This window comes from Ciconia boyciana, chromosome 1 (assembly GCF_034638445.1).
Source record: "Ciconia boyciana chromosome 1, ASM3463844v1, whole genome shotgun sequence".
NCBI lineage: Eukaryota > Metazoa > Chordata > Aves > Ciconiiformes > Ciconiidae > Ciconia > Ciconia boyciana.
The window spans coordinates 103,467,319-103,611,497 of NC_132934.1; the positions used below are offsets into that span (position 1 = coordinate 103,467,319).

General features: G+C 41.5%; 2 protein-coding genes across 2 annotated transcripts in view; one reads left to right on the forward strand and one right to left on the reverse strand.

Moving 5' to 3' along the window:
• LOC140647676 (cell surface glycoprotein CD200 receptor 1-B-like) overlaps positions 1-3,909 on the forward strand; it is an 8,143-nt gene extending 4,234 nt beyond the window's left edge. Inside the window, 3 exon segments of the mRNA XM_072852586.1 lie at positions 949-1,063; positions 2,493-2,539; positions 3,793-3,909. Coding sequence (XP_072708687.1) covers positions 949-1,063; positions 2,493-2,539; positions 3,793-3,909 — 279 coding nt within the window.
• Positions 3,910-33,341: 29,432 nt separating this feature from the next.
• Positions 33,342-97,282, reverse strand: HTR1F (5-hydroxytryptamine receptor 1F). Its single transcript, XM_072851711.1, has 3 exons — positions 97,228-97,282; positions 43,568-43,662; positions 33,342-34,592 (listed from the first exon to the last, which is right to left on the reverse strand). Exon 3 carries the CDS (start codon positions 34,552-34,554, stop codon positions 33,454-33,456), a length of 1,101 nt encoding a protein of 366 aa, XP_072707812.1. The 5' UTR covers positions 34,555-34,592; positions 43,568-43,662; positions 97,228-97,282; the 3' UTR covers positions 33,342-33,453.
• Positions 97,283-144,179: the final 46,897 nt, after the last annotated feature.

A 144,179-nucleotide genomic window follows, 5' to 3' on the forward strand; every position in this document is an offset into this window, starting at 1 on the left:
TGGAGCACCTCCTCCCCTCCTTCTTCACTGACCTTGGTGTCGTTCCTCTCGCATATTCTCACTCCTCTCTCTTCGGCTGCAGTTGCTGTTGTGCAGCAACTTTTTCCCCCTTCTTAAATACGTTATCCCAGAGGTGCTACCACTGTCACTGATGGGCTTGGCCTTGGCCAGCGGCAGGTCCGTCTTGGAGCCAGCTGGCATTGGCTCTGTCGGACATGGGGGAAGCTTGTGGCAGCTTCTCACGGAAGCCACATCTGCAGTTCCCCCGCTACCAAAACCTTGCCATGCAAACCCAATACACTGCTTCAGTGACCTTTTTAATCACTGATGACAGAAAAGTTGCTTTCAACAGCCACCGTGATACAGCTCACAATTTTTTTTATGTGAAGCTTTGAACCCCCGGAGTTGAATTTGTCCAGATTCCCACAGTGGTGATGGCCTGGAGAACATTTCCTTGGACAATATCTGCCTGTGACTTTCAAGTGATCTTTCCCAGGGCCAAATGTTGCAAAGGGTAAAATTCAGCTTCTCAGCTGGCTGTGCTGGACCTGTTAGAAGTCTATGACAGTAGGATTTGTAAGAACAGCTAAATAAGTGCTCATATCACCAAAATATCTCAGTAGAGGCATGAAGGACAGAATTCAGCATAGACCAGTCATTAATAACAGCATTTTGCAGGGATGGTTGGTCAGTTCTGTTGTTGCAGTGCTAACAACATTTGAAGAAAGGGAGATGGTGCAGGCAGATGAGTTGAAAATGAAAGTGTGTTTGTACACACAAATGACTGGGTGTGTGAGGCAGCTTCCTATTGCTGCTGGCATCCAGACATCTCATCTGTGTCTCTCAGCTCATTTGAGCTGTGGGGGTAGAGATTATCTTTCTCCTCTGGTTAAGGTAGGTAGTAACACCACGTAGTCAGTGGACACTGATGTCTAGCTCTGTAACTAGCTTTCTTTTCTTATCTCAGACACTTTCCCCAGGCTTCCCTATCTCCTGATAGGAGGATCTGCAAGTGTTGCTGCTGTCAGTGGTGTGACTTTATGCTTGATTTTCAGGTGCAGAGGTAAGTCATTTGATGAGCCTGAAATGTATTACAATTCCATTACTGACTACGTGCAGGTACAAGGACATGTACTGTTGCTGAGGGTGGGGTGGGAGGCAAGGATTGAGGAAAACGTCCATATATGATGCATTGTCCTTTTGGAAAAGTCCTAATAAAATAATGGGTGGAACTTTAAAACAAGTCCGAAGTTTTATAAGAACCATAGTTATTGTCATATTAATACATTATATATATGGCAGAGAGTCATCTAGGATGAAAAGGATTCTTTCCGAGAGTAGGGTAGGTTCTGAGTTTTTAGAATTATTTTGATCGTTCTGCATTTAACGACATAAAATTCTGTACACAAGAATGACAGTTCACAAACTAGTCTAATGACTAGACACAAACAACTCCCCTGTTTCCATCCGCAATCATAATTTTTTCCTTGAGCAAGTGTAAGAATAGGCCAAATGTACATACGTCCCTCTGGTACACCTGCAGTTTCTCAGGCTGTGTAGATTTCATTGGCACTGGGTCAGGCTCATACTGAATAATTTGATACTGAGAACTCAGACAATGGTTTGCTACTCTTGGAGTCGCGTAAGATGGCTGTGATGGGGTATGAATGGAGAAGAAGCCCAAGCAGAGGCTTAAAATGGGAGGAAGAAAGAATAGCAGGCTGAAGGCAAGACTGTTTTCAGGAGAGCAGGTGATGAAGCACTGGGAGAAGGCAATGTAGAGGTGGGAGAACTGTAAATGGAGGGAACTTGCAGAGAGTCAAGAGTGCCTGATTTACTGCCCTCCATTGCCTTAGCTCTGCTCTAGCTTTACTGCTTGTCTGGGTTTCTTCTTTGTGCTCAGTGTCTTTCAGATTATTCCCCTGCTTTGGGCATATTACATTGCAGATATATTTCATGAACCAGGTCTGAATGAATGGGGTGACAAAGGGTTGGCAAGAGGGGACAATGAGGGGAGGTGTGCACTAGAAGAGCAGAGAAGGCAGGGTGAGGAAAACAGAAAGACAGGAGAAGAAAACAGAAGGGCAGTTGTCATCGGTGGTGGCAGCACTGACCAGTGCTTGCTGCACCTTGAAGGGAGCCTGTCCCTGTCACAGAGTGAGATGCTGCTTTGGGGCAGGTGAGGAGAGGAGAAAACGTGCTCAGATGGGTTCCCTGGCCCAGCATGTCCCTGCAGAACTGAGGAAAATTGCACCTAACCAAGTCAATTCAGTCCTGTCTCCCAGGGTGACCAAAAGTTTCAATGAAGGGAAAATAAAACAACAGTGCGTTCAAGAGCAGGACATAAAAAATAAGAACTTCACCTATGCACGTAACTATATTTTGAAGAAAGTCTTTCAACAGCTGAGGGCAGCTAGAGGAGAACTCTAGATATAACAACTGTGCGCCATGCCCCATCAAACCATTTTAATTTCCTGACATCCTACTTTCAGCATTCCAGTTACATAAATTGGCACATGGGTCGGCAGTACCATTTGCAGTAAGTGGGCTTTTTTTGTGTGCGCTTTGCATTTTTTTGTGTATTCTTCACTAAAACATGTAATTTCATTGCAACGTGTCTGCTCTGACACATTTATCTCTGTGTGTGCTTGGAGAGGGGAATGAGGAGCAGTGTATCTGGGAGGGCGTCTGTTGTTTGGATGGCCCTATGTTCATGTATCTTCAGAGTATCTGAGTAATTGTTTACGCACTAGATCGAGAGTGGAGTAGTGCATTTCCTGCCTAAGAATACTATAAATTACATTTACAATGCCAGTGGTTAGGCGGAATTTTGAATCTCCCAAAAGTTACTCTGTGAAGCAGAAATGTGAAAACATTAATCTTAACTCTGATCTTTTGCTTAAGAACGTGTATTGCCCTTGATGGTAGAAACCTGCCTGATTAAAGATCGGATGAAACCAGACAGGCACTTTACAATGAAGGAACAGTGTGCACTTCCTTATGCTGTATTAGAGACAAACACAGCTATGAAACTTTTATTTTTTAAGTTGCAGTTCAAACACTCAGAAGCTAGGAAACAGCAGTGATAAATTTGCCACCACAACTTTAACTTCCTCTCTAATTCCAGTGTGTCGTGATACATATTTAGCAGCATGATAATATGCTGCTCTTTCCTCAGGGCTTCTGCCTCATTTAATGCACATTGAAAGAACAATTATTTCATACCTTGTTTTCTGCTCACGGTTAAATTAATGGCCGTGTGCCTTGTTTGTTGCAAGCTAGTCAAACAGTGCTCTGAAGTTAGAATGATTAATTTCCTGATATGCTCTTCTATGGCATTCAGGACAATTTGACTGATGGGAGTGGGAGTTGCAGAGATCAAAGTCAAAAGCTTCCAGTAATTTTAGGTGCCTAAATTGGATTGCCTGTGGCCTGCCTGTTTGTTTTTTTTTTTTTTTAAGAGAAGTTAGCATTGTTCATTATCGTCTATTTTGCTGAAAATACTGGCATTTCAAAATTTGTTTTCAGTCACATTAAGAAAAAAAGAATTCAAAAGGCTGTCCTGTTTAGGCTTTGTGAAGCGGTTGTTGCATCTGTCAGTTCAGGTTTCACCCTCTGTGCCCTACCCCTTTGCTCACAGAGCTTAGAGAAATAACTTCACAGTTTCTTTGCAAAAGTAATGTTGCCTGCCAGGTTTCTTCTGGTCTTGTTTTTTGTCTGGACTCTAGGTATGATGGTTCCACAAAATCCTACCATGTAATATAATGGTACATGTTTTTCTTTATATTGCAGACTAAGAACTTCAGGTCTACACCATCACGTGAGAAAACAGCTGCGGTCAAGCCTCCTGTCTTGTCGGAGATTATCTATCAGAATTACAATACAAGAATGATGTATATGAGCTATTAACAGTGTGGGCACAAGCAGCCTAATACCAGCTCAGCTACTAATGATACTCAGTTACTTGAACTTGTACTTCGACTAACAAATCGCAGACCTTGCCGCATAGCAGGCCAGCTGAACACTCAAAACTGGCCCACAAAAGCCTTTGCTTTCCTGACCTGAAGACAGTGGGGAAGAGCAACCTGTTTTAGTAAATTATTTCTCTCTTTCTCTAAATATCAGTACAGCTCCTGAAACATTAGAAACTTTTAAAGAGCGAGCTGGGGAAATACCTATCTGAATTTTGTTTGAAAGTGGACTCTGAGGTATGTGCTGTCTTTCCTCAAATCAATAATTGACATATTTCTGTGCCAGAGTAACAGACTGCTGGTGAAAATGTAGCACTTTTTTCCATTTTAGCAACTGGATTCTCTTTGCAATTTTGTGTTGGAAACCAGGAAGTGACACAGGGGACCCCAAAACATAGAAGGTCAAAGAAATGCATCCAGCAGAAATGCAGAAATAAGAGAGTTTTGGGTTTTGGGTTGGTTGTTTTTTTTTTTTTCTGGGTAGATAGTTGCATGTGGCAGATGGCAATCTGGTATTTCTCATCTTTGTTTATTTTTTATTTTTGTAATGTATTTCTTTTTCAATTAAACTTTCTGTTTGCATTGATAATGGAAGAAAAAAGCCATTTTGAAATTGTACTTGATACGGAAATGAGAAATAGCAATGGGCAATTTTCTAAGATTAATTTTAAAGTAAATGTGCAAATATGCAAATATTTACCTAAATGATTTGTGGGGCTATTTGGGTAAATGTTTATTGACCAGTTTCTTAGAAGCTGAGATCACAGCATGCTTTTACTGAGAACAGAAGTGTTAAGCTGTGAAAAATGCAGGTGGTGTGCTTGTTTAAAAAAGCCAACCAAACAAAATACCCTACCCAAATCATTTATTTCTTCTCATCCTCATGCTCCCAAGCTGAGAACCCCTCCCACAGATTGGTTGTTAATTTCAGTTTTCATTCATCACATTTGTCAAACCTTCCAAACACTAATGCAGCAGTAAGTATACTCAAATGTGTGGTTTGAACGGCCTTCACCTGCTCGTCGCTGGAGGAAGTCATCTCTGCTCCTCAGTGTTCTTAGGCTTGAGGGTCTCCCAGTGCCTTTTAATTGCACTTCACTTTATCACTTCTAAACAGACATGGGTGGGCACCTACTGACATTGCTCCAGCCTTTCATTTTAGTCAGAAAGGCATGAAGAGCGACTCTCTGCCTTAATGAAAAGTGCCTACAGAAGGTAGTCCATTCATGCCTGGCAGCCAAGCGAAGCCTTTCTTGTGGTGTTAAATGTCAATGATGGGTCACTATCTGAGAGCTGTGTACAGCTTCTTCATGTTATCTGTGGGGAAGGAGCGCACCTTTTCATGTATACAGCCTCTGGGAGAAATAAGTGACAGATAGCTCAGAATTAGAGAAAACAGGTTTTCAGTGATGCTAGCTAGGAAAAGCGTTCTGTAGCTCTAGTGAAATCCACAGCAGTGCCTTAGTCTAAGGAAGTGGTTTCCCAGTTGTGCTGGCCCATGGCTGGCAGTGCATCATGGCGTGATCCAGCACCCTTTTTTGTTCTCCCTGTCAGCCTGGACCTTTCACAGTCACGGTGTTGTCAAGGAGTTGGTTGTGATGGGAAGCCTCTGAAATAGGGGAAAGATCTCTTGTTGCTTAGCCCAATTGGGTCTAAACCTGGCATTCTATGCTGGTGTTGCTCAGTGTGACAAGTGAGCATGGATCGTTCCTGTGGACAACTACAGCAATTTGGGTCTCTCGTCTTATTCAGAAGCTGGACCATTGCAGCCAGAGCTAAGGATGATATGGCTGTCAAAATGAAGAGAGCTAGGCTGTGGAGCAGTCTGCTTTTGGCAATCATGGTGCACGTGTGTTGTGATTTTTAGGGTGCAAAGCAAGAACTTGTCATGATTCCTTTGCACTAAGTGAAATGTTGAAGAGTAAGATCTAATGCAGACAGACAGGGAGATGATAGTGATAAAACCCTCTGGAGAAACATCACTGTGATAATTAGCCCTGGCCAAAAAGCAAGGTTTCTGTGTGCATGATTTTATTTTCCCCTTTAATTTTTATTTGATGGAACTGGTCCAGTCGCCTGCAATGTGTCAGCATTTCCTAGAAATTCTGAGCAGACTTTGTTTGATGTGCTGAAGCAAGGCGCTCTGGCAATGAGACAGGTCCCTTTGTGCTGCAGGTATTCAGTGAAATGGGCTCTCCTGGAGGTTCCACAGCTCTTAACAGCCACATGGAGTATGGTTTGCCTGATTTCTTATTTCTGGGATGGCCCAAGAGCCAGTCCTGCTGCAACCTCTCAGAAAATTATCTTACAGCATCGTAGTCTAGTCAGGCTTTGATCATCACCTGTTTACTGCCAACAAAAAGCTTGAGTTATCAACCCACAGCTCAGGCAAACCCACATGTTGCAGGCAGTAAAAGGCCTCAGCTGCCTAATTGTTGTATCCTCCTTCTGCAATAAAATTGGCCCTCATGCTTTTCAAGCTTGTTGTGTATGATTAATGAAACTTATTAGGCCAAAGAGAATAATGTGGCTAGTGGGAGTGATTGTAAGAAAGGCCGGGACATGAATAATGCTTCTAGGCAGAGCATAATAATTGAACAATCTCACTTAATTTTCTGCTCATCTTTCCTATGTGTTATAATACTGGCACAAGTTGTAGGTAGTTTCAGATACAGAGTTTGCTTCTTTTTTAGCTGTCTGCAATTCACTGGAGCTTTTGACCACAGGAGTATGTATTACATCCAAGCTGCCAACAGGTGGTAACTATTCTAGTGGGCCTGTCAGCTCTGCTAATAGCATTGTCTTTGAAAGGAGGAAGATGGGCTCAGCCATGCAACGGGCCCATGTGTATGCTCAGAAAGGAAGCCCTTGGTGCTTGGGATAAGACATAGAGATCTGCGAGCTGAATGATTTTGTATGGAAGCAGAGAGAGGAAAATGGGAGAGACTGGAGAAGGGGGTTGACAGAGAAGAACGGTAAGACTAAGAGAGAGAGCATGATGTTGGGTCGTTGCAGCTTAATACTTAATAGTGTGATTAATTGCTTTTTCCATTCATGCTGCCTGTCACTGGATACCTTAACTGCTGATCGTGACCGGTGAAGGACAGGCTTTTGTCATACGGGAAGCTCTACACTCTTCTCTCAGGGTGGAAAATTAGGCATGGGCTTTGATGGTTTCCTCTATGCCTGCCATCACCAAAGAGGGGTGTGTGTCACGCTTCCTGGTCTTACGCGCTGCACGCCAAAGGGCTAAAAGCCATGAGACACGCAGCTCAGGGGGGCGAGGGGAAGGAGGGAAAGGCCTGGCACTGCTTCAGTGGCTCACCAAGGGTTTAACTCCTCCTGCATCAGAGAGGCTTGAGCTGGGCTTGCAGCCGGGTCCGTCTCTGCCAGCACCCTCCCTCCCAGAAGCAGGGACCAGCGCGCAGCAGTGCCCGGCTGCTGGGCCAGTGCAGCGGGGTGGGCGCAGGAGCCCTCCCTGCGCTGCCCCAGAGCTGCCCGCAGGGGCTGGTAGCTGCTGGCTCCTGCCCGAGCTGTGTTCTCCTGGGCCGACTGCTGACAAAGTGCCTGTTTCCCGCCTGGATTTAATTTTGCAGTTGATCTGTTGAGTGTTTTGAGAATGAGAAGAAAATCACTTAAATATTTTCTATCATGCTGATTTTGTAACGGGATACTCATCTTGGTGTAATCCAAAGAATAACCCAAATTGTGTATTTTGTCTCTTGTAAGAATTTGGTCTGGAAAATGATCAACTTGAGAATGTTTTTATGAGTGTATTTACCATGCTTTTTTCCTGAATTGCAAGAACACTTTTGGTGATCTTATACTGATTTTATTTGCACTGAAAGCAAACTTAAGCAAGGCAAATATTTTAGACTGCAAACTTCCACATATTCTTCTGTGGTCTTGTCAAAATGGCTATGAAAATGCTGACTATTAAATAATCATTATGAGAGAACTACTAAAAGGCGATGGGTATTGGACCGAGCTATTTGTACATTCTGACAAAAAAATAAATAAATGAAAAAAAAAACCCCGGGAGTGTGAGAGCCCCTGCTCCAGGGCTGTTGCAACAGCTCTGCCTTGCCACTGTCTATTTTGACTCCTGATTCCTGGTCTTTTATTCTTCTGTGAAGGCTTGTGTTGTTTTCTAGCACTGAGACAGGCTCCCATGCCTTCACAATATTTAATCTGATGTCTGGTGTACGAACGCTGGAACAGCCAGAGATAAGGAATAATCTCTTGCTGCATGAGAAGGAATGCCATAGATTATTCCTTTTATCGGGATCTCTTTGGGATATCTGACCTGAGTCTCACTGGCTGCAGTCAGTATCCTTGGTGCCAAAGGTCTTGAAAAGCCTGAGCAGCTTTCATGGGAGCCTGACTGGTAATTTGCCTCACAGTCGGCAGAGGTTGTACCCAAACCTCTGCTCTTGCTCCTCCCCAGGAAGCTTCTGCAAGAACTTTTCAAGTCTGTTAACTGCTGTATTCCTCCAGGCAAAACTTCCCATCCCTCTATCTTCCTTTTGAACAAGAAATGGTACACAGGCCCTCTCTCAAAGCAAAAGCATCTTGCTTGCAGATAAACCTAAGAATTTAGGAACTCCCTAGACGGGGTGTATAGTGCTATAGAGCAGTCCCAGGACTAGCTCAACTTGGAGTGTATCTCCATGGCTCTTCAAAAGTGGGCTGATCGTTCTCCTCCTGAGTTAGCTAGAATTACCAGCCTATATTGAATTTGAGGATTTGCACTGAATCCTAGGCTGGGAGAGTCATGCTAGCATAGTATCTGTCTTATCTGAATTGAAGCCAGATATGTCCGTATGAATGCTGTGCTCCAATACAAATTTGCACTTATTTGTTCTCAGAGGGATTTTGGCTTAGCTTCATGGAGGATTTTGAGTTTCTCCTCTTGTTCCTTGTTTGCATAAGTTTACATTAATGTTATATCAGGAGCTGATATTTTGTAGATTCTTTCTTACATTTAAATGCTACAAAACCTTCTGCCAAGTAGATCCTACTATCTGCATCTCAGCACAAGGAAAACACAAATGTAGAATCGTAAGCAATCACTCTGCTTTTCCAGATGATAATTCTGTCAATTACCAAATGATGCTTCAAGAAACACCCAATACTGGAGCAATTCTGGGAACTCAGTTACTATTAGAAGTCCAGCAACATGCTGTGCAGAAATAGGTTTATTGTGCAAGACAGGGAGGGACAGCTGATTGCCTATGACAGAGGACACCAGTGTATGTTTGGGATGGGCAGGGGAAGGTGGTTTTGTTCTGCAATGTTTTGTGTCAACTGATGAGACAGACAGTAGATTTTTATTGCTGTTGGACCACCTGTAGCATCCTACAGGACGTTGTGGAGTCTCTCTCCATGGAGATATTCAAAACCAGACTGGACACAACCCTCAGCAACCTGCTCTAGCTGACCCTGCCTGAGCAGGGGGTTGGACTAGATGATCTCAAGAGGTACCTTCCAGCCTCAGCTGTTCTGGGACTCTGTGACTAGTGCCAGTGTTTCTAGATCCCAAACTAACTAAGGGTTCATTCCAGCACAGGGTTGCCCGGTCTTAGTGTTGGTGCTTCGGATATGGGAGAAGAATATTGTAAAAGACTGTTATGCCTTGCAAGCAAGGTTCAGCAACTCAGGAGACATCGCCTGAAGGAACAACTCTTCTGGGAAGTCAGTGGCCCTTTGCTTGAACACTGACTTCTGAAGTAAGGACTTTGCTGTTTGCGAAGTGCTTTGTCTTTGCCCGGTCAGTGTTGCACACAGGTGCGTGCTCCTCTGGTGCGTTCCTGGGTGGGATGGGATGCGCTGCAGGATAGGATTAGCAATCAGTGTCTGCAGGTTTAGGGTTGTGCAGTACCCTCCCAGTCAATCAGGTTTTTCTTCTTTTCTTCAGAGCATTTTTTCCAAGTGTCTTAAGTTGCCACACAGATGCTCCCTGCTTTAGCTGAGTGTGTCTCAGTAACACCTCAGCTGAGCAGGACTTCCACATTGTTTTTGAGGTCACAATAGCAGGATACTTGGACTTCAAAAAAATTTACAACTTTTACTTATTACTGAAACTTTTAAAAATAAACAAAGCTGAAAAGAATGACAAGGTGTATTTGGTTTATGTGGCAAGGTTTTGGTAGCAGGGGGGCTGCAGGGGTGGTTTCTGAGAGAAGAAACCAGGGGCTGCCCCATGTTGGACAGAGCCAGTTCCGGCCAGCTCCAAGACGGACCCACCGCTGGCCAAAGCTGAGCCCCTCAGTGAAGCTGGTGGAGCCTCTGTGATAAACATATTTAAGAAAGGGTAAAAACCGCTGCACAGCAGCAGTGAGGAAGAGGAGTGAGAAAAATGTGAGATGAACAACCCTGTAAGCACCAAGGTCAGTGGAGAAGGAGGGGGAGGAGGTGCTCCAGGTGCTGGAGCAGAGATTCCCCTGCAGCCTGTGGGGAAGACCATGATGAAGCAGGTTGTCCCCCTGCAGCCCACGGAGGACCATGCCAGAGTACTTATCCACACTGCAGCCTGTGGAGGACCCCACGCTGGAGCAGGCTCCTGGCAGGAGCTATGGCTGTGGAGAGGAGCCCATGCAGGAGCAGGTTTTCTGGCAGGACCTGTGGCCTGTAGGGGACCCAGGCTGGAGCAGTCTGTTCCTGATGGACTGTACCCTGTGGAAAGGACCCATGCTGGAGCAGTTCTTGAAGAATGGCAGCCTGTAGGAAGGACCCATGTTGGAGCAGTTCGTGAGGGACTGTATCCTACGGGAAGGACCTGCACTGGAGCAGGGGAACAGTGTGAGGAAGGAGTGGCAGAGACGAAGTATTGTTATGAACTGACCCCAAACCCCATTCCCCATCTCCCTGCACTACTGGGGTGTGGGGAGGAGGACATAAATCTGGGAAGAAGACGGGGTGGAGGAAGGTGTTTTAAATTCCATTTTTATTTCTCACTATCCTACTCTGTTATTAATTGGCAAGAAATTAAATTAATGTCCTCAAGTCAAGTCTGTTTTGCCCATGTGTCGTGGCTTAGCCCCAGATGGTTAACTGGTGAGTGATGTCCCTGTCCTTATCTCAAGGACAATGACAAGCTTTTTCGTCATATTTTCTCCCCTTGTCCTGCTGAGGAGGGGCAGTGAGAGAGCGCCTGGGTGGGCAGCTGATGGCCAGCCAAGGTCAACCCACCACGCAAGTCTTGCTCACAGAGCTATAATAGGAAATAGGAGGCTGTAAACATAGACTCTACACTATTAAGGCATTTTATGCTGATGATACATCTGTAGATCTTCTGACTTTCATCTTATCACTCTGTACTGAGCTCTGAAAATTTCATTTCCACTCATTCTATTCTCTCAGCTGACAATAAGTACTGCTGAGCAAACAAAGGTAAGTGCTTTTTGGATTGATTTTTGTCTGATTGCTGCCACAGTCCAACAGAGTTTATCTGCCAGTGTAGTGTTTGTCTCTAGCTGTGCTTGTATTTTTGATTTCCATTCATGCATATGAAAGAGAAACCATGGACAAAACCTCTGAAATCCTTTCTATGTTATATTTATCATCTCTGAAGTGTACAACCCCCTCTTCTGTGCAAAACAAGTGGCCACATGCAGAACAATGTGCTTGGTACATAAATGTCTTGCTTGTACTCACTTCATCTCGTGTGAGAGAGGAGTTTTGTGTGGCAAAGAAGATGAGTGAGCCAACTACTGCAAAGCTCTGGCCTGGCTGCTTGCCTTTATCTTCAACTTGCCTGAAATATTCAAATCAGGAAGATTAGAATTGAACAACAGCAGTTAGTGTATTGTTAGGGTTGCCTCCTTAATCAGGCAAGTTAGTGCCTGCAGTGCTATGATACCTTTGTGAGCACTGCCTGCCTCCAGGCCTGAATCTCTACCAGCTGCACTTACCTTCACATTTTTTATCATTGTCATTCTTGTGTAATCAACAGTGGTTGCCTATTTCATGGTGCTATATATAGCAAAAATAAACATGTACATGTATATGCAAACATCTTTATGCATATGTACATTTCTGTGAAGCTGTGAATATATACAGAAAAAGTTATTTTTTTCTTAAGAAATTAATTTCTTAATAATTTAACATCAACAGAACATCTCATTATATATAAATGTTGTGAAAGACCTTATTAGACAGATAGACACATGAGGGATAAAATTAAAAGTTGCTGTGGAAACCATAACCTGAAATAAGTCTTTTTTTGTGCACTCAAAATCCCCGTCTTTGTCTTCTATTAAAATACTGTTTGCATATCATTTCTTTCTTTAGGAAAAAGAATCTGAATTGCTGATATACAAATGGAAATCCCATCTGACTGTGACTGTAAAGTGCATCTCAGACTAATGGAATTTTTATTTTTCCTTTCTTGTGAGTATTTTAAGCCCGTCTCTTGTCCTGGTATCAGTCTGGAGTAAGACAGAACAAAATGTAATCCCTGGTGGTCATTACTGCCCATCTGTGTCCAGCTGCAGCAGTTTGTTGGGACTGTTGATATTATTGCCTTCACTGCAGTTAACTTTGATGTAGAAAACAGCTTGGGCTAGGGTAAAGAGGAGGGAAGAAGAAAGACTAAAGAAGATGCTAAGGCACGGAGGAAATGTTTTGCTAAATACAAAACATTTGTTAGGTCTCAGATGCAGCTGTCATCATCCTGCTATAGCACATTCTTAGAAAATTACATTTCAAATATGGCTTGTCAAATAAGCCAAAAGCGACTTGAGCTCTGTATGTACCAACCGCTTTGGTACCGAGAGGCTTGATCACACTAAAGCTGGTGTCCATGTTCTATCCTTGAGATTCTTCTGTAGCTGTTATTTTCTGTAGTCATCTGTTGGCAGATGCATTCACATAGTGTTAGCCTGGGTCAGGAATGTGCTTTTGAAAATAAACTCCCCGTGGTCCGTGCTTACTGTGCTGGGTTCTTATCGTCAAGCAGCCTTGGAGCACACAGCAAACACTGCATCTTTTCTGATGGAGCTAAAGCAGAATATGCACCCCGGGGGTACACCTAATGCTCTCCAGCTGCTAACGGGCGTTCAGTTCACAGGATCAGACTGTGATTAGCCCAAAATAAAATCCCCCCAACCCATGCTGTGCTCTGTCAAACCACTCCTGCTGAGCTACACAGCTGATGAGATAAACATAGCTTTTGTTAAACGAGCTCTTCCTGCAGTGTGATTTTTTTTTTTTAAATCTGTTTTATATGCAAGAAATAACTTGAGCATCAGCTCCAAGAAGGCACTGAAAAATGCCGATTTGCATTGCTTGTGTATTGAAGATCTCTCTTAATGATTACACAAAGTATGTGCATGGAAAAGATGGGGCCAAATATCGAGTATGCTCCTGTTATGTGCCTTTCTGTCTAGGAAAAAAGCATTACCCCCTGATTGTTCTGGTGACCTGCTAACACTGGATTGCTCGGCAAGAAAACATAGGAGCCATGGCTGCATGCAGGCTTTGCCAGCTAAGTCTCATATTTTCTTCACAAACACTGAAATACCACAGAGAATGATGTAATGTCAATCTGTACAATTATTTGCAAGTGCATAAGTCCCATTTGACATATTCAGTAGTTACATATAAAAAAATAAACTGGCACAGAATTTCTACTGTTATCTCACAACAGCTTGCATTTAAAAAGCCATTGTGCTTAAGTGCACATTGAGAATTAGCATATCGGGGGGGGGGAGCAAAAAGCCAAATGCTTAGAATATATCTACTAGATACAATACAAGATACAAGCTTGAGTTCACACTCAGCAAACATTTTATATACAGACACTATCTGATAAGCAGGCAATTTTTTTGCCCTTCCAGTACTAGTGCCATTGATGTAGAGCTCAGCCATGGCGGAATTTGATTGAATTTGCTCTTCTATTGAATCTGATCATTCAATACTTTAATGCCTCTACACTGCCTTGTAATTTGAATAAGGAGTCGGCTGTGAAACAAGGTAGCCCAGACATTGTGAAATCCATCTCTCTTTTAGGAATACAGGAGAAGTGACATCCTGGAGATGGCTCTGGACTGTTCTAACTTTGTCTGCTATTTTACAGGGTGATTCAGAATTGCAATACTAGACAAGGACACTTTTATTTCAAAGATAAATACTAGGTGATTCTTTACAAGTTTCACCTCAATTTGTTTAGAAGGATTATGGACTGTTACTCTCTGCCAGCATGGTTGGCCTGTGTTAAATGAGCTGTACATTCCTAGTGGATTGGTGTCCATGCCATAGAAAACGGCTTCTACGCTGGCATCTTTGTGATGGGTCTTTGCAGAGGCAGATAGTGAATGGGTATGGAGGAATCTACTGCATTTCCCTGCCATGTAGCTAGTGCTAGACTGAGGAAACTCGCCTGTCCTTGTGATCTCGGCAATACATAGGACGGTTTCTGTCCACAGGGCTCTTGATCAAGCCCCTTTTCATAAGCCTCGCATTTTTGTTTTGATAAAAAATGTTATTCTTTGTTGCAGTATAACAGCCATAAATGGAGAGGCAGAAAGTGTTCTGCTTTAGTTTAATTTTTGTATAGGTATGCTATCTGCCATCTGAAACATGAGCAAACAACCCCTGTCCCAGTGTCTTGGTAAGAGTGGCAGAAAGTTACCATCCTGGGGTACTATTTCAGATTTGCTTGCTTTGCTTTCATCTCTTACAGGAGTAATCTATCTGTAGCTTAGTGGGTTTTGTTGGCTGCATTTCATACCGTCTGCTTGAGTGGCAGTTTGTGGTTTACAGAGGGTGCTTGGGATTGTGTGTACTAAGTAGGCTAGATCCTCATAGCTGAACATTCACAAGTAGCTACTTGCCTTTGATCACAAACAATTTATTGCTGAGTTACTTGGGAGGCTATTGCTACATGGTAAGAAAAAAACCCAACATCCACATTGGGTTAGAGAAAATATAAATAAGGTCTAGGAATAATTTAGGTTGGAAAGGACTTCTGGAAGTCATCCAGAAGCAATGGAGGAAGAAATTCCTCCAGAGCAATGGAGGAAATGAAGAGGCTTCCAGACATATGAAAGACTGGAGGCAGAAGGTGTAGGATACATATACTGGAAGGTTTTTATGTATGAAGTGTCTCCACTATGAGTAGTGGGACAGAAACCCTGTAGGCCAGGCGTGCGGGTAAGGACAGTATGGTAAAATGCCAATGGAGAAGTGATGATATGGTGGAAAAGAGGCTACATGGACCTTCATCACAGCACCTGAAAGTTAGGTGCTGGGAGGAGGAGGAGGAAGGATTACTGTGGTGGAGCTGAAGGCTTGTTCCCTTGCAAGAAGAAAACAATCAAGTAGCAAGACAAGCAGAAGTAAGTGGCAAAGATAAGCAAAGCAGCTCGCTCCTCAAAAAGAGGCAAAAGTCAGAGGACTGTTAGTAGCTCAAGGCCTCAAGAGGGAAAACAAGAAGTATTAAATCCTGAAGAAAAAAAATAAAACAAAACAAAAGAGCAGGCTGGTCAGGCTAGTTGGACAGCCAGGAAACACTGGGCCATTTGGTGAGGTTGTCGATGCCATCAGTGTCAAGAGAGCTGGTGGCAGAGGGCACCCCAGCAGCACTGTGGATCTGTCCCAGGGAGGTGTGGGGGATGCTGCTGCCCCTTCTGCCTGCCTCTCCTTGGCCAGCAAAGGCCCTCAGATGCCTTATCAGGGTCATGAGCGCAGTAGTGCTTAGCCTAACAGTTCAAAAACATCCTAGCTGTCCTTTATGTGTGTTAGCTGATAAATAATTGCTTTACACTTCACAGTTATGTATATGTTACTCTTTTTGCCTGGCTAAAGGTGCCCAAAACAAACTGACCCAAAGGAGAGGCTGTAACAACACGTGCCCAGGATGAAGGACAGTAGGGAGAAGACCCCAGAGATTCCAACCTGCCCCCAAAAGGCCACATCTAGGAGCGTGAACAACCCTGGTTGAGGAAAAACTGGTTAGGTTGTCACTAGTGAGTGGCAGGATCACGGGCTGCAGCCCTGAGGAAGGACCTGGGACAGGGTGCTGATGTTGAAAAAGATTCTGAAGGTCATAGGAAAGATTCTGAAGGTCATCAGGAAAAATCAGTGGATTTTTCCCTGTTAAGACAAGCATCAGTGCCTGGAATGACTCAAAAATAACTGTGCCAGGATGATACTGAAAGAAGAGTATGTTCAGGTGAGCTTTGGTTAAATACTTTCAGTCCTTGGAAGGAAGTGTGAAAGCCAGAAAAATTACTGCAGATTAGTACAGTCAGTACAAGGATTGCGGTCAGGAGGAGAAGCCATACAAAGGGGACTCGTGTGAGGATGGATAATGCTGAAGACGTAGCTTCCCAAGATCCCACTTAATAAGACTTATTGAGAAGAACTTTAAACTAAGAAATGAGGAAAATGGTTTGGGAAAGTAGTGAATCCTTACAGCTGCTTTTGTAATAAAAGGAGAAGGGGAAAAAAGGAGTAATACCGCTGCCAACTGTAGTCAAGTTGGCAATATCAATAGTCAAATGATTTACTTTGATATGGCTAGAAAGTATGTGGTCAATAGGAGACAACAGACATGCTTGTGTATTCACAACAGGGAAGCGTATTGCAGGTGATGTGCAGAGCATGAAACTGAATATGACGTTGACTGCATTGAGGTGGAATAGCAGCAATGATTATTATATGACAAGGAGCAATCATGTTGGAAATGCACTGTACAGAAATGATAGAAATAACAGTTTAAAGGCAGTGGGGGAGTAGAATAATAGTTTAAAGATGTTAAATTATAAAAAAAGAGTGATAATCTAGTTTATGATTAGTTATGATCAAAATCATTCTAGGACAGGATGTCAAAGAAGGCCCTTCTGGGATAGATTGGGGAGTTGAATTTGGATATGAACAAAGAATTATTTAATGCTATTAGAGAGAGAAATACTCCTGAGATTTGTATTGCAGGAAATTTTGATTTCTCAGTCATTGAGACCGAAAACCATTAGCAATCATAGGCCATGGGTGTGACAATCAAAAGATCTGTTTAACTGAGCAGTCAGTGAACCAACAGAGGGTGATACTACTTAAAATTTTGTTTCTGTGCCTAATATTAACAACTTAGAGGAGATGGCTGTAGGAAAAAACCTTGAGTGAGCAAGTGAGGTTGATTTAGTTGATGTGACCTGGAATGTGGGTCTGTAACTCTTAGTTTAAAAAGGGAAAACCGTGCACAAATGGAGGGAACTAAATGGTGAAGAATGGACTAAGCAGCTCAAGATTTCATTTTAAATGAAGCCTGGAATTTCTTTCTGTTAAAGATGTAAAGATGTTGGTGACTTCTCTTCTAAAGCAAAGGAAACAATAGCCCCAGCCAGCTCTGGAAATAAGGGCAAATTCTCTTGAAATGGACATTAGGAATACACAGAGACGCTCCAAAGATGAGGCAAAATGGTTACCTGGCAAAGAGACCTGTCTTAAAGATCAAGGAGCTCAGGGACAAAATGGGAATTGCCAGCAGCTGTGCTAAGGCTGGTCTTGCAAAATACCTTCAAATGCTAAGCAGTGGGATCTCTCGGGGTGTGCGCAAGAAGAGCTGTGGTGGGAACAGCCCTCAGCTCCAAAGCCCTCATCACGTCCCCATAGTTTGGGAGAGCCAGGGGGCCCTGCGGGGCTTGTGTTTGGAGTCACACACAGTCAGTGGTCTGTAAGTAGAAAAAGTGTGTGTGTGTGGCTAAGAACCACCACAGAGAAACATTTGGATTTTTTTCTGTAACAAGGGGAACATTTTGGTCCAAGTTTGCTTTCAGCACATAGAGAAGTGGGCCAGGCCAGACACCTCTTTGGCCTGAGACAGCTGTTCAGGGCAGAAGGGGTCAGTGCAAGCAGTGAAAAGGTTAGAGAAGTAATACCAACAATGTCTTTCAGTGCAAAGTGTTAGGAAATTTTAATTATCAGCCTCATCACTAGCTTGATGTGTAATGAATTCCCATCAGAGGATTCAGCAGGTGCTTGGGCAGAGACAAAAATGAACAAATCTGCCTTGACACAAGGCGAACATTCGAGATGACTCCCATTAATTTTTTGTGTCTGTTCCTTAGGAACGGGGATAAATACACACATCAAAGAACTCCACCCACCTAAGGAAGATGTACCCCTCCTCAAATCCTGCGTCAACTGTACCTGGATCGGAAGACAGCTGGCTGTGATGACGTAATAACAGTCGGCTGGCATGCAGGTGGCCGTGCTTAACTATGGCTGGAAGATCACACCCCTTCATCGGGATACCAAGTGGTAGTCTGGGGACTAACATCGAACAGACAGAGTGGAAGTCTGATTCTGGACTTCCACAGAAACATGCACAATATTTTTCCTCCTGGCTTCATACAAAATTCCCTCCTTGTGAGTAATTTTTCACTTTCCAATATCTCTGACAACGCAAGCTGACTATAGCATTGCTCGTTCTCACTGATTACTCATAAAGCCTCTGATTTTTTTGTGTTTTGTTTTACCTTAAAATCCCACCTGTTTGAGTCACAGTTTTTGTGCTTGGTTTACTCTGTGACTATAGAAAAAATCTGATGTTCCTGGGTCTTAAAATGACTGAAAACTCAGTGGACCTGGACACCACAGCTGCCAATAGCAAATTAAAAGGATCCCGACTGTACTATTTTCTGAAGCCTTAGCCATGATTTTGAACAGTAGGGGTTAAAAATAATGATACTAGCTAAAAATAATAAATACCTATCTATTCTTTCAGAAGATCTCTACTCTAGACCCTGCACTTTTATATCAAAGGAGCTTCCTTGCTTGTTTTCTGACTTTAACATTTTACAGACTTTTAAAAATGCTATAATGAAGCCTAAGAAGAGAATAAGATAATGTCATAGTAAGCGAGGAGAGCTGGGTTTAATTCTTTGCTGCTGTTTTCATTTGTGATCTCAGGCAAGTAGTTTCTCTTTCTCTCTCTCTCTCTGCTTTGATTCTTCATCTCTAGCTGAGGACAATAGCACTTTCTTGTTTCTCCTGGAGATGTGTTATTTTAATCACTATAAAATACAATGAAGAGCTCAGACACTACAGCAAGGGGGATTGTGTTAAATACAACAACTCAACAGAAGTAGAAAAAAACCTCCAAGGCTCCTGACATTTAAGGCTGGATTGTTTAAATATTTCTATCAGTTTGTTGTGCCCTCTGTGAACATGGGAGGTGAGGATATTGGTAACATCTGCATCTCCATGGGTTAAAGATCTGAACCCTGCTGCTGACTCAAACCTTGGTCTTACTAATACAAATATCTTTTCAGATGCTAATCTCTGATGTCGAAAAAGGCTGTGGAAAACCTACACATCTGCGAAATGGAAGAGTGGGACAAACTTGGTTTGTTTGTTAAAATAGGAAATAATGTACTTAATGAATTGCTCTTGTGCTGCTTGAGTTTTGTGTCTAGATTGTTACAGCTTGGGACTAGCACTATATTTAACCAACTTAGTAAAAGAGATCAGTAGATCAGCAAGGAGATTGTACAGCGCATTGATCCCCCATAGCTATAAAGGCTGTCCAAAAAAGACACTGGCTAATACCTTTGGATTTGATGAACTTCAGGCAGACGCAGCCAGGAAGGAAGAAATTCCCTAGCTACCTCTGGACAAAACAGCCACCTGACAGAGAAAACTGCTGACTGGTAGCGCTGTCGTTCAGATAAATGTCTGGTTTATCCCCTGTTTCTTTTTCTCTAATCCCTGTTTTCTTGGGGAGCACTCTTTAGTCTTTTGGAGACAGGGTAATATCTTTATTTCTGTACTTCACTGGTTTATGCTTGAAAAAACTCTAGGTTCTCAACTTTGCTCTCTTGGCACACTTGCAAAACTGCAGATGGAAAAACATGAATTTGTGGGCAGTGACTCTGCAAATAGGAGCTATGTATCGGACTCTGGCTGTCTTGTGGTCTGTGAAGCCTCTCTGGGCAAAGCGATGGGCCACCTGCGAAGAAGTGGGTGTCAATGTGAGGGGAGAGAAGATCATGACGATGGCGTTGGAGCAAGGAAACAACCACAAGGTGTGGAACATAGTATGAAAGGAGGAAATAGAAATACACCTCTAAAACAGCAGGGGAGAAATGGTAGCAGAAATTACAATCTTTTGCTGGATTAGTAAAGGATTTTTTTGTATGTATATTTCAGGTAACTTAGCAATGCTTTAAACGTATATACAGCTAGAGCAGAAAATGCATTGCTGAGGGAAGTGATACTCGTCATGCCTCTTCCTGGCAACAAAGACCAGAGTCATCTGGAGCATATTCATGCTGGCCTGCTCTGCACTCTTCCCGCAGCATAATGCTAAGCAAAGGGCAAGCTGTACTAATTGGTCAGCAGGGGATTTCCTTGCATAAAAAAGGCCCTTGAAAGGCTCAGAAGTGCCCATACCTTAACACAGCTTAATGACAGCAGCCTATATAGGAGGTAGTGCTTGTATTTAAGTGGAGGTACTATAGGGATAGAGGCCTGGCAGCTTCCCTGGCTGCGTGTGTGGGCTGGCCTTGCCCTGCCTGCAGTGACCTCAGCCCTGCGGACCTGAGAGCCAGCGTGTTCCTGTGAGCCAGCATGTTCCTGCATTGTCCTTCTGCAGTTGTAGGCAGAGGGGACGCCAGCTCAGTTGAAGAGAGAGAGCAAGTTGGCAAGGTGCTCTCCCTAGGTGCTGGATTGTGGACTTCACTCCTTTTGGTTGTGCTTCAAGCCATGTTCAGCGGTCTGGCTCACCATCAGTCTTAATTTCCTTTTCCAGGGCCTGGGGAAGCTGCTGTCCTTACTGTTTTAGATCATTAACTTGCTTCTTTTTACCTTAGGGCCTTTGACAGGTATCTTCTGTAATGTAGAGAAGACAGCTAATTTTATATCTCTGATCTCCTGCAATGCTGATGATATCATTTGAACTTCTTGCCTGTTTCAGCAATGAAACTCCAGGAGATAACATCTGAGCAAGGAGACCTCCTGTGCTAGAACATTTGGGTATGTCATGTAGTAACAGAAGGAAATATGTTGGGATAGGGGAACAAGGGAAGGAGCTTACTTTGTATTTGCTGATTATATGGTGAAATGTTGCAGGTAGAAAGAGTCCCTGTGGTATTTCTGCATCAGATGAATGTTAAATATTGTGAAGAGTACTATTTGGCAAAAAATCCTACCCACGCTTTCCTGGGCTATTGAATAGGAGGATGTGGTTTGCACAACTTTATGACCATGCTGAATGTAAAGTTATTGTTTGTACAGCTCCCTAAACAACCTGAAAATGTGAGTTCTCCACTATTTAAAACTAGCTTGTCTTTAGGGTGTCTCAATATTTGTAATTACCCCAGTCTGACTTCCTTTACAGCAATATATCCCGCAGCAGAAGTGCATGAGATGGGATCATACTGCCACTGTGTATTTCCTTGGAAATGCAGCATAGATAGATAACTCTAACTGGCCTCGCACTTCTTATGAAAGATTTGGAGTAATCTTTGGTTTGATTTTTTTCTCCCCCTTAGAATTCAGAAAACTTGGAAAAGGAAAGAAATTTCCAGGTCTGGTGACTTTTTGTCTGTGTGACAGTGAAAGAGAGCATATGGGACAGAAAAAAAAAGGAGAAGAGATGTTGACAGAAGCACAGGAGTCAGAAAATCTGTCATAATTTTCCTTTCCACTTTGCAAAGCAGCTCAAGTGGCTCCTGCGCAGCCTATATTTAAAAAAAAAAAAAAAAAATTCAAGCTGCAAGTGAATTGCATAAACTGTTCTAGATTCACTTTCCCAGTAACAGGAAGGGAATTGGACAGCTGACAGGGACCAACTGAAGCACTTGGGTATAAATCAACGATTAGGCAATGCAAGAGAGAAAATTCCTTAGCATGAAAAATGCCAGGGGAATTAGAAAGAGTCTTTTCAGCTCTTGAGTTCTCCTCTTGCTCAGAAAAGATCTGCGATCACGTATCCCTTTTATTTGGTAATTTCTAACTCTGGAAAGGATAGTTTGTGACATTTCCGCTCTATGTTTGTGTACACATATTTGTGTGGCCTATATGTGTTTCTTTTTCTACTTTTTCCAGGCTCAGTTGAGACTTCAAAGCTTCACTGCTCAGTACCTGCAGTTTGCATTGACATTACGTCCAAATCACACCTCAGATGCTCCCAAAGATTTTTCTTTTCATTGTTATAATCCTTTTTTTTCAAAGCTGGCTAGGGGACCCTCAGCCAGGACTTCCTGCAAATACTTGGCTTTGTCACATGGGAAACTCTTCAGTCCATTTTTCTCTCCCCTTCCCTAGTGTGATCTTGTGACAGGAACATAGCAAAGACAGCTATTAATTTTGACAATTCCTCCTTCCCACCTCTGTGTTGTTACTGTATTTTAATGCATTTCTTCTCTTTATTTCCATTCTTCTTCTCCATCTGCCTCCCTCTCTGTTCAGACCAGTCATAAAAAGCCAAAAATTATGTCATGAGTGTGTTGCTGTCCGAGTTTCAGGCAGTTAGACAATATTTATTGATGGAGTACACCTCCTGGGCTGTAATTGTACATCCGCTCATTCTGCAGTCAGCTCAGAACGGGGTACTCCAGATGCAGCCCTGCAAAGAGGGAAGATGAGCGTTCAAACTCGTCTTCTGCTGCTCTGGCAAATGTGCTCACTGTGTCTCACGTGCTCACTGCCCTACGAACCTGCACGATTTGTAACCTGCTGCCCAGTATGCCACCAAATCCAGGGGCCCTGTCGGTAGAATTTAACAGAAAATACATGAAGACAGTGAGACTTAAATGATGTTGAAGTGGGAATATTTTTTTGTTCCTAGAATGAGATTCCAGTCATTTTCCAGTCTGTAGTTTCAGAGTGTAATTCTCCACTGCTCTGTGCCCTGCTTTGTCCTTTACACCAGTGCAGTATGAGAGGGGTTACAGCTTTTGGAAATGAGGACGTTTTGGCCACTTCATGCAGCACTGTGCAATGGCAAAAGGTGGTGAAGAGCAACAGTGAACGAAACCTCTAGTCTGGTAATCACATAAAAGTCCAAATAAAAAAGAGTTGTTATAATTAACGTCATTACTTTAAATGGAGAGGTGAGTTGCTATTTCCTACATGCTTGGTATTGCTCATGACTCCTTAGAATTTAATCCCGAAATAAAACCAGTAACATATCACGAAAGAAACAGCTTCTTTAGAAACCATCCTAGGAACTTTTAACCTGCCGCTGAGGCCTGTACTATTAGATGTTATCAGGGGAGCTGATCTCTGGTGATTTGTAATGTTTTTTCCCTATGTACGTTTTCAAGCTGCGTAGATGTCTCTGCACACCATTTCAAACGACAGTCCTTCCTGACCTTTGCTTGGGAGGTCTCACAAACATTGCTGAATTCTCTAGACTTGTCAACTTTAATTGAAATGCCCTAGAGTCTCATTCGGCTAACAAAATGTTACAGAGACATAAACTACCTCAATTTTGAAGCAGCAATGAGAGGGAGCAAATGTCATGTCTCCTTCTGCCTCCTAGGAAACCTTCATTGCCGCTGGCGTCTGGTTGTCCCAGGAGCCTCATGCTGCAGAAGTGAGTATTAACCTAGAGGAAAGCTGCATGGCGACTCTGTTCCCTTCTCCCACCCACCCAGTCTTCAACCTGCTGCGTGTTCGGTGGCTCCTCTTGGGTTCTCGTCCTAGTAACGATGCCTTTTGCTGCTGCGCGTGTTAATCAGCCTTCGACAGAACCTCTTCGTGTGCGTGTGTACCTAGTTGCAGTAAGTCTCTAAATCACTAGACGTTGGTCATTAATGATCAAGCCCTAACGAAGGGGAGTGCAGGTAGACAGATGGGGTCCGAGTACCTTGCTGGGAAGGGGAGGGATCCCACGCGGATGGTTTCCCAAGTTGTCGGGCCCTTTGTGCTGCTGGACGCTAACCCCCACCCAAGGGTGCACGCACGCAGCCGTGGCCACGGGGGATGCCTGCAGAACTGTGCTAGGTGACGGCCTGGGGATGCTGGGGACACCAGGGAGTGGGGTTTTTCAGCCAACCGGGCCCACGCAGCAGGAGGAGCTGACCCTGCGGGCAGGCCGGCGGGGTGTGGGAGGAAGGCTGCTCAAGAGAGGCCGGGCAGGCAGCCAGGCTTGCGAGGGGGGGCCCCCGGTGGCCTTCCCCTGGCTGCCCGTGGGGAAGGGCGGCGGCAGGGGAGCGCTCGGACCCTCCGGGGCACGGCGGGGCCGCTGCCCAGAGGGATCGGCCGCAGGCCCGGCGGAGGCGGCCGGGCGGGCAGGCCGCGCTGCCGGGGCCGCTAGGGGGAACCGCCCGCCCGGGAAACGGGCGCTCGTCAGCCGGCGGGGCCCTCCGGCTGTGGGCTTCCCCCGGCTGTGGGCTTCCCCCAGCCCCGGCTCCGGCTCCTGGCGAGCGGCTGTGACCCAAATCCTGGCGCTGCAGCAGCGTCTCCTTCGCGACGAACGGCCCGGGTCGGCTGGAACAATTTAAAAATTGCCGCTTGTTTCTCCTGTGCATTTCCAGAATCCCCTGTTTGTACACTACGTGATTTCGTGCCTTCAGATACACTGGCTTTTATTTTCAAAGCCCGCTTAATGAATGCAACCGAGCCTGAACTTCGCAGGGGCTCAGACCTGCCTGAGCCAAGGCACCTCTGGAGCAGAGGGGTGAGCTGCCACCCTGCTCCTCTCTTTTTGGCTCTGGTTTCCCCCGAGGGCAGGGGCTGGCTGCACCGAGGGCACGGCCTGGCGCTTGCTGCTGCGTGGCCGCTGCAGCTGCCCACAGCCGGTGGAGCGGGGCCTGGGGCCGCCGCCTGCGCCTGGGCCGCCTGCGCCCTTCACGAAGCGTCCGGTGGCTGAGGCAAAGCTGCTCTGCCCCTTGAGAGCCACTCGCCGAACAGAGGCCGACGCCAGCCCTCGGTGGAAGCCTGTCCCGCTGCTCTAGCTTTTCTCCTTCTCCCTGACACTTGTTTCGACTGTGCCGTGTTTCCTTGTCTGCACGTTAACCTGTAACGCGTCTCCTCCTTCGGTTTTCCTTGTACAGCAAAGGGTGAGGGAAGGCAGAACAGGTTGTCATTTCATAGCCTTCCTCATTCCCCTGAAGGATCTTTAAATGAGCTCTTTTGGCCAGTAACACAAAATAAGTTAAACCTTCTACTGAAATAACTCTTACCCTTCATTCACGGTGTGCGTCGTGTTGTGGGTAAGAACGGTCAGAGCGTGGAGCGGGGTGAGTAGAAGGGATGCCTCAGAGAAGTGTTATTTGATTTATTTTCCGCTGAATCTAGACCGCTTCATTTTATTTCATTTTTTTCCTGTCTTGTTTGCGGGTTTAGAGCTTGAGGAGTGTTTCGGTTGCTTTTTGTTATTCTTCTCCAGGCAAAGAAAAAAGAGAAGCAGTGGAGTAAATTGGTTATGAAGTGCTTTAACGCCATTCAGTGAGCTGGAGACACAGGCGAAGGCCAGGCTGCCAGGGGCTGGGGAGGGGGGGATTGGCATACACCAAGGTATTTAACAGGGAGAGGCAGGAAATGTGGTAGTGGTTTGACTTTGTCTAACCTGTATTTGTGGAACATAAAGCAAGCTGAGCATATATCCCTGGTCATGTCTAAAGCAAGGGACAAGTCTCCATTCAGCACTCTTCCTGTGCTCAAGGTGGCTTTTGAGAGGGGGAGAGGGCAGCGCTGAAACGTAGATAAGATTTTAAAGGATGTGCTTTGGTGCTACTCAAATTTTTTCTCTGCTGTTTGTAGCCTTTAAAATCTCAGTACTTGTGATTCCCCAGTCTCACTGGCTGTGCGTGCCTGGTGCTGACCAGTATTGTCACACTAGTCTTCGAGAAAGATCCTGTGTGCTCAGATATAGAGGAGTGCTGTACTGACCCTGTGTGGGATGGAGATGGCAAAACAACCCCCTCTCCCTCTCTGTGCTCAGCTCCTGGGAGGTGCCAGGCAGCTTCAATGTGAACTGCACTTCTGCTAGTTGGATCTGAGCTGTGATGAGTTCAAGCAAGTTTATTTCAAGGCTCCCTGTCTTATAGAGACAAAAATTGCTCAGTCTTTGTCTCTCCCTGTTCTCCTCCGCCTTCCCCTTTTCTGATCTGCTTTGCTCCACAACTCTCATTTTCTTCCCTCAGACTTCAGCATGTCATTCCTCGTGCAGTTCAACAAAGGGATACTCAAAATCGTGCACCTGGGGAGGAACAACCCATGCACCAGTATATGCAGGGGGCTGACAAGCTGGAAAGCAGCTTGGCAAAAAAAGGACCGGGGTGCATCCTGGTGAACACAAAGCTGAACATGAGCCAACAATGTGCACTTGTGGCAAAGAAGGCCAATGGTGTCCTGGGCTGCACTGGGAGGAGTGTTGCCAGCAGGTCGAGGGAGGTGATCCTTCCCCTCTGGTCAGCACTGGTGAGGCCACACCTGGAGTGCTGGGTACAGTTCTGGGCTCTTCAGTACAAGAGAGACAGGGTCAGACTGGAGGAAGTCCAGCGAAGGGCCACTAAGATGATGAAGGGACTGGAGCATCTCTCCTATGAGGAAAGGCTGGGAGAGCTGGGACTGTTCAGCCTAGAGAAGAGAAGGCTCAGGGAAAACTTATCAGTGTATATAAATACCTGAAAGGAAGGTGCAGAGATGATGGAGCCGGGCTCTTTCAGTGGGGCCTAGTGACAGGACAAGAGGCAATGGCCAGAAACACAGGAGGCTCCATCTGAATGTAAGGAACACTTTCCTAGTGTGAGGGTGACTGAGCACTGGCACAGGTTGCCCAGAGAGGTGGCGGAGTCTCTATCTTGGAGATATTAAAAAGCCATCCGGACTTTGTACTGGGCAGCCTGCTCTAGGTGGCCCTGCTTGAGCAGGGGGGTTGGATGAGATGACTTCCAGAGGTCCCTTCCAACCTCAACCATTTTGTGATTCTGTGATTCTCCCACTAGCTTTGAAAACACCGTTTGTTTCCTTCTCTTGTTTTGTATGCTGAATGGCACCCCAGAACCCTCACCCAGGTTGAGGTGCTGGGTGCCTACTTTCCTCAGCTTCTGCTTTTCTACCTGTAAAAGGGAGATAAGACCTCCTACCTACCTCAGGTAATTAGTTAATTAATATTTTTGCCACACTTTGAAAACAACATGGGAGAGATACTTGTCAAAATGCAAAAGATCATCAATGAACGAGGTTAGGAACAGTCCAATGGTAATATATTTATGCATGTGAAAAATAAGGTCATGCTTACCTGTTATAGATATATCTTGCTTGAAAAACTGTTTTGGGTTCAAAATGACCGCAGTTTACTTGCTCTTAAAGTGGATGTGGAAAGAAAATCCACAACCTGAAAACGCTTAACGTGAATTTTTATCATCTTAAATTCCAATAGTTTTGCGTTTACCCAAGCTGAATGATGACGTCAAGCTTCAGAGCTGAACTTTATGATGATAGGGCATACCAACCCTGTACTGACCAGCACAGAGCTGATGAGGTAGTTCAACACTGTCTTGCTAAGCATGCCAGAAGGACTGAAAGAGCCCAGCTCAGTTAGGATAGACAATAAGCTTCAGGAACTGATATTAAGGGACTGTTAATATCTGGTTGAACTCCCCTTGCCAGGAAAGATGGGCCAGATGCTGGATTGCTCTTTGTTTTGTTACTAGTCAGTACTGACTAAGCTTGCTGTTGGTGGCATTCTCCTTGAAGAGATCTCTTTTTGCATCTGGCTGGGGAGCAGTGCTGGTCTGTGTTGAGCCCACCTGGTCACGAGTCAGTTCAGGCTGCCTCCTGGCTATCTCCAAAATAATAGATCGATGTGAAAGATTTTTACTGTTTTTGCTGTGGATAAAGACACAGCTTTGCTCCTGCTGGTTAATGGTGTGTGTTCGTGGAGCAACTATCTTCTAGTGACTGCCAGACTAGAAACGACTGGAGTGCAAACTGGCTGATTTCTTATTTCATGGCTGTGGACTATTTTATGCAGCTTTGTATGATGAAATATGGGAAACCAGGCTTAGCCAAAAGTGAGTTGCTTAGCAGACGCTTGCTGTCATACAAATTAGCCACAGCTTTTGCATCTTGGAGTGCTGCCAGCAGAGAGCTAGCTATTGCATTAAATGTCTACTACCAGTCATGATCTAAACTGAAAGCAAGAAGATTAATCGCTCTTCTAGCATTGTCTTAGCAGTTAGCGCCTGTTGTGGAGTTAAACATGTTTTTTGTCTTTAAACCCAAACCATAAAATACTGTTCTGAGTTTCAAATCAATGAGTGTACAGGAAGAACAGGAAAAGGTTTAATTTAGTGAGAGAAAGTATCATGCATCTGTAGGAATTGTCTTGCTTTAAAGTGGAAAGGGAGCTAATTTCGTTAGTGCTGCCCATCTGGTATGTAACAATGAATACCTTCAAGACTATGGTTTAAATAAATATATGCCTTAAAGACTGGATACAATTGATTTGAGCTACTAGTGGATAAAAAGTAACAGCACTCAATAAGCATCATCTTTGACTTTACTCTGCCTCAGCCAAGATTTTTAATACATAATTGTACTAAAGTAGTTTGACTAATGAAACAATACTTTTTACTTGCCAAAAAATAATTCCCTCTGAAATTTTCCTGAGTTGCAAAGTTCTTGCTTAAAAAGTAACTCATTTGAATGTGAAGTAAACAACTGGAATTTAGGAAACTCATACTGTAGTAAGTTCCTGAGGATATAAGGTTGCTTTCAGTCGTTGGTGTCTGTTATGAGTGAGGGATTTGACACCAGAAAGGCTGTTTTGAATTCAGTTGGTAGCCTTGACCGTTCATGCCCATGCTGCTGACTTTTGTTTGTTCTGTTCTCTGTAGTCTTTCTTCTTAGCCAAGCTCAGTATCATCAAGGTTTTCATTTCTTGAGTTACTAAATGATGACTAGAAACTCTAGACCAAAGAAATGTTTATGTTTCTTTTAGAGGTTTAGCCTTCCTGATTGAGGATTAAAATAGGAAAATTTTACTCAGACTCCCCAAAAGACAAATGAAAAATCCTGAAAAAAAAATGTTTAATTAATTTCCAGATTTTGCAGGAGAGGAGATATCAACATCTTGCTGGTAATTTTTAGCAGTTCTGCTATTGGTAATTCTGTCCCTGTAGTGCAGCAGCACTTTTTGGAGGAGGAGTACGAGAGCCACTGGCAGATGCCATTTACTGCTCGGGTGTTGGAGTGCTTGTGAGTGCCTGCTGTGACCAGTAGATGACTGCTGACCCATTAGCTCTCTGTCTGAGAACAGCTGCCCATGCACTGGGGCAGCTCTTGTGTCTAGATGAGACGTGGTGTTAGGTTTACGCTTAATCCTTACAGGGGTGCTACAAGGGTTTCCTCAGGCCTTTCTTGCAGCATTTACTCTTTGGTGTGTAGAGTTCAAAAAAGCCCTTCCTTCCACTGGCTACAGCGGTGATTTTCTGTTTCCCTTCGGCAAGGGAATCTGAAATGCAAAGGCCAAATATTAATGTGTACTTGCCTAGAAATAATGTGCTGAGTTTGTAACTACTGGAGAAAATAATTTGGCACATAGTTATTTCCGTGTACCTCCCTAGCACCAAGAACAATTAGGCACCAGCTGAAGACAGTGACTGCCAAAAGCGCATTTGGATGAGGTGGGTGTTTCTGGGTGGTACAGTCATGCGTTAACAAGTGTGACTGCATCACTAAAACAGAAGTGTATTTGTATCCCCAAGCCCTTTGCAGGGATATGCCATCCTCAAGAGGAAAGGACACCAATAAAGCATCTGGCAGGGAGGAAAGGCAAAGAAATGAGTACAGGATAATGAGGTATATTTAACTGCTTGCTGTTAGCAAAAACCATCCACCTGAACTGGATATAGTGTTCACAGCTGCTTCAGGAATCATTCTCGGTGAAAGCTGAAGTGGGAGCAGGTCAGCTGCTCCAAATCCAGTTCTCTGGGTGTTAGAAGAAATCTAAACCGATGGTCGGATGGGTGGGCAGCAAACAGCAACAGGGAGGGCAGCTGCAGCAGGGATAGGGATCCAGGAAGCTTTATGCAAACCCTAGAGGAGAGGTAAACCCTTTCCCTGCATACACACACAGAGTCTTCTGATAGAGCTAGGAAACCAGACATAATTTTTTCTATTTGCTGAGACTGAACTCTCACAGGGCACAGAGCTACTTGCAAAAAATCTTGCTTCCTCTTGCTCCTTGAATCCAGTGCTAAGCTCCGGTGGATGCCTGTGTACTTCATGGGGAGGGGAAAGCAGCCATCCCACAGGAATCTTAACCTTTATGCATTTTGAAAGAGGCACTCAAGTTTTTTCTTAACACATCACACGCATGGATAAATGCTAGAGATGAAATGATACTGTGTGGGGTTGTGTGATAAAGTGTTTGGCACAGTGGATTCTGTTAGAGAACGAGTGATGAGTTGCAGTCAGACACCAAGAAATGATGGTCCACAAGCCACAAGTGCTTTTAATAGGATAACTACCCACTCGTTTGCTTAGATTTCTTGTAGTTGCATCTTCTACCACTGGAGTGTTGAAGGGTGAGCAGATACAGCTCAGTGAAAACAATACAAAAGAAACCACCCTGCATCTCGAGAAATGTTTAGCAGCTTAATTAGATTCAGAGTATAATACTGTTAACAGTGCATAAATGACAGCTATTTTCTGTTTATCTACATATCATTCCATTCTTTGCGCTTTAGCCATTATTATTTGAATATTAATATTTTAATTATCTTTTCTTGTCAAAAGCAACCCTTTTTTTTTCTTCCAATTTGATTTCACAAGATATTGTCAAACTTCTTACATGTAAGTGGATAAACAATATACTCTACCCTCCGGCAGTCATAAAGGGAGAAGCAGGGGGAGAGGAAGTCCTACCCCTAGATATCCCGTGTTATGACTCAGTACTCAGGAAATGTGGGAAACAGAGGTCTTCAATCTTAAATGTGTCAGTGGGGTTTTCTTTGCTGTCTTCTGCTAATCTGCTAATCCTTTTAGAAAGCTGAATTCCACGACTCTTTCTGGAGACAGCAGAGCACAGCTGATGCTTAAAGCAGTTTTTTTCTTTCAGCATAATACAGCCATTGCCAAGGTCACGGGGGCTGCAAGAGGCTGTGCTCTGACTGCAATGGTAGTGGAGTGCGCTAGCTTGCACTGAGCATGAGCCAAATTCCATTCTGCCGCATCCTAGTATCTTCAAAATTTAGCTGTGCTACCACTGCACTAGAGCTACACGGCATGACAAGTGAGCTTTCCATTAGATTCCTGACTGGGTTAAAATCAACAGTAAAGCGAATGCGCCGTTTCTAGTACTTCTGAATAGCATCTCACTTGGACCTTGATGTGAAAGCAGAATACAGTAAGTTGCAAGTGACAGAAACACATTAATTCAATATCTCAGGTTTCAAACCTTGTCATCTTGCAAGAAACACCTCTGACAGCTGTTGTGTCAGCTGGTAGCTAGTGGGCAAAATACCAAAATTATTAAACTCCAGAGTTTGTAGTACAGGGGAGGGAGACGGGGAGAGAGAAACAACAGTGATGGCTTCTTTTTTGGGTTTTCTTGTCTAATGCAAACAGCTGAAAGTCTCTTGGAAGAACAACTGCAAAGACCAGTGATACCTTTCCCAAACTAAGGGAGTGCATAGTGGTCTCAGCTTCTTTGTGGTGTCCCTAAGCTGCTGGCCCACATGCCAAACCAGAGTGCCTTTGCAGGAGCCTGCTGCTGCTGACAGCGGGGTTTGTAGTTCCTGTAAGGAGCCTCAAGTCCCTGTTTCTGCTAGACAGCATTGAATGGCTGGCAATGAATGCAAAGCTGGGGTCTTAGTGACACAGCCTGAATCTGTTTGCCCTGAAAAGTGCACAACCCATCCCCGGGTTCAGGTGTGGCTGTTAGCAACTCATCTGCACTCAGGGGTAAATGCCCACTGCTCTGTTAGTACCTTTAACTGTTGGCAAACTTGCACTGCTGGTTTTGAGGCAAGGGCTGTTCTTGCACTCATTAGCGCTGTGGCTTGGCGTCTAGAGCCTGTAAATCAAGATTGGCCAAGGTGCCATCTTTGAGGCCTTAGAAGGCAGCCCACAGAGGGATTTGTTAATTGTGGTTATCTTTGACTGAACCAGCTGGCCAGGGCTGCCTGGAATGCCTACAAGGTCCTTTTAGCTCTGCTGGGACTGGGAACGTGGACTAGATGCTCTGGGGGAAGGAGGGGTTTAGAGGTGCCAGCCAGTGAGCATCCCACAGGATGCCCTTCCCAAGCGTGCACTGCATACCGAGGTCACTCCCCTCCCCTTACTGGAGAAGCTGCTGCACAGCCTTTTCCAGAGACTCACGCTGCCACTACCGTGGTCGGTCTCTGCTTTCTCACATGCTTGGACAGAGGATGCACAGCCCTAGTGCTTGAGGCTGCGCAGCCTTGAGAAAAGACTTGGGGGACGTTGGAATTCTGGGGGTGGAGGGCTGAACATGCTGAGCCAGAGCTGCCAGCCCTAGTTCTTCATCAGGTAGCCCTCGACCAAACCTCACTAAGCCACCCACCAACAGCAATGCTGCGGGGGCCCTGGCACAAACTGTGTGGCTGGATTTGGTGCTGAAAGTCACAGGGGCCGTACCTGGCCAGGTGTGCAAGGTAGGGATGAGGACATGAAAAAAGGAGTGTCTCATGCTTCTCTCCCTTCTAACATCTCCATAAGGACGACCAGCTGCTCTTTACGAGCTTAACTCTCCGAAGTCTCTACTGAAACGGTGTCTCAGAGCACCAGGCACTACGTGTACCCAGCTCACTGGAGGTGCTCCAGCTGTCTGGCTGTTTCCCTTGGGGCTATGCCCACATCTGTCGTGGGTGAGCAATGGCAGGGGGCTCACAACGCTGGCTTGGTATGAAACTGGTAACCCATGAGAGCACCTTGCCTGCTGCTGGGGTGCTGCAAGGGCATAACACAGGGAAGTCCTTCATCTACAGGAGAAGGCAGGGCTGCAGCTGCACTCAGCTAATCAACATAGGACGATGCTAGGTATGTTTAAAGCTACCATCCTTCTCTGGGGATGGCTTGGCTCTGTGCTGCAGGCCTGTGCCAAACTAATAAAATAATGTCTTAATTCCAAGGAGTATTTTTTATCTTCTTGTTTGCGATTAGGGTTTAAAACCTGTGTATTTTACTTAAAACTTCATTGATGACTGAGGGTTACTTGCCTTTTTTTTTAAATTTTGTTTCTTTGCCTACTTCAAGTGTGTTTTTCCTTAATATTTAAGGTAATACCTTATGCTTCAAGTTAGGCAGCTGTGCAAATCCCAACAGGATCAGAGCCGCAATATGCTACCTCTTTTTCCAGAGCAAAACTGATCCCAGATGATCCATGTCTAAAACTTGGGCAATTTATGCTCCCAGTACTACTGATACAAAGAAGTCATGATGTAAATGCAGAGTCTTGGTGCTTTTCCTTAAATACAACAAATGTCATCTCGGTTATATAAACTTATACAGGTTAAAAAAAACAATGAGTATGTTCTCCTTATATGAACAAAAGCTCTTAAAGATATTGCCTACACCGCACAAGCTTCTGGAAGGCTTTCTTGAAATCTTCATTAAAGATTGTGTAGATTAGAGGGTTAATAAGGGAATTTATATATCCCAGCCATGCTAGGAAATTAGACATGTCTTCTGAGATGTGACATCTTTCACAGGTATTAACAACTACTTCTTTTACAAAAAAAGGGAGCCAGCAGATCACAAATGCCCCCAAGATCAGACCCAGCGTAGTTGCTGCCTTTCGCTCTCTTGTGCTAGAGATTCTCTGTTTTTTCCAGGACTTCTCGTGCTTAGATTCAGACCTGGGGCTTCGTAGGGTGATATTGATTTTATCGCAGTCCACCAGGGGATCTGATGTCTTCTCCACTGTGCTGGGCATTGAAGCCGATTTGGTGCTTCTTTCACCTGCGTCCAAAAGGACTTGTCCATTTACCTCCTCCCTTACAATCCGGCTGACGCTTCTTCTGTGAAATGTCTTTGCTGCCTTGTATATCTTGTAATAAAGGATCAGAATCAAGGCCAGCGGGATATAGAAGGCGCCAAATGTAGAGTAAATGGTGAAAACAATGTGGTCATGTTTGATGATGCATTCGTCATCTCTGCTGGTCGTCTGGTGCCGCCAAAACAAAGGCGGCATGGAGATAAAAATGGATATGATCCATACCACTGCAATCATGATGCCAGCATGCTTGGGTGTCCTTTTCTGTGCATATTCCACAGCATCCGTGATTGCTCTGTACCGGTCCAAAGCAATGGCAGAGAGATGCAAGATGGAACATGTGCAGCATGTAATGTCCACGCTCAGCCAAATGTCACACACCACTTGCCCCATGATCCAGGTCTCCTTTACAATGTAGACGATGCTGAAGGGCATCACTAGGACTGCCACAAGGAAATCAGTCACTGCAAGAGAGCAGATTAAGTAGTTGGCGGGGTGGTGGAGCTTTCTTGTCACAATTATTGCAGTCATCACGAGAGAATTGATGGCCGTTGTCATTAGCGCAAGCACAGACAGGGTAATGGAAATGAGAATCTTGGATGTCACCCATTTGAATAGTTCTTCTGATGTACTGTTTTGTTCAGTTGAGTTTATTAAATCCATGTTCCCTTTTAAAGGTGACCTTTCCCAGTAGCAGTTACCTGTTGGAAAAGTAAAAACGTTCAGAAAGTGCATCCTCAGCCTCCAGGAAGTCTTGATTTTTGTCATCTTAAAAGGCTGTGGGCCCCAAACTTACCAGAACCTCAGACTTATCATTAGAAGTGATTCTGGCTCCAGACAGATTTTCCTGGCTAGCACTATGCGGGATGGTCTGCCTCCAGAAAGAGGGGCTTCCTCTTTCTCCTTGGCCATGCTGTTTGCATGGCATGTTTGCAGGGCATGTTTGCATGGCAGGGGAGAGGAGCGTGCCATGGCGCCTGGGATGGCCCTGCCCTGTGGGGTGCTGCACGTCACTGCACGGGGGAACCAGCCTTGTTCCTCGAGCAGGGCAGCAGCATCAGTGCAGCCCCCAGGGTGCAGAGCCAGCCCTCCTGCTGAATGCTGACTCTGAATGGATTGTAGTGGAGTCCTGAAACTGCTTAAAAGTGGACAATCCCATCCTAACCTAAGTACTAATACTGCTTTTAGGCTAGCACTGTGGACTCCACTAAGCAATGTAACGACTGTTGAAAACTAATCCACAGGAAGCAGGCATAATGCTTCTTTTCTCTATATATCCATAATGCTTCCTAAAACTCTAAAAAGGAGTTTTCCTTTTTCCCCATCAGTATGAGAGTCCTTCCTTGTGTATAGATAAGCATGGGCTTTCTAAATGGGGACATAGTTTTCACAAGAAAACAGAAATGTAAAACACTGCAGTACAAACAGGAGAAGAAACGATTGCGTGTGAAAGTTTCATTTTAGAGCTTCCTCTTGCGCAACTCTAAAATGAAACAGCTGAATGTATTTTAAAGCTTCAAATGGTTGACTTATTGTCTAACAAATATTATACATAGATTAGAGTCTTGAAAACATCATTACTTCTCCTCAAGTTTTGCTATTCTGTGGTTGGTGCTGAAGAAAACTGCAGAAAGCTTGGATACTAGTTGTTCTGCTAATGACTTTCTCTACAGAAACAGTGTAACACCTCTTACGGCTCTGCAGGAAGCAAAAAGCAGGGAAATACTGATGAAATAAGTTCTCGGTTATGTTCTGAGGATGTGCACCCTACTCTCTTATCAAGAAGGGTTTCTGAGCACTCTACGGACTGCAGCTGAAGTATGAGTTTCCAGCTTTCTAGACTAGAGCTTGTAACTCCCAGTTAAGAGGATCAGATTTCATCCTCTTGCAGGTTTTGACATGCAATTTCTTGTGAGTGCACGATCTACCAGATGAGGTGGGGTTTTCTCTGATAACTTTACTTAACACAACACTTAGGGTGTAGTGAGTGGGTTGTGTTTGTGTTGCATTGGATGCCACATGTAGGGAAATACGTAAAATAAGTGAATAATTTTTCTTAGGAAAAATGGGTCTCATTAACATAACTGAAGCTTTGTGGTATTATGCTGGAGTGGCTTAAAAAGAATCTCATATACTGTATATAACCTTGGACCTAGCTCACTAATTTGGTTTGATATTCTAACCTGGGAAATGCTTAATATGCTATTGACCTACTCAAAAAGGTTTTTAGCATTGCTTGGCCAACATTTAATTGTATGGAAGAACAAGGAAAGGAAATGCATTTTACATGGTGATATTCACAAACGCTGAGCAGAATCTTGTCGTGTGCATGAGCTGATTACAGCATGCATGTGCTCTCTTTCTCTCTGTGTTCCTCTCTCTGAACTTGAAATATACTTCACAGGCATAAAAATAGATCTTTCATCATGTCAGTGTCACCTTAAAACCTTCTGAATCCACAGTAATTGCTAGTTTGCAGATATTTTTTGTCTATAGCTAGCTGCCTTCCAGAGAAGGAATAGGCACTTATAGTATTTTCTGGTGAATGTTCAACCTCTGCTAAATAAATCTTCATTTTTGAGCTTGTATAAATACATGGGAAGAAAAAGTTTATTGGGAAAAACTAGGACTTCTGTTGATATCCAGCAGTTGATCATATTTTAGAACAGTTACTCATTATAGTTAATTACCTTATAAATTTCTAACTCTTTGCATATTAGTCCTTAATTGCAAGCAAGCAAAAAGCAATTTAGAGATAATGAAAGCTGATTAATAGCTTTTGAAAGATTATTCAGTTTGAGACCACGGAGTAAGGAAAATAGTATGGGTGGGCTTGCAAAACTGGTGTGTAGGAATAAGTAGGTTTCCTTAGTGCTGCAGTGATTTAGAGGCTTTTTATAAGACGCATAGTGACAGAAATGTGCTTACTTGCCATGTGCACAGATTATGCTTCTCTGTGTGGTTTTAAGATTATCAGCTGGTACACTCAGATTTCATTCAGGCTGCTAGCATGGAAACACAGCAGTATCGAAGACTACCACACTGAGTTTTTAGTGTACTACTGTTAGATAATTGCGCTGGGGTCTCCTGTTTGTGGGACATAACCTGTTCTTTAATGGTACCCATCTGGACATACTGCCCTCCTGTTCCTATGTGGAGTGTTAAGACCCTCTGCTCTTGCCCTCACAGCCCCGGCAGCGGGTGTCCAAGGTGGTCCCTGCTGTGCAGACCAAAGAGTGTGGCTCCATCCAAGGGAGACAGCAGTATGGTGACAAGATCTGCCCTCCAAGGTGGTGGCTCCTTTTGAGGTTGCAGAGCCATTCAGTGGGCTGTGCTGCTTGGGACTGCCAGTCACAAAGTTTGGTGGCTTTCCTGTCCAAGTGGGATGGGGATCCTCTGCTAACTGTGGTGGGAATTCGCGCAAGGTTATTGGGTGATCAGTAGCTAAAAAGATGGTTTTATAAATATGTGGAGTTGAAACGCTGGCAGTGTTTAAGGACTACCGCTTCTCTCTCTTTTGATCACTTCCAGGATGAACTAATTCTGGATTTTCTCCTGCTAAGTTGAACTGAGCTCAATCACTGGCCATCACTGGCTTCTGTCCTCAGCAAGCAACTGGATCACTTTTAGGAGTATGAAGGATGATCCTGTAAACAGTGCACTGGATTAGGATGCAGGCGAGCTGGCTTCTGCCCCTCTGCTGTAGGCTTTCCTTGTCAATTTTTGAGCAAATTCATTAAAGTGCTTCAGTTCATTCTCTGTAAAATAGCTACAGGAGTACTTCCCTGCTACCTTACTTCGCATATTTGTATTGTTTCTCTTAGTAGCACGAATTATCTCTTGTATGCATTTAGTGCAGGGAAGATCTAACCTCAGGCGATACCCCCAGGTGCTGTGGGCATACTGGCATAACTACACGCTGTACTTTCAGCTCAGACTTTGCTGTTATCCCTGTGTGAGTCTGCCGAGCTCTTGCCTCACAGCAGAGCAGGCAGGTACAGTCCCTCTGCCCTGTGGTGTGGGCATCTCCTTACGGCCACATACCTGACACAAGACTTCAAAAGGAAGCATGGAAGACTTGGAGCCCTCTTCTCTGAGTAGTGAATTTACTTTGGTGAATGAAAACAAACTTGCAGCCATGCTGAACTGAAGAGAAATCTATATTTCAACAATTATAGAATGGGTTCAGCAGCAACATATAACTACTTTCCAAGATATTCTTACAGTCCAGATGCTTTTGTGGAACTGGCAACTCAGTGCCCTTCTTGAAGGGCTGAGCTGAATTTGTCAGCTTATCACTAATATTTCTTATTCCATGGAAGTTGCTCTTGCTGCAGTTGGAAGTATTGTTTTTTATTATTACAGTTTCAATAGGCAGCTGTTGTTAGAAAACTTTTGAAAGATGTGAAGCTTCGATTCTGTGTATTGCATTATATTATCTTGAATTTAAGATTGGTGAAAATGATGTCTCGTACTTTATCTTCATTATAGATCTTAACACAGTAAATTAATCTGTAACTGCTATTAAAATACAAGTATGGTATTTCAGTTGACCCATTAAAATATTAGCCTTCAGTTGCTGAACAAGAGCCCTGTAAACAAAGGAAGCTGCTGTTCACCTAAGACAGTGTGTCTGTTATCTTGGATACATGAACATTGTTATTTTTGAGCAATTAGCCACTTCTACAAATCTTTTTCCCTTCCCTCCCAGACATGGCATGTTAAGGTGACCTGAATGTAAGTGCTTCCTTGTCGGTAAAAGCACATGTATCATCCTACTTATCTTGTTTAGATGGCGTGGGGGAAAACGTCTGCGCAGCCTTATCACAAAAGTAAACATTGAATTTGTCTAGTGACCACTCAAAGAAAAGGGAGTGTTGTTGGTGCTCCTCAGTTTTGCAGGAGCATATGTATATGTTATTAAGCCCATAACCACCCACTTATGTCTGAGATTTACAGAATAGTAATAAAATTGCTTTTGTTCAATAGCATTAGTCTGTCCTTCCAGGTTTGGAAAACAGCACTCCTCTGCCTTTCAGTAAACCTGGAAAATAATATGAAACACCATTTTCTGGAGAAACATGGCTGGCAATGCCTTTGGGAAAGGCATAGTGAGCCTACTCTTTGGGATCCTGAATTTAGACTGAACTGTTAGAAGTTTACAGCTCTTGATTTTTGGTCCTTGTTTGTTTTATATTGCTTTAAGCACTGGCAGTGAGAAAACTTGCTGATTAGAGTTTAAGTACTGCTTTTGAATACAAGTTTTCTGAGTGTACTGGGGGGGTGTTTGCTTGCTTTTTTCCATGCGGATTTCTTAGCAAAATACGTCTTTAATTTAAAAACAGTAACAGCACTCAGAAAACAAAATGAGTAACTGATTGAAGGAAGAGTATTTAAAGAGACAGCGATAACAGCCTTTGTGCATTAAGTAAACACAAAGTTGTGCCAGTGGCAGAGACAGATCCTGCCCATCTCTCTCACCCAGAGAGGCTTCAGCTGGCTTTGAAATGATGAAGTGTTTCACCTTCTAGTGGGATCCCTTGCTCTGTTGGCCAAACTGATCTGTAAGTCAGTTAGAAAGGCCCAGCTTTCTTGCTCCAGTGGAAACTGATCCTACAAACTTCTTCTGATGAAGGGAAAGACTCTATGCTTGTTTTCAGTTATCCTGTTTTTATCACCTGCTCCTGTATAGGCTAACCAGACACTTACTGGAAGTAAGACTAAAATAACCATAGAAGGATAAAGTAGTTATAAGAACCAGCCTTGCCTGGGAGCTAAAGTTGCTTCTGAAACCAGTATTTATGAGCTTGTAAAAATCCTTCCTGATGTGCCTGTGTGCCTTTAGATACCAACCATGTGCTGTACTAATGACAATTAGCTTAGTAATGATCCATTGTATTAAATATAAGTAGAGGGAAATAGTACTCTTTTGGATTAAACAAATCTGTTTAAAGAGGGTGAACTTCTACTGGACTCGATAGGGGATATGTACTTTGTTGAGCCTGAACCCTAGAGTCCCAACAGGTGAAGAAGAGGAGAGGAGCATTTTCACTTGATTCTGAGTGCCTTGTCCTTAATTTATTTCCTCCCAGTAATTCTTTCTAAGGCTTCTAAAGCCACAGTGCATCCCCTGGGGCACGGTAGGGGTGACTGGTGGGTTTGTAAGAGGAGTTACTTGCCAGCTGAAAGCAGTTGCTGCAAACCTGCCATTCCTGGAATGCAAAGTAGATGTCTATCAGCAGTTTGAAGTGCGAAGCAGAAATCACAAGGTTGCCAGCTTTCCTTACCCAATCTGCATTTCTACATGCTTAAAACTTCTTTTTTTTCCCTATATCTGCTGCTTAACTAGAAGGTTATTTCCAGTTCTTCATCAGTCAGCAAATACTCATTGTGCATGCTGAAGTAATGCTTTGGATTCCCTGTTTTGGGCGGTACTGTCTCAATCCACCGGACTGAGCACGCTCTGGACCTGAAATGTATGGGTAAGCTGGAGGAGTAACTCAAAAGCTGTTTAGGTTTTGCTGCTTGAGTCTCAGTTGACTGGAGTTATTTATCACTTCCACTTGTAGAAGGTCGTAACAGACCCATTTCTAGAAACACAGACCACAAATAACTACACAATCACAGATAAATCAATCGAACTAATATAAACTAAAGATAATACAGAATTTTGCCTCCCAAGCACCCCCTCAGGAAAAGCATGGGTAAATAGATAGGCTTTGCAGCATGCCCTGAATATCAGTGTAACATATGAAGAAAACAAATCTGAGAGTCCTGGAGAATACATGCCTCCAGCTTAGAGATGTACAAATCCATTTATTGCCTGAGCCCAGGCGCTCTGATTTCTTACAGAACGGCAAAGAAAAGTCCATTTCTGTGCCTTGAATGCAAGGCACAGAAGTTGCGTAGTAAACCTGCATTTGATGCTTTTCTTAGCCATGTTTCCAGTCTAAGAGTGCCTGTGTTGGCAAAATGATATGCTGCAGTGTATTTGGTGTCAGGCACAACAAAGATGATGCTTGCTTTAATTTTCTGGATGGCTCTTTAAATTCTTTCAGCCAACAGAAATAATCCCAAATGGCCAAAATGACAAAGTCTGACTGACTTAGCCCTGAAAGTTACCACCCTGTATGTCTGCTCTGTCATGTTATTGCTTCTGGAGCAAAATCAACAGGAGGGAGGTAGTGCTTCCACTGAAGCAGCTGAGATGCTAAATCTGAGGGCTTGCTCAAGCTGCCAGGGAAGGTGAACTTGCCCTGTGCTGCTGGATGCTGACAAGAGAGATGCAAGCACCAACTCCATCGGGACCGGAACGAAGGCAGTAGTCTCTGGCAAGGGGGCAGAATGAAACACTGAAATAGCTCCTGTCCTCATCTCTCTGGTGTAATTAACTCACCTTCTTGTTTCCTATTGAGGGTGTATAAATTGCAGCGTGCTGGCTGTGAGTCCTTTGACACATCTCCCTCCAGAAGGCTTTGGTCCTTGCTTCGTTACTTCATGAGCATTACCAAGTGCTCTGTGTATTCCAGTCTGCAAAATACCAGACTCTTCAAGCCCAAACGTGACAACCTCACATAACAGGGATTCCCATGCCTCTGTCACAGAGGGGCAGCTCCTTGCCTCCTGCATTTCAAAGGTGTTGCTGCAGTTCCTGGGGAGGTACCACTTGAGCTAGCTTTAAACTCAGCCAGGTAACCATGAGCAGAGCGCTGAGCAAAACCTGCCTGGGAAGCAGGGCTGCTGTATAGGTGGGGTTAGTCTGTGATGCACTCCTTGGTGCCTTTGCCATGTTCTCTACTCGCATCTGTTGGACTGCAGCGTAGTCCTATGCTGCTTGTCAAGCCTGCCCTGGAGGATACCTCCCCTGCTTATTGTCATCATATTTGTAGCAACTGCTGCATTTGCTTATATGGAAGAATGATGTTCAGAAAGTAATTATGCATTCCTTGCTGCTTCTAGTGTTGAAGTTGAGGGCTTGGTTTCTTTTTCTCCTTTTGGAAAATTAGTCACTCATTTGTGTTTGCTCTTTATTTCATGTCCCTCTGCCATCTGTTTTAATCTAGCTGAGGGGGATGGGGGGGAGGCAAGCCAGCTTCTCTGCCAGCCCTCTGGGAGGGGGGAAGGAGGAACAGCAAGAATGGTATGGTCCACAGGGTGACAGACTTGCTTATATAAAACAGTAAACATGCCTCCCAAATGCAGCTTCAGTTGTTGGGTAACTGGACAGTGAACCTGTTAGGAATTTGATCATTTTGGCTGGAGAAAGGGAAAATTTCAGACCCATATTCATAATTCACCAGAGGAGATGGCACTGAGTTATTTTTATAATTCATTAGATGAGGGGATTCAGGTTCCCCTCCTATTTAAGGCTGGTCTGAATCCCTAGTCCAGAGCTCTCAGGATAGTAGTCTGGATAGTTGCCTCTTATATTGTATATGGTGTGGAAGAGTCCCAGAGGACCAGGTCCTGGACAACAGCGCTCATGGGAGCTGCTTCCTGCTATCTCTTCTGCTGCTGCTGTTCTGAGCTGTGTAAATAAATATCTGTGAGAAACAAAGTAGTGTCTGGGCACCCCATCCACCTATGTGAGCTCTCCACTGAGCAAAATGGTACCTTCATGATCGCAAGTATTCTATACGGACAGACAAAGTCCCATGTAACCATGTGGTCAACACCCTGTCCTTAGATGCATGTGTCCCTTGGATGGTGGATCTGAACTTGGACTCTCCATATCATGGGTGGGCCACTCACTTCCTATCCCCACTCTTTGGCCACCCACCCTTAATTTAGTTTGATTTAACAGCCTGAAATGTTCTGTTCAACCAAAAATTTTCTGTATTAGGAAAAATGTTTTAAAAAAATATATATTTTTTTTTAGTTCTGTTGAAGAAAAAGCAAAGGTTTTGTTTGTTTGTTTTTGTTTCAAGTTTTCCTTTGGATTGGCAGTGAATCAAAGAAGTGACTGTTCACCCATCTCTATATAATTTGTACAACTAGTTTCATACTGTGCAGGAGGGGCTTCTTTCATGATTATCTAAATTTGTACAGTGAGGTGAAAATGCAGAATGTCTTTGCTTGTGTTTCAAAACACTGCCTTTCAGGTAAGGGCTTGAAACCTGTAGGAATCACAAAGCATCGTTGGAGCAAGGAGGTTGAGAGGTAGTTTTACTTCCTTTGGTAATAAAATGCAGCCTTGTTTCTCCCACTTCCCACTCATCCTTATGCTTCGGGGCCATGTGTTCTTTGCCAGCCCTCTGAAAACACATGCGTACACAGTTGTAAGTCACAAACCTTTTTCACCGCTACACCTACCTCTGAAACTCTATTACAAGGAGGAGTTAAACTGGAAAACACTTCCCCCTCACTCCCAGTTAACAGGCATTTAGGTGGAATAGCTACTGTTTTACCTGACTTCCAAGATAATGTGGGGACCTTTTTTCTTAGTTCCTTGGGAGTTTTATCAAATATAACATTTATTTTTATTACATAAGAACCGTGAAAGCTTTTATTCAACTGGAAGAAATTACCTTGTTTACTCCTGGACAGTAACAAAACAATATTTTCAAATATGTGCCTGGAAAAGATCTCTATTTCAATCTACAAGGTAAGAAAACCTCATTTTCAAACTATCACCTGGGCCAACAATAGGATATTTCTTTTTCTGCTGTGTGCTTACCAGGACAGCTTTGAGGGAGAATTGGTCTCAGAAGAGTTTGTTGGAAGAGGAGTGGAAGTGATGCATCAGTGTGCTCCTCCTCTGCAGCAGGGCTTCTGCATGACACAAGAACAGTACAAGTCTGTGGTTAATCACTTACAAGTTGGAGACATGGCAAAATTCACATAATCTGCAGTCTCATCTCTGCCTAGTTTTTGAAGACTGATGCTTTTTTACAAAGACTATCTTACTGCATACTTCCCAGTGTCTTTTCTTGTACTTCTTTTCACCATTTCATTTGTCTTTCTTTTAGTCCTCATCTGATAATCTCATAGACTGAAGGTCTTTCCCTTGGTTTTGTTATCCATATGTGATTAAACAGGCCTATCAGATAGTAAACTCTGCATTGGGTTTGCACTGAACAGCAGTTCTCTAATATTTTCTTTGTCAGGACTAACTGAGACAATTCAGGCTGTTTCCTCTGAATGATGCACATGTAGTCCTGGCCAAGAAGTATTTTAAGTAAAACAAACAAAACAGTCCTTAAAGTTGGTGGGTTTGGAAGTGGGAGGAAAATTAAGAGCCTCAACTTTTCAGCGGAAGTAGCACTCCAAATGTTTTTTTGCAGGCTTCCTGGGAAAGACAGAGAGAAAAGGACCTACATGCTGCCAGGAAACAGGCAGAATTTGTTGAAAGCTTTCTCAAAGTGATGCATCCTTGGGAAGGGATTTTGTTGTGGAGGAATGTTTGTTTTTTCCTTCAGACAAAGCTTTTCTGCCAGAGGGTGCCAGGCTGCCTTGCCCTGATGACTTCCACCAGTGAACGACGGCAACTCTAGGGAGAGAGACCCTGTAAAGGGTGTGAGGAGGGGAAGGGCAAGTGCAAGCTCCTGCTGTTTGCCTGGGTGGCAAAGGGTCGTGGGCCCTGCTCTGTGCAGAGGGCTGCCACCACTGCACAGAGAAGGACGTGCCATGGGGGAATGGCACAACAGACCCTGTCCTGTCTGAAATGCTGGCAAACTGCAGACCCCCAGGAAGCAGCGTGTGGGCTGTGGAGGGTCGCCTTGTTAAGGTCTGTAATGCAGAGTCTTTCTTGAAACTGCTGCACAAAAGCTTAGCATGGAAAAAGTGAACTCTGAGTGCACAGCTGGAGCTGTGAACAGGCAGGTGGGAGGCTGGGGAAATCTTACTAAGTGGACCTGAGATACTTGCACAGGAAGGTCCTATATTGGAGCTGTCAGATAAAATCTCAGCCTGGGAACCTGCCCAGGAGTTTTCACTTTAGAAGCAGTAACTAAACTGTCCTCAGGTCAGGCTGGCTTAGATCGCCGTGGTTGGACTGACTCGCAGTGGACTTGAAGCCACACCATGTGGTACTGTGTCAGCCTGTAGAGATCCAAGCTATTAGCCTCCTTCATCGGTAAACAGAGACTCCTGTTGGTAGAGTTTGTAGTGAAGAGGCAGAGAGGTGTAATTATACAGCTGAGACTCGTGCTTCCTAACTGGCACTGCAATTTTTTGTTGATGTTTCTACTAAGATTGATTTATTCACCACTGCGAACACTTAGGTTGGGGGCCGTCTTTCCAAAATCCAGATTCTGTGCCTTCAAACTTAGGTCTGTACTAAAAAGGACATGACTTCTTGTACTCTGCATGGAGTGCTACATTGCTGGTAATACAAAACGTAGAGCCATTCTTGTACATGCTTTCTCCTGTGTGGAGGCAGAGCATTAATGTGGGCAGGTAGCTGGTTGGTCAGACTCTCCACGAGCACCACATGAAACTTTTGTCTAGGGAGTGTATCTTTCAAGGGAGGCAGGGTACCAGATACCTAGGAAGTCCTCATTTGCTACTTTCATAGGCTTTTCCAGTTGTGTGTGAGGTTTTTTGTTTGGTTTTTTGTTTTGTTTTGTTTTGTTTTTAAGATTTAAATCCTAGCATTGACAGAACTGAATGTTGTAGCCAGAAGAGTTTAGTTCACTCAGTGAATTGGCATAAGTGCTAATGGCAAAAAAGCTTTTGTTCCAGGCCTGGATAAACCATCTATGTCCGAGATCTGGGATGCAGCTATGCTGGCAAAACTTCTCTAGTGCAGATTGGGCTTTAGCTTTCCTCCTTTTCACAGTTTCAAAGTACTCTGCAGATCTTGAGCATGCCTTTGTCTCTACTTCAGTTTATTATTGCATTGTAACATGTTCTCCTTTAAAAGTACCAATATTTGTAAAAACAAGTCCTGGGACAGCCTGCATAAAATAAAAAAAAAGATGTGGCTAGGAGAGCTATGGAGAAAGGCGAGAGTGCATCAGATGAGAAAGCTGGGGGAGAACTTGAGGAAGTGGAGTGCGTGGGGAGGAGGGGTGCTGGAGTGCCCCCCGCATAGCACTTGGATGCGTGTATATCCCACGCTGCTGCTGAATTGCATTGAATGCATGCAAATGCAGTAATTTCTTTGAAGAACCAGGATGCCAAATAGCACAGCCGAGCAGTGCAGTGGAAGTCAGCGTTTGGGATTGCTGAGCTGTCTGAGCAAGCTGGCCCATTTGCTGGGCTCCACGCGGGGCTGCTGCGGTGAGGTCGGGAGGGAGGTGAACTGGAGCAGCGGCCGCCATGCCCAGACCGGCAGCTGGTCTGGAAATGACTCGTGCATGGCCAGGACAGGGATCTCAGCACCATGTTTTGGCAGGGAATGACTGTCTCTGTGGTCAGCTGGCATCACAGCTTGCTGAATAATTCTTAGAAGCTTTTGGCCTTGGGTATATTTTTAGGGGTACAACACTTTCAAGAGAGCTCATAGCAGCAGGACAGTGTTAAAATGTGTCCAAATACAGAAACAAGGATTTATCTTCCCTAGGAAGCTTCCTGGATCTGTCAGGTCTCCTGTTGCAGACGCTGTGATTACTAAATAAGGTCTTAAGCTCTCTAACACTTTGTGAATTCATTTTCATTTCTGATAGGAAAATAACAGACTGTCACACGCAACTTTTTTCCTTTGCATAATTCCGATGTAGTTGTGACACTTGACATACAGCACAGATGACTGTGAACGGCTTCTTAAAATTTAAGCAGATGATTCAGAATTAATTATGAAAAACAATCTTATTGTTGTCCCAGGAATTCAGTACAGACAGCAATTGTTTAACAAGATTATCCAGCTTCAATTGATCCCCAAAACTTCTTGTTGATAAAGCAGCTAAAGAATCTTAAATGCTAAGCCTAAGAAACTATTTCCAAACAAAATTTCAAAGGTTTTTTTACTGTTGTTGATTCCCCCCCCCCCCCCGAGAATCTATTGATGTTGGCTTTCTAAGATCCTTTAAAACATAACTTTGTGATTATGAAAGCCTTCAGCACTGTAGAAAACTTTAGATACTACTTTATGCTAGGGATGCTTGTAGACAGCACTTCAGCTCTTTGTTTCCTGAGTAAGAAAAAAGTATGCAGTTTCAAAAGAGGGTTGAGCAAAGCTATCTTTTAGATTTAGATTATAATACTAACATAAAGAAGCAATAATTCTAGCAGCTGTTTCCTGCTTAAGTCGTATGCTGAGAAAATAAAATTTGTCTTTTTATATAAGAACATTTCTTTGTAGCCTTGGTGTGTACTTGCAATATATTTCAAAACATTTCACAAGGACTGTTTAAAAAAAGGTGTTTGACAGTACTTGCACGTGACAACATGTAATATTAATTTGGTGGGGAAGAGAAGCGTTAAGCTAACTGTTTCTAATTGCCCAAATCTGCAGAAGGCACATCAATACTCAGAACTGCTTTAGGAGGGTTCAAAAACTTCCAGTGTAGTCTCGGCAATTGTAGGCTGTCTATGGCCCCTATAGTTTCTGAGAGAGATAAAGATTATAAGATGTGCTTTCACATAATAACATGGTAAAACGCAGGAGTGAAGGACAGAGGCAAATGGTTAATGTACTGATCTTCAGAGACTGGAAGAGGCCTGGAAAAATCAAAGGCGAGCCATTGCTTCTGTACGATCTGGCTTGTTTGTTAGGTAAGGGAGCAACATTGTGCTTAGCGCTGTTGGAAACGCTGAATGCTTTTCCCTGGATAGCTTACAGCCCAGCTCTCACATTGGGAAGTTGGAGGATTTAACTATGGACTATAGCATGACAAACTATTTTTCTACCAGGAGACTGGAAAAGACCAAACTATAACTTTGAAGCTCTCTGCTAAAATACCTTTTCAGTTTTACCCTTTGAAGCTGCTGAAATTTATGGAAAAAGGCTTTTAACATTTTAACAGCAATATACTGCTGACAAGTAATGAGAAATATTGCAAAGGGTCTCACATTGTATGCTCTCATGTAGGTACACATGTATATATTGCATCATATTTTTGCCCATCATTTCTATGTTTTCTATTTTAAGAAGTCATTATTGAAAACTACATTTCCTTAGTGTTCAAAATGAGTCTTTGCTCTCTGAAGCTGAAGAATATTTAATGTTAACTCTTCTGGAAAGCAGCAACGAACAGATTTAGGCAAGTCTCCACATCTGTATAGTCCTTTGTTTCTTTTTCTAATTTCAGTTTTTCCCATTTTTAGCAACTGAATGATGACATTACATTCTGGGATTCTTTTACCTCTTTGTTTCTTGATTCACAATCTTTAGGATGTAGCTAGGTCATATATATCAAACATTCCCCCTCATAGTCCCAAGGTTTAGAGGCTTTCTTAAAAAGATACAGATCTAGCTGCAGATAGTTATATATACATACAGAAAGAGGGTGCTTTCTCTAATCAATCAACCTGAGTATCTACAGCTTCAAATAAAACTAGCAAGCCTGAGGAGAAATAGCCAAATCACTAGCTGATGACACTAATTTTATATGGCCTGTCCAGCTCTATCACGGTACCTTTGTCATATGTTTGTGATATATAATAGGTAGTGCAGCAAATTCTAAAAAATGCTACAGGGCTAAATCCACTGCAGAAAGGATCTAAAACACATCTAAAAACTTCAGCTGTGGTACATGGGCTCCCTCTCCAGTGCTGGAAGATTAAAGTCCTGAAGATTGTGCCATGGTTTCTTTGGAGCGTGCACTTAACAAAACCCCCAAGCAAACAAAAAGAAACCCTAAAACCAAACCAGAAGAGGGAGTTTGTGAACAGAGAGTGATATCTCGGGTAAGGGAGCCCATGGAGCCTCTTCCTGTCTGATGTGTCTAGGGGCTACTGTAACTTCATGCTCACTTATTTATACAAGTAGAGTATGCAGCCAGCATAAAATACTTGGTCAATCTAAAAGGGCACACAAATAAACTTTTGCCTGCCTGGTACTACAGTCACAACTGACACAATGGTTGGGAATGGGTGGTGGCAGGGGTTGCTTTGGCTGTAGGCACGCCGCATGTGTGTATCCTTGTGTTAGGAAGGTCTATAACCTCTGTGAGTGCCCCTGCTCCCTCCCATGGGAAAAACTCTGCATCTCTGCCCTGGCTGGGGTGGTGCCTGGGGGTGGCTGGGCTGTGGCTGACCTGTCCTTGGCTTGTTTCGCCTTGCGGGGGGCTGAGGGACAGGGCTGGTTGGGTGGGGAGGGCACCACACCTCCCTGGTGGCCCCCAGCCTGGCCAGGCCACGCTGCACCCAGGCACTGTGAGGGATGGGGAGGAATCTGCCCTCCAGCAGTGGCATTAGTCCCTGAAGGTTGTGGGTGGGTATTGGGGCTCCAGTGGGACTTTCAGCCCCTGGGAGGGCGGGAGCCTTGTTGCATCTGCTGCCGGAGAGCAGCAAGCTCCAGCGCCCACTGCTCCCACTGCTGTCTGTGCCGAGTGCTGGTGTACGAGGGGTGCACATTCCTCTCCACCTCCAAGGTACAGATCCTGCTTAGCAGAGGGATAACCGAGCCCTCAGGTTCTGCTTAGTGACTTGCTATATTAGGAAAAGCTGTTAGAACAGATAAAATGAATGTAGTTGCCAGCATCTGAAGAAATGAAATATATTGCCTTTACTTGGAAGCTCTGCCTGTTCTGTAGGTGTTTAACTCTGGGTTTTGAGGCTGAAAAGTCCCAACACCATTAGCTGCAGCTCCCAGGTTTGCTGTTGCTTGACCTCTAATGCAACATTTATTACCCTTTGTGATAATTCAAATGGATTGCTTTAGACCAAGGCAAGCAATCACAGCATTTTCCTTCTGCAAATAATTTATTCCAATTGCTTTGTTTTCTCTGTTTCTGATAATGAAATTTTTTTTCATTGGGAGCTAATTTAGGCCACGCAGCTAACTTTGTCATAAAATCTTTGAATCTGTTGTGTTGGAAATAACATTTTATTAATATTGCACCTATATTTTTTCTTTTGATTACTCCAGTATGACCTGGTTTGACCACAATATCGACTGTCAATACTCTCAATTCACTAGAAAGTATGCAGCACTGCATGGAAGAAAACCTCATAGACATAACCATTTATTCATCAACTAATCTAAATCCAAACTTTAATTTAAAAAAACCTTATAACAAACAGCATAGGAGCTTTCAGAAAACATGTGATTTGAGATAGCGCTGTAGGAGGGAAAAATGCTCAAATGTACTGAAGTCCTTGCTTCCCTATTATTTTCAGCTAGCAGTGGAAAAAATGCTACAGACCTTTAAATGCCGTGAAAGTTTCTCATATATGTCAGTTGGAGATGAGATATAACATGGAAAATGAGTGCAGAAGAACACTGAAGAAAGAAGCAAAACCAAACCAAACCAAACCAACCCTGACAAAAAAACCCCAAACAAACAACAAAACAAAAAACCAAACTCCAAACAAAAAACAAACCAACCCCCAAAATAAAATCTGACTTCTTCTAATAACCATCAAATATGGTACAGGACCATTAGATTAACCTTTTATTATGATGAAAAGCATTGCTGTAAGATGTGTTTCAGCTGTATTTAATGGGATCAGTAGGTTTATGCTCCTTATTATGTTGAAATGGATAAAGATTTTAATTTAGATAAATGAGTGCCTGACATGGTCTGTTGTTTTTTTATATATATCTGCTGCTTTTATGTTTGGCTTCTGACTTCTGTGATGATTAAGAGATAATTGCTTTTCCTGTAGTGAGCAGTTGTTGAAGCTGGATGGCAAGAAGAAAGTAGCTTCTTTGTGCAGATGTTGCTTCTGCAGCAACATCCAGCGAGAACCATGGAGCTGGTGTTTGTGTGTAATGCATGACAAAACAGGTGCCTCTGCCCAGCGCAGTGAACTCGGCCGCCCTTTTTGCTGGTTTGCCTCCGCCCAGTTTAGGGAACTGTGGCAGAGTGTGCCTCTTCAGGCTTAAGAAATAGATGAGTTGGTTTAAACGCTGGAGATTGTTATTCAGTTAGAAGTTGGTATCTGTGCCAAAACTATTTTGGGAAGGTCCCTGTTGGATGCTGGACCAGGGCAATATGGATCAAGCAAGTGTGCTGGCACCTTCATGCCTCCCTGAACTGATTTCTCTCTCTCTGCACCAGGGCATCTCCTTGCCACCTCGGCACTCACCCTGCGCGACCAGGATCCCACACGCCCCGCGATGCCCAGCAGCTGGTGCCAAGCAGGGTGGTAGGGTCCCTTCTGTTCCTTTGTGACTGCAAAGGTGCTAGGAGATCTTGGGTCAATGAATGCCTTAAGCATCTCTATACGTAAAATGGACATTCCAGGACTTGCGCTTCATAAATATATTGAAAACTGTCAGCTGTGTGGATAGTCCTGGCATTGAAGGAAGGAATAAAATGCACTTAGGCTAGGAAGTATCTAGTTCAAATAATCTGTTACAGCTTGCAATTGTTCTTCCTTTGGTCTGACTGTGGGCTAGCTTAAGCTAATTTCATCAAAGGTTGCTCAGATGCTGTGGTGTGGAGTGCCACTAATGATCCCCAGAAAGTCATGCTGCAGAGCAACTCTGAAATAATGATGCTCAGTATTTACAGATTTAGCATGGTCAAATGCTTGCACATTGCTCGAGGTAATCTTGTAAAGACAAGTGATTATTACAAGTTTGGGTCTCTGAAACAAACCTGTGGTGAATAGCTGAAGCCTCAGAGGACTGCTATTAGCAGTGCTGTATTCAAGGAAGTAGCAGATCCTTCTTTCTTTCTTCTTCTCTTATCCCCTCCTGGTGGGATAACAAATTGCAACAAAAAGGGGGTTTGTTCATCAGATATATCAGGCATTTTGAACACAAGGCGATTATTTCTCAGTCCTTTTTCCCAAGAAATTTCATTCCAGCTAGAAAAATAGATGCAGTCCAGCTGGGGCTCTTTGCCCTGTGCCACTGACTATCATACATGTCTTTTCCTGTCTGTCTGAACACTTGCTAGACCAAGGCTTAAGGTCTGTTAGCCTTAAAGGGCTTTAAGGAAAGAACTGTTTGATTGTTTCTTAAAAATGCCTTTTTTTTTTTTTTTTTCAGCCTAATGTAATTAAACATCTTTTGCTGCCATGATGGTTGTTACAGAATATCCAGGAGGATATTGACCAGTCTTCAAAGTACAAGAAGTTGGTGTCTTGGTGGCTCTTCTTTTGCTAACGTGTAAGAGCAGAGAAGAGGTACTTGTGACCTTTTATTCAGCTGTTGTGAGTGTGCTTTCTTGAGTTTTTGTGTGGATAAGAAGTATGCCTTAGAAGGAAGCTTGGCTGTGTCATTGATGGGATTGTGCTAACAAAAGTCTGCAATATAATTGTTGAGAAGAGACATCCGTTTAGGAAATTGGTAGCAGGGGGCTCTTAATTTGCTTGATTCCATGGCACGACAAAGTTATTTTCCAGTCTGAAACTGAAGCTGAAGTATTTGGGTTTTGACTGCAACTGTATGTGCTGCTTTCATCTTATAAGAATAATAACAACAACAGTTATTTCTTCAGGCTTCTTCAGCTGCATGTGTTGGCTGCATTGCGGGTTGATAATAAAAATGGTGTTACAAATTGCAATGACTTACGTATGGGAATAGGTCTTTTTAATATTCTCAGTTTGCCATAGATGATGATTACTGCACTTGCACTTTAAAAGCAGTTATGTAAAACCAGCAAAAGGTCTGTCACAGAAAAGGGAATTGCCTTTGAAAAGTTTTCATAAGCTGTGCTATTAAGTATTTATATATGTGGTCTCAGAGCAGGCAGACTAAAAAGTAACTGCCTTTAAGAATGTCACAAATGTTGCTTGGGACCCCTGGGAGAAGCAATATTTGGATCATTTATCTATCAAAAAAAGAGACTGATGAGCACAGGAACTTTCTTCTGACTATAGTAAAAATGTCAGTCTGTGCAATTCTTGCTGTTTCAAGCCTTTGCTTTTCATTTAAGAGTCTACTGCCCTTTAAGACCATTTGATCAGAACATTAAAGGCACGTTCAAATCCCATGTCCTCTTCAATCAGGATATTTTTATTCCTATATGTATGCTACAGGTGCTAGAAAATTAATGATTCAGTTGGTAGGGGGTGAGGAATCCAAATGCCTCCTTCTGGACCTAGTTTTGTGTGGTTAAAAATTATGTTCTACCAGCTATAAAGAAGCTTCTAGTGCTATTGCTATAGTCATATATAGGAGAGTTGTTTGAAAAGACAACCAAGACTGCCTATATTTATTAGCTTTAGCCAAAAGGCATAGAATCAACTGCTTGCTTTTCCTAAAGCTCTGTTTATGACCAGAGAAAAGCTCATAAAGATCTCCTGTTCTCCACGAAACAGGATAAAGAACCTCATGTACCAGTTTCTTGAGAAAGCCTTTCAACATCTAGTTGACTTCCTGCATATCTTTAAAGGACACTTCATCTTGGTTAAATATTTAAAGCAATTGAATATCAACCTTAGGAAATAAGTTATACTTAATTCTTTTAAATCACTACCATTTTAGATACTTAAGTATTGTTTAATAGTATTTCCCTCATCTGCTATATTGCAAACACTGTGTCAGGGATTATATTTATCTGTTCAATTCTATATTCAATACCTAGGCTTAATGGTGCCCCTGTTCCTCTAGGCACTACTGCAATTTTCCTATCTGTACATATGCAGTTAATGAAATAAACCTTCTCTATAAAGGAGATGTAGCCCTTCTTTCAGTACATGGAATTATGATAGTAATAATAATAATAATAATAAGTGACAATGGAAAATTCATAATTAAAGCTATTCATACATATAGCTTTAATTATCCAGATTTTCGGTGTTTGAACATCTGGATTGCCAACAGTACATGACATTTTAATTGGTTGGGGTTTTTTTATTAACCTTTCAGATGTTTGATAATATTAGCAACAATGTCTACGATCAGGGAGAGAAGCTGAATATTTCCCACCCCCCTCTTTCCTTCCTTGTGTACTAGAAACACAGAAACTAGTGAAGTTAAAGACAAGTTTTTGGTTTTTGCTTTAGCTGCAAAGCGATGTAAAAAAAGGATGACTTACTGCTCCAGGAGTGGTAGACTAAGTACTTTCCTTTTGCTCTAGTGGCAAAAGTGTCTTGAGGACAAGCCAAGCTCGGTCCTCTGTTCTGTACAGCTTTTAGGATATCTTTCTGTGCAATTTGACCAAATGCTCCCATTTGGCTGTCTTTCCCCATCTATACCAATTGGCAGCAGCAAGTTGGTTACATTTCCCCTGCCCATCTCTGTACAATCTGCAAGTAGTCTGAGCAATGAGCACTGTTCATTAGCTCTGCAGCAGAGAACCCAGCAGCAAATCATTCCTGGTGCATCTCCCAGGTAGATTTGCTTTTCAGCTCCAGTGGTTCTGATCTGTCAGGTAGAAACCCAGCTTAAGTGCAGTGAAAGGTTACAGATGGCCTTGTTAGCACCTGCTTGAACTTCTTGAGGACTTCTTTGGGTGGAGAAAGTACAATGCAGGCCTTATGAGTGTAAGGGAGAATACTGAAAACACTGGGAGATTTATTAAGCCTGGAGAACCAGGTGGAAATATAATAGGCATCTAGGATGCTGAAAAGACCTTTGAGACAAGGAGCTTACCATTAAAAATGACTTACTGTTCTTAGTGGTACTTTGCATTTATAATGTTTTTTTTTTTAATCTTGAAGCAATTATGGTTTCACCCAGGTGTGGAACTGTAGATGAGTTTTTGAAGGTGCAAGCTAGAGTTAGGGTGCAAGCACTTTGCTTCCCGGCCATCTGTTCAGGCAGCTGGAAAATGCTTGCTCTCCTAAAGCACTAGTGCTTAGGAGCTTTGATGGATGTGCAGGGTGAATTGAAATCAAATGCTGAACGTGTTAATTGATCCATTACAATCACCCTGCCAAAAGGTGTCTCCTCTGAGGAACGGCCATCTAAATTTAAGTGCCTTAAACTTCTAAGGACATGGGTTCAGACACGGCAAATCAAAATGTTTATTATGCCTTGTATAAGGCTACAGTAATTTTCTTAGTTGCTAGTGCAACAAGAGAACAGAGTATAAATAACTTAAAGACAATTTAGCTGGTCAGCAGCTGTAAACTTCTCTCCAAGTAAAGCCAGTGGAAAAATCCTTTAACTAAGTAAGTACTCCTTGATGTGTTTAAATTCAGGATAATAAGACAGAAGGAGGTCCTTGGGTTTTCTTGTACCCAAAGCAGATGTACAGGTTGAAGGTATCTTACATAAAAAGATATAACTCAAGGATGTATCCATGAAGAATATTTTTTGTAAGATTTCTCTCCAAGTCTGATTTTTCTCTAGTAAGAAAATTAATTTTCCAGAAACAAGAGTGTAGGTGAAAATAACTGTGCTTCAAAGGGCCACATTGTCCTCCTTGTCAAGTTAACTTGGTGCTTAACTAGAAAGTTGGTCCTTTTTCCATTTCAGATGGCTGAAGCTAAACTGTGACACATATTTGATTTCAGTGCTGTTGGCAAGAGGTATTGTTTGAAAGCAGTGGGACCAGAAAAAAGCTTTTCTGCCAAGGATGACAGATGACCCAGCACCAGATGAGACATCACCAGTATTGTGTTGGGGCAGGTTATCCAAGCCACATACTTGCATATGGGCCACAAAGGGATCTGGCATTATCCTTAGTGCAGTTGGCGCCTCAGCAAGCAAACTACGCACATGAAGTTCAGGAAAGAAAATTGGAGCAATCTGTGTAGTTGGTAGGCTGTCTTAAAGCACATTTAACATTGGCAGCTTCCTCTCTTAGGCTGAGATTTACCTCCATGTTTTACACTGAGTAAGCCTGTCTTTCTTGGCAGAAGCTGGATGAAGGACTAAAAGTAACAGAAAGCATTTTTTTTTTTCCTGTCGGAGAAAGCTATCCCTAGGCTTAAGCTCCCGATAGGGGAGAAAAGTCCACAGTTAATATTTATTCTAACACAGTGGTACCTTGCTTGAGTGTATAGATGAAATAAAACCCAGCCGGGTCCGTCTTTGTACTAATGACACTAAATACAATGGACTTGGGGACTGGGAAAGTCAGCTAGTTCCCAAAGTGGCCACCGTGTTCCCTCTGGGAAACTCCCATTTAAAACCTCGAGAGAAATGGCCCTAGCAGCCACCCATGTTATAAATCCCAAAGGGGCAAGCTTCTGCTGGCACCCTGTCTCCTTGTCTGCACTGGTCAAAAGGATTAAACCTAATCATTCAGGAAGTGAGTGGAAATGACAGCTGTCTGGTGGACCTCTAGCATGGCTGGAGGTGGTGTATGTCCTCCCATTGCCTCTTCATCCGTGAACTGTGGGGCTTGAAAGCCCCATGGGGAAGCTCAGAGAAGCTATTCTCACAGGAAGGCCTTCTGCTGTGTTCAGAGTTGAAAAAGTACCACGCTGGAGCATTGGAGAGCAAGCTGGAAGTAAATTAAAACAAATCAATTAGCTACAAGGGCTATTCAGCGAGTGTTTCGGATTGAAATAGGCACCTAAGAGCATGAAGTATTCTGTCAAATTATTGAACATAACGGCGGAAAATGGAGGAAGTCCATTTTAATACACGTTCAGCCACATTAACTAGAGCAAACTGATCATTTCCTTCTGTTGGGAAATGTTGAGTCTGTACTCTCAAAACAAGAGCAGCCCTTTAGAAGGTGAGCTCTCTAGCATGCTATCATGTACAGGTTCCCCTGTACTGTATAAGATTTCAGTACCTGCGTGTCACGCTCCACGTTGGGAGCATGGGGGGGAAATAATGCTTTCAGACACAACTGGTGGAATTTATTTGACTAAATGCAGCCATCTAATCCTGAGTTGTCACCCTACACAGAGAAGCAGGCATCTCTAGGGCACAGTTATTCTCATCCTGAAGTAGAGGTTTCGGTTGAGTCAGATGAATTATTCCTGAAGGTGTGTATTTCTCCCCACTGATTTTAAGGGAGCCTAGGAAGACTAATTCAGATATAGAAAACTGCAGCGTGGACCTCTAGAGCTAGAGGAAATGAATCCTGCCCAAGATACCAATAATAGAAAGTTGGCAGATAGATTTCCAAGCAGAACATTTATCATGTCTATAGTGGTGTTACATAGTGGTCCAAGAAGGTTGTAGAAGTGCTTAAAAGCTATGGGGATGTCAGGTCTGCAATGGCTCATCAACGAAGATAACCAACAGAGCAAGGGTATGCAAGAAGTATTTTTCAGGATGTTTGTGGTAATGTTAATGTTGAGATTGCTTCTCTTGGGGAATTTATCCCACTGGGCTTCACCAGCTATCTTTGTACCCTTGTAAAAGGGAACTCAGTGGAGAGACAATAGGGAACTGAGGCTTCATCTCATTTCAGCCTGTCTGTGTAACTCCTTGCTTATAAGGTAGGTGCTTTTCTATAATCCTTTTGACATTAAAACTCTCCTTCTCCTTCTCTCTTCTAATTGGAAAATAGTATATGGTGCCACTTGGATTTTACGCTATTTGTAATAATCAGTTTCTCATAAATGAGAATATGGAAATCTCAGATGTGAGGTAATGGCCCAATAGATGGAACTAAAGAACTTTTAGTGAGTCTGCAACAATACCATTAAAATCTCAGAGAATTTATAGGTTTTTAAAACATGCCATGGACATTGGGATTTGTTGAGGGCCTGTGTCTAACACAGGAAAGGCTAGCTATTTCCCTGTGTTAAACTATACAAGCATTTCTAATTTCAAGAGCATGAAATTGCAAGCTTCTAAATATTTTTTTTTTAAACCAATATGTGTCTCTGTAAAGACAATGAATTGTGACTGCCTTCTCATCTTGTGCAAAGAACAATGAGTCTTAGAAAGCAAAAGCTTTAAAGATTGGTAATTTAATTAGAAAGTGCCCTAAATGAAAAGTCTCATCACTTAAATAAATTTCCTCTGGGATGAAAGAAGTTTCTCTCAGAGGAAATTGCAGCAGATGTGTGAGTACTGGGGATCACTAGGGAGACCTTGGCATTTGAAGGCAGGGGACTTTTAACAGTGAAGCATTTGTTCCTTGTAATTTTGAAGTACATGCCTATGTGCAAACACTGTATGTATGTATATAAGATTGAAGAATATATATATACACACATACATATATATGTGTGTGTACATACACTAAAAAGACAAAAGGAATAGGTATCTTTCCTAGTAGTGCTGGGGGGGGCACAAGGCGGTAGCAGGAGAAGTTGCAGGGGGTAGTGAGGAAACACTATAGCCTGAAAGGGACCCCTGGAGCCAAAGATGGGGCCCTGCTGGCAGGGCTGGGCAGCCTGCACAAAAATCACCCTTTGCTACCTCCCATATTGCTGGCAGGACTTCTGAGAGTTTATTGCATGCCACATGCCCTTGGCAAAGCAAAAACTGGCAGGGATGGAGGGGAGTGGTGAGTCTCTCCTCCCAGCAGCTGCTCTCTGGTCCCCTCAGACACCATGGCTTGGTGTTCCCAACTCGTGTTTTCTGGGCCAGGTGGGTTGCAGCAAGGAGGCACCCGCTCCTTCTGCACTGTTGGCAGCTGCCAGTACCCCCTCTGCCCACATTTTTCCCAGGACAGTATTTCACATCAGGGGAGGGTCCGACAAGGCAGGTTTGGGGCCATCCTCACCATGGGATTTCGGTTACCTCACTCTTCTCACACTGATGCTATTGGGAGTTATTTCGAATAACTCTCACGACCTTCCTCCTAAGTGATACACGAATAACTTGGAGGAGCTCCTTTGGGCCATTATTTTAAAATGGCAATTCTGAGTGATGGTGGTACAGGCTCTGCTAGGGGAAGCTGGTACACCAGGTCTTTCACTCTCTTTACAAGCTAGCTGATCTAATATGCTGGTGCTTGCAACAGGCTTCAAGGGATTTCACTGCTTAATCTGTATTTATTTGAAGTAGTGTTTGTTCTTAGCATTTTTTTTAATTAAACAATCATAGAAAGTTACTTGTGGTAATGTATGCTGCTAGACTGGCTTCCTGGTAGTTTCAGATCAGTTAGACTAATTTTCTTAAATCTGTGTAAAATGTATTAAATCAAGCAATGTTTTTTATAATTTTATTCCTCAGTTCAGCCAGAAATATTTTATAACTTTCTCTGCAGGAAACGTCCAATTGACTGGTTTAAAGTTTCTTGTCAGATTCAATATTATATTAACCATTTTACTAGCGTAAGGGGGGATTGCTGAAGAACCATCTGCTTTGGAAAGGCTTGTCGGATTTTCACCCCCTCATCATCAGATTAGTGTTGTTGTGCAACTGAATGCCCAAAATCTCAAAGCACTGTCTGACAATTTACTGCCATTTTCTGCTCATTCCTTTGACCTAGAGATTGGGATTTAAAGGTTACAACTACTAGGCTAGCAGGAAGCATTGTTTTAATATGAGACACATAAATATTTCCTGCATTGTAGCGGTTCTGATAATGCTGGTAAGCAAAAGACTTTGCTTCATTTTCAAGCAATAAAAAGAATGCTTCTAACTGATTAAAGAGTCTCCAAATTGCTGCTCCATATATCTTCAAGCTCCTGCATTGCAATGGCAGCACTGTATATGCAGAAGGGGAACTTTGGGAGTTACTCCGCAGTTATTTTGTGTTTAGAAAGGATGACTGGCAGGGACTTTGAAGACTTGTGCACCCAGAAACATGGGAAGTTTCATATTTTACAGTAGCTCTGCCCACCCTGCTGTACCTGACCACTGTCCCCTGCTTGAGTCCTCCTCAAACTGCTCAGTTCCTTTACAAATGCTCTCAGAGCTGGCTGGCTGCAGGAGCCAACAACTGAGTGGGTGGTCTCAAACTGCGCTCGGGGCAGGGGGGGCAACCTTGTCATATTCGTTTTCTAAGAATTTCCTGCTGAATTAGAGAGTTACAGGACAATGGAGGGCCTCTCCAGACCTTCTTTTCCTTGCAGGAGAGTCCAGGCCTCTAGAATCCCATCTGGGATACTGCAGTGCAGTGTAGATGAGCAAGGTTTTCTGCAATAATCATGTCAGTTCTGCAATAATGACATTGGTTCGTTAATAGAATATCAATTCTCCAATTATCTTAGTCTGTCTATTTTGAATGCTATAAAACTCATTTGTACAAGAAAGCTGCTGATTAACATAATGCTACAGCATGAAACAGTAACAGCTCAACAATAAATATTTGTTTTATGCATTTTTTGTAATAATGCATTTTTGTAACAAATATATAGCTGTTTTTAGAGCAGCAATTACATGACTTATTGCATTAATTTTTGTGGAAAGTATTAAAGTACGGACAATTTTATTGATATAATGAATAGAAGCTTGCATACAGCTAATGCTAAATGATGGGGAAAGGGAGATTATTAGAAAGACTTTGTGTGTGTATATATAAAGTAAGTGATCCTTAAGGACAAATCAGGAGAGAAATTTGCTAAGCAAGCATGTTTTACTGGCTTGATGAATTTTTTTTAATTTGCTGGACTGCTGGTTTAGGCGATCCATTAGGTACCTAATGGAAATGTTTAAAATAACTATTTTTAAATGACATTTTCAGTAATAAGCCAAGTAAGCCAACTACAAATATAATATGTAAAGCAGATAATAGAGATCACGTAATACACAGCAAATTGACTATGGGCACATTTTTTGTTTCTAGATTACATTTGTTGAAGATTGAGGGTTCACAGCCTGACTGCACAGAGTTGTAGTAGCAGGACAAGATATACATGGGCCTGCATGCAATACAGAAGTGCTAATTCTGTGTCTCAAAAAAAAAGTCAACCTGCTTAGGGCTAGGAAGAATTTTTACCTAGGACACACTATCAGTTTCTCTTAAGTGCACTTTTGTTCTGGACCCTCTTGCTGATATCATAGGGTGATTGGGGCAGGGAAGCAAGTGTGGGAAAGCAAACTCCCTCCCAGTGCATGCTTAAGTTTAGAGCAGGTCAGTGCAGTATTTCTAAGTCTGAGCACACTGACTCTATTCAGAACTTGAACAAAAGAAAAGTGAAATAAGGCAGAACTTGCTCATTCTTTGAAAGATTTGCAAAAGTTCCTTAACAGAAGAAATTACATATTTTGTGTTTTGAACAAAGCATAAAGAAATGTGGGGGTTGTGACTGACAAGTTTCAGTCTTAGAAATGGTAAAAGTTTAAACATTTTTCAGAAAAGACCTTGAAAGTCAAAATGGTTGAATCATGCTGTTTGCCTGTCTTTTCCATGATATCCAGCTTGAGGTGCAGAATGAGGAGATGTAGCTGTTTATAGTCCTTTTCAAAGGGGAATGAGGTGTTTTCACATAATGCTTTAAATATTTTTCTCTCTCTGGGGATATTAAAGTGGCCATTTTGGGAAGAAAAGGAAGCGGGGGGGGGAGATTTCCAGGTCTTTCCTGACTGCAGAGAGTGCCTCACTTGTTAAAAATAACCATTACATTTCTTCCTCAGAAACTCTAAAATTTGAGCAGCTTGGCTCTGCATTCACATCATTGCTGTCTCAGCAAGCACAGGTGCAAATATGGAAGCCTGCAGCATGAAGGCCAGTCTCCCTGTCAATGCTACTGTTGTGTATTTCTTCCCCAAACCTAAGTTCCTCAGTCCTTCACGCTTGTCAGACTCCAGTTCTCATACAGCAATTTGTTCTATGTTATACGAGGCGTGCTAAAGTAGAAGCGTTTAGAAGAGCAGACCAAACCTGAACGATGCCTTTCTGTAGCCCTTTGGGGTAAAGGTATGATTCAGAAATGGGCAAGCTGCTTATGGCATTGCAGAACTGGCTCGGATCTCCTCCAAAGCGTGGGAAAAAGTGTGACTAATGCTGCCTCGAGGGTGAAGGGGAGGTGTAGCGGGGAGGAACTGAGCTGGACTGGGAAGGCAGAGGACTGCTGGGCTGCTTCTGTCAGGGCAGGGGTGATGGCAGCTGCTGTGCTGGGGTGAGCCGTGGGCTTCCTCCCTCGGTGCGGTGGGTGGTAGCAACCAGCCCAGGGTGGTGGTGGCTGGGTTTGTTTGAAAGGCCTCCGGCAGAGATAAAATAGACTGTAGGCTGTGACCATTTTGTTATCCTTGTCAGCCTGATGCCCTAGACAAGCGGGAATACTTAAAGTCATAGCTGGCTGTGCCTTGCAGTGGGCCAGTAGCAGAAGTAGGAATAATAATGCAGATCTCCTAGCACCATCAATTCAGAGCTTTAATGACCAAATGGCCAAGCGGCCAACAACTTCTATGGAGCTTAACTGAACAGTGTCCTCTTCCTATCTTGGCTGTAAAGAGTTGGGTGAATGGAAAGACAAGACACTACTGAGGAAATCAAAAACATAGAAGGCGATGAGTGCTTCTTGTTCATCCATTTTTGAAATGTGATGAGACAGTTGCCATAGAAATGCTATTCTCTGCTTGATACAATGTGCACCAGTTCCAGGAAGCCATTGATGGTTGTCACAAATAGCTTTCCGTAAATTTAAATATCTCAGAGTAATGTAAGGGGAAATATGTCCTTGTGTTTTCTTATAGAAGATCAGATTCTGTAAGATCTGCTTTTACTAGAAGGGAAATATGGCTGAGTTGGGCATCAGCTGTTACATATGATCTTCAAAGTGAATGCAACTGCAGTTTGTTTTAGTTGTAAACAAAGGACAGCATATGTTTTTCAGAAAAAAATTAACTTGCATCTTTTAAGACGGTTTTGGTAGAACTGAACTTGTGAATAATCTTGATTTACATTACCAGGCTATAAAGTTACACAAATTAATTTGGTTCAGAAGACAATTTTGGCTGTTTGAAACAAGTACTCCGTAAGAACAAAGAGCTCGGTAAGAAACAGTTTTCAGCTGTAAATAGTCTTGGATATTCAAACCTTCATAAATACAGGTAGTAAGTGTGTTAGGAGAGGTCAGTTAGCAAGAAAGGTACTTCTCAGTTCTTTTTGTGGCTAATAGTTATTTATACCAGTCGCGTGCTCTGGTATGGCAGGAGGTAATAGCAGCTGGATGGAGAGCACTGAGCATGTAGAACCGTACAAGCTTCTGGTCTGCTTTGCTGGTTAGCACCTTGTTCTGCAGAGCCTGGCTGAAAGCAGACTCCTTTGGGCAGAAGCTATTCATCAAAGCAGTGCAAGTTGAGCTACCACAGGGAAGGAAGAACGACCTGTACCAAACAGCCTATTGAAATAACATTTAAGAAAATGGAGACTCTGAAAGTATTTTGCAGGTGAAAGATTAAGTTCATGGCTACCATTTAGTAGCTCATGCTATCTACAAAATTTTGACAGTCAAGCATTACGCTTATAAGAATTTGTTTCTTTTATTCAGAGATTAAAAAAGATATGAAAATTAAATCTATCTTATGGGAGCGAATCTCTTTATAGAAGATTAGACCCTACTGCAAATGAAGATAGGGCCAGTTGATTTTCTCACAGAGCTTTCTGGACTGGAACAGCATCCTTAAACAGCCCTATATTCTTCAAGAACTGAAACTGATTAAAAAAAAAAAAAAGTGAAGAGGCTTCTGCTGCTTTCCTTTTCTGATAGTTAAATTTGGAGCTGCAGACAGACATACCAGTAGTAATTAAATATAAAATTTATCTGGCCAGGTGCATGTGCTGTGTAACATACAGATGGAGTGCTTACTCAAAAGCTGCAGTCAGAGGAGTGTTAGTTTGCTTCTCCTGTGCTGCTCTTCTAGTCTAAAAGGACCTCTCTGGCCCATCATGCCTTAAAAATTGAGGATAGAGCAGCTGCAGGCTAGTACATTAATTAATGGGAAGGCTAAGTCTATGTGAGAGTTTAGGTCAGAGATTTAGTGTTCCCTTTCCCTTTCCATGGAGTCTGCCAGACACTATAAATTACCAAAATATCCACTGCTACTGTGATGGGGACGAATGAGCTTTACAGCAAGGCAGCACCCAAACCACCCTCAGGGCACAGCGATCTGGCCCTTGACTTGCGCCAGGGCCTCTCTGGATCCAGCAGGTGAACATCCCAACCTTTTTCTCAGACTTGGTGCCTCCCAGGTGTCCTGCCCGGCAAGGTTTCAATTCAGTCCTGCTCTGCTCTGCTTGTTATTAATTCTTATTGTGCAGCAAGGGTGCAAAGAAAGTCTACTCAAGTCCTGTGGGGACAAGGAGAGGAGTTAATGATTCTCCTGTGCTGGAATTGACTGAGCAGAAGAGAGCATCACGCAGTGGGCAGCAGATACTGTACGGGGAACCCTGGGGACATCGGAGTCCCAAACTGACTGCTATCAGCCACCGTGTGGGATTCAAGGTACAGATCTGTGACTGAGGGCTGGGGTCATGCCCTTGGAGGGATGCCATTGCTCAGCACTTTGTTCTTGGAGAACTTGCCAACTGACATCTAGTTCATTACAGGACAAACCTAATTTGGCACTATTGATTTCCAGAAGCCTAAAGCCACACTGAGGTTTAGTATTCTGTTTCTTGCAGTTAGTGTAAACAAATATGTGCTGTGTGGTAAGAGCATAATGTACTTGTTCAATATTAGACGTATAGACAGCTTTATTCCTAGGAGTAGTGCTTTTATGCACATTGTATAAGAAATTGCAAACCTATTTTCTCCACGTCAATAATGGTCCTGTTCTTACTTTTTCAACTTCAGATTTGTCAAATATCATTAATCTTGACAGTACTCAATTGCTTGAAATAACCAGATTGCCTATCCTGAAATGGCCTACTGTGAGGCTCTCAAATTTGAGGGCTCTTAACTTGCCAAGTTAACTTACATGATGCTGCTAGCATCTTGAAAATACTCTTTTCAGCTTGTAAACAGTGTGCTTTGACAAATGGCAACTATCGTCAATGATCTTGCACCTTCTCTCTAGTTCTGTGCTTTGACAACCAGAGACAGGACAAATGTTACCTGGACTGTGTGTGACAGACATCCCTCTTGTCTTTAAGAACATATATTCTGTTCCATTTTGTTGAAATGGATGAAACTCCTATGACTTGGTGTGTGGATCGGGCAGTATTACTGTCCATCCCTGGACGAAATAAATGCATATTAATAAACTATGACTAACAGACTTTGTACTTCTGTAGTTTTCTATTATATTATCTTAAAGCCCTTTAGAAACTAATTCTCAATGTCAGAGAGTTTCATATTATACCTTGTTTTTTCAAAAAAGAAGAGAAAGTACAGGAAGACTAAATGCCTTGTCCTACCTCCCACGGGAAATGGATGGGAAAGAGCACAGAACAAACCTCTAGATCATCTTCACCCCAGCCTGCGCTTTGCTTGTCATCTTCCCCTCTGCTCTCAGTGGTACTCCCTAACCTGCCTATTGAGTTGTTTTCCAGCAGAGGTGTTTACACCAGCAGGAGTGCCAAACATAAAATCCACCTTCAAAAAGAGATAAAGAGAGTAGAAGAGTGCTTTCTAGTGGGTATGTTGAAGTGCTTAATGACTTGAATTGGGGGAACAGCCTTTTGATCCTGTCTCTTTTTGCTTTTGCTGTTTGGCCTTTCCCTTTGGTTGGCAGTACTAGCTATGCTTGCTCCTAGTTAGAAGGTAAGGTTTTCAGTGGCTTTGTATGTGCACACCTGCAGTGTTGAGAAAGGAACAAGGCAACCTTTCTGGAAAGTGCACTGTCCCAGCGTGAGGCTGCCCTATTTGTGTCGCCCCCCTTAGGAACCATTACAAAGAACAAGGATTTTGCTAAAAAGAAGAGGTGCTGCAAGTATCTTCCTTCTTTCTGCAGTCCACAGCCTGTGCTACGAGATGCGGCTCCATAGGGATCCCTCCCTTCCTATAGTCCCCTGAATATTGAAACTTGCACCTGTTTGGAAGGATTTCCGGCATTATGCACTTGAATCTTTTCCTCTCATGGTGATTTCTCCCCTCCCCAGTGAGGCTCTAGATTTACTGCCTCCTGGAAACATTTGTGTTTAACTTCAGCTGGGGACAGCCTGATACACTCAAGCCACTATGATCTCCTACAAGAAATGGCAAGGTAATCTATTCAGTCCTGTAAAGCACACAGCTGTCTTCTCTTAAAGAAGAGAAAGTGTTTTGGCTTTTAAAACCTTTGATAATGGAGGATAAAGAAATCTGTTCAATCTCTGTGTGTTCTAAATCTGCTGGAAAGTCTGGCAGATTTTTTTTTAAAGAAATAAATTGATTACATTAATATCTCTGCCTCTAAGTATCTGGTATTGAAAATATCCTAAATGACTCTTACAAAATGTTGCAAGATTTCTTATTCCCAGCCCTTTAAGTATTATCTTGTCCTCTGACCACCTACACCTCCAGTAAGAAATTTCTCTGCCAGGAATACCACAGACTGTGCAGGGTGCAGGGCACAGTCCCTGAAGTGGATGTGTCTAGCTCTCAATTTACAAGACTGATAACCCCCTTGGAGTAGGTGGTGTCTCTTAAAAACCTCAGCTGAGAAGCAGATGGAGTATCACTGTGATGTCTTGGTGACAGGTTTGAAAGGCTCTGTTACCAGCCTGGTTACAGCAAGAGCATCACCATTCTGAATGAAGATTCTTGAGTCAAAACTGAAGGCATCAAACAAAGATTAGTCCAGCTCCAGAACACCTGACTAGTCATGGGGTTTAATTTTTTTTTTTTTAAACCTCCCCTCTCAGCCAGTCCACTGGCTGCTTTTTATTTTGCTGTTGCTCAAGATCAGGTTATCCTGATTTATAGTCAGGAGGTGGACAAAACCCAATTCTGCTCTCAGAGCCTGGCTTTAGATCTTCATGTATTGATGATCCATCCGATGAACAAAACCTTTTCTGAGCTCTTGAGATGGGACAATAAATATACTGCTAGCAAATAATTTGGAGTAGGAAGAAGCACCATTTCTTGGTGCTTCTGGGGAATTTAAACCCTTCACTCATCTAATGCACTTCCTGAGACTCATCACAGCCTGACAGGTCTATGTCCTCTGTCCTAGAAACCCCACATGTGCTTCAGTGTTGAGGTCCAATGCCAGCTCTCCTCTTCCCACTGGTTGCATCTTGAGGAAATTTGAGAATTTGAAATTTGAGATTGAGGAAATTTTCTGGCCTAGGTCTTGCAAACAAGGTGGGTTGGCTTCACCAAATTATGGTTGGAGTGCAGTACTCTGGACAGCTGGGCTGTAGGGGTTGTTTGGCAGACCTATATCATGTTTTCTTTCAACCTCCTTCTGTTTGCTGCCCACTGGCTTTAGTAGGATTAGTGCTTCCTCTAAGAAACAAATAAATTATTCTCTTCCCTAGTGAATTACTTCCTTTTAAGAATAAAACAGCCTTTTCCCTGGATGAATTCATCTGACTCTGTAGTTTCCTAGATGGTTAAAATGGCCAGTGCAATCTTACATATGTCTCCTGCCCCGGTATGAACACTTAAAGATGGGTAGACAGAACGAAAGGCATTGCTGCCAGGTGCTGGCATGCTGTTTTGCAGTCAGCTCAGAAAAGAGACTCCTACAGTGAAACCCTTACTCAAATGATAGCAACCAGCATGCTTGCAGCAGGGTATTGAAGTGGCATAAATCGGCCAAAGAACAAGGTAGAGGATATGCAGTTTATGGTTTGGGAACGGTGTGTGCATTTAACCTTGCTGAACTGCATGGGTGTACATAGGCTGGGTGGGCAAGAACCACCCAGTCCCTGGATGTGCATGCTGATGGGGTCAGTCATAGCAGTTTCTGTTGGGGACAGCCTTGTGAGGTACCCACAGGAGTAATTTGTTCCTTTCGTAGTTGAACAGTGGGACCTCAAAGGGAAAGAAGTAGTTTACGATGAGAGAAGAGCCAGGAAAGAAATTAGCTGGGAAGCAACTCATCAGTCCCCTGGGGGGTGTTAAGAAAAGACTATCCTAGGAATTTTGCCAGGTTTTTAATAATTTAGCCTGAAAGCTCCCAGTAAAGAAGAGGACTGAAGGTGCATAAAGCTGTGAACATTGCCAGCTACTGCTTTTTCCAGCAGTCTGGAGATTTTGAGAAGCTTGAGCATCCTATGAAGAATTTGGATGCTCTCCCACAGGGACTCAAAGGAGTAAATTATCTCAGAGAGAGCTCTAGGAGAAAATTATTAGCTATATTTTGCATCTGAACTTGTGCCTGTAAATCCTAGGAAGCTTTGTAAAGGTTGGAAATATTTCCTAGAATTACTGTCTTTAGAGTTGTTATTGAAAATATTTATCATTATTTCAAGTATTATGATATATGTATTATCCAAATGTTCTATATGTGTTTATGGTCTAGTATATTCAAGGTTGTAAAGGCAAAAGAAGGGATTCATGTAATCTCTTTGCATATAAACTTATTTTCTTCTCTATGGGGAAAAAACCGAATACCCATTGTGCAGCTATGCTATACATAATCTCATGACATGATTGTAGTTCATTCTAACTGGACACATTTTAGACATAAAACATGGACATGTAGCATTGGTGTATAGATAGGATGTGTTGGAGGAAGGAGAATAAATAATTGAAGTGAGGGCCAGGATCTTCCTGACATTCAGACTCTAAAAGATTTTGATATACTAGCCACAACTGCTTGATTTGTAGAAGATCCCTAAAATACTCCAAGAGAGTGACTTTTCCTATACACTGTTGTCCACCTAACATTTTTTTTTAAAAGTAGCTACTGTTAAAAACAACTACTGTTAAGCTCACCAAGATCTCAAAGTACTCAAACACTTTCCCACCAGATCCTGCAAATGCACCCAACTCCGCCCCAGAAAGCCGGTGCTGCTCCTGTAAGCCACCAAAGCCAAGGAGGCTGCGTTCCCCGCTCCTGTCAATGCTGGGACTGGGGCAGAACACCAACCGTGGCTATTGCACTCCTTACGTACTGGATGCTATGATTCCCCTAAGTGCTTATTTATAGTGGTTTCTGTTAAAATGTGGTCTTAACAGATCTTCTCACTTGTGCATGTTCTTCCTTCTGCTGTTCCACCCCTTTCTCCCCTTGCTCAGAGTGGCAAGGGGAGTGGATGTAAGACATGCAGGAATTTCGTCTCAAGCTTTCCTAACTTTTCATTTAAACCTCACTGCTGACAAGGGAATGCAGAAATACTACCAAAATAAAAAAGCAGCCCCAATGCACATAGGAAGGGGCAGCATAGTCAAAACTGTATCCAGTTCTCCAGATGTTGTGGGATGTTTTTTGTTTGTTTTTTACATGCTGCCTTTTAGCAGAGATCTCTTTTGTTTGCAAGAGAAGTTATTGCTATGAGTTGGCAGGAGGTGCAACACCATTTGCCTTTCAGCTTTGTTGTCAGCTGTACATGGTCATGTATGTGGGAGGTGTCATTCACCTATTCTTACTGAATTTTCTGGGGAATGTGGTTATCTTTTGGTATTTCTCTCTCTCTTTCCCTCGCTTGTGATTGTCTTGTTGTAAATAAGTTCAGTACCCTAAGCAACAGCATTTCCAACACCATGCATGCTGTGGTGAAAAATGTCACTGATATTACGTGAAGATGAAAGTTAATTACTGTTTTCAGTGCTGCTTGGAGTGTTTAATTTCATGTTCAATACAAATGAAACAAATTGCTTTCACAAAATAACTTACCAGTTTCTTCCCCTTGTGGTTCCACTGAGGAAGCCTTCCTCTCTTTTCTGGATTACCTACTCACTTAAAAGAATACTTTTGCCCTGGCTAAAAGTCCCTACAAGGACTGCCTGCCACTTAAGGGAATACTGAGTGGGAGACTCTAACAGGAGTGAAGTAGATTCTTCTAAATATCAGAAGGTAACAAACCAGGAGGTTGCTTGAAACTAATCTATTTGTTAATCTGTTAATCCATAGATAAAATGTTTTTCATGATATTAGTGAAATTTGTGATACTCATAATGAGTGATTACTTGTACTGTATCAGTAAAGGCACAGGGTAACAACTTGCTACATGGATTTACTATCTGCCTTGCAAAGGACAAGCCCCAACAGGGCTACATTTCAATGTGTTTGAAAAGAAGGGAAAGGACAGGTAGATGTGCGACCCTTCTGTACCTTTTTGCTTTCAAGTACAGCTCCCCGAATAATTAGCCATGTGGCCACGGCAGCTGTTGTAATTACTCTTAGCCCCTGAGTTAACCATGTCCGTATGTTGAGTCAGTAGTGATTGCAGGCATCTAAAGAGGAAGTATGGAGTACAGTGTCTAGCTCCAGAGTATTGCTTCAGCCTTGGAATATTCTTTTAAAACAGGAACTTTTGACTTTGTATGACAATTGTTGCAAAATTGTAGAGAGTAACAGCAAAGTTGTGACAAAGCCTGAAAGGTAACAAAACTAAAGTGATCAGTAGGCATATAACTTACAAAATTGTCTCCCTTCTCCTTTGGTGTCACAACAACTCTTTCTTCTAGTTCTGGTAGAAAAGAGATCATGAGAGACTGGCAGACAGGAGTCTTCCAGCTTGTAAAATGTTTCTAGCACCAGGTACAGCTTAATCTATCTGCTGGAAGACCTGGAGCCCAGATTATCTATGGCTAACCCTCATTTCACAGCTAGAGAAGGCACAAGAAGGGAAAGAGAGCTGACCTGAGTTTTGTCATGAGCAAGGTGAGGTGAAGGCTGAATTCTACTTTAGGTTATGACAAGAATGAAATTGAACTTTTTGTGATTTTAAGATTGTTAGTTTGGGTTCTTGGGAGACAGCTGGCCTGCTCAGTGGTTTATCTGTCCTGCATTGGCCTCATGCTGTGTGTGCTTTGCTTACCTATTGCTAGGCTTCTGCTCTTGTACAAAGGTCCAGATTTCTGCAAAATTATTATCACACAACACCTATCTGCTGCTTGGGGATACTGTGAGGTCAGTAAATCAGCAGCTAGATTATAGAAATTCTGTGAAGACTTAGCTCTTTGCAATGCCCTTGGTAGTTCATCACTGATGAGCGGAAATACAGCCATGTAATTTCATAAAGGCCAGTTAAGTCTTTCAGAAATAATGTCAGTAGTCGTGCTTATAAATTAAGGGCAGGATCTAGGCCTCATTTCTGGTTATAATGCATCATTGTTCATCATGGGGTACAAAAATTTATAGCGGAAGGCATTCTGTTGTGGGAGATTTTCGCTCTGTGTTGAAGTGGGTTGGTCATAGCTAGAACCTTATTATCTGTGTCGGCAGACATTTCCTAAGTCAGACAAATTATTTGCATATAATATAATAATGCCTACCACCTGACATTTACAGGGGAGACTGTCAGAGGGAGGAAAAGAGAATTCTCCTAACTTTCACCACTGGTTGGTCATGGTGACATCTTTAGCTACAGGCTTGTCTTGTTAATTGATTGAGTTATTTAAGGTATTGATTTATTTACTGATGGCAAAATTAGTATTTTTGTCTCTGACAGCCTTAGGACTTGGAAGAATAGTCAAGGTTTTTTTACTGATCCTTCAGTGCATTAACTAAGAATGTATTTCCTGTGTACTGGGTAAAAACAGATGGAGAAATCTGATTTCTTTCCTTTTTGAAGTGCTCACTTTGTAGTTGCTAGAAACTTCTCTTAGCAGCATTTTTAGTTCTTTTTCCCTACAGTAGTGTCTCCCTGAATCTTAACAAAGATCAGGATTTTACTGCAGCTGTAGATGAACCACATTAAATTACTGAGAAAGGTAAATGTTGTTTTACATGTTAACATATATATATATATATATAGTGGACATTCATTCACTATTTATAATGCTTGTCTGCATTTATAGTGTGAGAAATTTTGACGTTGGCTCAGCAGTAAGCCCTCTTGGGTTTGCGTGCTGCTGCTTCCCGTGCAGTGCAATGCCGCCGGCTGTACAGCCCCCTTGCCTGCCTCCCCCATCCTGCCCCAGTGAAAATGGGTGACTTGTCTTTCTCACCTCAGAGCTCTTTCCAAAGTGTGCACAACCACATACTTCTCGATAGCATGTTGCAGAGGCACCTAGTCACTTGTAATTTGTACTTTCTTCCACAAGAAACAACGCTGCTAAGTCCTTTTACTGGGTATCAACCTTTCTGTCTCTCACCCTTTGAGCTGCTGCCAATCAACTATTATTTATAAACCAAGCTCTTGGGCGATGATGGCAATCTCATAAGTCACTGCTCAGTTTCTCCCCTAACTTACTGAGTCTTCAGGCATGTATGGCTACCCATTTCTAATTTGGTCAAGTACAGATTAATTTTGTCCACATCTTACTGCCCATACCAGAACATCAAGCAAGCAGCTAATGTCACTTTTCATCTGCCCCGTACAACCATACAGGTCAGAAATACAGGGCAGGAGTTACTCTGCTCTGGTCTCCTGAGGAGTTATTCAGAAATGCTATCTATCTACCCTGCAGTGCTTAAAAACAGGAACACTACTACTGAAATCCCCCCCAGGAGACTGCACTCTTGGGGGAGAGAGGGGCTCTGAATTTCATAAATGAAGGTTAATCCTTTCAAGGATGCTAAAACCAAGCTTTAGCAGCGTTTGTATGGAATGGTCTTTGTAACTCATTCCTTTCTTTGCCTCTGAAGCTATTGCAGTCTTTCTGATAAAATCTCCATACCACACTGCTCCCAAGAGAGATGTAGAAGCAAGAAGAGGGATATGTATTATTTCACCTGTGGCTTGCACCATGCTTCAGTTAATCTCTAGATATGACATGGATGGTTGGTATTGTGTAATTACAAAGCAGTTCTGTTCAGATAAGCCTTGGCAATTTTGGATGTTTACCCAATGAATACTGTGTAAGTCTCTTGAACTTGCAAAACTTTCCAAAATAACAAGCTCTCTGTGGGATGTCAAGTATTATAATTCCTGCTTCAGGCTTAGTCAAGTACCTTGAAATACCTTCTCTTACTATTTTGCAACATTCCTGCTTCTGATGTTATTCAAGAAATGCAGAAATGCAAAAGACACAAATGTGGGAGAGGACTGTGCTAAATAAGCCTTTGAATGTGTGTTAAAAGAAATCTCTAACAAAAAAACATTTTTTTGAATTCTGGGCACATATTCAGATTGCTTTACTACTAAGTATGCAGCTTTCCCCTCCTATAGCGGACAGTTAAAAGCGTATCTCATTTAAATAAAGTACTCCACTATTGAAAATTATTAAAAAAAAATACTGCCAAAGACTTGTTTGAGACCTATGGTTACCAATCATATGATGTCTAGGTCTATTCTGTTAACCGTCCCCCATGCTTAGTTTGTTCCCCAGCCTGCAATAACCCACTTGAAATTTACTGATTTATTTTACTTTCACCATTAACTTGCTTATTGTCTAGAGACTGTTAATGTAGCTGATGAATACCTGTATTCCATGCCACATTATTTTCAAAGGCTTTCTTTTTCCTGTCACAAGGTGTGAGGCTGATCCTACAGATGCTTACTTTGAAGCATTGTTTGTAATATTAATGGGTTAGGTGAAATAGGAAAGAGAGCAGTGGGCTTTTCTTTCTAACTTATACAACCCATAGAAAGGCCAAAGAGATTTGCAGCTTTGTATTCTCTTCTCCTGCAGGGTCAGAAAGACACACAGCTTTATTCTGTGTGGGGATGCTTGTCTCCCTTAACCCATTAATAGTGAGGCTCCTGTGGGGAGTCACAGAATCACAGAAGTCTTGGTTGGGTGGGACAGCTGGAAGTCACCTTGTCCAACCTCCTCTTTGAGGCTGGAGGCTTGCTAACATTAGAGACCAGGTCAGCCATGGCTTTGTCTAAAGGAGTTTTGAAAATCCCAAATAACTGAGGCACTACAAGCTCTCTGGGAAACAGTACTGCACTGTCCTCCCAGTGAGAAAGTTTTTCCTAGTCTCCAGCCTGAACGTCTCAGGACACTATTTGTGAATGTTGTCGTTTGTTACATTGCCTGCCACTCTCAAAACCAGTTTGGCTCTGTTGTCTTTAACTTCCCTTCAGGTAGTTGTGCTAGATCATCCCTTCTTCAGTCTACTGGATCATCCCTTCTTCAAAGACTAAATGAGCCCTGCTCCTCAACCTCTCCTCACAAGCCACGTGCCTGGGGCTCTGACCATCTTGGCAACTGGACTGTCTCCAGGTTCTCCACGTCCATCTTGAACTCATCCCTCATCCCAAAAGTGGATGAAGTTCTGCAAGTGCGGCCTCATCAGTGCTGACTAGAGGAGGATAATAACCTCTAAATCCACTGAACGTGCTTCTCTTAATGCGGTCATTTGCCTTATTTGTGACAGGAGTGCAGTATTGGTTTATGTTAATCTGGCAATCTGGTAACCTCAGGACCTTTTCAGCAGGGCTGCTATCAGCCCACTTGGTTTCCAGCCTTTGCAGATGCCTCGGGTTATTCTTCCCTGAGTGCACAGCTTTGCACTTTCCTGTGTTGAACTTCGTGATTGTTTGCTCAGTCCTCAAATTTATGGCCAAATCCCTTTGGATTGAAGCTCTGCCTTTTGTCGAGTCAGACACTTCTAATCTGGTATCCTAGAGGGTAATCCAGAAAATTTACAGGCAAGTTTCTGCTCTGATTTATTCTCTTGGGGAACATTTCTCTATCCATTAACTATAGAGGGAAACCATAGAAGACTTATTCCCTAAGCTAAGGTTGGCTTTTGGGAGTCTTCCCTGCAAAGAGACAGTGTATATCGGCTTTAGCTTTCAGAAGTCAGAACAGTGGGAGATATAGAGAGACTACAATTGTCTTTTTTTTTTTACCCTGCTGTGCAGTGCCCAAGTCTGAATGGAACAAGAACTTTTTTGTTTGCTATGATGTTCTTCTGCTTTGTGTCTGTTTCTGCCTTCCAAATATTGTGTTTCATCTTTAATGGTTATGGCACCCATTAAGCAGAGAATAGTCTTATGACTGAACCAGCTTTACAGATCGTTAGCCTCATTATGGAACCTTAACTTAATGTTCAGACTGTTGGTACATTAATAATTGTTCAGCATAAAAAGTTGGCTTGTCTTCATGCCTTTTTTCCTTTATTAAGGTTCCATTATTTGTAAATAGAATAACTTCTGGCCAGTTAACCTATGTTGTGTTTTTCTTGTTAACCTTCCTGTTAACATCATATTAACTACAGATACTCCCAATTTTTCTCAGATTTTCATCAGACCTCCCACTTTAATATTTTAGACAATAAAATCTCAATGGATGTGTTTCTGTGCATATTCTTTCCTTTTTTTTCATGGCCTCTCTCAAGGGATATGTGTCTTCTGCTATTGACCTTACAGATATCACTTGGGCGTATTTAGCTTCTGCAGTGGTTTTCAACCCCCCCCCCCCCCCCCGCCTCCTCCCCTCCAGCCAATTTGTAGACTACTAAGAATCTTCCAGTAGAAATGCAGGTCCCTGTGTGATAACTCTGATGTCCTGTACCAGTAATTTGATGGTTTTTGGTTTTGCCTCTCTAATTGTTTTGGGTGGATGTCTTAGAAGTAGTTCATATAAAGGTTTACAGACCCCAAGATGAAAACAGTTGTTTTATTTTACGTGATGGGAAAATGGAAAAGGAATATTCTTAGGCTGTTGCTTACAGTAGAGAAAGCAGTATGTGCTAAGTGGTAGTAAGTATATGCAATATATTCTGGCTAGTGTTGCCTACAGGATTCGCAGCAAAACACATATTTGACTCAATTTTTTCACTGAGCAATAAAGGTCTATTAAGCAAAACATATTTTTGAGAAACCATAAAAATCCTTCACTTTGCTATAGCTTTTCAACCAAAACTTACAACATGAAATCAACATGCCTCATTCTATCCTTTCTCCTACAAAGCGAATACATCCTCTCTCAACCCAAATGAGGACTAGGTTAAAGGGAACGTATTTTAATGGGGGAAAAGGTGTACTACTACAGAGAAGGATAGCAGCAAAAAGGCACTATGCTGATGAGTGACTGGCTTGCTCTCTCTCAGCAGTAGCAATTTCTCTTTTCAGCCACTAACCATCCTGGATGCAGCCGTATGAAAAGCCCACTGCTGAGGGGGAGTGAGTGTGACATTCTTTTCAGTGGGACTCAGAGCTAAATTAGTGCAGTCCTCCTCCCCCATTTCTTCCTTCATGGATGGCGGTGCTGTGGCTGTATTAATGAGGCACCAGCCTCGTACGGTATGTCTTTCTAGTGCCAAAGTTCAACTGAAGTTTGTTAAGGCTGTCTGCAAACATTTCGTTTTCTACAATTACAGGTTACAATTTTTAAAAAAGATTGCTTCATTCATTCTATGGTGCATTGTCCTTGTTTCTTTCCTTTCTTTGTGGTAAGCATTAAAAAATGACTCATTTTATATAAAGAGATGCCTAGACTTGTAATTTCATTGTCTTCCACCCTGTTCCAGCCATAGGTGAGTTTACCCAAGTCAGAGGACCTCTCTGGTGGTGTCAGTGGTAACTAGCTGTCATGGATGTGGTGGTTTGCTGTATTCACAGAAAGTGAACTTACAGATAGTAACCCTGAAAGCTTCTTGCATTATTTCCCCCTGTGAAATGTAGCGGGCGTATGAAAGATGACCCAGAAGAGCAGTTCACAGAGAGGTCTCTGGATTGGTGGTGGTTGGAGGGCTGGACAGCACTCTGCTCTTCAGCTAAAATAAGTAGCTGCTTCACACTGCTTTGTAAAGGAAACCACCTTTGGTTTTATCAGTGTTTTCTCTTTCAACTTCAAGATCCTGATTTTGTTTGGCACTAGGGCTAGACAGTAAGGAGGAGAGTGCAAGAAATGCATGCATGGACAGTTATGAAAAAGCATGCCTACAAAAAGCGCTTGTTTCTAACTGCCATAAGCTGCAGGTTGGCTGATGGTTGAAGAATGAATAATTGCATTCCTTTGTAAATGACACACTTTAGAAGTGGTGTGTATATTCCCTTTTTTTAGTCAGTCACATGTCCTGATCCAGCAATGTGTTTTAGTTCTTTTTAAACTTGGACGAGATTTTGAAATAAATAAAATTAGCATATGCTTCCACACTGTTCTTAAGCATAAGTTCTTTCCAATGTCCAGGCGCTAACTTTTAAAAAAGCAATTATTTCTAGAATCGTTTCATGCATTCAGTAGTCCCGTGTGCATTCAGCTGACGTGCCTCATGGTAGACACCCAAAACTCGGTGTGTGTGTGACATGGGTCACGGGGAAAACGATAACTGAATTCTCAGATTTGTCGCTCTGGCCCACAGCCCTGTGCCTTAGCCATAATCCCATCCCCTGTCACTGAAACCGGAGCGTGCATAGGGTAGGAAGTAGAAATCAGTGCTGGTTAACCATGCTGATGATTTAAGTGATGAAGCGGATAGAAGAGCAGAAGCAGAGAAGTGCACTGAGGGAAGCAATTTTTAAGTACTTAATTATAGAGTGCCTGAAGAACGCTGGGTGCTTTCTGGAGTACAGATCAAGTGTTTTCTCCTCTGATAGGATTAGGCCACTTTGGCTACTTGTGTCAAGTCCCTTCCAGACATGCTAGTGCTCTGATTCCTCCCACTCCCCAGAGGACTGTAATTAAGGAGTTACTGCCTCCCAAGTTTGCAATAATGTTCTCTGAAACCCAATAACAAGCCCTTAGTCTGAAATGTCCCCTGCTTCCTGCATTAGCATTCTTCTGATAGGTAGCTACCTTATCACGCTTTGGTAAACTGCAGAGGATGTTTTGTCCTCCAGACAATTTACTGAATGTGAAGTGTGTTAGAGGGAGGATCAAAAAGAAGACATGAAGTAGGTAAAATCAACATAAGCATGTAAGTATGCTTGGTAAGTATTTTTTAAATAAAAGCTTATATAAAAGTCTGAGTATTTGTTGAGTTTGCCAGAAATGAGCAATGGTAGACTTCTGAGGACTGCAAGTTTGGGTTTTGCTGTTTGTTTTTATTTTTTTAACCCCTCTTAAAAAACGGTGATTCGAAATAAAAGATGTTGGAAGAAAACTATCCAAAGAGTCAGAGTCTCTGTGCTGGTGACAAAAATAAAATTCAAAGAGTTACTATCCCTTAAAACCCTTTGTTAAGACTAGCCAAACACTCAGTTATGTCAGTCCCAATTTTAAGCTTCTGTGAAGGCAAAACTCATTTTGTGAAAATAGTGTATGCAAGGCAGTAATATAATCTGCTTGAAAACTGGGTTTGAGCAGTAATCTTGACTATCCCACCACACCAATGTTACTGTTACATCTGACAAATAACTATATTTCTCTTGTTTAAAGCACTCCAGCAATAGAAATAAAAGAATTCCTAGGCACGATCTTCCAACGCAGTCACAAAATTTTGAGCTAAACTTTCCTTGTTGCCATGCACGCCTTCGTGCTGTGCTCTGGGTGGGCATGGAGACCGTTTTATTCCCTCCCTCGCTGCACCAGCCTTTAGGCTTTCAAATGTGCTTCCTCCCTGCTTCCCTTGTTTAGACTAAAGAACTTAATTTCTTTGATATTTTTTCTTAGGCCACATTTTCTAGCTCTGAATTTTTTCCTTGCTCTTTTCTGGGTGCTTTTCAATACGTCCCTGACCCTCTTAAGGTGCTCAAAAATGGACAGAGTGGTCTGGGTAATGCCTTGCTAGTGCTGAGCTGAGCAGAAGGACTTCTTTTTTTTTTCTTTTTTATGCTTTGTTATATCCTTGTTTTATATATTACAGTATAATATTTCCTTTTTTCTTCTCTTCAGTAGCATGGGATTGCCAACTCATGTCCAGCTTGTGATCCCTTAAGTCCTTATCTGCAGAGTTCCTTGCAGCCCTGCTTTATGCAGGTGATAATTCCTACCTAAATGTAGTGCTTTGAAACTCACTAAGGACGATGGCTATCTCTTTTTAAATGGGCTATTTCTCCAGTTTGCCACAAACGCTCTTGATTTAGGGCTTAGTTGTCAGAGTTAGACCACAACCCAGAATGCATTTGTCAGAGAAAAGCAACTGTCTGTGCTTGGACTGTTGTTCCAGAAGAGGACTTGAAGCTCAGGAGGTATTAACACCATAGACCTTCAGGGAAGGTTAAAAAAAATAAAAGTAGGAATATTCTAAGGAAAACAGGGAGTATATAGTTTTAAAAGTAAAGTTCATTGCCTAATGTCTTTAAGTAGTAACTTTTCTCAGTTCTACAAGTCATGGCAAACTTCAAATAAGTTGAATGCAAACAATTAGGCTGGTTCCACACCAAGGGTTAATGGGTAATACCTTGAGGAAGAAAATAAAAAGTAAACTACACAAAAAATGTAAGGAAACACAGTAACAAAACTTTGTTTAGCAGAAGATGCTAATAAATAGTGACTTAGCTAATGAACATAAGGTGTCAAATGCAATGCTAGGAACTATACAATACAACCTTCAATATTTTATGTTCCAAAATGACTTTCATAGTCACTGCTGCTCTCTGCCACCATCTTAGTATGGGCTGGTGACATGTCTAAACTATGAAATCATTTATAAGAACTAACCTGGAAACACGTAGAAGTACTGCAGTTATGCCAGCTGTTTTAGGCAGGGAAAAGTGATACATGCATGATATGCTAGATTAGTGTTTCTTCAAAATGTGTTCATATCCTGAGTGTTATTAATTAATAGTCCTGGAAGCAAGACATGAAAATAACAGCATTATCTATCTGGATTGTAGACAACTGCCTTCCAAACGTAAGATGAAATTTAACATTGAACTATAAACTTTGTTTGGGTATCCCTTCAGTTCTGTTACCCATAGCAGTAGTTAATAGTTGTGTTTGAGGAATGGATGAGCTGTCATTGCAAACAGAGTAAGTATTTCAGTTCAGAGTGTGCACATTTCTGAATAGAACAGGGAGAACTACAATGTTTATGCCAGTAGTCTGGGTATTCCTTAGTTAGTTAGAAATATCTGGTCAAACTGGCATCTGTATTACTCTACACTCAATAGAATACAGTATCTTTATTCTGCATCCTGTTGGTTTTCATGGGGCTTTCCATTTCCTACAGAATATTTCTGTTAGAGTTGATAATAGCTCCATTTAACTTGAATGTCCCTGCATGGATGAAAAGAATCTGGATTTGTGTAACAGAAGGTAAAAAATCTAATTTAAGCAAATATTTTAAAGTGTTGTTGAATATATTGAAAAACCATCCCACACCTAAAATGACAAATGCTTGTATAGGACATATCAGCACTCTCCTGTCATAATGCAATATGTTGTATGACATTATTGAATCTCTGGGTTTGCTAGTAAAGAATGAAAAGAAAAGTAGAATTGCTACTTCATACCTTAGAGATGAATGTAATAATCATAAAATTAATTCAGGTGATGATACCTAAAACTATGCACATATTTTCCACTGTAAGATGTGATTTTTGACTTTTTGTAGCTTTGCGAAAAAAATAATTGTAATGCTGATTTTGTGCCTCAGGATGAATTGTAGTGGGATGAACTAAAATGGCTGGGTTGTTTCAGAGAAGGAGCTTAAGGAAAAATGTATGATTTTGCCACTATTAAAATCTTTACAGTAGTTTGTGACAGACTTCAAAACTTTGGGAGAAGGGTGATGGGAAATGACAGTGAGGGGGAAGACCCATGGTCATTCCACTATAAAGGACCTGTCCTCTTGGGAAAGCACTCTGAGCAGACTAGTGTGAAGAGAGAAATTGGTGGAGAGGGGACAGGTTGGAAGTGGCTAGTTGTTAATGCTCACTCTCCAAAGTTGGGAAACAATCCCTGTGCCCACCATCTCTATGTTTTTCTCCTATCGGCCAACAGCTGCGACACCGACAACATGGTGGTCAACAAGATGGGTAACAAAATGTGTACCCATCTTCTGCTAGTGGTCAGCCCAGAGACATTAGCAACTTAAAGCGCTTTCTTCTGCTCTGTTAGCTTGGTGGAAGAAGCTAGTGGTAACGATCCAAGGGTATTAAGCCTGTGAGTCAAGGTAACAAATACATGATGGATGTTCCCAGGGCTTTCCTTTGTGTTGTTTTTAAAAGGAAGAAGATTCTGCAAAATAACTGTATTGAGATAAAACAGCAGGTATAAGGTTGCTTGTACAACCTTAAGATGGTGCTCAGGGTATAAGTCAGAATTTTATAGAAAAGGGAGTAGTTGCGTGTCAGACTTCTGCCTGCTTTGTTACAGAATCTAAGTGTATGTAATGAAAGAGAAAGGAAAATAAAGACTTCAGGATAAGACATTTGCCTCTGGTCCCAAAAATGAATTTTAGCTCTCTCGCTGTCCTAATATCACTTATGAACTCTCTGAGGTCAGTTAAGTAAAGCTCTTGTCACTCTGTGTAGTCTTCAGTGCTTGACTTGTGAGAGCCCATGTCTGATTTACAGAAGTGATAAGTTGCTTTGGAAAGCTGATATCCAGGAGGTGTATTCTCTGAGTAAAAATAAAGCACGGTGCATTGCTAAAACCTTTGGCAACTCTGGCTAATCTCTTCTTAAGCTGAGATCCTGCAATTAGTAGATACTGGGGAGTGTCTTCTTTCTGTCTTGAAAACGAGAACAATGTGCAAGCCCACAGGGGGTTGGGGCAGAGGCCTTCACTGGGCTTTGGAAGAGGTCTACAGTGATGAACACCACTGAGAAAGACCATGAGGGAGAGAGCAATTCTAATGTGCAGTGAGGGAAAAAGTATTAATTGGAAAAAATAATAGGATCTGTCTGTTCACTGGGCACGGTCTCTTTGACCAATAAATGTAGCAGGGTCCCATAGGAAAAATAACAAAGCGTGGTTCAATGAAAGACTGTACGAAAAAGCCAGTGTGCAAAGGAGCTGAATGCAAGTTGTATGACAGTTTTAAGCTTGTCATTACATCATTTCTAACTTTTGTTAGAAATGTTTGTAAGTCAACAATACATTGATTTGTTGATGTAGTGTTTATAGGGTGGTTTTAGGCATGAAGGGCTTGCAGGGTCTTTTTTATATGCTCGTCATGTACATGTATGAATACAAACCAAAAGACTACTTACCTTCCCAAAGAAGCCTAAAAATGTTGCTTGTTTAACCAGTGCATTTTTACAATGTGATAATTGTTTTCAGGTAGAGCAGCAAAGCCCAATTATGCAAAAAGCTACTGTGCTAAGATTAGGAAGATTGTGATTCACAAGAAATATTTTCAGTTTTAATGTATTTCCTTTGGAATCTGCACTTTGGGTGTTTACAGTTGTTTGTTTTACATTTCTAGGCAACAAAAACCTGCATTACTCAATGTCAGAGAATAAATTAAGTCGTCCTTCAGTGTGTCACTTTTAATCTGGAGATTGTTCTGAAGATATTTTTAATGACTTTGCATCTAGAAATACCTGATAATTTGTTTAGACACCTTGAATACTATTTCTTACAGTTACACTTATTTAAGGGTATTTATGGTTTAAACTGCAACTTCACTGTACGTAAAATGTGTTTCTTAAAAGTCTCCTTTTCTTATTATTTACATGTATAAATATTAATATCTCATTTAATGACAGTACTGTTGTCTTATTTAGGATCCTGGAAAAAACTAGTTTGATTCAGAAAGAACATCTATTATTTTTATTTAACTAGCAGACTACTATTTTTAAATGATATTGAAATTTATCTGAGATACACAATTGTCCTATTTAATTCTGCCTTACCCACAGACCTGATGGACTGCTGTTTGACTTTGTCCCCATTAGCTATCAGATGCAGGGGAGAGGACTTCCTCTAAACTTTGTGTTGCATCTCTAGTGCCTTTCCCAAATTCGGATCCCAATGCGCAATGTATAAAAGCAGCCTCCGTTGCTCTCCTGTTTGTAGAGACCTAGAAAAAGCTTTAGGAGATTGTGAACTGTTATGCCTCATGAAGCCTATCCTCTCAGGGTTTCACTCAATTTCTTTTCCCCCTTTCCCTTTTTGTCCTGAGGCTACGCTGCCCTTGCACTGTGACTACGTTGTCTTTTTGCCTCCTGTTTTACTCCAGGGCTCTGATCATCTTATTATCAATACTGTGCATGCACTAAAATTGGCTCCCTTACAGAACAAGCCAATTTCTAACAGGGCAAACCGGAATACCAAAGCCTGGAGGGTTTTATGCCTGAGCCTGCTGCAAACCAGTAGTAATGACACAAGGCAGCACCATGTCTGTCCCCCTCCAAGAGCAGCCTTTGTATCTTTGAATTCTTATACCTTCGTGCCATAGCACAGTCATGTAATACAAGTGTCATGGTATAAAAACATTACTCTGGTAGGCTAGGACATGGCTTTTCATGGTCTTAGCTTTTTACCTGAAAAAACATGTGATAAGAATAATATATAATAACTATGTCCTGGTGCCACAAGGGCTACCAGCCTGGGGGAGAACATCAGAGAGGGCATTATAGGCTCAAACCAAAGATTGCTTTGGCCCTGGGTCATGGCTCCAGCATTGCCCACTATAAAAAACTGGCAAAGAAACTGACCCTGCAGGTGTTCAGTCTGGCACCGTTCACAGTGATGTCTGCGGTCAAGTGGGAAGGAGCACTGTTCATGCAGGGGCTCCGTGGGAAGCACACATATCGGCCTGTGGCTCAAACTTGGAGAGGCTCTTAACTTCAGCTCTTGTGCTGACTGTGAAACTGTGAGTCAAATGAGTTGCCATGATGAACTGTGCCTTCCTAGATCATCATCTCATACCAGCTGTTGTCACTATGGCTAACTTTATGTCTGTTCTCAGCTCTGCCAAATAAAGGGATGATAAGAACTAAGGGGCAGAAAAGTGTCCCAAGTGTACGCTTATGGAAAAGTGTATGAATGAAGGAAGTGCAGGTAGCACTTCCCTCAGGATCCTTCCCGGTCTACAACATTTTCTCGTGACCTTTCAGGATCTCCCTGGCCATGCAGCAATTTTGCATGGATTTCTTTCCACAAATTTAGTTAGTTATTGCCAAATGATGTATTTGCTCCAGAGGATGCAAGGTCTGAGCAGCGTGCATACAAGACTGTCTACACCAGCTGGTTTGGTGGCCAGGTATCTTTTGCTGGTATGCCCCACAGAGACAATTTCAGTGTAGCTTCAGGTGCCTATTCTACAACTGTAATGTTTTCTGTTTCTAGATTAAGATTAAATTCTAGGTGTCTACTCCTTCTGTGTGGAAAACGACATGTTCCCCTGTAGGAATATCTTAAACTGGAATGGGAATTCCTGCTTTCCCTTAAATGGCCTCCACGTTAATTTGCATACAGCCTCTGCTGGCAATTTTTAACTGAGGTACTACACTTCCTACCCCTGTAGAAGTTTAATATGCTTCCCCTTGGCTTCTTACGTGCTGCTGAACATTGGCTTGCCATCCCTGCTCTTACATTCTTACTGGTGCATTTGGTTTTGTAAAGGATTAACCAGAGGGCAAGCAAGGTCAAAACTATCACTGCTCCAAATGAAAAACAGAATTTCAAATCAAGGGGGAGATTAACTTTGTGCGACTTTCCTTTGAAAAGCAACACTAACTGTTTTTCAGTAATAAAAATCACCTCTGTAATTTTAAGAAGTAAGAAAATAATTATTACAAAGATATTAATAACAGCACTTGGGAAATGTGCATGCATTTGGACTGAGATGTTTAAAGTGTGTTTCAAATTTATCTTAATTATGGCTCTAAACTTGTAAGATGATGAAAAATAGTATTTCCCTTCAGTAGGAGTGGGTGGTGTTATCTATTAACATAAGTTTGAAGTCACACAGTAACATTTAAAGTCTATTTATAAGTGAAAGACTAACAAGCAGATGAGTGAATATAGGTCAGAGAGGGGAATTAAAGAGAATGGGAATAACAACACCTCTGGCTACATGGGCTGGTAAGACACTGCTGATACTGGGGGAAGAGGATCAGAAAAATAACCTGGTGTCTAAGTAAACTGTGGATTCTTGTGGCAGAACAAAATACCAAACATTATGACTGTGCTTTACAGCGCTGTGGACTCCCTGAGAAGCTTTGTGTTTCACCCCAGAGGCACACATAGCGTACTTATTATTCAAATAGCTACCACTTATCCTTGAGAACGCTTTCAAGGCATACCTGACAACTGTAAAAAACCCATCTGGTCAAGTGCTGTTTTAATATGCACGGGCGCTGGCTCACAAACCACGATAGTTTGTTTCCATAAACTACAATTTAACTGTCAAGATTTAATTAAGAAATACATCTGAGCCTTTGGAATAAACAGGATAGTCAGGGGTGTTGGACAAGTGGGCTGTGTGACATGGCAGGGGCTTAAAAATTTCTGCACTGACAGAGTTGGAGAGAGGTGAACCGGGGTAGTGAACAGGGGCAGGGCTGCGTAAAAAACAAGCCACCACCAAACCCCAAAGCATCCACCTTACCTATAAGGCACATGATAGTTTTACATCATTCTCATCACTGTTGGCCACATTATGTAGTTGGTTTTTGATTATATCAACCTGCATATTGCAGTCTTGAAAATCCTGGGAAAAGGACACGTTTTATGGCACTATAAAAACATCACTTTCCTGTACACTTTTCTGCTATTATATGAAGATTATTACATTCCCTGAAAATACATAATGGGTTTAACCTGACATAAGATGTATTTTTTTCTTGTACAAGCAAGCTGTCTGGCAGACAGCACGAGATAAAAAGAATGTTTATTTTTAAACTGTAGTGATTTAAAGTAATATTTGTATAAATGTGCATATACACGTAAGTATTATTAATATACATTTTTTTAAAAAACCTACTAAAGCTGACATAAATGTCAATTTTAAATAAAATTTGGAAATAGTGAAGCCTAAAGGACAGCTTTGACATCATTCATGGACATAAACTAACATAAATTAAGAAATGTTTCTGCTGTAGATCTCATGTATTAAAACTAATCGGTATTTACTTTATTATCTCTGACTATAATAAGGAGGGTGCATTATCTGTTTCAGTAACACAAAGCTAATTTTAGCTGTCAAAAGGTTGGAGTCAAAGACCTATAAAAGAATATCTTCCCTGAGTGAAATGTGAAGGGACATTTTAATTTGTTTCTGTTCCATTACTTCTCAATAAATTGTTTGAAGCAAGTAATGAATTAATGTAAGTGCCGATTTTCAGATCTGGTCCTAAACATTCTAAAAGCTTTCTTAAGAAAACTCTTTTTTGTTATTTTTAAAGTATAACCAAATAGGTTTGGGGTTTTTTTTCAGTGTTAAAATACCTGTGTGAAGGTAGTCCAAGCAAGAGTTTTCAAAATTCAAGTTACCTTACGTAAGACATATAGTTGTGACAGACTTGTTTAAAACTTTAAACATTTATTTTATGTATAATTTTCAGGGCTGTAACAGTATTGGCTGGTCCCAGATGTTTATCACAGAGGAGGAGAATCCTAAACTTGGATAAAGTTTATGAATTTTAATTTTAGCTACTAAAGTGATTATTTGAAGGTAAGTCATTTAATTTAGAACTGTTTAGAGATGAAATCTGCAAGCAAAATCCTCTCCTCTAGTTTTTTCAGTCAATATAATGCATATTCAGTTTATGAGGCCCAAAGTAACAAATCTGTCCTTTAGCTACGCAAGATAAATTACAGAGAAATTCCACTGGAAGCAGTGGAAGTACCTGCCAGCATGTTTTTAATAACAAAGGACATGCCCTGTTACAGAATTCATGAGACACTGGCTATGAAGTTATTAAAACTGCAGCATTCATTGCCACGGGATGCTGAAGCAGTCAACGATAAAAATAGATTGAAAACCGGTGGTGGCAAATTCATGGATGAAGATCCAACACTGTTATTGAACATGATGACTTTACATGTAACCTCCATCTCAGGAACTTTTAAGTAATTTTTGAGTAGGACTGCCCTGATGTTTAGAGGCTGTCACAAAGATCTGACCCAGTACCAGCACGTCTTTTGCGCCTCACTGAAAAGAACCCGTGTAGTGACATGGAAGATCTTATTTCTGTTGTTTCATAGTTGTGAAATGTAAAGGGCTTAACAGGGACAATGTTCTGTTGAGTGTCAAGGGATCCTTGTATTCAAGCTGGAAAGCTTCTGCCAGATGGTTAATTGACTCAAAGAATGCTTCTAAGCCCTGGAGAACCGGGCTGAAAAGTTTTCTTCTCTCTCGTTGATTTGTTCTGCAAAAAACAAATGGTGCAGCTTGGGATGGTGAAAGACTGAATCCAGCGGCATTGTCTTAATTGTGGAAATTAAAAGCATAGTTGCAGTTGAGAACTGAAAAGTATCACCTGCACGCTGTAATCACACAACTGGGACAAAAGTAGCAGCTTCCCATTTAGCGATGGTTTCTGTGCTCTGGTTAGCCCGAGGCTTCAGTCATTTCCATCCATCAGCATCATCATTTGTTTCACTTGCTTCTGCTTTAAGCTTCGCCTTTCTTCAGTTGAGAGTAAGTGAGAGCTCTGCTGTACCAGAGCTCATACCACATTGAGGTATAAGAGCTGTCACTTAACATGAGTCATTTTGTATGTGCATTTCATGAGTGAGTAACTGAATGAGAGATACAAGAGTCAGCAAGTTAGCCCAACACTTCAAAGTACAAAAAGCCTCTAGTCAGCTTGATTTCCTTAGGTTTTCTTCTATATGCCCTGGATTTTCATAGTTAGATCCTAAGAAAAGCTCAGGAACATGGATACTTCCCCATTTTCCACAAAATTATGGCTTTCCCTTCTGCAGGATAAACTGCTAAACTTTGCCACTAGCTCTTTCTACCACTGAAATGTTGAAGCTACCAAGAAATGTTCTTCAATATTTTGCAGATCAGAAGGCTAATTTGTTTGAAACAGGCATGGCTATACTCTGCGCTTCTGCTAGGCTGTGCACCTTTGTGTTTATAATACAAGTGACTGTAATCAAGCCACCCAGAACGGGCAACAGCAGCAAGGCACCAAACCGCCAAACACAAACTCTCTCTTGACCTTGGCCACCTCTTCTAGAGGCTGCAAACAAAATGCAGAGAGCACAGGGTTCCTTCAAATCCATGCAGAGTTTTCTGTGGTGGGTTTTTGGGTTTTTTTCCCCTCTCTGCTTTCCGATAGGGACAGAACCTGATGAAGGTGCAAAGCTGCCATTCTTGATGGAAAAAATGCTATTCATATCTCCTGGTGATTGTCTTTCAAAATCTAGGCAGGATAGGTCATACATGAGGACTACTGTTTGATTTTCTCCAGGGACAACTTGCTAAACAACTTCACCTTTCCTATGCATCCCACGTATCTCTGGTCAGTCTGTCGTTGCAAGTGGAAAAATCCTTTAGAACTACTAGGGTGGAAGGACAGGGGAAAGCTGGAAAGGCTGGAAAACAGGTATCGCTCTGGGAACTGAAGTCCCACTTTGGTGGTCAGCGGTCTGAAGTGAGGCAAAAAAGAGAAACCACTGAAGATTTCTGGTACTGCAGTTTAATGCAAATGCAGGCTGAAACCATAGGTTGCTGTCAGCACGGAGGGCTGTGCTGGCCCCTCTGCTTTTCAGAGTGAAGTGAGGTTGTTCGTAGTCATGCTCTTTTCAAAGGGTTGGAAGCCACACTACTTAACCAGCTTCAAGTCATTATGTATGACCCAAGGACAACTGCGTACAGGAACATATACGTGCTATGTATACGATAAAACAGTTGCTTGTGGAAATATTTTTAGGGATGCAAGTTTACAACTGAAGGTGCATTTGATGTAAACTGTTAAATCCCTACACATGCGGACTTCAATTGTCTGGCATAACTTCAGTTTCTGAAGGAATTTAGTTAAACTGTTACAATTTATCTAGCTAAGCAGGACCGCAATTATTTTCAAAACCAGTTTTTCCCAAGCCTTCATTTTGCCTATTTATACTGAAAGCTCTCTAGTGACAAGACCATTTACTACAGTATGTTTGTTCAGTACAAGATGGGTTTCTAGACATGACTACAATAACACAATTATGAACAAATAACCACTCCAGGATAATTCTATACAGTGTAGCAGATAGACTTCATATTCTTGCTTTTGTACCTCAGATACAGTCAATTTAAAAGAATTATGCAGTGCAGCAATTAATTAAGCTACTGGTTACAGTCACTGAGTTACAGGGGCATGCCGGGGTCCGATCCTATGTATGACATATATCTGTAGCCTCCAAGTAATGCAACTGTTTCATCCTTTGGAAATGTAGGTTGCAAGTGTTGAAGGTTGGGCCTTATGTTTGTGTGTCTTGAAAGCAGCAAGGGAGAAAGACAAGAACATAGTCCAGAAACAGCAACATCTCTGCGCCGGTGAGCAAGAACAGCAAAACTGTCAAGTCTTGCCCTTTCTTTTTATGGGTCAGTTCAAAATCCATCTTCCTGAGCAGCATCTTGGCACCTGGCTACCAGTGTTGTTGCCAAATGGTGAGTTTCTGTTATTTTAAATACCTGCCTGAATCCACACCGCGTTTCTCAGCTGCTTCCTTATTTTATGTAATGGATCAGTGCAATAACTGCTAATTAATAAACTCCAGAAATCGTTTGATGGAGACAGTGACCAAATGACCGAAGACATGAAGTTCAAATACGGGTTTAATGTCTCCTCCTGCTCAAACATAGCATTTGTGTATATTACAGTTGCCTTTTTGTAAGTTACAATAACAAAATGTAAACTGCTAAATGATGCAATTTGTCTTAATAATATTAATTATATTTTAAGCAGGCAATTTCTGATTTTGGTTTGTTTTTTTTTTCCTATCCTGCTGCTAGTGTTTTTGATACAGTTAAAGGGATAATGTGTGTGTTTGTCCAGCTCAGCAGTATATGTATCTGTAATTTTAAAAGAAGTCCTTGTCCAAAGTGAAGGAATTACTATACTAATTCATAACTGACCTCAGACAAATGGACATTTGCTTGCCTTGTCAAGTAAATAACAAGTCCCTTTGTGATCTTAACAAGTACAGAATTAAATCTGCATTTCCACATTGGTGCAGGGATAGGCAGAGATCTGAGTAAGACTGTCTGAAAATTTCCATTCCAAAGCTCTTTTTTTCAAGGCTGTTTTCTCTACTGTTCTCTAGTCTCTAAGCTAACCTTAACCAGCTGGTTGACATTTTCAGTCTGCCTTGGGTTATTTTTTTTAAGAGTAGGAAAAGAAGGAAAAAACATTTCCAGGAAAGATATGTTAGAAAATTTTCCAGGAGATATTTTTCCAGAGGCAGACATAGAAAAGTTTAGTCGTTTTGCCAACGTAAAACATCTGTGAATATTTTTGTTGACTGAGAAATTCTAGCAGACTTTTATGCCCTTGACATGGGATAACCTTGTTGGTGAAACACATGGCCTTGGCATCTTTGTGAAAGCTCAATTAGATTTGAGTTACTGAAAAAAAAAAAAAATCACAATGTGTGCATGCTTAGTACAGACTTTATAGATTTTTGACAACTAAATTCTGCAAAGAATACCAGTGCTAAGTTCCTGTTTACTCATAGGAAAAATACAAGGCAGTGTATTTTTATCCCATTTTCAGGTCATCGGCAGTCTCTTAGGTGCTCCATCACCTCTAGCATGTTAGCAGTGTGACTCTGAAGTATCCTGCTTTGTCAAACTGTTTATGAGCAGATTAATCTTTGCAAGCTGCTCAGGGTTACAGCCGTATCAAGAAATCCTGTATTCAGAATAAGTAATATTTGCAATTGCCTGCCTTGCATTTTTCCTCTATAGAGACATTGATCTTTCTTTCCAAGGACCTGAAAGATCCAAGGGGAGAAATTTCTAATGATAGGCTCAATTAAAAACCAACACAGTCTCTCAGGACAACACTTACATACAAGCTTTGATTTTTATGGGTTATAGCCCCTAGCTGTCAGGAGAGACAGGCCTTACAACAAGAGAGACCTTTTTAAAAACTCTGCAGCAAGGACTCTTAAAGCATGCCACAGCTATCACCCAGAAGAACCCATGGAAATTGCTACCTACCAAAGTAAATTTTTCGTGAACAGATCATGCTACCTGTTCCCCTGCACTGGGGAGATTGCAAAAGGTATTTGCATATCTTGATTTACTCTATGAATTTAAACTTCTTTTTTTTTTCTTTTTTCTTTTTCTTCACTATGTTTCTGGTAAACTACCATTTCTTCCTGGAGTTACCCACTCCTACTAAGTGAAAAAGTTTCATGCACCTGTTTATATGAAGGGAAACGAAACTCTCCAGTTTTCTAAATTTTCCAGCTACTGTCGGTGGGATTCATCTCACCTGCTTTTAGGTGTCTGCCTAAGGTAAAAGCAATGTGATGCTTTTATCTGTGCTAGACAGGTACCCGCTGGTACCTCAGGCACTCTTTATGGGCAAAGGAGTGAAGTAACTGCTGGGGTGCGATTGTGCTGACATATTTAGATAAGATGACTCACACCTTATCAGTGGCTGTTTCTCTCCACTACTGCAAAAGGAAGCCTGGAGTGATTGCTTCAGGTACAGATGTCTATCTTTGCTCAGATGAATCCTACCCTAAATTTGCAGGTACTGCGTGTTTAAGCTTTGACTGAGAACAATAAGGGATGTATGACAATTTTTTTCTGGAAAATTTGTGTTATTGACGTAGTCAGTAGGAATAGATTCTAATACAGCATCATCCCGATGCTTAGTATCCTAAGAATCCAACATTGGAGGCATTTTGGAAAGGGAAAGAGATGTCTTTTCTCTGAGATAGATAGATTCCAGTGCAACAGAAAAGATCTGTATTACTACGTCTTAGGTCCTGAATAAAATCTCAAATATGAGTGTTTCTCTGCTGAGCCTTTCAAAAGGGAATCTGCTAAGCTTTGCTGTACCAACCCTATCTGCAAATAACAGAGCTTAGTTTAATTCAACTAAACATGCTTAGGTGATGACAATACCATGTTCAAAGCAGGACACAAATTTATCAAACATATTGTAGTTACCATCATTTTTAGAAACACATTTTAAAAGTCTGAACAATGTTTCCCCCAATTATTATAAATGTATGTATTTTAGTGAAATAACAGTAACTTGCCTTCCCTTAGCTCAAGTGTAAATGACCCTATGCATTTGTAGCTAAAATTGTCCTCCCCAAAGTACACTGACTTCAATAGAATTACAACTTGCATGATTTCAGCTGATAGAGTCTACTGCAGCTATAACCTAAAGAAGTAACATATTTCTTGCAATACATGATAAAAGAAGCACTTGGCAAAGGTCAGCTTTTCAGATGTCTTGTAGAAATGTCATTAAGTACAATGTTCTGATAGGCCCTCTTCTTCTGCCTCAGTGTCTGTACCAATTGTCTGGAATTTCTGATTGAAATGCAGCATCTCAGTGACTTTAACTTCAAGTTAGAAGGTTCCAGTATAATTAAAATAACCTCAAAGTCAAATTTAACAGGTAGGAATTTTGATAAAACTCTTTGAATTAACTCTATTGTATGAAAGTAAAACAATTTTTAAATTATCAGTCCTTGTGAATGTAGCTAAGGCTGCTAAGATTTCAGCGAATGTCAGGGAAAGTCCTAAATATTTGAACAAAAAGCTCTTTTCAGGCCCTTATTTTATATTAATGGGGGCAAATACTATGCCAAAATGAAACCCTTCTGCAAGAAAGGCCTATCTGCATTTCAGTTTTCCATTTCTAAATCCTAATTTTTGTCTATCATGATGACTCCTTCTTAAGTTGTCAAAAGACTAGGTCAGTGCATATGTTAAAACAATGCAGGTACAGAGATTGGAGAAGAAACCAGATGGCCAAAAAGTTGGAATGAACTCTAGTTCAGTGCTAAGGAAAAATGTATACCTACCAGCATTGTTGCTGTCTACAAAATCCAGAAATTGTTTTAGTTGAACTATCTACAAATAGGGAAATGCTAATATTTATATGGTGACTTTCTGTATGAAGATCTATGTAGCTAGCTTTCAGTTGACAGACTGCTATAAAACAAAAAGATGGCCAGCAGGCAAGTAACAGTGGTCAAATACAAAATCAGTTAAAAAACCCCCTCTGCATATTAGATATGAATCAGTTGCACAGCAAGTTGATAAGCTTATGCCTTTGTCTTGCTGGAGGTGCTTGTACAGGGAAGCAAAGTACTTCATAACCTTGTGGTTTCAGAGCATGCTTGCTCTCTTTACATGGGCAGCAACATGTGAGCTTGATAGGCTGACACTTCCAATCTGCATTATATTGCCCTTTGGGAAGGACTAAGGTACCAGAGAGTCTTCTGGCGTATTTTAGAAGATGCTGTGAGCCCAAATGATTTTCTGACTTCATAAGCGTTCAGGATGCATTATCCTGGATCCCAGCCTTAGAGAGATCTCTGCAACCTCTGTGGCATCGCAAAGGTCTCTAGATTGAGGTAGCTGCCAGGAGACTGAGCGGTAAAGAGCACACCAGCTCTGAAGAAAGAGCTAAGGGTTGAGTTACATGGAGCACTACAGGGGTTAAACTCCAGGGCATATCCTCAGCTGAGGTACAGATGAACTCGTATCATGTGAGTTTGTTGGTCAGCATGAGCCTGCAGGACGCTTTAACCACTATTTGGTAAACTTCAGGATTTTCAGTAAACTACAGTCAGTTGTGTTGTATTGAGCTGAGAAAAAAACTCTGCAAGATCCAAAACTAAAAGTGAAACCAAATATAATTTGGAGGGTCCAGTGTCTGATGTGCGTCCCAGTGAAGGCATTATTTAACATGCATTCCTACAGACCACCCTTAGCCTAAGTGATATTGAGTACCCTGTAAGATCATAAAGGAAAAAAGTTTGGAGTACATTCAAAGACAAATAGATGGTGAATATTTACATGGATTACAAAAGAGAAAGTGGCATAATATAAGCCTACCTGATGTTGAAAGACGCTAGTGCTTAATGCATTGGAGAAAAGACGCAAGAATAGCTTGCCCTTTTGGAATACTGCTGCGGCAATGTATTCCAGGGACAGAGACTTCACAAGCTAACTGCTGTCCATTGAACTAGCTTCAGTCTCAATGTTATTGAGGTATAAGAAATATATGAATAATCTACAAATATGCTGGTAATTTAAATGATAAATGCTGATAAGTACTTTTCTCCTTTGTGCCTAAGCTTTACTCAAAGTCTTCCATTAAAGTATGTAATTGAGTATCTAGACAGTTGCATTTTGATTTGCATGTATTGCCAAAACAATATATCTTTCAGATAAGCCTTTCATGCATTACTTTTAATAATAATGTTTTAAATTAAAAGACTGCTTCTATCAGAATAATGAAGCAAGATAGCCAAGAAAATAGCTATGTGCCTGAGCACAGAAGTTCATTAAAGTAAGAAAAATCCATGAAACAGTGATGATAATGAGAAAAGTATTGAGCCTCAAAGTCGACAATACTGAAAGCAGAGACTGCATGTAGGGCTTACTGCATGGGAGGGGCTGTTTTCTCTTTTCAGAGATCTTTCTCTGTCTTTAAATTCAGAGAAATCAAAGAAAATTTTGGCAACTCAGTTACTTTTACATTGCCATAGGCATATGGGATTTTACTAGCACAAAAAGTGGGCCTGATAGTGGTATAAAGAATAATCCTTTATTTTACTTATGTAAGTATTAGTATTAATGATTTCCCTTCTTCCAATACAAAGAAACATACGATTATTTAATAATGACAAACACCACTGCTTGAAGAAGGCAATTTAATGTAATCAAGATACTCTGCTTTCTAATTTCCCTCCTGGTCTCTATTTAAGTTGCAGATAGTGTATGTGTTACCTATATTTATCTTAGAAATCAGTTGTCCTTATAAAGCCTTTTTTAAAAATAAATATTTGAAAAGGTGCTGTTTTCCTCATTAAAATATTTTTACCTTCCCCAGAATATAAGGAACTGGCATAGCAAGCGCTAATGAGACACATGCTTGCCTTTCAATTGCATTCCCTTTTCCTCCTTTGCTTATGTTATTTCTTTTCTTCAGCAAGTCAGCCCAGTATCAAATAAAAAGTGGCACTAACATAGCAGTAGTAAATGTCTGATACTTCTCTGCATCCCTGCCTGTCTGCTGAGCTGTGCTGCTGCTCTTGACAGGAATACAGAGAGGGCTTACGGGAGAAGCTGACACTCTGCATACATCCAGCCAGAGACAAGTTTTATAGTTCTGATATCTGACTCCATTGACTCCTGTGACTATGCAAAGACAAAAGGTTCTCCCTGGGACAGAGCAACCCTTTGCTGTTGGAGCACAGATGGTATGAAAGTGCTTTATATGACACAAACTGTTACAAAACGTTTGGTGCACTAAAGTGTGCTGTCAAGACTTGTTTTCTTTAAGCTGCCAGTCTGTCATTGTCTTTTGGAAACTAGCATGCAGCCAGCAAACCCATTTCCATCAAAAAAAGAAAAAAAGCCCTGTTTATACTTGCCTTCCATTTTCTCCTACCAGGTAATTTCTCTCTATAATGTCACCTCAGGTATTATAGTAGAATTAATGAATAGCCAAAATCTCTCTTGTACTAGATACATAACAATAAATAGTAAGAAAGAAAGTAGGTATTAATAATGGTAAGAGAAAAGCAAAGAGAAGCTTTCAAACCAAGCATTCTCTACACCTGAATCTGCTGAACTTCCCAGATACAGTATAAAACTCATCCTTTCCTGTATTACGGGCTGTGCTGAGAGGCATTAACCCCCTACCTGCAGTTGGTTCAGATGCTGCTGACTTTCATAGGTGAACCCAGTGTGGACCAGAGCACGCATTTCATGCAGCCTAGCACACAACTCACAGGCTAAAACTCTGTTAGAAACAAAGACCATCATCTACCTTGCTGTTTTCCTGAAGCCTTAACAGTTATTCCACCTTGCTACGTGAGTCTCATTACAGATATGCAATGAATTTCTCCTGATTTATGATGCATTCTTTAACCCCCTTTTTAAAAGCTAAGTTAGGCAGCAATGGGGTGAGGTGATAGATCAGAAGAGCTCCTATTCAGCATATACCTCCAGTACCTGGTTCATTAATCCTGTAATTTGGCAGTTGGAGGAATTCCTGGCCAAGGTAAAATCCAACTCAGAAGTACAAAATCATACAAGTTTGGGAACTTTGTCTGTCTTTCTGTATGTGTTCTTCATGGCAGCAGGAAAGGCTTGTAAAGGCTGAAACTGGCCTGTATTCTGACCTATTTTTCACTAAAATCTGTATGTTCATTAAGATTACCATGAAACAATTAGTTGACTTTATTTTCATCAGTTTTGCAGTTACCCAGTGACACTTTTTAATTCTTCTGTTATTACAAGCACAGCAACCTTGTCTTTGCCTCTCTCACTGTGAGTAAGACAGTGAACCCTTTAAAAAAGCGCACCTTGCCAGATCTTTCAGACCTGAGTACAGACACAATCCTGAGATGCTAGGACTCTGAACTTGTGTAGATATAAACGAGGGTAAGGAGTGCTGAACATGTGAAAACATCAGCCTTGAGGGTCTGTTTCTTCCTCTAGCAAAAAAATAATGAGATTAAATACCCCAGGAAGAATGTCTTCGAATGCCAAATGGTGGCACGTTGCTCTACTCCCTCTCAGCACGTGCAATTTTCAGGTCCACTTACGAGCAATCATACTTCATGTGCATTTGCACAGGCAATTGACTGCTGAAGATTTTAATTTGTTTCTTCTTACTTTATTATCCAGACGTCTCAATATTAAATGACAATTTTGTCTCCTGATACTGTTGCTGGAGGTTTTACTCTTCTGTTTTTAAATATTTTTGTATTCAAACCAGTTGTAAGTGCTTTATGAAATGTTATCATTAAGCTGCTATATTTGAATCATTATGGGAAACAAGAATTTGGGGATTTCATCTTTCATGTTATTAAAAACCTACATTTATGTGCTATGGGAAAAGTCACTTCTTTGAAAAACCGCATGTGGCAAAAACAGAAATAAAAACAAGTATATAGTGGCATGAAATGGCCACAGGCCAACAGAAAAGCACAAAAAATCTTCTCACAAAATATCTTTGTGATGAGTCTAACATCAAAAGATTTTAGGTTCAGCTAGGCACAGAGAAATTTGGTTAAGCAAAGTAATGAGTGCTGCTGTGCTTTTCATCTTAAAAATGTCTTACAAAGGTTAAGTCTTTAAAATATATCTGTGAAATGAAGCGTTATATTGCCAGTGTTGTTTTTTCCCCCCAGTTGAAGTGGATGTTGAGTGTTTAAATGTCCAAGGCTGCGGATAAAGTCGGTCAGATCTAGGACTGCAGACTAAGCTTCTGCAGTGCCTGAACTTCTTAGACTGTGCTGGACATTCTCCATTTATTCAGTTGTCCCTCCATCAGCCACTGCCCTCCTGTTCTCAAACTGATTGTCCCTTTTGTCATCTTTTCCCTGGCTGGTCTGCAGCTTTCCATTGCACTGCATGTACTCAGATTGCTCGGTTAAGCCTGCAATAACCCTGCAGGTCAACGCTCACCTGGCTACATTTGCCTCCTCCATTAATTTAGGCTTTTCACAGTGCAGACTTTTCTCTCCTCCTGCACTACTTTATAGAAAGGTCAATCTCACAGAGCTCAGCAAAACTCTCTATTCAACATGCTTTGCAGAACCCCTATGGAAGACCCAGATAAATGAATTTGATCACCTTTAAATTAGGTATATCCCTCACAAACGCACGTGTAGAGTCTCTAGGAATGAGGCTAGAAAGCAACTCACCATCTCCCGTGTTTGGGATAGCCTTGGAAAAACTGCCTCTGTGCCAGGAAGCCTGGGGATTGGGCTGGAAGGAGGAATTAAATCACCCTTAGCAACACCGGATATTGCCAAAAACCTGCGAGAAAGCAAACATCAATATAGACTCTGTAAGTCACAATGAAAGATCTCTACGTCAGGGGAAGGAAAATACCTTTCAGAAGGCCTAAACTGTAATTTGCAGGATCTCTTCAGCTAAACGGGGATGATTCTTTAAAAGCTTAGAGGCCAGTGTCGGGAAAACCCCACAGAGTTCATGTAAGAGCATAGCTGGTAACATCTGAAATTCTTTATAAGGGGCTAATGACCAGCAAAACCCCTGCAGGATTTGACACTCCAGAAATTGGCTCCACTTGAGGAATTCAAGACATCGAAAAATTGACCTGGACTTTTCTGAAGATCAAGGCTCAGTAAAAGGAAAAGGAGGAAGAAGTCTGTGCTGTGTAGCCAAGCCAGCAGGTTTAATGTATCCCATGCTATTAGCACCTGAGTGCATCTGTGAGGTGCTAATAGTCAACTCCTATTGACTGCAGCGGGAGCTCAGGGCACTTGGCATTTTGCAGCATTAGGCCTCATGTTATTAAGCTAAGGACATAAATGTGCCAGAGTATGTGCTCTTTGAACTGCAAGGCATTGTTTCTTGCTTTATCAAAATATTAAAGATTTTTTCCCCCCAGTTAGCCGTGTCTCACAGTTAAGCAACTGCCTAAAAAAGAAATATACTGCAAAAGAGTATGCACTTTGAAAAGCAGAAACATAGCATTCTACCAAGAACAGGCTGATTTAATTTTAAATATATATTCTTTAAATGGCTAATGTGCTTAAAATGTAGAAAATCAGATATGATATCAAAGGCAGTTTAAAGCAGAAGAGTGGTCAATAAGAAAAATGAACAAAAAGGAGACAAAGTGACAAAAGAAATAAGGAAAGAGAATTGATTTCCTGGAAAAAAGGATAAACACTAGTCATTTTTCACACATTATCGAATAACATGGTAATTTATCCAGAATATAATTCTACTAACATTTGACTGTGCCTTGGTACCAGATAAGTTCTTACAGCTCAAAGCTGTCTGGGGCAGGTTTTGAGCATGGTTACAGACCTATTTGTTGTACCATCTGCATGACGTATGGCCTAGGCTAGGATAGTCAGTGACATGGTTTCTTGAGGTTGTCAGTGCAACTTTAGGAAGTCTGGGTTTCATTATTGCTAGAGGAAGGGCAATGGCCTCCCTGCCAGGGAGGCATTCAGCTAAATCATGAATTATAACATCAGTCCTGCATGTATTGAAAAAACATGGAAAAGTAAAAGCTGTTAGTACTTTTGTACCCATGCCACTGGTAGATGTGAGACATTTTTCAAAAATTAGTCTCCTTCTCAGTACAGAGCATTAACCTTCAAAATCTAACTTATTGGCAGCAATAATAGAGTTTAAATAGTAAAATGAGTGCCCATGCTCTCTCTCTTTCCCTCCCCTCCTTTGCAATGCAGATTTCTCTTATCTCTAGGCAAGGCCAGGAAGGACAGAAGGTAGAGTGGCCAGCACGACCTACTACAGGAATGTGCAGCACTCAAGATGTGAGTAACGATGTACTTAGCTGTATCTCATTAAGCATCCAACAGATGATCAGCAGCAACTGATCAAGGCAGAGGCAGAATAACCCTCTTGCCTGGTTTTGCTTGGAAATTGTTAGCGTAACCATTGTCTGCATCCTCTTTCCTCAACACACTCCATCGGATGGGGCAAAACTGTTCTGCATGAGAGTGCAAGATTGCATGAGAGCTGGGATAATTTTAGGGTGATCTTAAAATACTCAAAAGGATTTCTGTCTTAAGGGGTGGAGGGAGGGGAAGCTGCCTTTAGTTCCTGTTTGAGATCTTGTATGCTATGTTTCATTCCAAGGTAAGAAATTACAGGTATCAGAATGTCTAGGTAGCACCTACACATCTCAGAGATTTTGTTTGGCTTTTCTAGAAAAATAAGAAGGCTCTATTTCTTGTCAAACTCTAGGTCCTTTTTGTACATGCCTTCCCTCTAGAGTCTATCCTTTTCCTATCCTCTTTTCCTTCCAGCTTCTGCATCTTCATATTTTAATCCTCCCTATCTCAACTGTGTTTGCAAGCAGCTGGCTCTTTGCACTCAGGCCCTTCCTGATTGCGCTCCCTTTTTCTCTCCTGGTCCTCTTATGCAAAAAGGAATATGTCTGCAATGTGTGTGCTTATGTAGCCAAGAATTTCCCCATTGGCACGCCATCCAATGACCTCATTCTTGTCTGAATGGGGAGAGTGTCCTCTGAAGGGGATGGGGAGGCCACCTGGGTGCTTAGATCACTATTTGCACCTTGTTGTCTAGCTTGGGGTGCTGCCAGGCATTCCTGCACAGGCAGATTTGCAAGATGCCTAGAAGCTCTTGTGAAGACCTTGTCTGAATGGGAAGGGAGGATGGATGTGGGAGTCCTTGTTGGTGATATAGCAATATGGATGTAGCTGTTTTACCTCCCATAATTTTCAGCTTAATTAAAATGTAAGTACCCTGGACCTAGAGGTTCAGCACAGGAACTGAAAGGACATCTCCAAGGAGACTCCTACATAGCCAGCAAGTAAAGTTCATATAGGATTATGCTTTCTTTTAGCTTTCTAAGAACATCAAAAAAAATATGTAATGTTCAATCAGTAACTGAGGCTGTTTTTAGAACAGTGATTCCTATAAACTGAGATCTGAGAGGAAGACATTGCAGAACTGCAGAAATAAGGACTTTTGGAACCATTGATAAGTAATTTACAACCAGGGTAATTTTTGTTATCGCAGAACATCCCCAGGTAAAGGGAAAAATTAGGAAATTGCCCGAAATCCTATGACCTCACTGTTTTGTTTAATAAACAGAAGCCAAGCTTTTGACAGATGAAGAGGGTTTTCCTGTACATATCAGGACTTAATATTTTTACCCAATATAAAATCATTTCACATCTGCTCAAAATCCCAATAATCTCAGTTTATGTGTGGCAGCAACTCCCTTTGGGAAGGTAGTCCAGCAGAAGTAATTCTGGACCTGCCTTCATCTCTGAAGCATATTTATTGCTTCCATTGCTTCTCAAGCCTCAGAGTTCTCCTGCTTCAAGTCTGAATATTTATTATGTCGGGTTGAAGTCTGCCAGGAACCAAAAAGCAGAACTATCAATTCCAGCCCTACTTTCCTAGCAAAGATATTGATATTATGAGGGCTTTGGTGTTGCGAAAAACAATGGAAAATGTCTTGTGAAATGTGTGGAATACGTAGGCAAGCTTTTTTTGTGGTTAAAAATAGCATCTGCAATAATTCCATAACAAGACTAAAAGTGACTTTCTTACTGTGTGGAAGATGCTAAATAAGACTTTTTAAATGGTATCTTGTGCTAAGATAATTATGGGAAAAAACCAGCTTTACATGAATCTGACAGCTGTTTTAAAAGCTCAGCTGGCAGCACCATTTGCTATAAAGCAGAAGACCTAGGTTCAGAATCACACACACAAATTTTTGTCTTCTTAAAAGCAAGCAGGAACTGGAGGTGGCATAAAGAAAATGACAGCCTTACTGCAAAGACAAACAGAAATCAATCTGTGATCTTGAGCCGAGTTTGTGTTTCCTGTATAAAAGGGGCAAGGAGTTAGAAGAAGATAATACTCCCCAGAATGGCTTGATGTCCATAGTTGGATGACAATTCTCTTTTTCTTTAAATTTACAGTGGCTGCATCGGATGTGTCAGAAAATGATGGATTAGTACAGTCCTATAAATCCCGAACACATATGTAGTAAACCTTCCTAAAATAACTTACAAAACAGCCTTCCAGGAGAAGAAAAAGTCCACAATAATGACAGCACACTGACAGTGCAATAAAGAGGAATTTGTTATTCTGACTGCAGGGGTTGACAATGACCAGAGGGCAAATGCATAAAATAGGAAGGAAAAGCCTATGCTCAAATGTCAAAACTCCCTGCCACAAATGAAAGAAAAAGAAATATGCTCAAAATGGGTTTACTCTGTATAGGCATAAAAATAGTAATAAAGAGATAATTAATCTGACCACAATAAATATTTTTGAGCTTGAAGCTGAGGATGCAGCATTACATAATATAATCTGTGTATTAATAAATGATTCCTTTCAAATGTTCATTGCCATGAAATTAGAAGAAATCTTTGCCATCTAATGGTGAAGAAGGTAGCAGCAAAAATGAAAATGAACAGTAAGTGAAGGGTTAAATATGTAGCATGGTCTTCTTTGTGAGTAATTTTTGTTGACAATTTTTAAGCCACTGTTCAATTCTAGAAACAAATCTGATTATCATTATTTCTTTTATTACCTAAAGAGGATAATATCTACTCACAAGTATGACTACTTCTGTATGAAATTAATTTTGCAGGCATAAATTGCACCCTCAAACAAGATCTCAGTCCCACAAAGGAACACAATAAATTGAAAGCCCAGTTGTTTTTCTGAAGTTATTTAGTCCTAAACAAACCTTCCTATGCAGTACGTCTGCTTTTTATTTTCAGTTCTTCCTTCTTTGTTATTGAATGCTTTTGTAAGAAAGAAGGATTTTTGTTCTGAGTTTTTCTTCCCCTGGTATTTCCCATATGAAGTTGCAATCATCTGATAGCGTGTATGAAGAGGATTAGAACATGTCATCACTAATTGCAGATGAGGATTTAAAGCAGGGATGGGCAGGAGAAGCAGAAAGATGAGATTGCCTGACCTGTCTTGATTCAGACTGCATAGATGCTTTCCTTCTACCCCTGCTGCTCCGGCAAGTTAGCCTGGCTTCCACATCTGTCCTCATTTTATGGCAAGGGAAAATTGGTTTTTGTGGAACATGATGGAAGACTAACTTTTCTGCTGAAAGACTGATTTCTCTATTGTACATTGTTCCTAAAGAGCCATTGCTACTATGAGGACTACACAAAATTAGTTGGTTCATAAAAGCACAAGAGAAGGAGCAGCTGCAAACAGAAATCACTTCTAAACTCCAAAAAATGCCAGATTTCCATTGTGGGATTATATCTTCCTCCTCCACAATTTTTTTTATTGTTTCTGTTGGACTGTAAACTTCTGAGTACTGTCGTTGTATCTTCACATATACCATACAAGTGCTTCCTGTGAGCGTGGAAATTGTAATGGTAACGTATGCAAGCCCTAACCATCTGCAAACATTACTGTTACTTAATGTCAACAACGGGTAGCAATTTGACTATAATAAGCTTAAGGAATTACGTAACTTAAGTAGCAATTGAACAAAATTATGTCAGCATGCATTTCCCCCTCTTTTGCTTCAGGACGAATCAATGATGAAACACAAATCAAAGTAATGGATACACGTTTATAACAATTTAGGGTCCCAGGCATTGATTAACCATGACTGAGAGAACTTTGTCCCGTGAAGATAAATGTTATATCATAAAGAACCTGAAAGCTCCCACGTGAGGCCATGGACTACTGGGAAGGACACGTCATATTAGCCCTAGCAGTCTTTGATGGGTTGAAATCTAAGGAGATAAGACAAAATAAGCAAGGCTAAGTAGTCAGAGTTGCTCTGCACTTCTCTGTATGGGTCGTTCCTCAGTAAATTGTGTAAATAAAGGAAAGAAGTTAACATAAATGCCCCTTCATCTGCTTTAAAAAAAGATTATTTTCTTTCAAAGCATACTTTCTTCAGGCCTTGTAACAAGATGAAAAAGTGGCTCAGCAGTTTCAAAAAATGGCAAAACTGAGCCAGAGGGAATTTAATTATCTTCAGACATCTAATGAAAACCACACAGTTTTCTCACAATTTTCAGGACTTATCTGTCAAACCTTAACAGATCAGGAAACTGAAAAGGACAATTTCTTGATTAAGACTGAAAAAGAGCTTGAACATCATTTTCAAGGAGAAAGGATGTTTTTTAATGAATAAAGATAAGCAAATATGCAGTAAAAACTACCTCCTTGTCTAACCTATCAACAAAGTTGTAACCAGAGTTCCACATCTCTCTCTGTCCCTCCCATGCCAAATTTTGAGCTTTCATTTTGGGGGATGAAAGCATTTTTTTCGGAGTGATTTGGAAAACAACCTGTGATTTAGTTAAGGAAAGAATTAAATGCCTCAATCTCCTCAGAATTAAAGGAAACATAACAGTTTCAGTTGTGTTAAATAGACTTGTTGATGTAACATGCTGGTTCTTGGTCATCTGAACTCATGATGTACACCAGTATCTCTGTGAAAACTGTGTTACTAAAATGACTTAGTTTTTTGTCATTTAATCACTCAGAGCACTTCTAGTGAGGAAGAGCAGGGATTAATAGACAGAGGACAGGGCCTAGGATTTTTAAATTTATATGCTGTTTCTTGACTGGTATAACAGGTAGACTAAGTATGTTGAATCTCTCAGAGAGCAATGTCCTACATATCAAAATGGCGTATTTTTAAAGCAGGCAGCTTTTTAGTCCTATTTCATACTCTTTTACCAAAGCGATCATACAGCTCAAACTTTCCTGAAACTGTTTTAATGTATACCTATTGGTGATGCAGGGCTTAATATAGACAAAGTTCTTGGAAAAAGAAAGGAAATCTTGCTGTAAACTTTATCAGTGGCTTGGCAACTGATTGGGAGACAGGCAACTTTTCTGTTGGTTCATCTTTACTATCAGAGTTTGGGGTACTGGACACCATAGCAGCTTACAGCAACCTGCTCAGATTATTTAACTCCTTTCTTCCCAGTGGAGGTGCTGCTGTCCAAATAGTTTTTGGGGCACAATTCCTGTGTGGGGCATAGAAATGGTGATGGATATAGCTGGGGCCCATTAAAGGTACTGATTATATTTTTCTTCCAGAGAAGGCAAATAAACAGCCTGTAGACCTAGCATAAACCTTCTTGGTAGAAGCGTTTCTACTATCTTTCACTGGTTTGGATTGCTTTCTTTGTAAGTATTTTTTGAAGACCAATGGCTTCAGCCAGCCTGGGCATGGAATATTTCCATCGTTGTTTGATCTGTTTCTCAGCAATGCTGGGCTGGCGTTGGAGCAAACGTCGAGAGCTGCTGCCAGGGAGGCACAGGGAGGACTGCGCAAGCAGCGTGTGACCGGAGTGAAAGCTCCCTCTCAGCCAAAGCAATTTCTCACCAGAGTTACCTCAAAGTTGCAAGAAGGTACCAGAAAGGATCACCTCCGCAACTCATACAACTTAACAGACAATGGATATTTGTAAGGGCAAGTACCGTTGTAAAAGGAAGATAAGATATGATCTGGGTAATCTAAGAATCTCAACTTCTATGCAATATTTTCAAAATTGACTGGTGTTTGTGGGGCCCTGATGAATACAGCTCCAAAGGATCCCACTTTCAGAGATACCTTTTGAAACAGATTTATTTAATGGTGATGTGCAGTCAAAGAATTGCTCTCTGTTCTGCTAAATTACATTTTGTCTCAGGACTCCAATCTGAAGCCATACTCAAAAGCTGCAGCAGTTTAGAAAAATTAGCACATTGTTTTTGTACGCAGTGATAAATCACTTTTTAACTTTCTGCACAAAGGGCGTTTTCTTGTTGATGTATTTGAGAACATTGTAGAGAGGCTGGTAATTAAATAAGGAAAAAGTGGGACTTCTTTTATGAAGAAATTAATTTTTAATGCTATTGAAATCAGGGAATTTTGAAAATAACGTGCATTGGTTGTTTTTGCTTTGTACCTGAAAGCTGCACAAAATTAATTGCATTTCTCTCTAAAAGACAGTGAAGTGAGAAACAGCCAGCTTTCTTTTACATTGAGGATAGAAAATTTATCAAATAGAGAGACTACAGATTTAGGCAGAGATGTGGATTTTGCCTGAATTAAAGTATATTCAAGGACAAGCTTTCCAAGGTCTTTCACCTAATCGTGTACTAAACCACATCTTTCTATCCATTAAAAGTGCCTATGCTTCACAGTATGTTTTAGTTTAAAAAATGATGTGTCAGAACTCAAAAAACATGCAGTTCAGTGTCTAGAGCCAAATATATAAAATGTCCTCCTGTGCCTTCTCCTTTTGCAACCCAGGGTGGCCAGCTTAGCGTTCTGCCTGTTTTTGATTAAAGATGAGGTACAAATCTGATCCAGCATGGTAATTACTATATTCCAGTGTAAGTCACAGACCATTGCTGCTATTATTTATTCTCACACAAAAACATTCATCCCCCCAACCTCCAACTACAGGCTGCAAATTCTTAATGGCTAGCCTTTTGCTATGAGTAAAAACTACATGATTTCTCATTTGCTCCGGTTGCTGTGGGCTACCTCACCTGTGACAGCTGAGATACCTGCACTATCTGTTGTCCATTTTCTGTGGAAAGATTTGAAATTTTCCCATGCTCTCTTTCACTATGGATCAGAAACCAGATAACTTTTTAATGTTAAGGATGGTTACTTGCACCTCATCCAGTTTCTCCCTTCTTAAATAAATGCGCACGCACACACATTCATCAGATCAGTCTCTCCAGAGAAATTTTCTTTTTTCCTTCTTAGAGTAGGTGGGGGTATCTGTGCACACTTGAGCCTATCATCTTGGCAAATTCCCAGAAAAAATGGATGGTAGACCAAGGAGTTTATTAAATGTCTTTTCTGAAGATTTTCCCCACTGTGAAGAAAGCTATGTTTAGTTCATTTTATACAAAACCAGAGGCTAATATGGAATGGAAGTCTACACATAAGCAAAAAAAACCCAAACAGCCTCCAGTCCCCCAACTTTTTCTCCCAGAACTGTTCAATGTAGGAAGAAGTTGACTGCACAAAGCTACTCCATCGTGAACTAATGAGTCACTGCCTCCAATCTGTACTTCTTAGGTTCAGGCTGACGCATTTGCAGCTGAACTTTTTAGGCTTGCCAGTTCTCTGGAGCAGATGTATATTACAGAAAAGTTGGGAATTTCAAGATATCTCTCACCAATTTACCATGTATAACACATCTGAGAAACTAAGCATTTAACAATAAGGAAAAGGGAGGAGAGGGAGGGAGATATTGATCAGACTACAAGACCTGAGAAGTGCTTTCACCTTGTCAGAAATTTTTAGGACCTAAAACTTATTAATATTTAAATATCTGCCTTGAAGAAGCTACATACTATAAGTAGTAACAATAGGTTAAAGTCCTTTTTTAAAGAAGTGAGTAAATCTGTGGATTTGTTAATGGAAGAATCCACACAATATGTCACAACGTGATAGATGTTCTTCAAAGTAGAAAAATACAGCATTAATGACATGACATTTCCTGCCATATCTTTCTAATGAATAAAACATTAGGTGAGCAAGGAGAGGTCAAAGAAGGACAAGAGGCTTGAATGAGGCATGCATTTTCAGTGGAGGGGACAGACGTAGGCAAAGCTACCATAATTAACCATAATTGAAACAGGATTATTCGCTCCTTTCCATCACATGGGAAACAAATTTTTCATCGTCATCAGTATCCCTTTACATTACAAATGGCAGGAATGTACAGGTAGCAGGAAAATCAGTCTTCAAAATCTGAACATTTTAAAATTGAAAAAATGCAATTGATTATAAGTACACAGTGTTCATGCAGAAGATTAGCTAAATCAGTTTTATATTGAAAATATGTAAGTGCCCATAGACCATTTTGTTTGGGAGTAAGAGAATATTTTCTTTTATATTTTTAATGAGAATTTTATTGCACTCACTCCACCATAAATTTTCCACTATTGTTTATAGACAGTTCAAGAATTTGAAGCCAAGACTTGATGCTGCAAAATTTCAGATAAAGCTGTGAGGTAAGAGGGCAATATGCAGAACATTTCAGAGTTTCATATTCAGATTCGCACAGAGAAAAAACATCTTTAAGGAAACTGGATGTATAATGAAAAGGCAAAGAAGTGTTTCATCTCATTATTTTCCTCTCTTAAATCTCAGGCTCATACCCTCCCCCTTGGCTTCTGAAGACACAACTGCTTACTTGTCAATCACGAGTGATGCTTCCCTTTCTCAAACACCTTTCCCCCACCTCTTAAAATAGTTTCCAGTGTTGGAGCATGGTACTTCTTAAGCCAGAAGTGATAAGGTCTAACCAAATGTCGCATTATCCTGACTGGAGAGTTAAGGAAGGACTGCAAGCCTGGCTTGTCAGGAGGAAAATAGCAGTCTTACAACAGCAAATCCCCTAAGCAAGGGAATTTAAATAGGAATGATCCTAGGGTTTTAAGACAGTCCCTGTTGTTTGAAGCCTCTTTTAGCCAACGTGGCACCTGTCAAAGCTTGGACACCTGGCTGTGTGTTTTCAGAAATCTGCGACCTGGTAGTTGCTGTCACTGTAGCTTGCCTCATGCGATGCAAAAGAGGTCTGACACTGGCCCCAGGGTGGTTCCTGTGAAGACTGGGACCGCTCTGGGACTGGTCCTAGCAAGTGCTGTCATCTCCATCTCCGACAGCATCAGATCTGCTTGTGGGGACTGTAACACGAAGCAGACCAGCCAAAACGTGCCCATGGCAGGCCTTATTTGCCTAGGAAGGAGTGAAGTGAGCCAAGATCCTCCCCTACCCTACTGGGCTTGTTCTTCTTGAGGTATTTTGCCAAGGCAAGAGGCACAGCAAAGAGGGCACAGCGATGCAGCGATGGAAGAGTGCTGGGCAGGGGGATCCTGCTAGCGCTCAGCTTAACCATAACATTAAGATTATGGAGGATTCTGCAGGACAAGAAGAGTTTGGATGAGGAATAGTGAAGATGAGACAAATGGCTTATAACTAGCCATGGACTGCTACGCGTGTTGCTGAGGATGTGGTTAATGTTAGTATTGGGTTTATGATTTGTGCCTAAAGAGCCCAAGGAAGTAGGTTCATTCCTAAATACCACAGGACCCACATGGCTAGATGAAGGCTAGTGCCAGGGAGGGTTTATGCTGTGGGAAATGTCTGTGCAGTGGCTAATGCCTTGGTTAGTACTGGAGACAGTAACACCTGAGACAAAATATGCTCAAGGTTTGTCAGTGGGGGAGACAAAACTGAAACCTTTGATCCCAAGGATGAGGGTCAGGTCTGGCCGAGACATGGGAGAGGGAGGCAGAGGGAAGGATAGTGGTGGGGCAGGGAGGAAGGTGGGGTGGGGAGAGTCACATTTGCTGCCCTGGCTGTTGCATTGGAAATAGGAGGGAGGACAGTGACTCCCTGCACATGGTGACTGCACTGCTGTGGCAGCCAAATGGGATTTACAGGGCTCCAGCACTGGCAGACTTGGAAGCTGAGCGTGTAACTTGTAACGCAACTTAGTGAATGCCTATAGCTGATGCTGATCTGAAGACTAAGATTTATTGCTGGATGCTGCAGGACCTTTAGGACTTCTGCTGACAAAACCCATTGGCGTATGGGTGCTTTTGCAGGAGGAAGATGTCACTGCACTCTGGTTTAGGCTGCACTTCAGGCAAAGATTACAGTTAAGGAGCTTGGCAACAGGGTTTCAATAATTATGTTTATTTTTGCCTCCCAACAGGCTTGCATGGCAGGTTAAGGAAAGGGTTGATGATAAAATAGAGCAGCTGGCTCCAGCTATGCAGGAAGGATTGGGAGGAGGGTAGATGCAAGCAGGGGTGAATGCTGGATGCTGCCAGTAAGAGCAGAGCTGTCAAGGAAGGCTGCTAGGAGTGGGGAGAAAAAAAATGAGTGGAAAAAGGATTGGTGAGGGAGAAAAGTGTGACGGAAGAGCCAAAAGCCAGATGCCATTTCTAGGGCTTCTCTTTTAATCTCTGTCCTCCTTCCTGTCTTCTGGGTACACCCTGACTTAAAGCATGCCCTCTCAAAAACAAGCTACAGCTTTCCTTTACGTTTACAGTAAATGATCTGATGCCTGCTTAAGTGACCCAGCCACCTTTAGCATCTTGAGATCACTGCAGCCTCTTTTTCTCCTGTGCTTTTTAGCAGAAGACAAGACACAGCTGACTTTTTTTTTAGAGGGAGCTTTTGTTCTGAGCATTTTAAGAAAATACTTTTCTGTTGTGCATCTTCAGATCTCTGGATATTGGTCCCCATCATTCTCAAGAATCAGAATAGTGTGTTAAAGAAGTATCCAGCTACTACAGATCACAAAGAAAAGGTGTAAAGGGCTATTATACGTATATATCTATATCTATGTATATATTTGTATATAAGTGAAGGAGTGAGGCACCAAAAGTAGCCAGCTCTCAATAAAAACGGAGTTGCTTCTGAGTTCAATAAAAGGAGAAGCAAGATACTGACTGTGAGGGTGACATGATATTGCAACTTGAAAACTAATTAAGGAAAGAACAGAATTTAAATAACATTTGGATGCAACAGCAGGAAACACAAGGAACAGGTGTTTAACAAGATTTCTTTTGACTGTTTAACCTCTTCATTAATGCCAAAACCCAAACTCTGTCAGACTTTGGCTTTACGTAGTTTCTGTAGTTGTACTTTTGGCTGTTTCATGTCTCAGAGCATTTCTTCTGCTGTTCATTTGTCTCTGGGGATCTGGGCCTCTGCCTCTAAGTACTTTTAATTTCCATTGTACGTGTCGCTTTCTCTTCAGGAGTCAATAGGATTACATGGCTGTGAATAGGCCCCAGCATTTGTTACTCTGCTCTGCAGGTTCACTAGAGCATCTGCAGGAGAGATCTCCGTACAAAACTGGATGAAAGACCTAGAAACTGGGGAATGCTCTTCTTTGTGATCATTATAAAATATAAAAGCATAAATAAGTGTTTTTCAATGTTTCAGGTATTGGTATAGTCTGGAGGGATATCTGTTAATAGAGCAGGTGATCACTGCTGACACCCTGCTGAGTGACTGGGACTACGTAATGCTGAAGTGGCTTTGCATCTTCGAAGTTCCTGGTTTAAATGACCTTTTAGCAAAGAGCTCTTTCTCTCTAGCATTTTATACTCTGTTTCACACGGTTTCTTGAATTTAGCAAGTGAAAAGAAACTAAAGTGACATCTGTTTTAACAGTCACCTTTAAATGATACAAGTGTTTACTTCTATCATGACTTAAAAAAGTTTCTTCCTGAATTTCTTTGAAGTGTTCAGGGTTTGAAGAGAAGAAATTGCTATAAGACTATCTCTGTAAAAGCATGCTTTCTTTAGGATGGGGTTTCAGCAACTTTGGACAGTAGATAGAATCACTATCTGATGTCAGATTTTGCCTGTGTGACACCCCCCCTCCCCCCAAGTTTAGACCTCTACATGGCAGGGGCTTTCGCATATGCATCTCTAACTCTTTAGACTTGTTTTCACAGAAGCTTATCCCTTCTTTTGTTAAAAAATAAGCTTTTTGTTAGTAATAAAAAGCTGCTTCTTTTTGTTATTATTGTTCTTCCCTCTCCTCTTCCTCATTGCTTTCCATCTAGTGTGCAGTCCAACCTGCTGGCTGATGTTCTTCTTCCAACAAATTAGTGGCTTTGACACTAGAATCTTTTTACTTCCCCTTCTTTTCTTTCTTTTTGCATAACTAGCTTTTTTTTCTGCACATGCTGTTCAAACCTCTTTAATAATCTCTTCTCCAAATAAACTGACTCATCTTCTCACCCCATTCCAATATATGTATATATGAGAACTGACTATCTCCTGTACCTTTCTCTCCCCTCCGTGACCTGCCTTTCTATCCAGAGAAGGGTTAGACTCGCTGTCAGGACACTGAGTGCATCAGGATGCTCTGCAGCCTCTCGCTTGGAGGGGTTTGGCTGGCTGGGCTCAGGGCTGTGACATTCGGTGTCAGCTCTTTTTTACTTGCTGGATTTTAGCTCCAGGGCTGCTGGTGGCTCGTCCCCTAACAAAGGTTCTGCTTAATCTCCTTCCCTATTGTTACTGTCGATTATGATCTGTAGATATTTCATTCTAATTTTCCAAATTTATCTTTTTTTTTTTTTCTGATGACAGTGCACCAAGAACACACTTGCAGTGTGCAGGGACCATGCTGATCTCCAGGATGTGGCTGTTGAAAGGGGAAAGCACAATTCAGAGCTGAAGGGCCCATCACTAGATATACCTAGCTTCCCTCAGTCTCTAGCTTGAACACATTTTGTGATCTGAACTCAAAAGTGACCAGCAACATACAGAAACAAGAGAGCCATTGTCTAACATGGTCCAAATCCTTACAGCAGTTTGTTTAAAACCAGTGTTTTGGACTCCACTGCTAAACTCCTAGGAAGTATGAAAAACAGGTTGAGTGTATCTGCAGGATACAAGAGACTGTGTGTGGATCCTGATAGCTTCCTACCTGGCCGGGTGGGCTTTAAGGTGCTTAGACGTGACAGTGATTCAACCCATTAAGCAGGCAGATGCTTTATAGACTTGATGTTACACCATTTCTCACCCTAGAGAGTTGCTTCCTGTATGACACTTCATCTTTTATGATCTTAATTAATACTAATTGGTATATGATTGCCTCTAAAAATACTATTCTATGAGGAAAACTAATCTCTGATGTTACAGGGATTGGTAGTTATGAGAAATCATTATGTACTACAGCCCTATGTAAATGATTAAATAGATCATCTTCCTCTGTTTCGATTTGTGCCTATCTATCTATACAATGTTTTCCTTGATAGCTTATGTTGTAACTTCCACACCTGGAACTTCCAACACATGTTTTAAACCATTTCAGAAGTAATGCGTGGCTAGAGGAGAGCACACTTTTGAGAACTGTAATGAAGAACCATTATTAAATAAGGGATATAGCTTTTTTCTTTTTTTCCTTTTTTTTTTCAGTTTGCTTGCAGTCAGTACACTAATTCTGTTCTTATGTAGAGTTCAATCCTGCATTTATATGGCAGGGTGGTTTCATTTTTGGTCCATTGCTGTTTTGAGAAGGAATTGTCCTACGTACATCCCCGAGATTCCCTTTCTCTTTCAGCAAACATTGTGATTACATAAAATGAAAAGCAGAGATCTTAGATCTTAGTAAACAAAACCGGAGGAATTAATTAATCTTTAAAGCTGGCTATGACACTGAACTCACAATTCACATATTATTTTTGTCAGCAGCATGTCCAAACCACCAAGGCCATTCTTGAAAATCACAGCTGTGATATCTACAATAACTGAACTACAGGAAAGCTGCAGTTAGGTCATACTGCCTTGTCACTGCAGATGAAACAAATGATAATAGTTAGCATTACTGCCTACTGATTTTGCAGCATGTTTTGTTCAGTAAAAACAATTCTAATGATTAATAGCATCATAAAACAGTATGCTGAATGCCTTCCCTCCTGCCCTATGTGGTTGACTCAGGTGAGGAGCATGATGGTGTAGATCAACCCTAGCTGAATCAATTTGGTCCCTGTTTATGGTGGGCAAGTGCAGAGAAAGGTGATGGAATGGGCTGGGAGGGGAGGTCAGGGAACTGGGTGGGGCCAGGTGGTTTTTGGAGGCCACCTGGGAAAGGGGAAGTTTCCAAAATCACAGAATCACAGAGTCACAGAATCGTATAGGTTGGAAAAGACCTTTAAGATCATCGAGTCCAACCGTAAACCTAACACTACCAAGACCACCACTATACCATGGCCCTAAGCACCTTATCCAAACATCTTTTAAATCCTTCCAGGGATGGTGACTCAACCACTTCCCTGGGCAGCCTGTTCCAATGATTGATAACCCTTTCAGTGAAGTAAAATTTCCTAATATCCACGCTAAACCTCCCCTGGTGCAACTTGAGGCCATTTCCTCTTGTCCTATCACCTGTTACTTGGGAGAAGAGACCGACCCCCACCTCTCTACAGCCTCCTTTCAGGTAGTTGTAGAGAGCAAGAAGGTCTCCCCTGAGCCTCCTTTTCTCCAGGCTAAACAACCCCAGTTCCCTCAGCCGCTCCTCATAAGACTTACACTCTAGACCCTTCACCAGCTTCGTTGCCCTTCTCTGGACATGCGAATGAAGCAGGGGACAGGCTAAGGCCAGTGAGCAGCCTTCCAGTGGGGAGGGATAAACACTCTGGGCTGTCTCTGTACAGTAGGTATTTGAATACGTTATCATAAGTAGAAAGAGGCTAGGCTCTGGAGCTGTCAGCCAGAGCTCCTGGTCAAGGGGGAGGTGTTAAAATTAGACTCTGGGCTGGAAGAGTATTAGGAAATTGATTTAGGCATTTTACTGTGTTTTAGCAATCTAATTCTCAGATTAAGTTTTACAGGGCATGCTGCCAATTATTTCAAACAGAGCTTGAAAAATGGTCCTGCCTAATGTAAATGCTATCAACTTCAGAAGAACTCAACTGATGTTTCAGAGCACTTATGTAAACATATGTTCCACGTCTACAATTATTTGTTTTACAGAACTGAATTTCTTTTAAGTGCTATTAATGGTTTGGAAGGCTTATTCCAGCCTCCTGCATGCACAGGCTATTTGACCACAGGTGTCTGATTTAGGTCTGCAAAACATCTACTTTGCGTTTGCAAGCAGTCCAGGAACAAATTGCTTGATAATGCTGTTAAAAATACAGGCTATATGTAGTAAAATAACAGAAGCCATGGACAAATAAGAGCATTGTAAATGCCCTAAGTACTTGCAGTAGTAGGTAATATGGTGTGAGAAATGTCCAGAGGTCCTGTGATTGTGTCTCATGCTAAAGGTAAGGGACTGCTTTTTTTTGGCTCAACTTTTTGCTTTTTTCAGCTTGGGATGAGGTGGTTTGGCTTAGCCTGAGGTAATTGGAGAGGAGTTGCTGCCCTGGTCCTGGGAAATGAATGCTGGTAGGCAAGCTGGCACATGCTACTTGCAGCCTGTCCCTAGCTGCAGCCAACTGATGGGCCCAACTTCAGGGCGATAAAGCTGAATGCTGAAAGACACGCTAGACTTTATCTCACAGGGTTCAGAGGAAGGAGAAGAAAAAACTGGGAAAACAAATGATGTGTCATAGGCAAAAAGAACTTTCTTGGTCTTGGCAGGTAACCAAAAGAAATTCTGATGCAGAGGTTTAATACGGTATAGGTGTCATTCAAGTAAATTTTTTGGCTGTACCACAGCACCAGCAATTCAAGGACCTGTAGCATAGACTTAGTTTTCTGTCTGCAGCAATTCTGAGGTATATAAATCCCTGCATAAAGTGATTGAACTGTTTTAAAACAGTGCAAGTTACTTGTCCCAGCTGCTTTGTCTGGAAGGTTGATCCAGAGATCTGTACTTTCTTACATGAAAGTATTTTTTTCCTTTCCCAACTTCTAGTTTCAGTTGATTCACTATCAGTTTGTATTTACTTGCACTTTTATTGATGTTATCTTTGAAACAGATCTTCTCTTACCTTCCTATTTGCCCCCTCTCAACTTTGGTACGACAAAACTGTCCAAGCTCTTGTAACTTCTCTGCTGAACAATCTATTCCTTTAATAATCTTTCTATTCTTCCTCTGTACCCTTTTTAGCTTACATTAATTTTTTCAGAATGTAAATGACCAGAAAAGTAGTCCAAATAGTGTCTCAGTGAAGCCTTTCTAAAGAACAGTCTTATCTTTCTCTTCCAAAACTATCTTGCCTAAAGCATCTTAAGATGTCATTAGCTTTTTCCACACCTGCATCACACTAACAGCTCACAGCCGTATGCTGATTGACCAGTACATCCTGATTTTCCTCCTTTTAGCCATCTCCAGTACATAATCTCCATGGAAATGGTAAGAATTCTTGTTGTTGATCCCTAATCATACAACTCTCTCTCCTATACTGTAAAATGCCTTCTCGTTTTTATCATGAGAACATGTTATTGCCTATTGGCATAGATACCCAAGAGCTCTGGTCATATTGGGCAGCATTCAGCAAGATCATATTTGAGGGGAAAAAAGCATAAATCTCTTTCATGGATCAAATAAAACCTCCAAACTTTCCCAAGCCACATATAAAGCCTAAAATGTGACCCAGAATATGAAATGCTAAGAATGTGGTTCATGCAGGTTGGTGGTCTTGGTTACAGCAGCCTGGCAAGCCCTGACATGGTTTCTGTTGGCATATCTGCTATTTTGGATTAAAGTTATAGATAAAACAAAATAGGCAGAACTAAGATAATTTGAAGTTGGGCACAAGTACTCAGACTTATGAAACTTTTATGTATTTAAAATGTGCAAAAGCCAAAACAAATACAATTTTGAATATAATAGAAATACTAAAAAATAAGGTGAATGGATTCTTATTGTATAGCCATCATTGATCACTGATGTTTGTTATGAGTAGATACTTTCAAAAACAATACACTTGTTAAAAAGACCCACTCCATGTTGACATACTAGCAGATGATCTCAAAGTTTTACTATAGCTTTGTAGTAAAATATCCCAGACTTTACTCTGATATCCTGTCTATAACTAGAATATTTCTTTATCAGGCAATCTTTTAGTTATGAGTAATAAGCAGCTAAATGTACAAATGGCACAATCAAACAAAATACATTTAATTGCAAAAACTTGAAATTGTTCCCAAGCAATGTTTAAAGTAGACTATTTCTAACCAAACAAAAGCCACTATTCTATTCCCCAGTAGTGACAAATTACAAAAAATTACAATCCATGCCTCCCACAAGTCTACATCTGATAAGTTTGCAGAGACCAAACAATAATCTCTAGTTTCTCAAGAAATATTGAACTGCGAGGGATGCTGAAAAGGTTGTGGGATGGGGGAGCCAGGGGAGGATGGAGGGAAGGACAGATGATGTTCTCTCCTTGATGAGATGCACAAAAGTGAAGGAGCCCAATTCTACACCAAAAGCTACATAATTTAAAAATACTTTAGAAAAGGATTGTTATTACATCTGAATTAAGTCACCAAAGCAGAGCTTGGCAAGGAAAGAAGAGGTTCAAACAGAGTCTGAATATACAGAGATGTGAGTTCTAATCGCAACCTTTTGCTCCTTGAGAAGCTTTATGCCATCTACTTTTCTCAGTATTTCTGTGGTGAAAAGCACTAATGATACTCCAAAATACCCATGCAATTTCTAAAGACAATGTTTGCAAAGTGTTTTGATTATTAAAACCAGCACCAACTAAACAACATCATTGCTGCCACTGGGACACATCATGTAGATGCACTGATAATAGGAGGAGGTGGGCAGCTAAGCATACCAGGCAACAGAGCCCTATGAAGAAAAGTTCATCTGAAAATTTAAGAATTTTACCAAAGCATTACAAATTCAAATTCAGAGAAGGCTATAGAATAAACTGCTGCATAGAAAATTAATATCTGAAATGCTGAAATGAAATGCTTATACTGAAAACAAATGCTGTGTAAGAATTGTTTTGTGTGTAAAGACTTTCTTGTAGGATTTTTTGAAGGGGTAATATAAGTAAAGACTATTTGCTTATTAGCATAGAAGCTAAGCAATCAAGAGATGGGTTCCAACAAATATCAAATGCCAGAAACGTTTTATTTAAAAGCCATCATAGCAGCAATATAATCTTTCTTGCAGTATGTCATATATGAGTCTTGGTTGATGAACAGCTAATTAATCTTGTAGGCTAGAAGCTAAAAAATCACAGACATCAGCATGGGTGAGCAATCTTTACATCTGGAAGAGAATACATTGTAAAATTAAAAGTTTTTCAGACCCACAGACAGCCAGGTGTCCTTTATTCTCTGCGTAGTGTTTATCTCTTGTATTATGCTTCCCTGAAATTAGCTTTTTGTTTTGAATTTTTTTGGGGGGGGGATTAATTAGGATTAATGAATCTTCTGTGAATCAGCTATAAGGTCTCTATCCTGCTTTCAGCGTCCAGGGCCAGCTCAATCTGTGACTGAGAATATTTTTACTGTAAGAGAGTCCCTTTACTTGGGGAACTTAACATAGCATTTCAAGTGACACAATACTGAGAGGAGCATGATTTTTAAACAATTTTATTCCATCCATTTAACAGAAGAGATGCAGCTTCTACTTCTAATGATACTAAATTCAGCAGTGTGGTCTGAAAAATTCCAGGGAAGAGATTAATTTTGGTTAAATGTAGACACATAGAATCATTTAGGTTGGAAAAGACCCTTAAGATCATCGAGACCAACCATTAACCTAACACTGCCAAGTCCACCACTAAACCATGTCCCTAAGTGCCACATCTACACATCTTTTAAATACCTCCAGGGATGGTGACTCAACCACTTCCCTGGGCAGCCTGTTCCAATGCTTGATAACCCTTTTGGTGAAGAAATTTTTCCTAATATCCAATCTAAACCTCTCCTGGTGCAACTCGAGGCAGTTTCATCCTATCACTTGTTACTTGGGAGAAAAGACTGACACCCACCTCTCTACAACCTCCTTTCAGGTAGTCGTAGAGAGCGATAAGGTCTCCCCTCAGCCTCCTTTTCTCCAGGCTAAACAACCCAGTTCCCTCAGCTGCTCCTCATAAGACTTGTTCTCCAGACCCTTCACCAGCTTCGTTGCTCTTCTTTGGGCACATGTAATGCAAACATCTATAAACTATGGGGGTTTTTTTGCATTCCTTTTATATTCAGTAGCCCTTCTAGGGTGCAGTGCTTTGCATCTGAAAATAAAATGTCTAAAACAGATGAGAGGACTTGCATTCTATCTTTTTCTCTTCATTGGCTACAGAGACAGTATAGGATGACCTGCTCAGACATAGGTTTCTATGTTACATATGAAAAACTTGTCTCAAGCAATGGTACCAATTGATAAAACTTCATAAAAGAAATAGATTTATAGAAAGGACATAGTTGATGAATTACTCTCTTTTGTATTAATATCTGGCTGGGCTGAAAATAGGCTATGATAAATCTGCTGTGCTTTAAAGTGGATCAGCAATACCACTTGGCAAATCTCACCTACTAAGCTAGGGTTTTTTTCTACTGAGAATGTGGGCAGAGAACAATTCCTGTATAATGCACTTAAGTATATAGTCCAGAATGCAGCTGGCAATGGAGGTGCTAGGTAGCTCATACTGTTTGCATGTCCTTAGCCTGAAACCTTCTGCAGGAATCAAATATCTGAGGTTCTACCTTGGGGTTGGGTAGACCTTCAGAGGTACAGACCTGTACCTGACCAGAGAGTACAGACCTGTGTTCAGCAGCAGCTCTTCACGACAATCAGGAGGCTCTATAAATGAGGTCTTTTAGGGGGGCTTTATCTGTTCCAGAATTCTTCAGTTGCTGTGACTTGCTGTAGTTTCCACAGTCCTGGAAAACATGCGTTCCCTAATAACACATCTTTTTTGAAGGTGTATGTTAAACTAGAATACAGAACATACATTATTTAGTTAGCCTATGTCTCAAGTGAGCACTTTAAAAACAGTATATAGACCTTTCCCAAGCTGTGCACAGTACTCAAAAGACTGTGCCAAATCTGAAACTACCATGAGTTAACAACTATGGGTTTATTATCTTGCAAATTTAATTTTTAAATGAGATCAAGAGAACTTAAACTCAGCTTTCAGGTCTCTGAGGGCTTTTTTCTTTCTATTCTCTATTATTCCTTTTCCCTGTTCATCTGTTGAAGAGTGAAAAAAGGACCAGAAGAGTAGAAGTCATTTGGATATTGATCCAATGTGTTAACACTTCTACCATTGCCATTAGAGCTACTGTCGTTGGAAAATAAAACAAAATAAATATTCATCTTAAATTCCTCCAGCTGGAATACTGCATTTTCTGACTCCACATTCTTCCTGAGTGGTAGAGACTACTTTTATTAGTACAATATTAAAACAAAAAACCCCAGAACCACTTTTGGTTGCAAGTTTGAAAAGTTAGGCCCGCTTATATTTCTCCTTGTCTGTATTGAAGATTAGGACAAGTATAAGCCCAATTACAATCACAGGAGCCATAGGTGTATACAAGAAGTGACTGAAACAGCACCACACCCCACCTGTGATAAACCAAGAGTGAAAAAGCATAAGGAATATTGCTTTCCCCTTACAAGAATCTTGCAATTTGTGTTTCCAGCTCATAACAGTAGAAATAGTGCACAGGCTAGATGATTTAACAGCTAATAAAATAGTGAATATGTCCAAACTACCTAGTACAAATAAAAGGTTAGACCAAGTTCTCACTTGGTTTTCTTAGACATACTTCCAAAATGCCTACACTTGCAATAAGGATTTGTGTAGGGAAGACATAGTATTTAAAATACCAATGGAAATTCAAAGATTCTAGTCTACAACTGTGCTAAAATTCATGCTTTAGGCAATGCCGTGAGAGAAACCTAAGCTACTAGCGTGCATCAAAATGAAAACTTGAGGACTTTTATTTATGCATGTTGATGCACTGTATTAATGTGTTATGTGCATCTAAAAACAAAAATTACTTTATCTTCCTTTTTGAATATTTGAGGCCATCAGGAGCAGAGAAAACCCTGCCACAGGGGGCAGGAGAGTTCCCTCGTGGTTTTGTGGGGTTAGACATAAAGGATGGGGCTTGCTCTATGCTTGGGGCAATCCTAGCACCACTCCAGCAGCCCCTGCATCCTTGTGCCACCCCTCAGCATGGCACCCTAAACTCCATGCTGGTGTGATTTTGTCATTCTGAGCTGCAGAACCTTGCAGAAAAATAATGTCCTGGTTTGCCATAGGGAAGGGAGTCATGCTGAACCCTGTGCCTCATGGACTCAGGGCCAGAAGTCATCCCTGGCCCTACTTTTATTTTGTTGTACAGCCAAAGTGAGCTTGTCTGAGCCTGCTCTGGAGGAGAAGTTTGAATGTGGGTCAGCTTGCACCCCTTGGCTTGCATGGTCCACAAAGAGACCAGTTGGCTTGTGTCCTGTGGGTGCTGTAGGCATTCTCCGTCTTCTTCCCCAAATAAAAGAGGTGCTGTCTTTGCTGCCTTCTTCCTCTCTCTGCCTCCTTTCTCTCTGAGCTCTGTCTCTAAGTGGAGAGTAAGTGTGTGCAAGGGGTAATGGGGTAAAGAGGGGAGAATATTTAAGTATTCATCCTCTGTAGTACCTCCTCTTTTTACTGCTTGGCAGTAGAAGACAAGCTAATTCCCCGTATCTCCTCCTTTCTCCATGTTTGGGTTTTTTTTGTTTTTATTTTTTTTTCGTGTCCCTAGGCTGTAGGGAGCTGGGAATCAGGGCACTAAAGCTTCCTCTCAAGGCTTCCACTTCAAATCCAGTCCAGGCTAACAATGACTGTTTCAGTGCGTGTAAAATTAGTTTTCCCCAGATTTCAGTGGATCAGAGGCTGTACCTCACAAAATAATTGATAGCGCTGCTAGAAGTCTTAACAGATAGCCCAAAGACTGAAGTCTTGACATCCCCAGAGATCTCACTGAAGATCTCAGCTGAATCATATCCAATGGGGCAATGGAAGATAATTATGCCGTTCAGCTGCTTTAGTCTACATACCTGTTTTGGAGGGAGAAAAAAAAAATCCATATAGACCCAGGCATATTCACCAGCTATATGACCTGTACACGCACAGTGTTAACAAAATTGTTAAAGGCTTGTAAAACAGTATAGCTTGCTGCTCAAGTATTAACTACCTATCTAGTGGTTTGCTGAAGGTCTGATGAGAACGTTGCAGTTATATTTTACTGATCGCTTCTGTCTTTCTAGAAAAAGTAATGCTTCCTTTAGTTTTAAGCCATAAAGCTGTGTCCAGCTCTGCATGCCATGGTGTTTCTGCCCCATCAGTTCAGCCATTCTGCTACAATCTGTTGTTAAAATGATTTTACATTTCTTAGAGGATATTCAAAAAGGGTGGAAGAAAACAGCAGAGACCTGCAGTGGATTTGGAGGGTCTAAATAAATACGAAGATAACACTGAATCAAAACACCACCACCTCAATGACTCTTCCTTAAAGGTTTTGTTATTGACCATTTATCTGAGACCATTTATCTAGACACACAGATGGCACTAATCCCCCACCCCGATGTATAGTGCAGTATAAACGTCATGTTCAAGTAATGTATTACAATAACTAACACACAAGTTTCCCACAAAGTTCAGTCACTTTGTACTAAAACTGATGTATTCATTTGTTAAAATTTAATGTTTCTGCTGTGTGAGCTCCAGTAATAGTTTTCTGTAGGCAATTTGTCTTTTATTTACAGGCACGTATAATTGTATTTGACAGCAAGAACATAAAAATATTTGCAGATAAATTTTACTCAAAAAAAAAAAAAATCTCCCCAGTTTAAAAATATTCAAGGATGTTGAAGAATATATTTTAAATGTTAACTAAAGAGCAGTTAAGCATTTTTCAAACTGCCCCATCTGGCACAGCTGTAAATAATAATCTGCCTGTTTTAAACAGTATTCTGCTGACTATGTTACCAAATGTTAGGATTATTTGCTATTAACTGACAATTTCATTTTAGAGTATATTTATGAAGTTCTGCAGTGTTGACTAGTACGTATATCATTTCTTGCAGATTGGTATAATGCTGAAAATCTTTGTGCAAACATATTTAAAGCTCTTCATCTTTATGTCTGAATATATTGATCTGGATGGAGTTAGAGATATTTATCACCATTTTTACTTTGATCCTCTTCTGCAAAAAGGCAATAAGCTGAAAAATTCATGCATCTGGAGAAGTAGGGAAGACAGTTTCATCTGCCACTGAAAGTAATCACTTAGGCATAAAGGATTGATTGACTTCTGGATGTGAGTGCGTACAACATAGATGTCTCGCAGATCATACATGTTGCATAGTGGTCTTTCATCAAAGCAGAATTTATGGGTGTTTCCTCACTACTAGACCAGTGGTGTATAATATGATTCCATTAATTATTATGAAAAGCAGATAGCAGTACAATAAAAGTAAATATTGATTGCAGGTACCAGTGTATGTTACCCTGTATGAACAAAAAAAAGGGGGAGATCAGTTCACTCCTGTTGATGAGTACTTGAATATTGTCCCATGAGACAGGCAGGGATTCCCAATCTGTGTTCCAAATGAAAATCAACTTTTGCTTGGCCCACTGGTTTGGATATAAAGCAAATATCATATGGTAAAGTGTTTTTCATAAAATACATTTTTCATTCTTTAAGTAGCAGTTATCAGTTTGTTGCTTTCAATTTAAAATAACTGCTTATTGTATCAGATAGAGAATGCCCTACCTGTGTTCAGGCTGAGCTATTACCTATGCACAATGCATATAAAACTTTCCAGCTTTCTAAGGCCAAAAGCAGATGAAAACAGAAGTGGAACATTTAGGCACTAAAATACACACTGTCTCTTAAAGAGCAAAACTAAACTAATTGTCTAATTATCTCTTCTCAAGCCCTGAAAACTTATTTGTCCTGGAAATTTTTTTCATGGGCTTGGGTAAAGTGAAGGTGCTACAAATGCACAGCAAAGGGCGGAGTGAAATAAATGTGAAAGACAGCAGCACTCAGTCCCAGGTACTTCAAAAGCTGCACTGAGAAGAGACTTTATCTAACATCTCCCACTCCGATGTAAAATTACCGCCTACTCAGTATGTTATTTATGTGTATTCAAAGTCATAGCTACTAGCTTGCCTTTAAAGCTGATGTTTTAACTATTTTCTTTGGTGTGCAAGCCCAGCAGAGGAGATGTGCTGACAGTGAACCAGGTTCAACATTTTCTTGTATATTAGCATTGTTTGTTAAGTTCTGGTCTGCATTGGCTGTGCAAAAAATGCTGACAGGAAACAAAATGCTGAAGTGTGAGTGAATCAATTTGGCCAGAGGATTCTTCATTAAAGGTAATTATGCATGAGAAGAACTTTGCTTGTTTGTCAGCTTGAGTTTGTAGAACTGGCAGATTGGGGAAAACAAAACAAATTTAACTTGCAAATAATGTATACTTTACATGGAAATAACTGACAGACAACAACTTATAGAGTCCCTGCCTGCTGCTTTTATGGCCACTTTGCAGGCAGAACTATCATTTATATGGAAGTATAAAGCACTACCACCCTCTTCTGAAGGTTTCATTGTGATCAAGCTAAATCTGTTTAGAATGGGATAGTCGGGTCCAGAACCCCTTCAAAGGCAACATAAAAAAACTGTTGATAAACAGCCTGTCCCTTCTGTGAAACAGAAGTGCAGAAAAAACCAGCTTTAATAGAAGTGTCTGTGAAGTTTAGTGTCTGTGAAGTAGCCAGATTTAAGATATTAAATTTTTAATTTCTTTAATATCTTAATATCTAATGATTTTATTTTTTTTTTAAAGCAGATGTATGTAAGAATTTTCTTTTTAAAGTTGAATTTTTTTCTTTTGAAAAAACCGGTCTTGCATAAGCAGGAAGAACTTCATATGGAGATTGCAAAAACAAACAAAAAACCCCCTTGCCCAAAACCCAGTCCCCAAACCCTCCTCCATGTGGGATCCAGGGGTAACAATGTCCCAGCATCCCTCCAGACCCCTTCCACGCTTCATTCACACAATCCCCAGTTCTCTTGTTTCTCTCTTTAACTCTGGTTTGTAGAGAAGTTTCAAATACCTCAAATACCTCAAACTGTTGTTTCGAGGATGAGAAAAAAGATGCTAGCAAATGTCATTTCCAGTTTTGAAAAAAAGTCTGTCATCAAATTGAATTGCATAACTATATATCAATTGTTACAAAGGCAAAATACATTAAGAAGATTCAATAGGAAAAGGAATTGTTTTAGGAATAAATAAACACAGGTTAGCTATGAAATGTCTTTGTTCAGTGACTGGGACATGGAGTACAACTGAAATGCATATTTGCTCTACAGATTTTTTTTGTGCTTTCAAGAATGATGGAAGTTAGAGTTGACTAAAAGGAGAAATTACAGAATTGAAATTTATGATATGTGTATTTGCAATTGCTAATTAATAAGATATATTCAGAAATAGTGAAGATGTAACATGCACTGAAAATAGTAGACATAGAAGAAAATTGCATCACAAAAATGAATTAAGTTGGATTTCAAGCCATCCATTACACAGAGGAAATGAACTTAGAAGAAGAAGATATAGCTTGGCATGCAAAATAATTATTTTAAATGGGTATATGCATTAAAAGGTTGTGTCAACATGCACACACAACTCCAGTGACCTTGTCTGGTAGGGGATGGGGAATTTTGCCTTCAGACTGCTGCAGGCTAACTGCACTCCTGTTTTCCAAAAATAGAATAGTTAACATTATCCTTTATTTGCAGAACTCTTTTTCTCTTAGGCTATTGCAAGGCTTTTTAATAAGAAAACTTAGAGTATATTTGTGAAACGAGTCAGATATTTTAAATGGCTATGTTGAAGCAAATGTAAAAAGAGATTTACCAAGGTGATGTGTCAGTGGCAAAAAGCTGGCTAAAGAGTTCACAAAAAACCCATATACTTAAGTTTGGTTAAACTCATGGCGGGAATATCCCATGTACTCCAGACTTGAAAAGCATAAAGGTAATTATCTGAAAAGACTTGTGCTTTCCTTTCTATTCTTATATTTCAATACTGTCAATAGTTTGTTTTAGCTTTGACAAACTTTGCATAAACTCTGTGAAAGTTTCAAAGTAATGGATTGAGGGGAAATACTTCGTCGCTTTTCCTTAAATGTGTCTCATCTGGGCAGCATGGGTGCAGTCGATTACATGAGTGGTGGGTGAGCCGTCTAGGGATTTCAACCACTGTTCCAGCAGGCAGGGCTCGACTTTTCCATTTCCTCCCTCAGCTGAAGGAACAACTGGCAGAACTAAAAAGTCTGTGCCATGTCAGCATGTCCAACAGAAAACTTTGCCTTGTGAGGGACTATGTACGCTGTTTGTTGCTGGAGTGAGAGGTATGCAAGATGGGTGATGGTTAAGCTGACTGCAAGTAGTAACAAGGCAAAGGATTATTACTGAATGCTGGAATGTTATCTAGTCCAATGTCTAGGAAACTGCGGAGGAATCACAGAGACATGGTTATAAAGAAACACAGAGAAAAGGACTAGGAATGGTCTCCTACCTGCCTCAGGCAAATTTATCACTAAATCCGTGTTCCAAACTGATCAATCTAACTAGTACAATCTAACAATCTAACTGATCATTTCTAACTAGTTCTGTGCCAGTTACTCTTGTTGGAAGATTGTTCCCAGACCTCATTGCATTGAAGGTTAGAAATGTTTTTCTGACTTCATGATGTGTTTGTTCTCATGTCGACATTACCCTTGAGCTAAAATATTATTTTCCCCTTTCTGGTTTTTACTTCAATGATGTTTGTAGACAGAACCCCTGTCCTCATCTCAGCTGTTATTTTGGCAAGCTCAGTCTTTCAGCAACCTCTTTGCAATTGTATAGTCATTTAAGAATGGATTGACCCAGCAGAATTATTGAAAATACTAGTTACTCTACCTGCTGTTTTGCATCCTGTTCTTTCAGAATTCTGCTGTGACGATTATTTGGTCTCAAAAGACCAAATAAGCTCCTTAGCAATTTCCCTAACTTGATTCCCTTTGGCCATTCTGCCTTTTGTTCCATGCTCAACATCCTCTCCTCTGATTGAAATGAGGCAGAGCATTTACTTAGTTTTTGGGCTGTACCTAGATTATCTTTAATCTCTGCCCATTCTTCCTGCATAGCAACTCCATTTTTTTCCCCCTTTTGTTTTAATATCCTTTGCAAAGTCTAATTTTCACTGTGTGTCAGCATTTCTTCATCTCTAACCCTCAGTTTGCTTTGCTGCTCAGTACTTTCTTGTTGGTTCTGCATACCCAGCATCTGTTTTTGTTGCCACTGTTCATCCTATTGGGCAAGCCTATTTACACATTTAAAATAGCAATTAAGGATTTAAACAAGGAAAACACATTTCCTAAATGCAGTACTGCACTATGCTTCACAACTTCCAGGTCAGGTTACTTTAGCAGCTTGTTTTTGTTATCCTAAAGGAAACTCTCATTAGACAGACGCAACCTTCCCTTTGCTTACTTAGCATTGCGTAGTATGTACTATTTTGCATTTATGTGTTGGCTTCTAAGTTATATTCTGGGTGAAATACTGATTTGTGTTCTATAAAAATTTATATAGCTTTATGTAGCTTCTGCATTCTCTCCTAAATGGTGATCAAATGAAACTTTTCTATATTTACTCCACGGATGACATTTATGGACTGAGTAGAAATGATGTAAAGTACTCTGGTAATTCGGAAGATAAACACAACAGTCATATCGATTTCCTCATGGTAGACATATTTTTTGATACAGTGGTGTAAAATGAACACTAAACAGAATTTTAGGGATAAATAAACTTTTATAAGAATGACAGTAAATTAAGCTTATATATATATTTATGCTATCACACAAGTTTTCAAATCTGCCTTGTATCTGTGTTTTGCTAATTTCTTTCCTCATATTCTCTACCTGCTCCCACACTTTTAATAACAACTCCTTATTTACTGTTGCCTTTTGCTGCCTCCCATCATGCTTCTCTTTCATTTGCTTGAATTACATCTTTTTCCTGTCGCTGTTTATTTCTAACTCCTACTTTCAAAGTCATTTCTTGCTTCACCTGCCTGCCTTCGTAACACTAAGCTGGTTTTGCCTTGAATATTTTGTAAGAGGCAACTTTGAGCACGGTAAGGTCTCTTGCCATCTTGGTGCTAGGGGAGGGGAAGCTGTCCTTTGCAGCATCTGTTGCCTAGCAATCTGTTTCTCAGGTGCCTTTAGCTGTACAGCATTGTGATCAAAGCTTAAAAGGCAAGCGCAAGGGAAAGTGAAAATGGGCTTGAAAAACACTGCAATCAAAGCACAGCACTTGCTGCAACATTTGTGATTTTTACATGGCAGTGAAGAGACCCCAGCAATACTTTATGCCCTACATGCCATTATGTACCAAAGGCTTAACTCCTTTTTGCTACGTGCACTGCACTCCTTGGAAGACAGAAAGCAGTTGTCACCATCTAGCAGCTCTCCACTGGACCGTGTGGCATGACTCTGCCTGTTCAAGATTCAAACTAATATCGCTCAGCCTTGATTTCTGTTTTTTACATCACCATAGACATTTTCACTAACCATCAGGTGGCATTTGTACCAGAGGCCAAGGAAGTAGCATGTTTCCTATAGGATAAAGTTGGTATAGGTGGGATGGAGTATCCCAAGAAGCTCTACTGTTTGTCATTCAGGTATCATTCAGAGTCAAAGACCCAGGCATGGCTTTGTATGTAGCAGACCATCACTGTGATCAATTTGAGCTGTTTCATGACATAGTGACTAGTCCACACTGGCCCCTGCGAAAGATGCGAAAGTTCCTCATACCTTGACGCTGACTATATTGTGTCCAGGCTTAAAAAAGGCATAAAAGAAATCTTGTGTAATAAGGCTTTGTTAATATGGATGATGCCTAGTTTCTTGAGACGTCGGGCTAAATTTTATTAGTGCCATAAAACTAACTAACTAATACCATCATTGAACAAAATTAGATGGAGTGATTAGTACCATTCATGATGTTAGAGGGAAAATGAAACTGATCATCCTTGCAAAACCAAACATCTCTCAGTGACATCATCTGGATACAAATATCTAGATTAAGATACTATGACGGCAGCCTAACATAGCATTTTTCAAAACCATCTTTGTAGTTTGGGTATTTGGGTTGTATTGACTTTCAGCGTGATTGAGAATTGGAATAATTTAGGCATTCATACAAGTGTTTTATCTATGAAGTGACCCCTGAATAGAAGCTTGAGTATGTACTCTGTTATGAAAAAGTTGTATCCTATGTGTGGTACATAAAAATCCAGAGATAAAGATAAGTAAATCATCCTAAAGACAAAACTTCTCAGAAATCCAGAAAGGTTAGGGTACAACAGCTAAAAAAGATCTCTTGGTAATCTCTTGTCTTTCTTTAAGGTTCACAAAATAAAGGATTTCATCAGCCCATCTTTCCAAAGCATAACAGGGAAATGCAGTAGAAACACAGATGATTTCGAATTCCACTCAAAGTTTCTGCACCACTAGAGGGTTAAGCAGGTAAATCTTTTTCCCAGCTACGCAGCTGCTGAGTGAGTCTCTTGACTGTGATTTTGGAACTTCACAATGACATTTTCACATACCACGCTTTTGGCATGTGAGCAAAAACCATGCCCTGTTTCTTCTCCCGTTCCTGATAGTTTCTCAATTAGAAGATCATTGTTAGTTGTCATAATTTTATTTATTACATTTCATAAAAAGAAACAAGATTTTCAGGGAATGGGGTAATTAGTAATATCCTCACCTGTCCCCATGATTCCTGTATTTTCGGACTTTAGCCATTCTATAGTGCATCTGAGTTTCCAGTTTAAACTGACAGTTTGCTACTAAGATAACCTTTTAATAATAAGCATATAAGAAGGAGTCAGATGCTTTGTTGACTGGAGAAGTATTAAATCAAAATGTTGATTTGGGATGACTTTTTCCGTAACTTTCTGGGCTTGAAAGAGGAGTTTTTCTGTCTGTGTTTCATGTCTGGTTTTAAGTTTTCTGAGAAAGGTGTTTCCTTACCTATGCTGTATTAAAAAGTGTAGGTCTTCACCAGAAAGACAAATGAGTGAATCTTCAGAAGTAATATAGGACTTTTAGTCTGAAGGCATTTTTCTTTGCAAGACTGGAGGAGGGAAGGGGGATGGAAATGAGATGGTGAAGGTGGAATTATAGTTGGGCTGAGAGACCCACTGAACCTTACTCTGCTTTTGGACTTTCCCAGTCTCTCATGAAATATGCTGCAGAGACCAATAAATGAGTGAAGATTCTCCCTCCTCTTGAAGGGAAAGCATTCATTTCCCTGCTTTTGAAGGCCTGCCTACAAGGGCAAGTTATGAGAAATTACGGTTTTATTTGAAAATTTTTGCACAGCAACTAATAGCCAAAATTGGTCATTTCTCACTACCCTTTCAAATCTGGACAGCAGTGAGTCTTTGACACCACAGCCCATGCTAAAGGTTAGTCTTATGGTGCTCTCTCCCATCGTGGGGCTGGAGGCAATTTGCTCTGGGTTTTTTTTCCCCTCAAAGCTCAGTTAGAAATTGTATAAGAAGCTCAGGGAATGCTGGGACTGCAGAGCAGCAAAGGCTCAAAAGAGTCAGCTGGATCGTTCACATGTATTTTGCAAACTATGCTCATTTGCAAGTTGTTGGCAGCCAGCAGGGAGGGAAGGTGGTGCAGTGAGGTCCCCAGAGTCATCACTGTGGGGATGCTGCTGTCTGCATGTGTCATCGCACAGATAGGTGGCATGAAAAGACAGTTGCTGTGTCGTTTTGGGCAAAGGAGGATAAAATCTAAGGGGTAGTTTTGGTGAGCTCTGCCTGCATCAAATGGACTTCCAATAGCTCAGTTTCTGGGCTCAGAAAATCAGTATTCATTTTTAGGAAAAGACATGATGCGGGATGAGGATATATAACAACGGCATAAGTGTGAATGCCCCCCAGCCGCATTTTAGGCCCTTTTGCAGCCTGCTTTCCCTGCATCTGGAGCCCCACTCCCTGGAAGGCAGGCCATCCCCCTGCTCTCCTGGGAGGCACATTTTATCCTCTGCTTATCGACTGGTTTATGGTGTCTTTCGCTAGCTAGGCAAAATAAAAGTTCAGCTGTACTTTTGGTGGCTGCAGAGGAATATGTTTTTGGAAGACTGAAAGAACAAAGAGAGGTGGGGGTCGGTCTCTTCTCCCAGGCAACTAGTGATAGGACGAGAGGAAATGGCCTCAAGTTGTGCCAGGGGAGGTTTAGACTGGATATTAGGAAATTTTACTTCACTGAAAGGGTTATCAAGCATTGGAACAGGCTGCCCAGGGAAGTGGTTGAGTCACCATCCCTGGAAGTGTTTAAAAGATGTTTGGATGAGGTGCTTAGGGACATGGTGTAGTGGTGGTCTTGGTAGTGTTAGGTTTACGGTTGGACTGGATGATCTTAAAGGTCTTTTCCAACCTATATGATTCTGTGATTCTGTGATTCTGTGAAAGGTGGTGCTTGCTGCAGGGCCAGAGGTAGTGGAGCGAGGCTCGTTTGCTGGGTTTTGCACAATGGCTGTGGCAGCAAGGGACAATGTTATCGGCAGGTGAAAGATATGTTCAGAGACACTTTACATAGCCGGTAATGCTGCCTCTAGCACCTGTGGTTAATTGTAAATCCTAGTGGATCAGAAATGCCTTGTCCTCCTAATTTTCATCGACAAGCTCAACTGAATCTTTATTACACCTTTTTAATGCTTTTCCAGTGTTTCTGCAGAAGGGCAGGGCATTACGTTTACAGCATGTGTGATTTTATGGCAGGGTATCGAACTCATGTCAACAACAACTCGTATATGAGCACTGCAAGCTTTAGGGCACTGGAACATAAACCCCATCAGAAATGGCACAACCATCTAATTGAATGTAACAATGTGGATGTGGAAAACTGTGTTTAAAATTGTCGAATTCATTCCAACTTTTGCTCTTCCTCTCAGAAGAAAGCGTGATGTTGTATTTGCTTCCTAGAAGCTTTGCCTTTCCTCTCAGTGCTGAAGAAAAAGGAGAGGCTGTTGCATACAGGAGGGAAGATGATGATCTCAGTATTCACTGCCAAGTGGTGTACAGCCTGTGCATCACTCTCCATAAGGGGCAGAACTTCATTAAGGAAGGGTAGAGGGTAACCATATGGTACCAAAATATTTTCCATTGCTGTCTGTTTCTGCACCACCTCCAGAAGCTGTTTTTCCATCACCCTGCCTCTTATAACCCTCTTTTTTTTATCCTCTCCTCTTTCTACAAGTCCTTCTCTCACTTTTTCTCCTTTTCTGGTTCCTGACCAGACTTCAGGTTCTTAGATGTTCTGTCATTTCCTTTCCAGTTCCTGACCCAGAAATCTGTCAGGTGCACTGGGATGTTGCTGGGACAGAACTGAAGCGCTGGTGGAGCAGGGGAAGGAGTTAAAACTGGAGACTGGGAAGCTTTGAAACAGAACACAATAGTTATTGTGCTAATTCTCATCTCCATAGCAACACTAATGCATGTTTTTCCCTCACTCCTGGAATTCCCCTCCTATGGTCTCCTCCTGGGCTGAGCTGAGCCCTGGGCTCAGCCTGGAGACCAGCATTGGCACAGGGACTTGCAAAGTGCCTGTACGGTTTTGAATTGGTGGAAGGGCTGTTGGGAAATTGGTGAGAGGCAGAGAAAAAAGTAGTAACCTCCTTGTGCAACTCTGCTGGCTAGCCTTATGAAGGGGGACAGATGCGATCAGGAGGTTTGCCACCAAGGAACAAAAAGGGTCTTGTTGAAATGGCAATGGCAGCTGGCGCAACAGGCAGCAATGTTTCTGTTGGAAGGATTCTCGCAGAGGTTCTGTGAGAGTGAGAGGACAATATTACTTTTATAGGTGACTCCTCAGAGAGACCCTCTTGCCTTTAAATGTATTATCTTTATTTTAAATTTGGTTGTCTATCCACAAATGGCATAACAAAAATAGACTTTTGCAATAACTTTTCTGAAATCATTAATAGTGCTGAGCCTGTGATTAAAGCAAACTGAATATCTTAAAATCTGTATGCATCTTTAAATATCTTACTTTGGGCAATATATCTTAGATAAAGGTAGCTGAAAGCTCAGAGTATCGTTCAAACTGTAAAGTAAACTATTATCTCAATTGCATTTTCTCCTGTACCTGCTATCTTGGTAACTATGCTTGCATCGTAATAAGCATGTTTTTTTTAACCCTTGTGGTACCATCGTGCTGAGTGAGAAAAGGTGGTAGCTGGGAGGAAGAAGACTTTTCCATATTCCATAAATGCAAGTGTCCCAAGGTGTGTTTGTCACTGCTTAACACTGCTGTGCCATTTGGAGAATGCCAGAGGGCAAACTTTGAAAAAGCATAAGAAGCACCAAGAGGGAGAAGAAAATGTTAGAAAATGCTGTTGTGACAGATGGTGAGATGGTAGGCTGTTCTCAGATGGAGACATGTTGAAGAGCTTTACTTCTCCAGTCTGGACAGCTTCTGGAGAACAGGCTGGGGGCAAAAACATCCGGGAAGCCTCAGAACAGCTTTAATCTGTGAACTTCAACTATTGGCAGAAAAAAGTTAGTTAGTAGCTCTCTAGGTAGCTGTATTAGAGTTGAACACGTTCTGCTGGCAGTTTTGGCTGTCCATGAAGATCTATCAGGAGTCCTGGCTGGAATTCATTGTGCCTTGGCTGAGAAACATCAGTGCTGGCCACAAAACATGGGAGCGTGATGGTGGCCTTCCTAGCAAACCACCAGTGCTGTTTGGAGCCAAACCAGCACCTGCTGGCAGCTTTTTTTAATCAACGGTCCTTGACTTAGCTTGCAGTAGGGGAGTATCCAGGTGCACCCCTCTCAGCTAGGGGCCCTGCTGGATGTATACCATCAGATCTGGCACTATTCTGGCAGCTAGAACTGAGCAATGAGGTGTTTCTTTTGAGTAGATCTCTACTAGGATTTGCTCAGGTTTTGCCTAAGATGACTGTTGCAATCCTGAGAAAGGTATGTAGTTCTGCAGCTGGAACGCACCCAGCTATGCAGCAGCATTTAGAGTGGAAATGACACCTGGGCATCTCATGGAAAGAGTGAGCTTCCAGGTAAACTGAGACTGCAATGAAGGAAAGATGCAGGAAAGTTAACTCAAAATATAGAATCACTTGCCATATCAGCTGACTCTGAAGTTAAATTGATAAGTCATTTTCAAGCAAGTATTCCATTTCACCAAAAGTATATACTAATTATATAGATGTTATCCTACAGACATGAGGCATTTCAATTTAAAAAATAACAATTAAAAAAAAGGAATAAACCTAAGCATCTTTTACTTCCTCTACTCCCTTCTGTCCATCCCTTCTCCCATCTTTCAATCACATAGCCTTAACACCCAAATTAGAGACCTTCCTTTCCCCACACATTCAGAGCCTATTGCGTACATATAGTTTCCCGAGCACTGAGTGGGCTTGATGTACCATCAGGCTGGATGTGTTAGGAGCTAATTCTGGGATGCGTGAGTACAGGAATTGTCATGGGAACACAGCCGATAATCAAGAAGGATAAAAATTCCAGTAGGAAAATAGGCTATGGGAGGCTTCCATCATGTTGCTCAAAACAACCTTAAGGAAATAATGATTTTGCGATTATTTCAAAGGAGACACCATGCAGTGGAAATCCCTGACAAAGCAGATCACCAGTAATAAATAAAAAAGGGCACTTTAAAAAAGTAAATTGTATTCTTCTGGTTATACAAGGACATAAAGCTGTCCTTTTTCTAGACCCTATTAATGAAAAGAAAAAAAAAATTTGGGGAGTCGGCTTCCCCTCTGACTGAAACTCTGATAATTAACATTGTTAAAAAAAATATTTTCTCATCTTTTTTTTTTTTTTTTTTTACTGACAGAAAAGGAAGTGTTGAATTAGCCTACCACATAGCCAGACGCTAGTCTTTTAATCCAGTTTCCTTGGGAAATGACACTTACAAGATCATGCTGTCTGTCAGTCTCCATGAGTTCCTTTTGAACTCATTGCCCAGTTTTAACTAAACTTGCAGAGAGATCAAGAGTTCCTCTACATTTGATGAAAACACATTGCCAAATAGACACAAGGCAAGCCCCTGTTAATGGAAAGGCCACAGCATGTGCTCAACTTATTATTAGACATTAGAGAATCTGTATGAGGGAACAGAAGGACTGAAAACCTTTATAAGAACAAGAACTACAGGAAAACAAGCTTCAGAAGTTTCACTGCTCAGATAACTTGTTGGGAGTTGCTATACTAAGCTCTATGATATACCCACTCTTAATTTTTTAATTCCAAGCTGTGCAGGGCCTCCTGATAATTAAAGTGTCAACATTTCAGTGATGAAAAGCCATATTGAAAATCAATGATCATTGACATTGCTGCATGCAAGGAAGATGGAAAGGTCTTGTGAAGATCTGCAGAACCAGCTGTGGAAGCCTTCTGTCACCTTGCTGGGAGGGAAGAGCTGTAAGACCAAACCATCATTTGCTAATTCTCATCCATTAAACTTAATGACTGGCTACAGATGAAATCAGAGGCACATGTCTTATGTGGAGGCCTCCAGAACTGCATGCCCTGTTTAAAACATATTTGCAGGTATTTTGCATGTTGCTGTGCCAAGACAACAGACTGAGTAACCCTGAACTCGAAGCCGCAGGGAAGCTCATCACAGGAAGATCTGTCAGTCTGAGCACTACACGCAGGGCCCATTCTTGAAGAGTTCAAGTACCTCTTACTTTTCAATGTATTTTTCTTCCTAGCGCTTTGTTTAATGGAGAATGTGCCTCATCTTGCCTTATAAGTCAGGAAAGCAAGACACAGGGAGATTACATGGTGAGACCAAGGTCACACACTTCGGCAGAGGATGAAGTTAAACCCAAACCTTCTGAGCCATGCTGCGGGAAGGGGCAGCCGCGGGCTCCCCACAGGGTGGAAAGCTCCTTCACGTGATCTCTGTCCTTCCTCCCTCCTCAAACCAGCTCTGTGATTCCTTTTTGCACTGTTTCTGATTGCACTTTGGCATACCAGATGTCCCAGAACTGACCATTATGCCACTACTTTTGAAGTGACTTTTATGTATATCCCAGTGCGAGACTCTGTATTGCAAACTTGCTTACAAAATGGCTTGCTACCCTCCCTTTCATAAAATTTCATCATTCATAAACTATGTCCAGAAATACTCCAAAGAAGCTGCTAGCAGCCTAAATTGTGATTCTGCTTCCCTAAAAGATAAGTAACTTCAAATTATGGAAATTAACTACTTACATAATTTGATTTTTTCTGTTATGGTCTCCGTGAGTTTTTAATCACGTTACCTTATCCCCAGCTAGTGCTCTGTTAAGGCTGAACTGACAGTGTAGTTCAGAAAGATCTAGTGAGAGTGCTAGGGTGCTATGAGGGAAAAACAAATAGATGATATAACAGAAAATCTGTTTCAGTCTCTTGCCTGTTATTATTCCATCTCTTTCTTATTGTCTGTGTTTATTCTATTGCATTTTGATTTAGCAGCCTCTTTAAGATCATGTTTAATATGTGTATTTACATTTTGAATACTACTCTTACCGGAATGCCTAGTTCAGGCTTGCTGAACTTTTGCAATCCATTCATGTTTCCCCCAGCTCAGAAATGACTTTTCCATTTCCCCGCTCCAGGGAAGCAGGCGCTATCCCAGAGTCCAGCCCAGCTCCTGCCTCCTTGCTAAGGAAGAACCATCCCACAGCCCACTCGCAGGTGCTGGCATGGAGCATGCTCTCCAGGGCAAGGAGACTGCCCATCGTTTAGAGGAACCAGGCAGGGGAGGAAACACCAGAAACAGCAGATCCCTCACAGCCCATGGGCAGCTCCTGCTCTCCTCTCACAGAAGGTAGCAGCAGCTTTTGTACCTCCATTAGCTTGGTCTCCTCAGCATGCTGCGAGGAGAGGCAGTTTCTCAGACAGCATGGTCCAAACCTTGTTCTCCAAGGCAAGCCTCCTGCCTTCAAAACTCCCTTGCAAGCAGTGCTGTAGTCAGAGCTGAGCATAAAGTGGTGGTGGTGGCTTGTGTGTGCACCTGAGAGGTGGCAAGTTAACAGTAGGACAGCCTGTTCAAATACGGTTTTGCTTTTATAGTGACACATACAACCCAGTGCCACAGGCTGTGGTACAGCCTCCTTGTTATCACAGTGGAGAATCTGAAAAGCAGAGACTGCACTAGGAATATTTTTATCTTTTCAATTTATTTGTTCATGTATTTCCCTAGTTCTGACAGGGACCCTTCTACCTCCCATTGTCTCCTCCAATCACATATCTAACACAGGGTAAAAAAAAAAAAAAGACAAGCACTTGCACACAAAAAAATCAGGTCTGGGCACTGAGTACTTAGATGTAACTGGGAATCTAAATTGCAAACAAACAAAAAGTAAAGGAGTAGCTAGCTGGATAACCTTTCAGAAGGCAGAAACATCTTCTGAATTACCTCTTTAGTTCCTTCCTTTAGCACATTATCATCACTTTGATCTAAATTGAATTGACTCTAAGCCAGTTCATTGCAATGTATGAGCTGCTCCCCTGCAGATGCTGGAGATGAAGCTCTTGCCTGAAAGCTGGGTGTGACACTGCTCACTCTCAAAGGCACCAAACGAGAGAGGTGAGAACAGGGTCTTGTAGTTCGCTCCACTACAGAGATGGAAGAAAAACTGATTCTCACTTTTAGGATAGGTTTTAGAAGGAGGTGAAGATGCAAAGAAAGGAAGAAAGGTATTTGTCTGCCCTTCTTTCACCCTCTCCACCCTCAATCAAAACTGCCATCTCTTCCCTGGCTGGGAGGTAGCTGTGGTCTGAGAAGGAGAACAGCTCTGCCCACAGGGCCTCTCCACTCCTCCAGGGTGTTTCTTTCTTGCAGCTCAGCTGTTTCAGAGCTGGCAGCTGTTGTAGGCAGGAAGAGGAGAGTCTGAAGAAAGGCGACAGGCTGCCAAAGTCTTTCTTACTGAAAGCAAGAGCAATACTTCTTGATCCTTACTCTCATTGCTTCCTACAACTCTTTAAAGGGCAGTACATTCAGTGATAGCACTTGCTTGACAGGTGTCGGTCCAGAAGATTTGTAACAAGGAACATGAGGGGTATGATCTTTTCTCATTACCACAGAAAGAAGCATTCTGTTTCAGTCAGGATGAACAGGTCTTATTTCCTGTCTTCTTTAATTACTTCACCAATTTATTAAAATCCTTATTTTTATATTCTTAATATCCCTGCGATGCTTTGAATTCTTAGGTCGGTGACTCATACCTACAGCTGTACAAGAGCAAACCTCTTTCATATAAACGGCTTAATTTTCAGGCTGACCATGTAATTTTATCATTCTTCAAATGATCTATGCTTCTCTAGATTAAATGAGTGAGTTTCCAGACGGTAAATGTGTTTGGGCTCAACAGACAAAGCTTTATGTCAGGTCACTGCCAAAGAAGTCTGCACAATATTGTCTCAATAAAAAATGAGAAAGTAAAAATAATTTAGTCACAGGTGTACTACACATTAGATATGCAGAAAAGGCATCACAAAATTATGACATTGCAAAAGTAGTTCTCTCAGTTAAGGGAACAAACGAGTTGGTCACACCTAGAATAAGTATTGCTTTTATGAAAAGAATTGGCAGTAAAAAAGTCAGAATCCCATTTCTAAGTGAAGTAAGTTATGATGAATTAAAGCAGCTCCTGACGTTTACCGTGTTCCTTCCTGTGTAAATGGTGCCGTGTCCTACATGTAGTTTCAACACATCTCTCTGTCAGACTGCCTTTAACTTAGGCTCTAAGCTGTTGCATTGAATTTCAATCTAGATTCCTGTGCCACTTCCATCAAGGTGCCTCAAGGGTTATGAAAGAAGTAAAGATATATGTACTGTCCCCTCTCTTCCTTGTTCACATGCCTCTTTGATACATGCTGGAATTCAGATTCCAGCAGACACATGCCTCCAGGTCAGAAAAATATTATTTGCTTTCTCATCTTTCTGCATTTTAAGTCCATTTTAATCCCATTTTTTGCCAGAGAAATTCTGGCCAAATCTGTTTTTGCAATATTTCGTACAAAGCTTTTTCTTGTGAATGTTCTGATGGAGACAGAGATGAGCAATTTCTAACCCATTAGATGAAGTCCCCTTTGACTGTTACAAGCTGATATGCGTGTTGCAATGGTCCTGGTAACTGTACAGTTACCAGTTTATCCTCACCACACACCTGAGAAGTCAGTCAGGCTCATTGCTGTGTTAGTTGGGAATATGAGAGGCAAACTCCCTGACCTAGCATATCATCCCTGGCTTTGTCCATAGGCAGGGGTCTGCCTCTCTCTCTCTGAATCAATAAAATGAATGGAACAGCCACGTTTCCACCTTGCAGACTGTGGTGGGACATTCAGTAAAAAACAGGTGATACTGCAGTAGTGGAGACCACGAGTCCTTTAAGGAAGAGAAGCATCTCTGTGGGTCTGCAGTGGAAAGCATTTGCCAAAGAGAATCAGGACTCATCCTCCTCTTTCTCCGTCCTTGCCTCAGGATATGTCCAAACGCAGCAGATACAGCCATTCTTGCAAGTGATTTACATGGATGCAACACAGACACTTCTAGTGTATTGTTTTTCCCCTGGTTTTCATGTGTTGCATCAACTAGCCTTCACAAATAGGTCTTGAGAAATAATAATTTACTGGGATTTTCTGCAAACAGGTATTGAAAAGAAAAGAGGAGTTTTCCAAAAATATGTTCCTTTCTTCATTTGAATGTAAACCAAAGCCTTTGATTTTCTTTTTATACACTTTTATTCCAGCAGAACTCAGCTCCGCCTGTGCTGGGGAAGGGTAAAGCAGTTCAAAGTGTGGGCGCCTGCACACCTAGCAACACAAAGTGCTGATTTCTTCCTACTCTCCCCTCACAGCTACTAACCAAAGCCCATTTCAGGCCCTCCTCTTAAATGGAGAGAAAAGGTGCTTTGAACCAGGTCACCTATACCTTCAAGACTGCTGTAACAAGCTGCCTAGAGAGCCATTCTTGCTGCTGTTGTGTGGCTCCAAGCCCGTTTGAGAACAGCCTGTAATGTGCAGGAGGAGCAGGAGAGCCACAGAGCATGGTCCTTCTTGAGGTTAAAACTGCTGCAAGATGGGAAACCCCCAAAGAGCAAGAAGTTGTGTCTCAAATGTGCTTTCTAATTACCGAACTATTAGGGAAACAGAAATGGTGCCATCCTGTTGCAACTCTCTTCCTTTACTGCTGTATTGAAACTGTTAAAAAATGAAGGTCTCTGTGCTCAATAATGCTTTGTCAAAGTTTGTTCTGGCAAAACTGTCTGGGTGTATTCACAAATAATTTTACTGCTTTAAATTGCATCGTTTCAGTGGATATGTGGTTCACCACAACTGTTATTTCCCCAGCTCCATCAGTTACAGTTGTTCTTCAACGTTAGCTGTTCAGAACACAAGACAAGAAACATTTTGATGATGAAGGCAGAATGTGCTTTCAAAATTGACCTTTCAAAAGTGACCCTCAGTGAACATTTTTATTTTCCAGTTTTTAAGTGTCAACATGCATTTCACATTTTGCACCTAAACAAAATTCTCTCACCTAGTCACTGGAGTTTGAGGGCTGCTCTTGTGAGTGACAGCTCCTCCCACTCTTCTTTCCTCCCATCCTCTTTGGTTTCACAGCCTAGACTTTTCCTTATGCCTTCTCCTCTTTTCCTACCAGTACCCAAGGAGGAAACTGTGTTTAAATATTCAGAAGTACTGTTCATGGCAGAATGTTGTATTATATAGCCCTGGAAATGTGCAAGATGCATTTATCCTCTTTTCTTTTTAAATACTAAGTTATTGCTACATTCAGAATTTTTGCTAGTTGTCTTTAATGATCGACATACTTTAGAGACCTTTGAACTTAGAAATAAATGACTGCTTTTCTGAAATTAAATGTCGTGCTTTAGACAGAAATCTTTCTTGTAACCAGTGATGTGCACCATTGAGACAGCAGCTGCTTATGAAGGATAATGTCTAAAAACCCAAGGAATCTCACTGTAAATCTAACGTCTGGTTTTCCTCATTCATATTTTTCACACTTTTCTGGTACCTTTTTTGAATTTAGCTTCTTAATATTAAAAAACAGGTGAAGTTTCAGTCCAGCTATGCACCCCTTTTCTTTCTTCTATTAGAGAGATTTAGTAGTTTGAAATGACTGAAATGACTAAACATGGTCTGCTTATTTCTTACATGGAGCTATATATAACAAGAGATGAATACTATTAGCCTAACAAACTGCCAGGAGAGCCAATAAATAGTTTCAGTACAAGCTCAAGGATGGGGCTAATGAGCAGCAGACTTTTTACCTGAGAATTGAGAGAAGACACATAAACGCACTAGAAAGAGGTAATGAAGGCGTACCATCATAGTGAACTTGCACTCCGAGTGTGGTTGCGTTGGCCCAGCTGCAGTCTTTTGGAGTGTCAGATGAATGTTAACGAAAGAAGTAAAGCCATTTTCCATTTTAGTGCTTATTTCTCCTGATGGCGTTATCTGTTATAGGTCAAGCAGCTATAGATGACAGCTTAATAGGTCATCTTGAAAACAAGATATACACCCAGAGCTGTTGCCACTGATTAAAGATCACATAACTAAGAGCAGATGACACACTTGTCTTCTAGTGGCTACAGTGGATTGAGAATTCCAGTGTGAATATCAAATTGTTTCACGATATCATATATACACAGCTCAGACTGTTGTTCACCAGAGACTGTGCAACTGCTTCACCGAAGAGCAAGTAATTTTCTAGAAAACTGTCAGCACTGGGAAAGCTCCCATTCTTTGCTGTTACTGGGGGCTCTGGATAGCCCACCACTTACAGGTACTTGCTGCCAGTACAGACAGTCATGAGCAGGCTCCACGCTTAAGCCCTCTTTACTTGTCTTTCCTTAGCAGCTGTATCCAAATATAGGTCTTTTCTAGGTCAAATTTGTCTTTACAGAGAGTTCAAAGCACTGCTGACTTTTGTGCCAAAAACTAATGGAGGCATCCTAGGCTGCTTGTCTTGCTGCTTCATTTTGTTGTCTGTCTGGTAGTAAGTGGCTTGCCCTAGACTGAAGAGAGCCTTGCCTGCTTTCCCCAAGGAGAAATCTTAGTGTCACTAGGCCATTGTCAGAAATCTGAAATGCAAACAAAAAACTTAAGCGTGAACGAAGCTCGTCTCAAACAAACAGAAAAGATGTCCGTATTGCTGAGAGATCCCTGCTCTCTAGCCCGAGTGGCACAGTGTGGCTGGTGTCTACAATATTTATGTCAACTCCATTTAGAGCACGGTGAACAGTTGTGCCCACACTGCATGGCACCTAACACAGGGCCCTGTGGCTGAAAGACATTATTACTATTTTTCAGAGGTTTATGGTTCAAAATACCTAAACTGATGTGAGGGCTGGCCCAGCACAATGGTAGTTTGGTAGCATAATACCAAGGGGGAGATAGGTTGCCTGTCCTTGGACATGACTTGAGGGCTTGTGAGCCCTTAAGGGCAAAAGGTCTGCTGAGAGTGTGCTGGAAAATACTATGTAAGACAGAAAGGTCCCAATCTGGGTAAGGTCTCAACTATTGTGCTTATTTGAATTGTTCTCCTCAGCAAATCACCTCCAAATCCACTAACATTGATGCAATTTGGATGATCAGGAGAGAGGGACTTAACAGCAAATCAGGGAAGTGACAGTGTAGACATACCCACAGATCCTCATTATTAACAGAGAATAGTTGTTTGTTCTAGATATAAACATCCTAAAATATTAATTAAAACCCAAAAACCAACAAACACACCCCCCCACACCCCCGGAAACCCACAACCACCGAAGGCTTTTGGTCTAGATGAAAAGAAACACACATTTCATCTTATCCAAAACAGCAGGGGCCCTCTTTGCCACTGGCAACTGTCAGTCTTCAGGTAATTTCATAATAAGCCCTGCAGTAGAGTCCTTGAGAAGAGTGAGGGTTGGCTGGAAGAAAAAAATTAAAAGCCTTCAGTAAAAGGCAGAGTGAAAATGAGCATAATTTATAACCCTAATGTAAAAATTCTTTGTGCAGAAGAGATTGTAATGATGCCATTATGTTGGGCAAGCCCAATATAGAAGATTGTTTATGTAGATACAAGCGTTAGAGAGGACAGAATGGAAGTCATTTCCCTAGGAAAGAAATCAACAGCCTTAAATGCATCTTTTACAGAGACCAAAATGGTAAAGAATGGAATTCTAAAGTTTGACTTCCCTGTTTTCTTGAGCAGATAATTATATTATTTGCTTGTTTTGTCCAGTACATTTGGATTTTTTCTATGTCATTAAACAATGTCAATGTCATTTTTTGCTCCTAGCTGCTCCCTCAGGTGGCCCCTGGCCCTGGTTCACCCCTTCACAGTGCTGGGGCAGTCAATGGGTCCCATTACCAGCACTTGGCTCTGCCTGCCTGCACTTGGCTGTGCCCCCTTGGTGAGGCAGTGACCGCGCTGGGGTGACCTCGGCTCCCAGCACATCCCCCTGCAGAGCAGTCCTGTTCTCTCTGTTCTCCACATGCCCAGATTCAGGCTGTGGATGGCCATGTAGCAGTTTTTCAAAAAGGATCTGCCGGTTACATCATCGGAACCTGAATCAGCTCTGTGATGTTGCTGACATATATTGGGATGTACACCTCCACCTGGTCAGTCATTTCCACTGTTATATTTGCACTCTTGGTTGTTCCTGCCCAAGAGTATCCTTGGTACTTGTTCTGTTGAGCTACATTTCTTAAAACAACTTTAAAGTCTCACTCAGTTGTTCAACCTGTTTGCATTCCTCGTCAACCTTGTATCACCTGCACACTTACCAAGTGTACAAGTTAGTCCCTCAGCTAAACTGTTAATGAATAATTAAATACTAATTATGACTAAACTATTAATTAAAACATTCCATGATACTCAGGAGAGTCTCCTGGACAATCACAAGTGGTGCAAGCCTTACAACTTGACAGTAGTTGTTATAATGAATTATTAAGACCTATTTTCTGAGTAAAGTTTTCCAGACAGTGGTACACACCCCTCCTAGTATTTTCACCCAAGCCACATTTGTTGCTTTGTGTCTGTGGCAATGTTAGAAGCTTGTCCTGTAGTTACTAGGATTTATTATAACAGCAGGTGGAGGAAAATACTATGATAACTGACTGGGCTGCATCTGTAAACAATACAGATGTGGTCCAAATTTGCCTACATCCTCTAGTGGTTGAGATACCAATAAACCATGGCCTTAAATATCTCCCAAAGATCATCTTTTGATAATAGACCTCTCTGTTTCAGTTGTCTCTCTTTGAGTTTCAGAGCACCCCCTTCTCGTCAGTGACTCAGTGAACCACAGTCATCGCAGTGAGTTAGAAAACTTGTACTCCGTGGGCTCCATCACCACCTACTACAGTGGTTTGTCCAAGCCATGATGATCTTTTCTAATCTAGCACAAAGCTAAGGATAAGAGAACAAGTACTGATAGCTACTTTTTTTTCCATATTGAACTTCACAGATAATCTTACGCTTAGTACAAATAAACCGAATAGATTTAATGGTATCAAATCAACAGTATTTATGCTAGGTAAAAAGACAGGAATATGTTCCTTTTCTCCCAGAGGAAGGGTCACTCTTCTTCAGCAAAAGATACAATTATGGCCCAAATCTATGCATCTAGAGACTAACAAATGTGGTTATGATACAAAGAAATCATCTGCACTTACAACTGAAAAATGCTTGTTTTTCATATATTGCAGCAGCCCTACAATAAGTGTTATGCACACTGGCTTCTGGACTCGGGAAAAAACAACAGCCACAATGATTATTGCTGCCCGCACAGAAAGTTTTTCAGTCAGGACAGTGTCAGTGCTTTCACGCGAGCGCAATCAGTAGCAATCCAGGAATTCAAGACAGGAAACTCAGACAGCTGAGGATGAGCAGAGCACGGTCTGCCTGAAATCTAGCTCCTGTGAGGTAAGAAAGATGGTGAGACTGGGAGAAAGAGTGAGGAGAGAAGATGCAATGTGGTGCTGAAGTCATGCTATGCTGCTGACTTTAAGAGTGATTCACTGAGCACCGTGTCCTCTGTCAGAGGTAGGAAGCAATAAAGAGAACATTTGGCATTCCTGTCCATGAAAAGTCTCAAGCCAACTGTTCTGCTCTCCTCATTCAGCTGCTGTAGGAACCAACTACAGACAGCTCTAGGAAGGAAGTGCTACTATGGGGAAAAGGAATGAAATTTGATTAAAATAAACTTTGATTCCCACTACTGTGAAAAAGGGGGAAGAGGAATCTGAATGTTGTCTCTTTGCCCATAATTGTTATTGCAGACATGACTACACAGTTACAGGTATGGTAATTAAACGCTCATAAATTCTATTTTGAAGGTCAAAAGTTTCTAAAATTGTTATATTTTTGATTGTGACTTATAGCAGCAGAGTTCAGAAGTTCTCCTCAAGTCAGGAGAAGCTGCCAAATGCAACCACACTTCAATAGGTACAAAGTACCCTTTGGAGGAATTCCTGGTTTTGCGTTATCATAAAACATCCATCAAATTCTAATCACCTCTTATTGCTGCACAAGCAGTAGCTTTTCTGGGTTAGGCGAGTCAGTTCCAGTCCTTCTCACCTACTCTGTCCAAAATTTA

Coding starts and splice junctions, on each gene's coding strand:
- HTR1F (XM_072851711.1), bottom strand. CDS start 34,554: ATGGATTTAATAAACTCAACTGAACAAAACAGTACATCAGAAGAACTA.